At 42.9% G+C, this 138,974-nt stretch overlaps 14 protein-coding genes and 2 long non-coding RNA genes across 29 annotated transcripts; 2 read left to right on the top strand and 14 right to left on the bottom strand.

The window, feature by feature from the left end:
* Nucleotides 1-208: 208 nt before the first annotated feature.
* Nucleotides 209-9,162, bottom strand: LOC306785485 (serine/threonine-protein kinase mTOR-like). Of its 3 annotated transcripts, none has more exons than XR_013772415.1 (7): nucleotides 9,045-9,162; nucleotides 8,440-8,582; nucleotides 8,130-8,238; nucleotides 7,714-7,946; nucleotides 6,111-7,225; nucleotides 5,098-5,237; nucleotides 209-728 (listed from the first exon to the last, which is right to left on the bottom strand). XR_013772415.1 is itself a non-coding variant. In XM_079279890.1 (5 exons), exons 2-5 carry the CDS (start codon nucleotides 8,566-8,568, stop codon nucleotides 7,016-7,018), a joined length of 681 nt encoding a protein of 226 aa, XP_079136016.1. In that variant the 5' UTR covers nucleotides 8,569-8,582; nucleotides 9,045-9,162; the 3' UTR covers nucleotides 5,542-7,015. The 3 variants fall into 3 exon arrangements, 1 of the variants encoding a protein (XP_079136016.1); XR_013772416.1 differs by having other exon boundaries at nucleotides 6,086-7,225; XM_079279890.1 differs by lacking the exons at nucleotides 209-728; nucleotides 5,098-5,237 and having other exon boundaries at nucleotides 5,542-7,225.
* A 5,666-nt stretch (nucleotides 9,163-14,828) lies between these two features.
* Nucleotides 14,829-18,536, bottom strand: LOC306786046 (serine/threonine-protein kinase mTOR-like). 3 transcript variants are annotated; one of them, XR_013772458.1, is made up of 6 exons: nucleotides 18,416-18,536; nucleotides 18,171-18,313; nucleotides 17,861-17,969; nucleotides 17,445-17,677; nucleotides 15,843-16,957; nucleotides 14,829-14,969 (listed from the first exon to the last, which is right to left on the bottom strand). XR_013772458.1 is itself a non-coding variant. In XM_079280673.1 (5 exons), exons 2-5 carry the CDS (start codon nucleotides 18,297-18,299, stop codon nucleotides 16,748-16,750), a joined length of 681 nt encoding a protein of 226 aa, XP_079136799.1. In that variant the 5' UTR covers nucleotides 18,300-18,313; nucleotides 18,416-18,536; the 3' UTR covers nucleotides 15,274-16,747. The 3 variants fall into 3 exon arrangements, 1 of the variants encoding a protein (XP_079136799.1); XR_013772459.1 differs by having other exon boundaries at nucleotides 14,853-14,969; nucleotides 15,818-16,957; XM_079280673.1 differs by lacking the exon at nucleotides 14,829-14,969 and having other exon boundaries at nucleotides 15,274-16,957.
* Nucleotides 18,537-18,793: 257 nt separating this feature from the next.
* On the bottom strand, nucleotides 18,794-19,335 carry LOC306786051. The gene is made up of 3 exons (XR_013772460.1): nucleotides 19,267-19,335; nucleotides 19,094-19,153; nucleotides 18,794-18,911 (listed from the first exon to the last, which is right to left on the bottom strand). It is a non-coding gene; the product is annotated as an uncharacterized lncRNA (long non-coding RNA).
* A 4,369-nt stretch (nucleotides 19,336-23,704) lies between these two features.
* Nucleotides 23,705-34,751, bottom strand: LOC306785757 (cilia- and flagella-associated protein 46-like; the record flags this gene model as incomplete). Its single annotated transcript, XM_079280210.1, has 9 exons — nucleotides 23,705-23,781; nucleotides 24,188-24,327; nucleotides 26,650-26,818; nucleotides 27,260-27,330; nucleotides 27,456-27,562; nucleotides 27,789-27,967; nucleotides 32,932-33,005; nucleotides 33,319-33,416; nucleotides 34,599-34,751. The coding sequence occupies 8 exons, from the start codon at nucleotides 34,749-34,751 to the stop codon at nucleotides 24,264-24,266; spliced, it is 915 nt and encodes a 304-aa protein (XP_079136336.1). The 3' UTR covers nucleotides 23,705-23,781; nucleotides 24,188-24,263.
* Nucleotides 34,752-39,789: 5,038 nt separating this feature from the next.
* Nucleotides 39,790-42,036, top strand: LOC306786175 (cilia- and flagella-associated protein 46-like). Of its 2 annotated transcripts, XM_079280863.1 has the most exons (7): nucleotides 39,790-39,901; nucleotides 40,010-40,123; nucleotides 40,285-40,446; nucleotides 40,821-40,969; nucleotides 41,455-41,525; nucleotides 41,633-41,693; nucleotides 42,014-42,036. In XM_079280863.1, exons 1-6 carry the CDS (start codon nucleotides 39,827-39,829, stop codon nucleotides 41,644-41,646), a joined length of 585 nt encoding a protein of 194 aa, XP_079136989.1. In that variant the 5' UTR covers nucleotides 39,790-39,826; the 3' UTR covers nucleotides 41,647-41,693; nucleotides 42,014-42,036. The 2 variants fall into 2 exon arrangements, with proteins under 2 accessions (XP_079136989.1, XP_079136988.1); XM_079280862.1 differs by lacking the exon at nucleotides 42,014-42,036 and having other exon boundaries at nucleotides 41,455-41,922.
* A 6,532-nt stretch (nucleotides 42,037-48,568) lies between these two features.
* LOC306785527 (serine/threonine-protein kinase mTOR-like) lies at nucleotides 48,569-57,714 on the bottom strand. Of its 3 annotated transcripts, none has more exons than XR_013772420.1 (7): nucleotides 57,597-57,714; nucleotides 56,992-57,134; nucleotides 56,682-56,790; nucleotides 56,266-56,498; nucleotides 54,663-55,777; nucleotides 53,650-53,789; nucleotides 48,569-49,035 (listed from the first exon to the last, which is right to left on the bottom strand). XR_013772420.1 is itself a non-coding variant. In XM_079279945.1 (5 exons), exons 2-5 carry the CDS (start codon nucleotides 57,118-57,120, stop codon nucleotides 55,568-55,570), a joined length of 681 nt encoding a protein of 226 aa, XP_079136071.1. In that variant the 5' UTR covers nucleotides 57,121-57,134; nucleotides 57,597-57,714; the 3' UTR covers nucleotides 54,094-55,567. The 3 variants fall into 3 exon arrangements, 1 of the variants encoding a protein (XP_079136071.1); XR_013772421.1 differs by having other exon boundaries at nucleotides 54,638-55,777; XM_079279945.1 differs by lacking the exons at nucleotides 48,569-49,035; nucleotides 53,650-53,789 and having other exon boundaries at nucleotides 54,094-55,777.
* A 7,114-nt stretch (nucleotides 57,715-64,828) lies between these two features.
* Nucleotides 64,829-68,253, bottom strand: LOC306785312 (serine/threonine-protein kinase mTOR-like). Of its 2 annotated transcripts, XR_013772402.1 has the most exons (5): nucleotides 68,114-68,253; nucleotides 67,804-67,912; nucleotides 67,388-67,620; nucleotides 65,785-66,899; nucleotides 64,829-64,911 (listed from the first exon to the last, which is right to left on the bottom strand). XR_013772402.1 is itself a non-coding variant. In XM_079279647.1 (4 exons), exons 1-4 carry the CDS (start codon nucleotides 68,240-68,242, stop codon nucleotides 66,690-66,692), a joined length of 681 nt encoding a protein of 226 aa, XP_079135773.1. In that variant the 5' UTR covers nucleotides 68,243-68,253; the 3' UTR covers nucleotides 65,216-66,689. The 2 variants fall into 2 exon arrangements, 1 of the variants encoding a protein (XP_079135773.1); XM_079279647.1 differs by lacking the exon at nucleotides 64,829-64,911 and having other exon boundaries at nucleotides 65,216-66,899.
* Nucleotides 68,254-68,746: 493 nt separating this feature from the next.
* On the bottom strand, nucleotides 68,747-70,022 carry LOC306785625 (uncharacterized protein; the record flags this gene model as incomplete). The annotated part of the gene is made up of 4 exons (XM_079280068.1): nucleotides 69,899-70,022; nucleotides 69,215-69,351; nucleotides 69,042-69,101; nucleotides 68,747-68,859 (listed from the first exon to the last, which is right to left on the bottom strand). The coding sequence occupies exons 1-4, from the start codon at nucleotides 69,907-69,909 to the stop codon at nucleotides 68,747-68,749; spliced, it is 321 nt and encodes a 106-aa protein (XP_079136194.1). The 5' UTR covers nucleotides 69,910-70,022.
* A 19,728-nt stretch (nucleotides 70,023-89,750) lies between these two features.
* Nucleotides 89,751-91,976, top strand: LOC306785412 (cilia- and flagella-associated protein 46-like). Of its 2 annotated transcripts, XM_079279779.1 has the most exons (7): nucleotides 89,751-89,841; nucleotides 89,950-90,063; nucleotides 90,225-90,386; nucleotides 90,761-90,909; nucleotides 91,395-91,465; nucleotides 91,573-91,633; nucleotides 91,954-91,976. In XM_079279779.1, exons 1-6 carry the CDS (start codon nucleotides 89,767-89,769, stop codon nucleotides 91,584-91,586), a joined length of 585 nt encoding a protein of 194 aa, XP_079135905.1. In that variant the 5' UTR covers nucleotides 89,751-89,766; the 3' UTR covers nucleotides 91,587-91,633; nucleotides 91,954-91,976. The 2 variants fall into 2 exon arrangements, with proteins under 2 accessions (XP_079135905.1, XP_079135904.1); XM_079279778.1 differs by lacking the exon at nucleotides 91,954-91,976 and having other exon boundaries at nucleotides 91,395-91,862.
* A 6,477-nt stretch (nucleotides 91,977-98,453) lies between these two features.
* Nucleotides 98,454-107,694, bottom strand: LOC306785466 (serine/threonine-protein kinase mTOR-like). 3 transcript variants are annotated; one of them, XR_013772410.1, is made up of 7 exons: nucleotides 107,562-107,694; nucleotides 106,960-107,102; nucleotides 106,650-106,758; nucleotides 106,234-106,466; nucleotides 104,631-105,745; nucleotides 103,618-103,757; nucleotides 98,454-98,973 (listed from the first exon to the last, which is right to left on the bottom strand). XR_013772410.1 is itself a non-coding variant. In XM_079279852.1 (5 exons), the coding sequence occupies exons 2-5, from the start codon at nucleotides 107,086-107,088 to the stop codon at nucleotides 105,536-105,538; spliced, it is 681 nt and encodes a 226-aa protein (XP_079135978.1). In that variant the 5' UTR covers nucleotides 107,089-107,102; nucleotides 107,562-107,694; the 3' UTR covers nucleotides 104,062-105,535. The 3 variants fall into 3 exon arrangements, 1 of the variants encoding a protein (XP_079135978.1); XR_013772411.1 differs by having other exon boundaries at nucleotides 104,606-105,745; XM_079279852.1 differs by lacking the exons at nucleotides 98,454-98,973; nucleotides 103,618-103,757 and having other exon boundaries at nucleotides 104,062-105,745.
* Nucleotides 107,695-110,913: 3,219 nt separating this feature from the next.
* On the bottom strand, nucleotides 110,914-114,590 carry LOC306785311 (serine/threonine-protein kinase mTOR-like). 3 transcript variants are annotated; one of them, XR_013772400.1, is made up of 6 exons: nucleotides 114,470-114,590; nucleotides 114,225-114,367; nucleotides 113,915-114,023; nucleotides 113,499-113,731; nucleotides 111,896-113,010; nucleotides 110,914-111,022 (listed from the first exon to the last, which is right to left on the bottom strand). XR_013772400.1 is itself a non-coding variant. In XM_079279646.1 (5 exons), the coding sequence occupies exons 2-5, from the start codon at nucleotides 114,351-114,353 to the stop codon at nucleotides 112,801-112,803; spliced, it is 681 nt and encodes a 226-aa protein (XP_079135772.1). In that variant the 5' UTR covers nucleotides 114,354-114,367; nucleotides 114,470-114,590; the 3' UTR covers nucleotides 111,327-112,800. The 3 variants fall into 3 exon arrangements, 1 of the variants encoding a protein (XP_079135772.1); XR_013772401.1 differs by having other exon boundaries at nucleotides 110,926-111,022; nucleotides 111,871-113,010; XM_079279646.1 differs by lacking the exon at nucleotides 110,914-111,022 and having other exon boundaries at nucleotides 111,327-113,010.
* Nucleotides 114,591-114,845: 255 nt separating this feature from the next.
* On the bottom strand, nucleotides 114,846-115,375 carry LOC306785973. Its single transcript, XR_013772454.1, has 3 exons — nucleotides 115,307-115,375; nucleotides 115,146-115,205; nucleotides 114,846-114,963 (listed from the first exon to the last, which is right to left on the bottom strand). It is a non-coding gene; the product is annotated as an uncharacterized lncRNA (long non-coding RNA).
* A 334-nt stretch (nucleotides 115,376-115,709) lies between these two features.
* Nucleotides 115,710-119,213, bottom strand: LOC306785759 (cilia- and flagella-associated protein 46-like; the record flags this gene model as incomplete). The annotated part of the gene is made up of 4 exons (XM_079280212.1): nucleotides 119,079-119,213; nucleotides 118,853-118,965; nucleotides 115,991-116,072; nucleotides 115,710-115,806 (listed from the first exon to the last, which is right to left on the bottom strand). Exons 1-4 carry the CDS (start codon nucleotides 119,210-119,212, stop codon nucleotides 115,710-115,712), a joined length of 426 nt encoding a protein of 141 aa, XP_079136338.1. The 5' UTR covers nucleotide 119,213.
* Nucleotides 119,214-120,582: 1,369 nt separating this feature from the next.
* LOC306786016 (uncharacterized protein) lies at nucleotides 120,583-124,141 on the bottom strand (the record flags this gene model as incomplete). Its single annotated transcript, XM_079280642.1, has 6 exons — nucleotides 120,583-120,676; nucleotides 122,660-122,828; nucleotides 123,269-123,339; nucleotides 123,465-123,571; nucleotides 123,795-123,973; nucleotides 124,132-124,141. The coding sequence occupies 6 exons, from the start codon at nucleotides 124,139-124,141 to the stop codon at nucleotides 120,583-120,585; spliced, it is 630 nt and encodes a 209-aa protein (XP_079136768.1).
* An 800-nt stretch (nucleotides 124,142-124,941) lies between these two features.
* LOC306785544 (3-oxo-5-alpha-steroid 4-dehydrogenase 2-like) lies at nucleotides 124,942-126,825 on the bottom strand (the record flags this gene model as incomplete). Its single annotated transcript, XM_079279963.1, is given in 6 exon segments — nucleotides 124,942-125,041; nucleotides 125,120-125,234; nucleotides 125,318-125,419; nucleotides 125,567-125,591; nucleotides 125,595-125,730; nucleotides 126,551-126,825. Coding segments are annotated over 6 exon segments (753 nt in total).
* Nucleotides 126,826-128,211: 1,386 nt separating this feature from the next.
* Nucleotides 128,212-135,741, bottom strand: memo1 (mediator of cell motility 1). The gene is made up of 9 exons (XM_079280961.1): nucleotides 135,310-135,741; nucleotides 133,880-133,961; nucleotides 133,725-133,793; nucleotides 133,434-133,546; nucleotides 132,776-132,887; nucleotides 131,803-131,945; nucleotides 131,635-131,711; nucleotides 131,167-131,271; nucleotides 128,212-130,697 (listed from the first exon to the last, which is right to left on the bottom strand). Exons 1-9 carry the CDS (start codon nucleotides 135,368-135,370, stop codon nucleotides 130,566-130,568), a joined length of 894 nt encoding a protein of 297 aa, XP_079137087.1. The 5' UTR covers nucleotides 135,371-135,741; the 3' UTR covers nucleotides 128,212-130,565.
* Between the last annotated feature and the right edge of the window lie 3,233 nt (nucleotides 135,742-138,974).

Here is a 138,974-nt window from a genome sequence, read left to right on the forward strand (position 1 = left end):
TACAGCTAGTTGTCTCTGCTTATTCTAATACAACAAATCTGTATTGGAAATTGAGAGAGAGAGATTAAGTAAATATATATATACATTTATTTATTTCTCAATGAATCTTTCTAGTAGAGAAAAGAGCCTGGATACTTGCAATCCTAAGGCAGAGGACAGTTAACAAAAACAGCAGCAGCAAAACAAATATCAGCAAACGTGTTTATTAACTTGCAGTAACACATATGCACATACTTTATATTCTTTCTATAAGTTGTCCCTTTTTCTGCTTACAAGGCAGTCACCCTCCCCTGAAGGATTATTTTCTCCAAAATTGTCCAAATCACATTCAGTAAATGATGAAAAGAGAAACATTTATCAATAATATTCACACAAGGATGCAAACTTAGAAGATTGACACATTTTACACAGCAGAATACACACAAATTCATATAGAAATCATTTACATGGATGTCTTATTGTGGGTTTAAATAAATAAAAGAAAAAGGTGACAGTCACAACGGTCATCTGTGTGACAGCAACAATAACACATCAGAAGTGTATTGTCCTCTCTACTGGTTGTCCTATTAGTAAAGGCTTTATATAGTATGAGAGCTAATTTCATTGTAGCTTTAAGTACAAGAATGGAGATATTACAAATGGACTGATGTCTTAATTCCAAGCTACGGTTGCTGAATGTTTGTCTCCGGTGAAGAGGCCGTCGTTCTCCCCCCTCAGCTCCTGGCTCCCTGTAACAAAACAAAATGTAGAGTTAGTTTTATTTCACACCACAAAACAAAAGGAGCAAAATACTCAAATGTAGTTTATCCGTGTAATTAATCTCAACGTTTGTAATGTTACCGGACTTAAAGTGATATTTCAGGTTCACAACCTGTCTACTTGAGCTCCTGTTGGTCCGTTAATGGACATAATCGTCACAATCTCAGTAAGATATTGGTCAACCTCTGAGGTTTGAACGTGAAGGCATTAAAAGTTCCTTTCCAAGCTACCGTCGGATGCAAGCAGACGAGCTCCTGCTAACATTAGCTTGTTAGCTAGCTTGTCAGCTATTGTCACGTAACCATGAAGTAGGTCAAGTGACTCTTCCAGTAAATAATAATATATTATATATTTAAAGCGATTTGTATAGCGTGGACAGTTCTGAGAGTAATGAGTCAATGGCAATTACATCATATGAGGTGCACCAAGCTATCAATAAACTGTCTGAAGGCAAATCAAGTGGTTTAGACCATATTACTGCTGAACACCTTAAATATGCTAGTCCGAGGTTAGCTCCTCTCCTCGCTATTTGTTTTACTGGCTTCATGGTTCACGGCTTGTTACCAGACTCAATGCTGTCTGTTCTCTTAGTGCCAGTCATTAAAAACAAAGCTGGTAAAGTATGTAGCCTAGAGAATTACAGGCCCATTGCTTTGGCCAGCGTCCTGTCAAAAGTCCTAGAAAGAATTCTGCTGGACAGAATACAGGACTTCATCACCTCCACAGATCACCAGTTGGGCTTCAAAGCCAAACATGGCACTGACTTGTGTATATATGCCTTAAAGGAAATTGTAAACAAATACAGAGGTCAAAACTCATCACTTCTTATGTGTTTTATTGATGCCTCCAAAGCTTTTGATCGTGTTAATCATAGTAAATTATTTTTTAAACTGAGCCAAAGAGGTGTCCCCACATACATTGTGAGAATTCTGGCTTACTGGTATGCGCACCAGAGTATGCAAGTAAAATGGGGTAAAAGTGTGTCAGCCCCATTTGGGGTTAGCAATGGTGTCAGACAAGTTCTGTTTAATCTGTATGTTGATGATCTGTCCAAGCAACTGACAGCCTGTAATACTGGTGCATGATTGGAAATACTCTGGTTAATCACATCATGTATGCAGATGATCTGGTGATCTTTAGTCCTGTGTATATTTAGACAGGTTCCACAAAGAATTGCTCAACAACTTTGCTTGAGGGCCACTGAGGAGCCATCTATGCTGCTTTGAAATTCTGGCAGGTAATACATCTTTCTGTCAATTAACCCTCTAACTAGGAACTCCGAGTCCATGGCAGGGAGTGCCACTGTAGTTTGCCTTGCCTCACGATTTTCTCCCATCACATCAGTAACAGTATTTGGTTTGACCAAGTAAATTATTTTTGCACACTGAGTGGCCTGATTTCTAGTGATGCACTTTGAAGTTAAGAAGCGTTGGGACCAGGAGCCTAAAGAGGTGCTTTATGTGAGTCAGAGAGTGGGGGGGAGAGCGAGAGAGTGAGAGAGATGTAAAAATAAGTCTATTTCATTTGAATTTAGAGACTACAGTGAGTTGTTTGAACTCAAGTTAGTAGTCAATCAATACAAACAAGCCTTTTTGGTCCTCTTCGTTTACCGTAGTCTCATCCGTTCTTGGGTTGCTTGGTAACGCTCCCTAACTACAAACACGGATGGTGGCTCTGTTCAGCATTTTACTTTCGACACAGGGTTAGTTGTTCATTAAAGACACTAATATGTGGCATATTTACAGTGACGGTAAAATGAAACGTACGGACGTATTGCTTTTCTAATATTCAAGCAGTTTTGAAATTCTTGTTGACCGACGTAACACCTTTCACACACCTGTAACACTGCAGTTTTAAATGGGGTAATTTAGCGCGAACAATAGCGTAACTGGCCGTCCTAACCTAACCTAACCCTAACCCCACCAAAATAACCAGTGGACTATTTCCATGTACTTGTGTACAATAATTGCGCAAGATGAGCCACAGTGTTCATTTAAAATGTCATCATGTCAAAAGCAACGGAAACATTTTGTCTGATTCTGTGGAGCAAAGAGTCAATTATTTTAAGGTTACCCGTGTCTCAATGTTTATTTGTGTCCACATAAAGGTTGTCTGTTGTTGAACCAACTTTCCCTCAGTTTTCCTTCTTTACTTCTACTTCAGTTGGTGATTTCTTAAACTTCCAAGAATTCTACCATCCATCATGTAGATGATGTCACCGGACCAATTCCAGCTGCTGGAGAAACCCAAGTTTTGTAATGATAATGAAAACATGATGAAATAACCAAATGCTGGATGTACAAATAGCCTAAATGTGTTATATTATTACATATTTATTTCAAATAAGTGTATGCTGTTAATGGTTTGATATTGGACACATGCAAAATAGGTCAACATGTAATACAGTTTCAAAGGAAACAATGTATTATATTAAAATAAATTGGAAGACAAGACCTAAGCTACGAGTGTGAACATGTATAGAATAGACTAAATAGTCTGAAGAATAATATTACATTGAAAATGTATGGCTTGATCAAACACAATACTCTACAGAGCGTTTATGGACATAATATGAAGTATAAATCATCTGTAAAATCGTCACAATCTCAGTAAGATATTAGTCAACCTCTGAGGTTTGAAAGTGAAGGCATTCAAAGTTAGTTTCCAAGGCTAACTACGGTCGGATGCAGGCAGACGAGCTGACAAGCTAGCTAAGCTACCGCTAATGTTAGCTGACAAGCTAGCTAACGTTAGCGGTAGCTCTTAGCTAGCTTGTCAGCTGACGTTAACGGTAGCTCTTAGCTAGCTTGTCAGTTACTACTACTATGAACAAACATGTGATGTTTAAGCTCCCGGTTACGTTAGCTAGCTTGTCAGCTACGAATGTCACGTAACTTAACCGATCATTTTAACAAACGAGTTTACATGTTATAGGTTTGTAATAAAAAGTTATTTTGCAAGATGTTAATGTGTTGATGCAGTTTGGGATATTAGCATGTTTTCAATGCATAGTTTAGAATTATTCTATTTTTTAAAGTTTTTTTTTACAGTTTTCAAACGGTTGCATGGAGTTTTTTGAAAATGCCGACATGATATGAGATTTTAGCACGTTTCAACAACGTTGACAACACAAATATGAACTTCTCTCAAATGAAGAGAGAGAAATAATTGTCCTGCTTGTAAAGGAAAGACAGATAAACTAGCTTTCATATCCGCGTCACTCCCAAATCCTAATTCTTAAAGGGGCCGCACACAATCCAAACTCTGTTAGGAGGCCCTTTTTAATTCCAGGTTACCCATCCCTACCTTCAGCTAACGTTGAAACGTGAAAGGTTCTCGCTAGAGCCCGTGTTTGGTTTGTCCGTTCTGGCCTGCTGTGGAAACATGGCGGTGCATGCATGGCGGACAACGTGGGATGGGTTCGACCGCTTGCCGACTCCTCCTCCCTTTCCCGCTGGCCATCCGCGCTCCCTCCCTTTAGGTGTGGAACGTCCTGAAGAGGCTCCGCCCCTGGTCCCCCAGAGGTCAGCAGAGTCCACCAAGAGGAGCAGGGAAGAGGAGCGCACGGAGCAGGTAAGTGTGAAGAGGCAGAGGACCGGTGACGTTTTGGTCCCAGCTGACCAGGAGGAGGAAGAAGAAGAGGATGAAGATGACCCTCTCACCCAGCGGTTACCACCTAGCAGTTTCTGGGATGGGTTCTACCGCTTGCCGACTCCTCCTCCCTTTCCCACTGGCCATCCGCGCTCCCTCCCTTTTGGTGTGGAACGTCCTGAAGAGGCTCCGCCCCTGGTTCCCCAGAGGTCAGACTCGGACTGATAAAACACCAGACGCCTTCCCTCGCGTCTGGCGGGGTTGACGATAGGTAGCATCGTGCAGCAGAGCTTTTAAGTATCGCTTCTTTATACATCAAGATTGCGCTGCGGACGGCTGCCTCGACGTGTTGGTGCGCATTGTTTTGTTTTTAATTCAGTTTTATGCTGCGATACCCAGAGCTCTTTCACCAGAGAGGAGTTCATAAACATCAGGGGAACAACTCCAGCGGACTTACTTCCAACTTTTCAGTTAACTTCTGTGGAATTACTGGACATTCTCGTCCAAGGTGCTCTCACCTTAACTCATGCAGTCTGCGGTCCATCAGGACCAAGACCTCACGCCACACGAACACTTTCTTCCCATCCGCAGTCCATCAACAACACTTCTACTTCCATCAACAACACTTCCAACACTTCTACTTCCATCAACATCAACACTATTAACAATATTTCAATTGCAGGCAGTGGGTGGAGGAGCGGGTTGGGGGGGGGGGGGGGGGGGGGCGGCAGGAGGACGTCACCGTACCCGCTGGGTCTCTGACTCTCTGGGGTGCTGAGAGTGGTTCAGTGGTCTGTGGTGGGTCTGGGTCTTCCTGGGATGATGGTTGGATGACGTCCACTCTCAGCTGCCCCACGAGTGAGCCAATAGCACAGAGGAGTCCTGCCCTGTGAGACACAAACACAAGAGATGAATACTTTGAACTCAACTATACGACCTTTACATTGTTGTGTTGTATGTATACTGTTTATTTATAGAGCAGCACAATAAAAATCAATGTATGACAAACTTTCTAAATATGTATTTTTATTTGAAACAATGTCAAAATATTTCTGATAATCTGACTATGTATGACAATTAATATACAATAAATATTGTGAAATTATAATTTAATGTCTTTGATTTTCATTTGACTCAAAGGCATTACTGTTAGTACTGTTACGTATTGATAATCATAATATTACATGTTGATATAACTAAAATGGGGAAAGCTTTAGATTATGGCCCCAACGTGCAGCATAATTCTTCCCAATTTAATTCAAACTAAATCATAAATAATTGAAATCTTTACTGATTGTTAACCAGTGCAGAACGTAATGATACATACATGTAGGTCCAAGGGAACAAGATCTGACATTAATGAATAATAAATTAATGAATTATTATAATTTTTTATAACACTGCTGTAGTTTATTTCAAAATGATCATATAGAACTTACCAACACTGGCGAGGCACAGATGATAACAAAATAAGGAACGACATAGAAAATAACTTCAAGGTACATTTGTGTTTTTACTTTGCAACAAACCAAGGTAGAGGAAGAAGAGTACTGTCAGGTACATACTGTTGGCCTAAATAGGTTGTTGTATTGACTGGGAAAGGACTGTATATTTTTACTGTGGTTCATTAAAAGGTGTGGCCACCAGGGGGCATCGATCAGAATGCACTCCAGACAAGATGTTCCTTTTGAGAGGTTTATTGACAATAGTCAAACAAGCAATTGTGTGTGCTCACCATTGCGCAGCAACACCTTACTCACTTTGAGTAGGACTTGGCTGCACCCGGACCGTCTGTCCAAGTACAGTACGTCATTGGTTGTGCTGACAAGGCAGGACGTATTCTCAGCTGCAGGTTTTATATTCACATCGTGCAGAACTTGCAGATGCTTCCCCTTACACTTCTGACATGTAAACTTCAGGCGGCACTGTGCAGCCTGGTGCGAGCGGCCGCATCTCCAGCATCTTTTGTTGATCTTGATCCAGGCTGTTTTTTGTTCCACTGTCAGCTGTGCAAAGCTTACACACTGGTCGAGAATGTGCTGCGTGTTTAAGCAGTAGTGGCAGTATGCTGGTGCTCCTGCCACTCTTGCTCCTGTCGCGGTAATTCTCTGGCCGTGGTCCTGATTTGTTCTTATCCTCTCTGTACAGTGAAACGTACACAGTCTCTTGAATCTTCAGCTCATAGTCGAGCCAGTCTGAAAAGTGGAAGAGGTTGGGGATGGTAACACGCATGGGGTACAGGAACCTCTTGAACTCAGCCCGCATATCCTGAGGCAGCTTGGACAACAGCCGTGTCACATGTGACCCACAGTGAAGCTCAGTATGTCCACTGTCCCCAAGCTGATCTCACATACCAACTAGTGCTCTCAATCGCAGTGCAAACTGCTTGAACCCACAGGTGTCTCCACGTGCGATGTTCGGGGCATCCATCAGGTCAGCGATTTTTCTGAGAGCTAACTGGTGCGGCTGGCCATAGTTTTCAATGAGGCTAGCCATCGTGTCAGTGTAGGGCTGCAACGAGTTGTTGTAGGAGTCCGCTATGAGCAGTGCCTCCTCATACTTCAGGTGGTCCACCAGGATCTGATAATTAAAGCGCTCTGTAGCATCCTCAGGCAGCAGGTTCTCCAGGGCAACCTTAAGCCGAGCAAACTCCCTAGGATCTCCTTCAGTGAATACAGGGATTTTGGGCGTAGGACCACGGTACACAGTCTCCTTGTGGTGGGAGGATGAGAGAGGCTTGCAGTGCAGAGACAGCCCCTTCCCGGATGGCCTGCTTGGGGTCCCACACTGCGTAGAAGATGTTGTCAAAGAAGGGCTGCACTTGCTGAAAGAAGAAGGTGGGCGCGCTCACAGCCAGCTCCCTCAACACCAACACCTGGAGAGGACAGGAAAGCATTTCACAGCTGGGCATTGATTGCCGTTCTTGGGTCTTTCCAGTGTAAAATATGTGTAAATATTGTGCTTTGAGACATCACTCGGCAATTAATATCAACCCTTAGAATTAAAAAAAAAAAAGTGCTACTGGAAATAAATTGTGTGTGTACTGTTCCGTCATCATCTTAAATGTGTTGTCATAACAATGTTATATTTGGTTGCTAAAATGATGTGTCCATTCACCATCAACTCAGGGACGATGTGGTAAAGAGAGCGTGAGAGATGAATGTGTCCGGAGGAAACTGTGCCACTAAAATAAAAGTACTCTAGCTTTGTGCTGCTTTACAAAGTAAAAACGGGTCAATGGGACAATTTTGAGTGAAACTGTCCTCAGCCCTCATCTCCACCACACATACTGTAAACACCACCAAGAAGTGGCTTTATTTCAACAACAAACAACACAGCCCTTGCCGTCTGTGAATCACTTACTGCAGCATGGCGTCGGCCCTCATTTCTGTCTGCTCCCAGCCACTCCAGGGCCCTCTTCACCTCAAACTCCACATACTCTGCAGTGAAGGTGTCCCCTGCCATAGACAGGTGGCCCATGGCTTTAGAGGCCATCTCCATCACCACAGGGTCGCTGGACGGGAGCAGGTTGCGCAGGTAATTGGCAAAGCGGCTGATTCTGGTGGCATTGCCTCCCTCCACTCCAATCAGACTCACTGGAACACAGGATTGAGTCTCAGTAATATGCTGTTTCACACATACTGTGTGCTGTATTGCACATCTTCATGTGACATACATGCAGGACAGTCACTTATCTCTGGACAATTCCACCAGATCGTTGGTAAATCAAAAGTTAAATTGAATGAAGTTAATCTGGCATGTCGAAGTTTACGGCTTACCGATGGCGAGAATCCCTCCTTTCTTTTCATTCACATCAGAGCTGGATACCAGCTCAAATATGTGGTGGTTTAACTCATCGTAGAATGTAGTGGCTTCATCTTGACTTAACTGTGGAAGGCACAAAAAATGTGTGTTGAAAAAGCATAACTGATGACTTGTACAATGAAAGAAAAAAAAAGAAAACTAGGTGTCTAAAAAGTCTTCATATCCACAATGAATCAGTGTAAACAGCTGATCAGTCAGCTGTGGGCAACAACAGTATATTGTAATCCTATCCTAGTGGCAGGTTTCTATTACATCCATGTTTACCTCTCGGAGTTCTGTGGTCACATAGTGCTGCAGCTCTTTGGCAGATTTTGCTCTGGTGTCTTCATTTCGATTCTTCAGCCCACTGATAAACTGCTGCAGCACAGTGGCTGTGCCTGACATGATCACCATTTGGATGGCTTAATCTGCAAGGAGACATATAACGTGGATTTATGCCTTCGCTAACATTTCCTGGGTCGTCAAAGGAAATGCAACAAAGAAAAGAATAACAAGTTCAAATACCATACTTGGAAAGAGACTATATCCGTCCTGAGTTGTTTACACAGGTCAATGTTGTTGTTAGCTGACGTTGCAGCAAGCTAACGCGTCTGGTTAGCTTCAGAAACCTTACTGGTTAACTCAACATACCAAACAGACATTACACGAAACTAGAAAAAGTATACCCTGTACAATAATAAGAGTTAGTACAACACTGACATGTCTAAGTAGTGTGTCGTTGTGTTATGTCACGTAGGTTACAGGCTAACACAGAGCCTCATGAGTGTATCATGCTGCTTTTGTTTAGCTAACGTTAGCCATGGCTACGGTTAAGCTATCTATTGTAGCAAAGTGTTAGCAAGATAGCAACGTCGCTTTGAACCACTTACGTGTTTCTCTTATATGTGTCGGTCAATTTATATTCGGCTCTTGCAGAATATCTCTCATTGTACGACTACCTAGCTAGTGCAGAGAAATGTTAGCTAGGTATCGCATCGCTAAGTTAGGCTGGGCCGTCTGCAGCAGGGTACGTGCGGAAAACTTCACAAGCGCTGTGTTGCGTCGAGTGGCCTGCGCAGAGCTGAACGCATGTAGCGCATATGTCCTTGAGTAAAGTACAGTTTTCAGTAAAAGTTTGCATCCTTGTGTGAATATTATTGATACGTGTTTCTCTTTTCATAATTGACTCAATGTGATTTGGACAATTTTGGAGAAAATAATCCTGCAGGGCAGGGTGACTGCCTTGCAAGCAAAAAAATATAAAGTATGTGCATATGTGTTACTGCAAGTTAATAAACACGTTTTGCTGCTGTTGTTTTTGTTAACTGTCCTCTGCCTTATTGCAATCCAGGCTCTTGTCTCTACTAGAAAGATTAATTTGAGAAATAAATAAATATATGTATATGTATATATATTTACTTAATCTCTCTCTCTCTCTCTCAATTTCGTTTCCAATACAGATTTGTTGTATTAGAATAAGCAGAGACTGGTTGTGTAATGTTTACAACTCATAGCTGTACTGAATGGTAAGTCAAATACAAATAACTAGTATAAATCAAATAAAAAATATATTATATATTAGATAAAATAATTAATATGTCTCTCTTTCTGTCTTGGCTAATCACACGCACGCACTCACTCACGCACGCGTCACTGAATGCCATGGAAACGGACCCACCCGAGGTTACTTGAGGCCTCAGAACGTTCTGATCGCTCACTCTGCACTTGGACCTGAGCGTAAACACCTCTTGGACATACCGTGGAGAGCCGACTCTTTGAGTTTTTAACTTCTTGACTTTTGTTTGAAAAGCTACTTGATACAAAACTTGTTGGAGAAACTACTGGATCGCTATACTCTCGTGGACAACAGAAGCACGAAAGATCTTCGGCTGAAGGAGAAGCACCTGCTGGGAGTGTGCTGTGAGAGATAGCCCATCCCTCTGCGGGTAAGTTACCTTTTACATTTATTTTAGCATTTTTCTTTTGATTCACCCCCTTCAAAGCATTTAAAGCATTCTCCGTTTAGAAATCAGTGAAAGGTGAACAGTTGACACTATATTATCAGGCCTGTCGGAAACAGACGCTCGTGTAAACTGATTATTCGAGTGGCAGAATGTCTTAAATGTTGCGGGACATCTGTGGAAGGTGTTCACAATAATGTAGCTAGATGTTTAATTAAACACAGTTATTTTGGTTTGAAGGCATCAAATCTTCCTATTTTAACATTAAAATGTATATTTCTGAAAATAGAACACTTTCAATAAATGCTGAAGTTGTGCACCATGGTAACCATATGGAACGAGAGGCGAGCGTCTGGCCGTAGCCTACGTCATCAAACCAGGACACGATGCGACCCTGTTATTGAACAAACATCTGATCCTTTGAAACTATTTCTCTAACGGAGTTGTACCCCAAACCGGACAGTTTTTAGCTCATGTTTCAATACAATTCACTTAAAATGTTGATAAAAATGATCGTGTAATGTTTTCAGTTGATTTAATGGTGTTAAACTGAAGTTAAACTTCGTACCTTTCAAACGAAATATTGTTGTAATTATTACAGTTAGCTTTGCCTTTACCAGAGTCGTTAAAACGATGCTAACCGAATTAGCCGTGCACTGCTAATGACCTAATCCGTACGGACTTCTATCCGCTGGTTTTTTGGGGATATTCTCATGTAACAGGGTCGCAAAATACCACCATCAATGCTGTCAACACATCCGGGACCGTAGTTTTGTCCTTCACAATAAGATATCACGCTTCAACAACTCCAAATGATGCAATAAAAGCTCCTTAATTTCCGTTTGACCGTATAGGAGGGATATATTGAAATATAGTATTTACAATCATACAGTTGTAAAATAATGAACTAACTGTGTAAAATGTTGGGATTTCCTCTAACCTCCTACATTAGGACAGAGTCTTTATGCTATCATTCACGCGCAGGTTTGTTTGGATCATATCTATTATCTGGCACCGGATTGCTGGACCTGCCGCTGTTGTGGCACATGTGCTAGTCAGCGTGAGTGTTCTCCCCGTGTCCGATGTAGTGTGATGGGGTAATATACCCTCACCAAACTCCTGTCGTGTGAACCAGTAGCATGTCTGACCTGTCACTTTGGATTCAGAATAGATTTTGTCCGTTTGCACTTTTCGTAATTTAGCTTGGTATGTTTGGTGCCACCATAATAATTTATGGATTACCAAATCCCTCCTTGAATATCAAATTGTTAGCATTGATTCTTCACTGAGAGTTAAGTACAGTACAACGTAGAGAGCTTTGCTTATAGGAGGGATATATTGAAATATAGTATTTACAATCATACAGTTGTAAAATAATGAACTAACTGTGTAAAATGTTGGGATTTCCTCTAACCTCCTACATTAGGACAGAGTCTTTATGCTATCATTCACGCGCAGGTTTGTTTGGATCATATCTATTATCTGGCACCGGATTGCTGGACCTGCCGCTGTTGTGGCACATGTGCTAGTCAGCGTGAGTGTTCTCCCCGTGTCCGATGTAGTGTGATGGGGTAATATACCCTCACCAAACTCCTGTCGTGTGAACCAGTAGCATGTCTGACCTGTCACTTTGGATTCAGAATAGATTTTGTCCGTTTGCACTTTTCGTAATTTAGCTTGGTATGTTTGGTGCCACCATAATAATTTATGGATTACCAAATCCCTCCTTGAATATCAAATTTTTAGCATTGATTCTTCACTGAGAGTTAAGTACAGTACAACGTAGAGAGCTTTGCTTATAGGAGGGATATATTGAAATATAGTATTTACAATCATACAGTTGTAAAATAATGAACTAACTGTGTAAAATGTTGGGATTTCCTCTCACCTCCTACATTAGGACAGAGTCTTTATGCTATCATTCACGCGCAGGTTTGTTTGGATCATATCTATTATCTGGCACCGGATTGCTGGACCTGCCGCTGTTGTGGCACATGTGCTAGTCAGCGTGAGTGTTCTCCCCGTGTCCGATGTAGTGTGATGGGGTAATATACCCTCACCAAACTCCTGTCGTGTGAACCAGTAGCATGTCTGACCTGTCACTTTGGATTCAGAATAGATTTTGTCCGTTTGCACTTTTCGTAATTTAGCTTGGTATGTTTGGTGCCACCATAATAATTTATGGATTACCAAATCCCTCCTTGAATATCAAATTTTTAGCATTGATTCTTCACTGAGAGTTAAGTACAGTACAACGTAGAGAGCTTTGCTTATAGGAGGGATATATTGAAATATAGTATTTACAATCATACAGTTGTAAAATAATGAACTAACTGTGTAAAATGTTGGGATTTCCTCTCACCTCCTACATTAGGACAGAGTCTTTATGCTATCATTCACGCGCAGGTTTGTTTGGATCATATCTATTATCTGGCACCGGATTGCTGGACCTGCCGCTGTTGTGGCACATGTGCTAGTCAGCGTGAGTGTTCTCCCCGTGTCCGATGTAGTGTGATGGGGTAATATACCCTCACCAAACTCCTGTCGTGTGAACCAGTAGCATGTCTGACCTGTCACTTTGGATTCAGAATAGATTTTGTCCGTTTGCACTTTTCGTAATTTAGCTTGGTATGTTTGGTGCCACCATAATAATTTATGGATTACCAAATCCCTCCTTGAATATCAAATTGTTAGCATTGATTCTTCACTGAGAGTTAAGTACAGTACAACGTAGAGAGCTTTGCTTATAGGAGGGATATATTGAAATATAGTATTTACAATCATACAGTTGTAAAATAATGAACTAACTGTGTAAAATGTTGGGATTTCCTCTAACCTCCTACATTAGGACAGAGTCTTTATGCTATCATTCACGCGCAGGTTTGTTTGGATCATATCTATTATCTGGCACCGGATTGCTGGACCTGCCGCTGTTGTGGCACATGTGCTAGTCAGCGTGAGTGTTCTCCCCGTGTCCGATGTAGTGTGATGGGGTAATATACCCTCACCAAACTCCTGTCGTGTGAACCAGTAGCATGTCTGACCTGTCACTTTGGATTCAGAATAGATTTTGTCCGTTTGCACTTTTCGTAATTTAGCTTGGTATGTTTGGTGCCACCATAATAATTTAAGGATTACCAAATCCCTCCTTGAATATCAAATTGTTAGCATTGATTCTTCACTGAGAGTTAAGTACAGTACAACGTAGAGAGCTTTGCTTATACCACCTGCTGGATGTTTTGTTAAACTCTTCTCATGTCAATCCCTGGCAAAACACCAGCTGATGTATGGAGTTTAACAATTATGTACACATATTGTATGTAACAATTATTATCATAACACACAGTGCAGAGTAAGAGTTATATTACAGTTATATTATTTTTATCATTATTAATATAGTTGTGTTATGTGTTCAAACTAACAGAGGCAGAGCTGCACTATGTTTGATATTATTGTTCAAATATTAAAACAGCCTCTTCTGTGTTGGTGACTTGGTGACACGTGTAGTGCGGTCATCATTCTTTTCTAATTAAATCTTTGATTATTCTTCAATGTAATCCAGAAATATTTCATGTTATGAGAAATCCTTACAGTTTGAATTTTTCCCTCTCAGCTTCTGTGAACGACATCATGGCACTTCCTCCACCAGTGGGCTACAGCATCCTCCCCTACTCCTCTGACAACGGAGCAGGTGTAGTATGTGTTGTATTTGTAGTATGTGTAGTATGTATTTATTCTGTGCATTCCCTCCTTTTTGGTGTGGAACGTCCTGAAGAGGCTCCGCCCCTGGTCCCCCAGAGGTCAGAAGAGTCCACCAAGAGGCGCAGGGAAGAGGAGCGCATGGAGCAGGTAAGTGTGAAGAGGCAGAGGACCGGTGACGTTTTGGTCCCAGCTAAGGAGGAGGAAGAGGACATCGAGGTCAACGACATGGAGGACGAGGACATGGAGGTCGACGACATGGAGGACGAGGACATGGAGGTCGACGACATGGAGGACGAGGACATGGAGGTCGACGACATGGAGGACGAGGACATGGAGGTCGACGACATGGAGGACGAGGACATGGAGGTCGACACAACAATGTAAAGGTCGTATAGTTGAGTTCAAAGTATTCATCTCTTGTGTTTGGGTCTCACAGGGCAGGACTCCTCTGTGCTATTGGCTCACTCGTGCTGCTGAGTGGACGTCATCCAACCATCATCCCAGGAAGACCCAGACCCACCACAGACCACTGAACCACTCTCAGCACCCCAGAGAGTCAGAGACCCAGCGGGTACGGTGACGTACCCGCTGGGTCCCCGCTGGGTATTAGAAACAATGTCAAAATATTTCTGATAATGATAATCGTGTTGGTGCGCATTGTTTTGTTTTTAATTCAGTTTTATGCTGCGATACCCAGAGCTCTTTCACCAGAGAGGAGTTCATAAACATCAGGGGAACAACTCCAGCGGACTTACTTCCAACTTTTCAGTTAACTTCTGTGGAATTACTGGACATTCTCGTCCAAGGTGCTCTCACCTTAACTCATGCAGTCTGCGGTCCATCAGGACCAAGACCTCACGCCACACGAACACTTTCTTCCCATCCGCAGTCCATCAACAACACTTCTACTTCCATCAACATCAACACTATTAACAATATTTCAATTGCAGGCAGTGGGTGGAGGAGCGGGTTGGGGGGGGGGGGGGGGGGCGGCAGGATGACGTCACCGTACCCGCTGGGTCTCTGACTCTCTGGGGTGCTGAGAGTGGTTCAGTGGTCTGTGGTGGGTCTGGGTCTTCCTGGGATGATGGTTGGATGACGTCCACTCTCAGCTGCCCCACGAGTGAGCCAATAGCACAGAGGAGTCCTGCCCTGTGAGACACAAACACAAGAGATGAATACTTTGAACTCAACTATACGACCTTTACATTGTTGTGTTGTATGTATACTGTTTATTTATAGAGCAGCACAATAAAAATCAATGTATGACAAACTTTCTAAATATGTATTTTTATTTGAAACAATGTCAAAATATTTCTGATAATCTGACTATGTATGACAATTAATATACAATAAATATTGTGAAATTATAATTTAATGTCTTTGATTTTCATTTGACTCAAAGGCATTACTGTTAGTACTGTTACGTATTGATAATCATAATATTACATGTTGATATAACTAAAATGGGGAAAGCTTTAGATTATGGCCCCAACGTGCAGCATAATTCTTCCCAATTTAATTCAAACTAAATCATAAATAATTGAAATCTTTACTGATTGTTAACCAGTGCAGAACGTAATGATACATACATGTAGGTCCAAGGGAACAAGATCTGACATTAATGAATAATAAATTAATGAATTATTATAATTTTTTATAACACTGCTGTAGTTTATTTCAAAATGATCATATAGAACTTACCAACACTGGCGAGGCACAGATGATAACAAAATAAGGAACGACATAGAAAATAACTTCAAGGTACATTTGTGTTTTTACTTTGCAACAAACCAAGGTAGAGGAAGAAGAGTACTGTCAGGTACATACTGTTGGCCTAAATAGGTTGTTGTATTGACTGGGAAAGGACTGTATATTTTTACTGTGGTTCATTAAAAGGTGTGGCCACCAGGGGGCATCGATCAGAATGCACTCCAGACAAGATGTTCCTTTTGAGAGGTTTATTGACAATAGTCAAACAAGCAATTGTGTGTGCTCACCATTGCGCAGCAACACCTTACTCACTTTGAGTAGGACTTGGCTGCACCCGGACCGTCTGTCCAAGTACAGTACGTCATTGGTTGTGCTGACAAGGCAGGACGTATTCTCAGCTGCAGGTTTTATATTCACATCGTGCAGAACTTGCAGATGCTTCCCCTTACACTTCTGACATGTAAACTTCAGGCGGCACTGTGCAGCCTGGTGCGAGCGGCCGCATCTCCAGCATCTTTTGTTGATCTTGATCCAGGCTGTTTTTTGTTCCACTGTCAGCTGTGCAAAGCTTACACACTGGTCGAGAATGTGCTGCGTGTTTAAGCAGTAGTGGCAGTATGCTGGTGCTCCTGCCACTCTTGCTCCTGTCGCGGTAATTCTCTGGCCGTGGTCCTGATTTGTTCTTATCCTCTCTGTACAGTGAAACGTACACAGTCTCTTGAATCTTCAGCTCATAGTCGAGCCAGTCTGAAAAGTGGAAGAGGTTGGGGATGGTAACACGCATGGGGTACAGGAACCTCTTGAACTCAGCCCGCATATCCTGAGGCAGCTTGGACAACAGCCGTGTCACATGTGACCCACAGTGAAGCTCAGTATGTCCACTGTCCCCAAGCTGATCTCACATACCAACTAGTGCTCTCAATCGCAGTGCAAACTGCTTGAACCCACAGGTGTCTCCACGTGCGATGTTCGGGGCATCCATCAGGTCAGCGATTTTTCTGAGAGCTAACTGGTGCGGCTGGCCATAGTTTTCAATGAGGCTAGCCATCGTGTCAGTGTAGGGCTGCAACGAGTTGTTGTAGGAGTCCGCTATGAGCAGTGCCTCCTCATACTTCAGGTGGTCCACCAGGATCTGATAATTAAAGCGCTCTGTAGCATCCTCAGGCAGCAGGTTCTCCAGGGCAACCTTAAGCCGAGCAAACTCCCTAGGATCTCCTTCAGTGAATACAGGGATTTTGGGCGTAGGACCACGGTACACAGTCTCCTTGTGGTGGGAGGATGAGAGAGGCTTGCAGTGCAGAGACAGCCCCTTCCCGGATGGCCTGCTTGGGGTCCCACACTGCGTAGAAGATGTTGTCAAAGAAGGGCTGCACTTGCTGAAAGAAGAAGGTGGGCGCGCTCACAGCCAGCTCCCTCAACACCAACACCTGGAGAGGACAGGAAAGCATTTCACAGCTGGGCATTGATTGCCGTTCTTGGGTCTTTCCAGTGTAAAATATGTGTAAATATTGTGCTTTGAGACATCACTCGGCAATTAATATCAACCCTTAGAATTAAAAAAAAAAAGTGCTACTGGAAATAAATTGTGTGTGTACTGTTCCGTCATCATCTTAAATGTGTTGTCATAACAATGTTATATTTGGTTGCTAAAATGATGTGTCCATTCACCATCAACTCAGGGACGATGTGGTAAAGAGAGCGTGAGAGATGAATGTGTCCGGAGGAAACTGTGCCACTAAAATAAAAGTACTCTAGCTTTGTGCTGCTTTACAAAGTAAAAACGGGTCAATGGGACAATTTTGAGTGAAACTGTCCTCAGCCCTCATCTCCACCACACATACTGTAAACACCACCAAGAAGTGGCTTTATTTCAACAACAAACAACACAGCCCTTGCCGTCTGTGAATCACTTACTGCAGCATGGCGTCGGCCCTCATTTCTGTCTGCTCCCAGCCACTCCAGGGCCCTCTTCACCTCAAACTCCACATACTCTGCAGTGAAGGTGTCCCCTGCCATAGACAGGTGGCCCATGGCTTTAGAGGCCATCTCCATCACCACAGGGTCGCTGGACGGGAGCAGGTTGCGCAGGTAATTGGCAAAGCGGCTGATTCTGGTGGCATTGCCTCCCTCCACTCCAATCAGACTCACTGGAACACAGGATTGAGTCTCAGTAATATGCTGTTTCACACATACTGTGTGCTGTATTGCACATCTTCATGTGACATACATGCAGGACAGTCACTTATCTCTGGACAATTCCACCAGATCGTTGGTAAATCAAAAGTTAAATTGAATGAAGTTAATCTGGCATGTCGAAGTTTACGGCTTACCGATGGCGAGAATCCCTCCTTTCTTTTCATTCACATCAGAGCTGGATACCAGCTCAAATATGTGGTGGTTTAACTCATCGTAGAATGTAGTGGCTTCATCTTGACTTAACTGTGGAAGGCACAAAAAATGTGTGTTGAAAAAGCATAACTGATGACTTGTACAATGAAAGAAAAAAAAAGAAAACTAGGTGTCTAAAAAGTCTTCATATCCACAATGAATCAGTGTAAACAGCTGATCAGTCAGCTGTGGGCAACAACAGTATATTGTAATCCTATCCTAGTGGCAGGTTTCTATTACATCCATGTTTACCTCTCGGAGTTCTGTGGTCACATAGTGCTGCAGCTCTTTGGCAGATTTTGCTCTGGTGTCTTCATTTCGATTCTTCAGCCCACTGATAAACTGCTGCAGCACAGTGGCTGTGCCTGACATGATCACCATTTGGATGGCTTAATCTGCAAGGAGACATATAACGTGGATTTATGCCTTCGCTAACATTTCCTGGGTCGTCAAAGGAAATGCAACAAAGAAAAGAATAACAAGTTCAAATACCATACTTGGAAAGAGACTATATCCGTCCTGAGTTGTTTACACAGGTCAATGTTGTTGTTATCTGATCCCGAGTGTACAACTTGTCAGAGCGATATGAGCAGTAACGTTGGTCATGTAATGAATAGGATACATACAGGGTGAGGGGAACCTCTGTGAGCTACCCTCTCCCACAGCACAGAGCACGTTGCACCTGACGTCTGCTGTGTACAGTAACAACAATATTAAAAACTTTGACGATGGAAAACGTAGAGGTCATGGATCACCTTCAATGAAATATCTACCCCCCCCCCCCCCTCATGTTACAGTAGCTTTAGTTCATATTTGCAAAGCCGGCTGATATTCAGAAATGATCTTGAACTGTGAAATATCAGTGAGGATATACAGCGTATTAGGCAACAATTAAGTTCGGGAGGCCATAGACGATGCAGTTGAAGGCTGCTGGTGCCAGAGTGGTTTTGTGGCGAGCATCGTCTCCCTCCGAGTCACTGCGGAGCACTTGATCTGCAGAGAACAAGCCAGAGGAAGCCATGACTATATCTGAAGCTTATCTGAATTCACAAAGAGCCCAGAGCCTCACACACAGAGGAACACTTGGACATAGTTACAGGAAACAGAAATGCCAACGTGAGGCTAAATGAGGACGCGAGTGGGATGAACAGTGTCATGTGATCCTGTGACCTCACCGTCCCCTCTCCTCAGGGCGTGGACGGTCTGGCCAGAGGTCTGCCTGACCCTCAGTAAATCTGCATGAACACGTGGACACACACACACACACACACCTGTAAATTACAATGTATGAGGTGGATCGTACGTGGTGGGAAATGTAGAAAAGGCAAACGTATTGTCCAGAACCTACTGTCGAGCACATTGAGCATCGTGCGTGTGTTCTGCTGAAGGCTGCTGTGCCACTGGTGGAGGACAATACAGCCGACACCACACAAACTCAGCAGCAGAGCGGTCTCCAGGGGTTTCTCCAGGTCCAGCTGTGCTGCACTGGACGGAAGAGAAACACAGTGTTAACAGCTTATAGTGATCAACTGCTGTTAAAACAATCCCTTCATAGTAATCAAGTAGCCGCTTGCAGTGTTCATTTGGGATATTTTCATACATCATATGAAAATAATGTCATTAAAACTACTTTAATTCTATTTTTTCCTTCTTTACTGTATTCCCATGATGCTTTGCCTCGTGGTAAACCCTTCTGCTTCTGCCTGGCTAACTGATTCCCGTCACGAAGGGAAAAATAAATACATTTTCTCTCAATGTGCGACGGTCTCCCCGAAGCTTCTGACAAACGAGAGGCAGCAGCAGAACTCCGTGTTCCTCCGGCCGCCTTGTGAGGAACAGTCGCGGCGGCTGGTGATGGAGACAGAGGACAGATGTGCTCGGGGGAGAGCAGCTGTGGTTGAAGCCGCTCTTGAAACAACAGCTGTACTGTGTTCTTGTCAATACAGGAACTCAATGTCATTACTTAATAGAAAGGTTAGTGCAGAGGATTTTTGACAAACTGAGTTTGAGCTTCACTCGATAGAGCGGTTACCTCTTGGACATGTCGAGGTTCGATTGGCGGAGAACACTGGCACTGTTCTGAGTCAGGTCGAAGAGCAGAGCCAGGCGGCACTCTGAGGAGAGAAAACGTCATCCTCATCATTATTATTAGACAACTAACAGAACCCTCTTACGAACAGAAGGAGGAGAATTTCTAAGAATCATAAGAGTTGTATGCTGACACAATGATTATATTCTAAAACAACAAGGGGATCATTCAAGTATTAACAGTTGAGACACACATTGAGCTCAAAATATGGAAACAACCCCCAATGATGTTGTCTACTCGAGGAGACTAATGAAGGATAAGGCCTGTGCTCAGAACGTGGTGAAGCAGAGGCGTGAGACTAACGCTGACACACACCTTTCAGTCTCTTTATACCAACTTGTTTCAGAGGTTTTTAGACAAAGTGTGAGAATTCTAAATTGGAACCGGACAGGTTTAACGATTAGTTGTTAATTAGTAGTTAACACCGTCGGCTGCACACACCAGCCATGTCAGTGCACAGCCAGCGCACACACAGCGTGCTCATGGTTAATGACATCGTTTCAGTGTAAATAGTTAATCACCTCCTGTCTTTTGTTGTCGTTGCTGTCCGTGTTGAAAAATAACTATCGATCCATTGTGTTCAAAATTTGAATTGAATAAGTGTACGATGTAAATAACAGGTTGAACTTATGACACTTTAAAATGCTGTGGCTGTCAGTGACACAGTCCATCTATTAGAACACAAAATAGAGGCTTTCTACTGTACAAGCACTCGGACGAGACTAGAACGCTCGTGTCGGACACCAGGTGTGTGTCAGTGAGGCCTCGCAGCTATTCTGTCTGACCTCCTATATACAATGACGGTCTGTTGCTATTCAGCAGCCTGGGGCCGAAACATCCCCCCCCCCATGTTAAGAAGCATAATATCATTACTTAAACAAGACAAAGTGATTTGTGATACGAGTGCAGGTGGTACGGCATGACACCCAAATCTGCCATCGGCTCTTCTTATCCTGATGGCTAATTAAGAGCGGCCCGGTTTGTTGTGAGGTAACAGCTGGAACGCAGACCATGGTGTCAGTCGCGCTATAGTTAGCAGCACGACAGCGCCGGGCTGGCGGGAGGCCCATATGTCTGGCCTGCGGCCATGTGTAAGGGCCAAGCTGACACTCTGTCGATCACATTGAGTCCACCCAGTCTTTGCATGCCGGCGGAGGGAGCCATTAAGATGAAGGCGTGTTGTTTTTGTGAAGTATATCTTGGAAGGGGTGAGGGACTGGAAGGTGATCCGGGGCAGCTTATTCTTCATCTAACGAGTGCTGGGGGAGGGAAGAGGCCCTCCTCTAGTGCGCGAGGAGAGGGAGACGCATTCCGCTTCCTGTTCCGCCGGCTGTAAATAAATCACCACGGTCAGGGGTTCTTTTGAGACTACTCCGGGGGGAAAGAAAATCATAAAGGTTCCACTTCTATTTTTCTCCAGCCATCATTTGACTGAGGCAACAGTGACTTTCGGCTGAAATGATTCAGCAAATATCCGTGTTAAAATACCACATAAAGAGCAGAGAGCCAATCTTAAGATATTTTGAGACGAGTGAAGCTGTGGGAATGTTAAAGTGTAGCAGGGATCCGTAAGTAAAACCTCATTGATCTCTCGCTGCAGGACAGGGTTACGTCTATAACCACACAGGGAACGAAAAGATTGATGGGTTTGAAGTGACTAAGCCCACTGCTCCATTTACTGCTTACATCATCGACAAACTGCTCCGCTCCGAATGTCAGTCATTCAGCCATTACAGTGTTTTGACGCCTTACTTTTCTTCCTAATACACCTTTTAAAACGGCTTTAGATAACTCAAACAGCAGTGTGGTTACATAGAACTCGGTAAGTGTTTTATACGACACAGTAACCTTCATAGTGATCTTTCATATTAGCTTGAGAGGGTTGTGAGATAGTAACTATCTCAGCAACATCAAGGGAAATCTTTTTTCAATCTTTGTTACTCAAACCATAACAGTTTGCACGTCTATCCCATCAGAGGGCTGCCTTGTACATGTCAGAGTCCTGGATGCGCATACATATGTACACATAGTATCAGGTTCTTTTACCAATGTCCCTGATGTCGTTGTATTTATATATTGTATTTAGCAGTGTGGAGGTTTCTAAGTCAATGTATTTTTAAAAACAGTTTTTTTTTTATAGGCTGTGTTAAGTTTGGTTCATCCAAAAATGGAAAGTGCTAAATATGTGCAATTTTTGAAAGAGCTCTGAATGTCTGAGATTAAAGTAATAATTTACAATTTCTGAATAAGTCCACTTTACTCTCTTCGAAGGCTGGATGCTGCTGGTAATACGGTGGTTCTGGGCAAAAATCACGAGTATTCCTTTATTGCTAAATCCGATTGCAAAGTACAATTTGATGATGTCATCCACTGCAGTTAAAATACATGGCAATCTGTGGTGTGATGAGGTCGAGCCAACCTGAGTGAAGCATTATGGTTCTGTGACCAAAAAAACAGGACTTTTCCGTTTTTCATTTCTCAGAAATTTGAGACTTTAACCTCAGAGAATGTCAGAGTTTTTTCTTTTATTACGTTATGATCTCAGAGAATATTCTAGTTTCCTTCTGGTAAACTCTTTTTTTTTACCACTTAAATCTCAGAGAATATCCAAATGTGTTTTTTATTTGTAATTGTATTACTTCAATCTCAGAAATAGATGTTTTTCTCATAATTTCTTCTTTTTTACACATACAATGGCCCTAATACGCTGTCGTACATTTGGACATGTTCAACATTTTAAAACAACGTACCTACATTCATTTGTACAGAAATGCTGTTTGGGTGTACAGTACCAGACAGATTGAAGGCTGCCAGTTTGGCCGGTGGGATGTTTGCCATGAAGCGCTCCATCCCCAGGTAAATGAAGGCACTGCATCTGCACAGCAGCTGCTCCATCTCGGACACACTTGATACATATTGGGGAAGGGTTAGCGGTGCAGATGAGGTGCATTGTAATGTCACAAACACAGTTGGTTCTGAGCACGCTCAGTGCAAAGACGTGCTGCATTGCATTCTGACCTGGCCGTTTCTCTGCTGCCCATGAAGCCCTCCCACACATGGCTACAATGCTGGCTGTGGGTTTCCAACATCTCCTTCATCCTCATGCTCAGACTGGTCCCTTCTGTGCCAGATGGACAGCAACATACAAACATGACGGATCCTTACACCGCTAAAGGGGCGACACTGAACCGGGAGCTGGAATATGACTCATACGAGGCCACAAAAGTCGAATAAAATGAAGTAAAATACTGTATTGTAAAAGGGAGAAGGATGCTTTGAGAGGCTACGCGCTGACATGCAGAGCGAGCTGGGACAATGCCCGGCTGCAATACAGTATGAAAAGAAGATTAATCACAGTAGAGCATCCCGGCACTCCTGTACTTCAGTCCAGAACACAGCATCCACGAAAGAAAAGCGGCTGGAGCTATACTGTACTGTAATTGATCACCAGCAACACACAATCTTTCTGCCATTTCCACTCTTGGATTTACTAATACACATCAATATTCTGCCTTATTAATCCTTTAAATGTGTAACATCATCTCTCTTACCAAAGTTGCCTTCATTGTGAGGGTCAACAATATCTGTGGGGGTATGTTAACAACAATACTCCAACATTTCTACAAATACGTGTCAAGAACACAAATAAAACAGCCAATTTAAAAACACACAAATAGGTTTGATACTTCACAAAAACATAAATAAAAAGATACATTTCATGTGACGCGCATCCACTGGGAAGGTGTTAGAAGGCAACACACGATTCACAGGTATCTGGGAAAATAAACGAGAGTTACAGCTTGAACCAGAGATGGTGACAAACAAAGTGTACCCAGTATATATATATATATATATATATATATATATATATATATATATATATATATATATATATGCGAGAAACAATGCAAGAGTGTAGTTCAATACAGAGGAGACGGAGCAACAGAAATGTAAGTAGAAAGGAAGGGGTTGGTTGTAAACAAGCAAAGTGGTGCATGAAGGAGGATAAACGCTCAGAAGCCAGAAATAGGATCTTTACGAAAACACATGATGTAATTGATTGAAAAACCACACTTAAAAGGGAGGCGAGAGGAAATAAATAATTGCCGGTGCTGACTGCAGGTTAAAAGTAATGTTGCCGTCCGTATCTGGCAGGCCCAGATTCATTTACTGAACTCACCACTTTGATGGCTTGTCTTTGATCTGCCTTCCCCTTATTTCCCTTGCCACCTTTGGTCTCCTTCTTGTTGTCACTTTCAACTGCCACAGACAGGAAGCAGAATTAATACATCTGCGGGGCAGATTACACAGCGTTTGGGACTGGGGGAAAAAGAAAAGAAAAAAAGTCAGCATCTGCAAAGTCAGTGACATTTATTGGTGAGTGAAGAAGAGTTGTAAAAGTTTCCTCACAGCAGCGATATCCATTACGCTCAGCAAATGAAAACACAGACTATTGATTGTTAATTGATTATTCATTGTTGATTGATCGGTTGCACATATCAGTTCTGTCAGGGTATATCTTGGCTAGTCTTGCGTCGGTAAATCTTGCACTGCAGCAGACTCATAGAGGAGGTGCTGATCTGACGTGGTAATCTTGAGGTCCTGGTCCCGGATGTCCCTTCGGGAGTCCAAACAAGTTGGGTTTAGCTTGAAAATGTGATCATACATGACTGAAGTGAGCCCATTTAGCCTCGTATTAAGTGATAGAAAAGAGTCAATCATAGCACCCGGAGGGCAGTTAGGAAATTGGAGAATTGTTTTTGTGACAAATCTAGAAGAAGCGGAATAAGCGAGTATTTGAAAGGTTACATTTTGCTGATGAATCTGCAAATGAGGGGATATATATATATATATATATATATATATATATATATATATATATATATATATATATATATATATATATATATATATATATATATATATAAATAAAACACCTGGCTCATTCAGCAGCGTATGCCCCGCCCACTACATCCATCATTTTCTGAGAGCAAAGGTTTTTGTTTTGAGAGCAAAGGATTTTGATTTGCAGCCAAAAATCCGTTTCATAAGCAAAACTAACTCAGTTTATATATTTTTACTTACAAACTTGATTTTTGATTGCAGTGCGAGAAATGTGTTCTTAAAACATTTTTTGTTTGCGTAATAAAGACACAAATATACCTTCATACTGGACAGTCATACTGGCTTTACTGGAGAACTCCAGCTTTGAAACGGTTGTGATACGTTTATGAGACCAGAAGCACATTGAACAGTCCTCTCTAACAACACAACTGTACTTGTTGCTCACTTGCCTTATGTTCCGATAGTGAAATATGAAAAGATAGTTTTTGACGTTTTAGTCCATTGCTGCACACTGTACCTTTAACAATACATTGGTGAACAATGTTGCTATTCTTATTAATGAGAGACGACAGTAATTGCAAATCAACCACAGCTAATTGCTTTTTTCCTTTAAGCACGCAGTTTCAATTTTGTTTAATTTAAGGCTCTATATTTATGTTACATGTCAGCTGTGTACTTTTTATGGATAGCTAGCTTTGTTATAGGATAAAGCAGGTAAAACATTAAAAACATTGGCCACCTTGTGCCACAACCTAAAAAAAAGTTGATCTCATGTCCTTGGAGTACAAAAATGTCTGCGTCAGAACTGGGACTACTGGCATAAAATGATATATTGATATTATATTAAAAGTTCAATGTTTTTAACAAGCTTCAGTCCTGATCATCACCACCAAATACTCAATATTCATTTTCAAAATGTTAGCCCTTCGAATGCCAGTTTGTTTACACGATGCCACTGTTTCTTTTATGAAAACAGGAAATGTATTTATTTTCTGTAGACTAACTGCTGGGATATGATAAGAATTAGCAACAACGTTGATTTTGATATATTGCATCAAACACTGCAATGGAATCAAGGACAATTTGCCCCATAGGGCAAATATGAGAAAATCGACTTATTATAGAAGGCTGAACTTCCAAAATGTAACAAAACAATACCTCACACCGTGATGGAAAAATGTAAAAGCATAAGCATTATATGTCCTACATATATTACACCTGGACAATTAAACCCACAGGCCTGACTGTAAATTGCATCACAATGGCCACTTTTAAATGGACAACCACTTCAGCATGCCGGCAGGATGTGAACGGACCTCTCTCCTGAACATGTTCCAATTCTATGGATGGCTGCCTGCAGTCGAAATCCAAGCATCAAGATGCTTTCGCAAATGTAAGCAATTATTTACATAAATATGACGGGGAATGATGTGAGGCAAAATCCACTGATACTGGACAAAAAGCCCACTAATTATGAACAGTTCAACAGATAAGACACCTCAGACTGTATGGTCTTCTTCCTCCCATCAGGAAACCTGTTCTTACAGGATCTTTGCCACATTTTAAACATTCATATGTTTCATAACAAGTCATATCTTTTAGTTTCATTCCTGTTCTTTCGTTGTGGTCCACCAGTTCAACACTATGTTGTTTCTTACTACTTAACTTTACCCGCCACGTCTACGTCACAATATCTGGCCTGCAATATGAAGCAGAAATCTACAGCTGAAGAAAGAATCGTATTTATTGCTACTCTATTACTTCATGATACCAACAACATACAAATGATAAAAGTACCTTTGTCTGGTTCCTCTCTGTTCAGGCGACTGTGGAGGAGCTGGAGGGAGAAGTCTCGAGACACAGACGCCGTGGTCCTGCAGGATGGACAACGCTTCCAGAGGCAACTCCAGCAACTTCCTGTCTGCCAGCAACACCACACACATCCCTGGCTCTGCTGCTAATTTAGCTGCACACACACAAGTACACACATTTTCTCAGAACCCATCATTTATTTTAATCTTTAAGATGTTGCTGCCTTTAACCTTTAACATGTATGGCTGCACATCTGAAATCCATACTTTCTAACTGTTGTGTGACTGTTCCAACAATGTAGAGAGTTCATTCTTTGAAAGAAAAAAAAAAGAGTTCAGCGGCTCTATAATCTCCACGGCACCTGGTAAAAGTACAGAGTTATCAAGTTGTGTGTGTAAATCGACGTTTATCACATTATATCACATGTAAAGCCACAACACTGGCCTGAAGGGGGTGAACAGAAATCTGCTGATGGGGTTGCCATGCCAATAAACAGATAAGAATCACAGCAGATGTTGGATGTTCATATGATACACAAGGCCCTCAGGGTGTCACAGACACAAGAAAGCTCTCAACCAACATGCTCTTCCTTTACCTGAGCTCCCCTTCTCTTCTTTCTCTTTGGTTGTGGTCACTTGAGGGACTGGTGGTGGTGCAGCCTGGGTTCTGAGGGAGGTGAGGACAGGTGAGGATGAGTCGGGCTGAGCTACCTCACATCTGACGACAACATAGGACAGAAATATGTCGAGCCTTTGTAGAGGACAAACCTCCAGACATATACAATACCTCACCTTAAGCATGAGAAGTCAAACTGTGTGAGAAGTGGATTCAAATAGTCTTCCATATCTTGTACAATTTCTCTGAAGTGAGCTCCTAACATTTCTTCTGCAGCAGTTTTCTGTAGAGGAGAAGAAGAGAAGAGGAGCATCAGCAGCTGTAACAAACTATTTGTTTTTTCATGCGGACATCTATAAGCTTGGATGGAAGCAGATACATCTCGCTGTCCAGCAAGCGGGAGGAGACGTGAGGTGATGATGATTGCAGCGGAGTGAGCTTATTCATGAGGCTTGCTGTGGATAATGTTAATGGAGTGAAAGAAGAGCAGAGGTCTCAACAAGACGTACGCGGGGAAAAGCACGGGGCTCTTCGGCGGCCTCCGGACCGCCCTCGGCCCTCTGCCGACAGGCTTGCTTGCTGAGGGCATGTCTCGTCTCCAGGCCAAAGGCCCGAGTCTGGTCCCTCAGTGCCAGCAGAGCCCGTGGGCAGACTGAAACCTTGGCCACCGTAGAGCACGTCAGGGTACCTGCAGCCACAGCGTTGACACACAATCAGACATGTAATAGTCTGGTAATTGGTCCCCACGAGCACCCGCCCCGCCTCCTCCTGGTCTCTTTGTTAGATCCCTCTTTCTTCTTCCGTCTCATCTTATTTTTTTTACCCCCTCACTGTTTATCCTATTACTTGTCCCCATTTAAATGCTGACAACAATGCTACGAATAGAAACGTATGTTTCATGTAGACCATGTTCCCCCGGGGAGAGATGGGCAGTATTTCAATTACTTGTATTTGAAATACGTATTTCAATTACTTTGAGTATTTTGTATTTGATAGGGCCGATGAAAAATCGAATGTAATTTGTAACAAAATACTTTAGAGTGGAGTAATTTTGTATTTAAAATACTCAAAATACTTTCTCCACAAATCAAAAAACAGTTCACGAGTTCAGTCTTCAGATCTTCCAGTTCAATGGATTGTCTGTCAAGGTAAATATTTGATCCGAGTGTGACAGATGTCAACTAGCTTAATGTATAATTTATGTCTGGGTCTGGCTACATAGCCTATTGCACAGGTGTCAAACTCAAGGCCCGCGGGCCAAATCCGGCCCGCCACGTCATTTTATGTGGCCCGCGAATCCGCCAGCAAAAAAAAAAAAATTATACACATATATATATATATATATATATATATACACACTTTTTTTCTTTTTTGGAAAAATAATTAAAAGTTAGACTTGAAAATAAAAGTATCCCCATGGTCGAAATTATGAGATAGAAAGTTGAAATCATGAGATAGCATGTTGTCTGTGTACCGACATTAAAACTATCACAACAGGTGGACAGGAGAGGCAACAGCCCGAAAAGAGGTTTTCCAACAATTGAAAAAGATCGACAAATAATCCCAAAATGACCACGAAGAGAACAATTGATGCAGAGGGAAGAAAATGTAATGAAAGATGGGAAAGAGAATACATGTTTGTGCTGCAAGAAAACGGGTCTGTCTTCTGTGTTATGAGGCGTGTCGGTGATGAAGGAATACAATTCACGTCGGCATTTTGACACCAAACATTTGGCCTCCAAGAAAAACATCAAATTGTCCAAGAACTAAAAGGCAGACTGCAATCACAGCAGAATGTATTGACACAAGCTACAGCCCAGAGCATGCTGAAGGTATGTGAGCAGTGCTCCGACCAGATACAGACTTTTACAAATGTCAGTTTGTGAAGAAACACCATCGCAGACCGAGTTCATGAACTAGCAGCAATCTAACAACACAGCTAGCTAAGAGACGAGCAGGTACTTGTGTTTTTAATGAACTGTTGATTAAAGCACAGACAACACGGATACATCATCTATCCATGTTCATCAGACCTGACTCTCAGTGAGCAGCTCTTGGATGTAGCTGCATGCACAGGACGACGACAGGGAGGAACATTAGTGATGCAGAGAGGTGACACAAACAGCTTTGAACAAAGTTATTGTCATAACTTGTGTTTGATATTTGTCTTTGTTATTTTCTTTAATAGTTTGATCTTTGAAAGAGTAATGTGGGTTTCTTAACCCTCAATTAAAATGATTTATGTTATAATAACAGAAATGTGTTTAAATATCATTTTACATTTATATAACTGCATGTACAATATTTTAACACTTGAATAAACAATAATCAAATGCAGAGAGTTATTTAACAATATGTTAGGGAGACGTTAGTTAACGTTATACAGTCTTACAGTTACAACCGGCCCTTTGAGGGCGACCGTGATGCTGATGTGGCCCAGAGTGAAAATGAGTTTGACACCCCTGGCCTATTGTATATACATGGTGATGATTATAATATCAAGCTAGCGATTTATGCTAACCAGCTAATGACGCTAGCATGCTGTCTACATACATGGTGGTTATAATATCAAGCTAGCGATTTATGCTAACATGCTAATGACGCTAGCATGCTGTCTACATACATGGTGGTTATAATATCAAGCTAGCGATTTATGCTAACATGCTAATGACGCTAGCATGCCGTCTATATACATGGTGATGGTTATAATATCAAGCTAGCGATTTATGCTAACATGCTAATGACGCTAGCATGCTGTCTATATACATGGTGATGGTTATAATATCAAGCTAGCGATTTATGCTAACATGCTAATGACGCTAGCATGCTGTCTATATACATGGTGAAGTGATGTTTATAATATCAAGCTAGCAATCGATGCTAACATGCTAATGACGCTCGAATGCTGTCTAGGCTAGTGCATAGCCAGTGTTGAGCAAGTTATCAGTCGAGTAGCTAGCTATATAGGAAGAGGGAGATTGGGAGCTTGTATGTTCATGATAACCTTATCAAGAGACGTCTGACCATCTAATCTTGCACTGAATTACAAGTTATGCTGTATCTTCTCAATGTGGATGTCATAATGCCATATCAATTACTGGCAGATAATATAGTTCACAGTTGGACATCTACTGTCATAGCCTGGCTATTTGTTAAAAAAACATTAAATATCCAATTTATTTTATTTAAAAGGCATATTATGAAAGTATTCTTAGTTTTATTATTTCATACATTCTACAGTTGGCCAGGTGGACAACATGTCTCAGCAAGATGATGTTCAAGAAGGACCATCAACAAGCACAGATGGAACCAAGCCTGTGTCTGCAATCTTGGATGGGACGTTTTCAGTGTTGTCTCTCAAACACCAGATGGAAAGATCCAGGCGGAGTGGAAACTCTGCACCAAAAAGAAGGCAGTAATATCTGGAACTCTTTTAGCAACATCAAATTTCAAAACTCACCTGAAGAGACTTCACCCTGACAGTCTTGATGATTTTGAAAGGCACAAGAAAGAGTGCAGGCCTAATTATAGTGGCAAAAAGACAAACACCCCCTATAGGCAGACCCGCCTTTTTGAACACACAGTAACACAGGGTAAACTTGATTCTCTCATTACTTCATACATAGTGAAGGGAATGCATCCTTTGTCTACAGTTGAACAAACTGAATTTGTTGAATTGATTCAATTGGATTAAACACCAATCTGACAGTGATTTCCAGACGTACACTGCGAAGGAGAATAGACGCAGATTTCAATGCCAAAAAAAGTAATCTGAAAGAGAAACTGAAGACGGTGCAATATGTTTGCACCACTGCTGACATCTGGTCCACTAGTAAGACTAGCTTCATGGGCGTAACAGTTCACTGGATCAAGCCAGATTCAACTGAACGTGAATCAGTCGTTCTCGCATGCAGACATTTCCCAAGTCCACACAACTACAACCGCATTGCTGAGATATTGGAGGAAATCCACTCAGAATTTGGCCTGTCAAATGAAAACATCATTGCAACAGTGACTGACAATGGGTCAAATTTTGTAAAGGCCTTTAAGGAGTTCAACATATCTGTTGTTGCAGATGAAGACGAGAATGATGACACAGAAGAGAATGGACTATCCTTTGTAACCATCAATGCTTCAGAAGAAGAAGTGTCTGAAGGTGCAATCATCCTACCACCTCATGTGAGATGTGCCACTCATACACTGAGCTTAGTGTGTACCACTGATCCTGAGATCAGTGGTACAAAATCCTGAGACCTAGTGCAGTAGCCATAGATCGGCTACAGGGTCAGATATCCTGCTACTATGGTGAAGTTATCCCTACCCTTTTTGCTGTGCAATCCAAACTCCATGACCTACAAGCCTCCAACCTAAGGCACACTTCTCCCCTTTTACAAGCCATCTTGGTAGGTTTTGAGAAAAGGTTCAGTAGTTATCTGGAGTTGAAGACGGATGTGAACGAAGCCATCTTGGCAACAGTCACTCACCCATTCTTCAAAATGCGCTGGCTACCACCACGATTGTCAGGAGAAAGGAGGCGAATCCACCTGCTTATGCTCCACTCAGCTGAAGATCTTGGCCTGGTGGCAGAGAGTGAAACGGCTTCCTCCAACCTCCAAGATGATGAGGAAGATGACTTCTTTGTTTTCTCAGCTGAAGAAACTCAAGTCCAGGAAAGTCAGGAGATCACAAGCCACAGCAAAGCTGAGTTGGAGACCCTTCGTTTTCTGGAGGACACCAGAAAAGACCTGCTTTCTCTTCAGCAGTACCCACTTGTCAAGCTCCTTTTTGTTCGATTCAACACAACCCTCCCCTCTTCAGCTCCGGTTGAGAGACTGTTCTCATTTGCAGGAATAATATTCCATCCGCACAGGAGGCGGTTAACGCCAGAAATATTTGAAAAGTTGTTCTGAAAGGCAACTAAACTGGCTGTGATGCTATTCATATGTGATGAATATGTTCTTTTTTCACACTTTATTTTTCGGCTTTTCACCACAGACATTCGGACAACCTCCTTGGGTACATGATTTGTAATTGATTTGTAACCGTATCCCTTATCTTATGGATTGTCCTTTCTGCCTGTTGTTTTTGCAGTCTTTTTGCCAGTAGTTTATTTGCTTTGGGTCCCACCTCATAGATGAATGTGTTCTTGTTGATGCAAAGCCAAAGTTTATGGGCTGTTAAGTCCCATTAATAAAAATATATATATACATAATCAATCAAGTTGTTGTCGTTTAATAGCTTTGCTTAGTTACACAGACATTCTGTGACTGTTCTTCCTTTTTCTGGGGTTCACCAGAGCTTTGTGTACGTTATATAGACCAAACCGTGAGAAAACGGAAAATCCAGAAAAAAATATTTTCTGTATTTCAAATACAAAATACATGTATTGTATTTTGTTTCATTTTCTGGCACCAGTATTTTGTATTTTATTTTGATACATTTATTTAAGGGGTATTTTGTATCAAAATACATTTTGATGTATCTCTGCCCATCTCTGCCCCCGGGGCAATGGGACAAACTAGATGCGGCATAAAAATACATGAATGCAGTAGTGCTGTACTGAAGAGCTCGAAGCTTGAATGGACCAGACGGATGGATGGACAACCCAGAAACATAATGCTTAAGAGGCATAAAAAAGCACGAGCCTCTAACCTGGAACTTGCGTCGTCTTTCCCTTTTGATCTGGAGCTTTGATCATCTCATAGAAGGCCCCGTACAGTTCTGACCTAAACACAAAGACAAGCAAACAATGTATACTGTATACACTACTTCACATGCTTACTTTCAATCTCTTACATTTCAATTACCATAGATCCATCTCTTTCCACAAGTACACATACATAGTTTCTACATCAGCCCTCTAGCGGCAGGTGTACCGCACAGCAGGCCCCTTCATGTCTACAGTGTTCCTTCAGCCTAAAACCTATTGTGACTCATATACCATGAAGCAGCCAGAGGCCGACAAGGAGAGAATTCATAGCAGGGCAAAGAAAGGTGAATGTAGCGAGAGACAACAGACGAGGACAAAAGAGGAATTACCCGTCTTCAGAGTGCTGAAGCAGCAGGACGTTCAGGTTGGCCGGAAGCTCTGAGAGGATCTTTAGGTGGCTGGGATGGATGGTCAGTTGGCTGAAGGCCTGCAAACCATAATAAAGGTGTTTCAAGATCATAAATACAACGACATATTATATCAACTTTTGCCCTTGTTTTTTTGTTTTTCATGATCTGAATAAAATCATTTTAGAAGTGATTAAAAGGTAGGATGTTGGGTTTTAAAGGTTTGACTGTTGCCTTTCAATTTAAAAGTATTTTGAAGACATGCATTGATCTGACGTAGACATGTCAGACACACAACCAGATGATGTGGCAACCGCACGTACTACACACTGTTGGCCAGCTGCGCAGTATTAGCATTATACTTTAAACATTTCAAACATGACAGAATTAAAGATTGTATTTGCTGTAGATGAACGAACACTATATTCAAATGTTAAAGCATATGGAGAATCAGGTCCTCGGTTGTTCCTTTGGTTCTGTGATGAAGCACTGTTTTAAAAAGGCAACAACAAACTAAAAAGACAGAGTTGCAGAATCTCAGGTTTGAGTATTTTACAGCAGCTCTCGACAACAATAGTAAATGATTTACTCGTTACTGTAATTATTAGAGCTGATCTGAAAACAACTCATTTTAGATCTACAAAACCAACCATGTCATTTGTCCGAAAAGGTCACAGATGAAATGATGACATTTCAGTCAGTCCGTGTTAAAACAATGATGATAATATCACAATCAGTTTTCACTTTGTCATGTCGATGATGAAGTGCATTTTTCAATTTCTTCTGAAGACATCATTGTTGCTATTAATAACATAATCAAGCACGAGTCACTGAACGTGCTTTGAGGGAAATTGAGGACTATAATCACCATTGCAGACAGTAATATATCACATAACCAGTTGGTTGATTATAAGGCAACTATTCATTTACATTTGTACTTCTAATATTTACACATTAACATGCTTCTGTGTTAACATTCCAAAAGATTCATCTGCATTTTAGGGGGCAGATTCCTGACGTATGATATATATTATATGTATTATACAGGGCTGCAGATGTCCTAGAGTTTTCACACATAGTAGCTACTGTGTATGTTGGTGTAACTTTGAAGTGTTTTTTGTTGAAGCTCGACTTCAGAAGTGCATTCAGAGCAAAGGCCGTAACAGCACCGATAGTGTGTGTCCGCCATCAAGGGAATTTACTGAGCAGAGTATGACAGCATCCATAAATCATGAGTGGTGGGGGTTGGTGACCCCCGCTACCTTGGAGAGGCGATTGAGGGAGTCCTCCGCTCCCTTCAGCATGCCGCTGGGCCTGTCCTCTTGAGAGAGGAGCAGCTTCCTGTGCAGACTGAGCAGAGCCGAGAGCTGGGACGCACTGGTGCCGGCGCAGGCAGAGCTTAGGACCTCGGACATCGCAGCGACAGCGTGGCAGCTCTGGGGGGAAAAAAAACAGAAGATGGAGGAGGGCGCTGTTGGTAATAGCAGGAATTATAGTGGGTGATGATACCGCAAGGAATGCAAGGGACTGTGATGTGCACAGAGACACCTGTAGGTGTCCTACATGCAGCATATGGACAACTGTTTCATACGATGTACTCTATGTGCAACGTCCTACAGAAACGAGACTCGGGCACATATGATCTGATGCACAATACCTGAAACAGGTGGAGAGGTCCCACGAGGGGATCCCCACGCACCCATCGACCGTCCCAATACCCGCCGAGTTGAATCCCCCGCGCAGACTGCGCGGGCCCCACCCGTTTACCTCTCAACGGTTTCACGCCCTCTTGAACTCTCTCTTCAAAGTTCTTTTCAACTTTCCCTTAAGGTACTTGTCGACTATCGGTCTCGTGCCGGTATTTAGCCTTAGATGGAGTTTACCACCCACTTTGGGCTGCATTCCCAAACAACCCGACTCCGAGAAGACCGGACCCCGGCGCGACGGGGGCCGTTACCGGCCTCACACCGTCCATGGGATGAGCCTCGATCAGAAGGACTCAGGCCCCCGAGCGACACCGGGCAAGCGGTCTTCCATACGCCACATGTCCCCAATCCGCCCGTCGGACGGGGATTCGGCGCTGGGCTCTTCCCTCTTCGCTCGCCGCTACTGAGGGAATCCTTGTTAGTTTCTTTTCCTCCGCTTAGTAATATGCTTAAATTCAGCGGGTTGTCTCGTCTGATCTGAGGTCGTAGTCGAATGAGCGCGTCGCCCGGAGGCGACGGCGTGGCTCCCCCTGGCCGGGGGGAGGCTCACGCTCTCCGTGTCGGGTACCCCGCCGCGGCGGAGGAGGGTCCCGGCCGTCGCCCGCCAGACCCCCGAAGGAACCACTCAGTCCACCACTAGAACGCCACGCAAGACGCACGCTAAAAGGAACGCGGGCAGCGCGGAGACACATGTCCACCGGCAGCCGCGCCCACTGATGCGGGCCCGACGGGCGCCCCACCCGGCCCCCGCGAAGGGGCCGGAGAAGGGGGGAAAAAGAGAAGCGCCGACGGAGGGAGAGGCGAGCCCGACAAGGGCCCCCGCACCGCACCGGGCATCCCGAAGTCTGAACTTAGGGGGACGAAGGCAACTGGTGCCTGCGACTGCCCCAACCGCGCCGACGCGAGCGTCTCCGATTGATTGCAAAGCGACCCTCAGACAGGCGTAGCCCCGGGAGGAACCCGGGGCCGCAAGGTGCGTTCGAATGATCGATGATCAATGTGTCCTGCAATTCACATTAGTTCTCGCAGCTAGCTGCGTTCTTCATCGACGCACGAGCCGAGTGATCCACCGCTAAGAGTTGTATTATTTGGTTCTTGTTTAGGCCAGGTTTCGAAGACAGATTGAAAGGGGGATAACAAACCCCCGGGCGCTCCGTCCCACGACAGGAGGAGACATTGAACCCCCCGTGCTCCCTCCGCAGGAGAGAGGAGAGTTGGGTACCCGGAGGCGCGCGACGGACGACCAGGACGAGGCCGCCGCGCCGCACTAGTGTGAGGTTCCGATTTCCACAAGTTCCACAAGGTATTGACCTGACGCTGCAGGGTCAGACTGGCCATGACACTCCAACATGTTGAGAGCGGCATCAGCCAGGATGGAGGAGGGCAGCTTGTGTTGGAGGCACAGGCTGACGGCCTCAGCCAGTGCCTTACTGGCCTGTGCCAACAGCTGCTGGGCTCTACGCCTCCTCCGCTGCGAAGAGGAAATCACACACACACACACACACACACACACACACACACACACACACACACACACACACACACACACACACACACACACACACACACACACACACACACACACACACACACACACACACACACACACACACACACACACACACACACACACACGTAAGTCTGTGTAATCAATCAATCAAACAGGTAAGGGTTATGTCACCCTCACCCTGTAATCATCCCTCCTCATCATACTGGCTGTTGAAGGATTCTTTCATGAATCGTCTCCAATGTGAGTGATTAATATAGTTTGACGGGAGAAAAGAACTCAGACTACTGAAGCCTCATATCAGCTTCTATTATGCTGTAGAGTGCATTTTTTACACAGAGCAAAGACTGGGGGTTTTGTTGCCCATCTCTTGAACTGGATTTACAACAGGAAGTGAGCTCTTCACATCCAGTATGGACAAGAGGAACAATTGCAGCAAAACTTGGAAAAACTTCTCCTTTTGGTCCAACTCCAAAAAACAACTATTTCCTGTAATCTTTCAATTTAGCCATCTACCCACTGCTGGGTTATGTTTTGTTTTTTTTACATCTCATAGACGTCTCATGCGCTCTCAGTGATATATCGACATCAAGACTGAACTTTGCATTTCCAACTTGCAAAATATGAAAGTGGAAGTCATTTTTCTAAACTATCTTAAAAACATTTTCAGCTGGAGCGGAACTGTTTCTGAATTAGGGCCGTTGTAGGGAAGTCAAACATAATAATCCAGAGCCAGGAGGAGGATAATATTCAGAGAAGTCTTCTGGGATTAAAGTCGCAAATTTACAAGAACATTCAAAAGAAAACAACCTATTTATTTGAGGTATTTTCTTGTAAATTTTCCCTTGCTCCGTTTTTTTTTTCTTGAACCCTATAACGGCCATAATATGCCGTATTAGTTATTCATACTTGATCATATTTCAGAATATCTTTGGTTGAAACTGAGAGGACAATTAAATATTGTATTGTATTGTATTGTAAAGACCTCTCTCGCATCATCAGCCGGGTGTTATTAATGCTTTGCGTTCACATTTGTAGGGAAGAGGCACGGACTATTTCGCATGTTTATGTTTCCATAAGGCGAGAAGGTTCTATGCTAGTTAACAGCAGAACAATCACCTGATTAAAGCTGTCTGTGGAGGTATTCATCTCATGTTGATATGATCCAAATGATACATTACATTTTGTTTCATTGATCTCCATCCAGACACCCAAGTCAAGACTCGACCTTTCAACACCACCTCTTGAATCTTACTCAATATTCCAAAATGTTGCCACATCAACAATATATTCGAGGCTTATTTCATGTGGACAGTAGATCTCTCTGCGCAGACTTTCAATAGGAGAGCGCCCAGAGAGTTACCTCCAGGGGATTTGAGATGTGAGGCTCAGTATGAAGACCTTAGATGAGAGATGAGTCAGAAGTGATGGGGTCACTTGTCAGGAGGTATGTACCTGCAGCTCAGCACTTTTGGCAGAGGTCACCCTCGCCTCTCATCTGATTGATTCTCCGTCTTTCTCAGAGTTCTCCTCCTCCGCGGAAACGGCTTTGGGGTCGGACCGGGCCCCCTCCTCCTGCACAAAGTTATTTCAAGATCACAGAACAATGAGCGTGATTAGTGCCAAATCCCCTCATGATCACAAACCATGAAGACCTGAGCTTCTCTGTCCGCAATTATGTAAGCTGACATCAATTCCTCTAATCACTATAAGCTTTTCACCCCGTGTTGCAACTTTTTCGAGGTTATTTCTCAGTTGGTGTGTATGTGGGTGCATCAGGAGTCCCCAAAAAAATGGGAAATAAAACCTGCGAATAAAATCCCCCAGAGATTTATACGACAGCCTGTTGTTTCTTTCTGGTATGTTGTTTTTGTTGTCACAACATTTCTGAAGGCATAAACAGCCTGGAGCAGAGTTACCTAATAAAAGGAGAAAAAAGATTTTGTGTTTTACTCTAAAAGCATCGTCGGGTGCAGGCAGAGATGTCAGGAAATAAACACCAGGTATGGCAGCTGATGAGGTCACATGACTACAGTGCTGCGATACATACTCTGAACAATGTTAGTTCCTTAGAAGCTTTTAGACCGCTGTGCAGGGAAGGTTTGTGATTTAGTATTGTACTTTCATAAAGAAGGGGGACTAAAAAGAAGCAGATATTTAAAAAGAGGTCGAAATCGAAGCAGCACAGGCTGAGACATCCTGGTGTTTAAAACACTGGATCATTTCCAGTGATACAGCTTAATTGCATTTTTCATAAACTCCCATAAAATAGCCTCCAGAGCCACAACGGACATTATATGTCTCTTCCTTACAACTTTTTTTAGGAATCTATTCCGTGCCATAAAGTTCTTAATAAGGCAACTTCTCAAATCAAAAGATTAGGATCATCTTTGGTCCCCAGACATTACATTACATTATATTACAGTCATTTAGCTTTTATCCAAAGCGACTTACAATAAGTGTATTCAACATCTGTATTCAAGAGAACTACTAGTCACCAGAAGTCATAAGTGCATCTCCTTTTTTAAACAAGCATCTAAGAGCATAAACCAGAGCAAAAGCACAGTGCAGAAACAAACTAATACAACAAGTGCAGCAAACTAGTATGAATATAATAAGTGGTGAGTGGAAGGCTCAGGGTAGTACTTCTTGAAGAGGTGAGTTGTCAGCCTGATGAAAGATGGGCAGCGACTCCGCTGTCCTGACGTCAGTGGGGAGTTCATTCCACCACTGAGGGGCCAGGACAGAAAACAGCTGTGACCGGCCGCAGGGACCTCTGAGCGACGGGGCAACCAATCGCCCCGAGGTAGCAGAGCGAAGAGGTCGGGCGGGGGTGTAGGGTTAGGGTAAAGAAGCAGATTTCTCAACCACCCATGTGAGCATAGCGTAGCGCTATTTAAAAGACTGAGGGGTCCTTTGTATTCTCCTGCTATGAGCCCCGTTAACTATTCCCTGAGAGACCAACTGAACACCCAAATAACAGAACAAGTGGGAACTAATTACAGAGATATGTGCCTCTGCATTTGTTATTCTTAGTGTAATGATGCTGTGCAATTCTACTTCCGGATTATTCTACACATCTGTTAAACGCTTCTCACAGTCAATCTTTCATGTTGTTTTTCCTCTAGAGGACGACTCCAAAAAACAGGATCTGAGCTCAGCGGAAGGCGAGTCCCTGGTGGGAGTACGGGGCGTGTTATTGACGGAAGGTTTGTCGGATCTCAAGGAGGTGCGGCGCCTCGACAGCTTGGTACGAGCGCACGCTCTGCTCGCTGTCATGGCGGACAGGACTTCACCCGAGCACCAGCTTCACCTGCTCAGAGCCTGCGTCTTTGTGCTGCGGATATGGCAGGTAGTGCGTCTCTAACTCTGACAATGTGGACGATGAGGCTGTTGTTCAAATGCGTAGTCGAATGTTTAAGTTGAGTGTGGAGCATGTGTGCACCGTCTGTCACTCCAGGTGTCCATGGGGGTAGTTTGGGAGATTTCCAATGAGATGGCAAAGAGCCAGCCTCCGACCTCTGCTGCGTCCAAAAGGGACAAAGCCAAGGACCAAGGCAGAAAAGGGAAAGCTGTAAGTCTTATTGCTCAAACTTCATTTTGAATGGCGTTGATTTACACGGCTTAGTGTAAAGCCCTAGGTATGTACCTTCCAATGATAAAGCGGTTGCTTTGATTGGTTTGTCAATAACAGTCATCTAACTTTAATACATCAAAATAATCTGTTTCGACCAGCCTACCCCTGCAGAAGAGAGACCTGAAGCCGTTGTCTTGGATCAGGAGCTTCCTTCCACGCCACAGGACTGGGCTCGCTACGTCTGTCCTGAACAGGCCCGGCTCATCTTCAGAACCAGCGCTCACCCCCACTGCATCAACGCACATAGCATTACAAAGCAGGCAGGTCTCAGAGTCATCACTATACCGGGTATGGTGTTGTCCCTCATTTCAGTCTGGTTTTCAGCATAGCAGGGATTGTGGCTGCTGGTTGTATAGAACTAGGGGTGACACTTGGTGTCGATGTCGCTCTAAGAAGCTGTCCTTTGTTGGTGAAGAGGAAGTTCATTTATTGATCTCTGTGGGTCACATTCTGATGTTCGAAGAGGTTGAAACTTCAGCATTCTGAAATCAATATGTGTTGAGATTGGGTTTGATGGCACCGTGGGCCACTTCCTGTTCTGATAAAGCACCGGATAGTATTAATATGGAACATTTTTCGGCTATGCACGTAAGAATATGGTTATTTCTGTATTTTTGATTTTGTTTGGCTGCAGACTCGAAGCCTGTTTTATCTCGACCTGCTGGAAAAGGAGCTCCACTCCCTCTCACTCGACCACCTGACGCTGCCCATCATGCATCTTGCTGAGACCATCGCTCAAGACCTGTTGGAGAGGAGGAGCCTCTCAGACCTTTACCGACTGAGGTAAGAACACTGGGGAGTTAAACGGGGAAACTCCACAGCTCTTACACGTTAAAGTCCTTTGGGAGTAGTACTGCATGTGAGAGGAAATACACACCCGATCTCCAACCGAACTGTCCGCAGTCCCGTTGCATTGTGGGTAATCTAGATGCCAGGTTTTGACAGGGAAGAGGAATGCATTGGATTAAAAACCTGGTATCTCTGGTTATGCTGCATCGATTTCGATCCTTTTTCTGAACTGAACATTGCATGTTTGAAAATGTTGTCGAAGTGCAATGCTAAAGTTTTTAAATATATTATATATATTTACTTGAATTGAATTGTGTGCCTCTGCAAGATAATGATTTGACTAAAGTCAAACTTGCTTCATTTACAGTCAACCGTCCAAACACAGAACTGATGAATTAGTTACCGTACTTTTAGTTACTTTCAGAAATAATGAAGTGACTTTGTATGTCTCTTGTGGCTCTTTCTTCTCCCCCAATTAGGATTGTGAGGCGCTGTAGTCAGCTGGGTTTGGAGACGCATTCACCGTATCAGGAGGAGCTCCTGAATCTGAGTAAGATCCAAGAACAAGAACAGATGGGGGAAGACAACACGGCCGTACAGATTTATTGCTTGTACATTTAGCTTAAATGACCTGTGATCTCATGTTCATGGTTCCAGGTGCCACAAAGTGATGGCTTTGTCACAGGAGAGAAGAGGCCTTCACAAAGCTTCCAATCAGGTGCTTCTTACAAAGTAGATAGATGGATGTTTTCAATTCTGCTTCAAATCAACTGAAAGAAATGACAATGAACATGTACAACGTTTGACTTCCTCTAGTTGTATTACTTCTAGGAGGATTGTTAGCAATCGCTCACAGGTGACTTATATTGATGGAGATTGACTGTGGTATCGTTCTTTTATTATGTTTCTTTTCTTTTCTGTTGCTTCCGTTCTTTCCCATGGTGGTGTGGATGTTTGTGTGTTGTTGCACTTGTATACAGGATGTCTTTACCATTTAAATCAATAAAAAGTGAATTGTCTATTGTGGTGATTTTTCAGACGGTGGAGGTGGGTGGAATGGCTGGCTTTGGGCGACCGAGGAGTGATGTGTGTGCTCAGGACATCTCACCCCAATCAAACTGCAATTTTCGCAAATTCTGGAAACGCCGTTTTTCTATGACGTCACACATTCCACACCTATTTCGAAGAAGAAAGTCCAGTCTTAACATATTGTTTTACACCAGAAACTGTGAGTGGCCTAACAATATGAGTTTTTCTAATAGCTAGCTTAAATGCTGAACATTCTTTATCTTAATATTTAGCTTAATATTCTTAATTTAACGTAATTAAACGCACGTTTTGTACTGCAATTGCCTTTTATGGAGTCAAGGAACATTAACAAACACATTTGGCATGAAATTTAAAAAATAAATAAAAATGTTTTACCTGTAGGTCTGAAGATCTGAAGATCTGAAGATCTGGTCTGCCCACCGGGGCCGGGGGTCCACTGGAAGCCATTCTGTCCAACTGGTATTGTTTGCTGTAGGTATTCAACTCAGTTCGCCAACAGTTTGGTTTGGAGGTGATCAGATGTCTGAGAGCTCAATCTTGTAGGTGCAGCAAGTAAACTTCAAGTGCAACTCAGAAACGCCGTTTTTCTATGACGTCACTATTATGCGACCACGCCCCCTCCACTAACGCAGGCATGCGTGTGTGAGAGAGATTTGATTTTATAGTAAATTGTGTAAATGTAAATAGTTTGGACTGTGTGTGTGTTTACAATAGGTGTTTCCATAAATCCGTGATCTGTGATGATAAACTTCACATCATCTTGACCCAGAGCATACATACAAGGTTCAACCAAGAATGAAACATGTCAGCAGTTTCATTTGTGTTGTTGTTGATTTAGATATAACATACTGAATAGAAAGGCAGTAGACATGAACTAAACTAAACTTCAATCACTGCATGCTTCCAACGACATCATGCAAAGATTGCACAATTCATGAAACCCAAATTTATCTCATTTAATTGAGTACCATGTGGGGCTTTTTATTTGTCACTGGATGATACCGAGCAGCCCTCGTCTGTTATTGTATTGCTTTGTGAAGTAATAAAATCTGTTTTATTTTTGAATTGTTATTAATATTCAACTTTATATGCACATAGTGAGAAGATCACTTTGTGGTGCATTTTGCGACACATTTCTAAAAACAAGGGACACTAATGATGCATGTATGTCATCTGGACAACCTCCACATGATGGCAGTATTGTAACTTGATTCACTTTTTATTCACTGATATATTTTTGCCAACAGATGGCACCACAGTCTCACTTGCAGTACTACTAGTAAGAAGGCCTCTTTGCTTCTTCCAAACACAATCATCCCATCTCCCCAATTAAGCAAGACAACACTGTGCGGGGTGAAACTGTAACATTAACTCAGACTGCAGACTGTGTTGAAAGTAAGACAGTATTGTTCTCAGCCGTGACCTCATTTTACACGTTTAATCTGTTGCTCATTATCAGTCGGTGGGATAAGTCTGGGAGCAGGAAGGGTGGGAGAGTCTTCCTCTCGCTTTACTGTCAAACGTCTGTGTGTGATCATAACAATCCAACTGAGAGCTGGACTGAGATTTCTGTCCAGTAGATATCATGCAAATTGAACACTGATTTGAAACGGCGTCTCCCCCCTGAACCAAATATATTTACAAAACTCTCAGTTTAACTGATGTGGTGTTATATTATGAGTTCTGAAAATACGATAAGGTTGTCGTACATTGTCGGATTTTTGAATTATATCAGAAATATGATATTGTTTCCAAGACAAAGACATATTTATAAAGTTTGTCACACATTTATTTGTATTGTGCTCCTCTGTAAACAGTATACATACAGTACATACAGTTTACATGAACATGCTGTGTTCTATGTGACAAATGCATCTGTCTCCTTCTTGACTTGTGAGCAGATGCAAAGAGCTGCTGACGGCTTCCTGTGTGTGTGTGAGGAGCTTCCCAAACCCACCAGCACAGAAGAAGCAGATGGAGACAAACTACGTCCTCTGTGCCGGTGGGGACGGGACGCCCCTCCTCCTCTCGGCTGGTGGGTGGAGCGGGTGGTGTCGGAGGGGGGGAGGGGCGGGGAGGGGCAGGGAGGATGTCATCGTACTCAGGAGTCCTGCCCTGTGAGACACAAACACAAGAGATGAATACTTTTAACTCAACTACACAACCTTTACATTGTTCAATGATGGAATCTTATTCCTGATACTTCTGTCGTCTTAGTGAGGGATTACTTACTCAGCCCACTGAAAGAAAGGCGACCACCGCTCTCCATCTGGTCCTGCAGTCATCCATCCTTCTCATCTGGGCCTGTGGTCTCTGTTGTCTAGGAGATCCAGGATGTTGCTTCCTGTGTTACAGCCATCGATACCTGAGTAAAAGAGACTTGGAAAACTTTTCTTAACGTTAGTAATTTTTACCATACCCATCAGCGCTAAAGTGGGTCAATCCAACGGCCCCAGTGCAAGGCGCTACATGGGGTGTCATCAACCCACCAGCACAGAAGAAGCAGATGGAGACAAACTACGTCCTCTGTGCCGGTGGGGACGGGACGCCCCTCCTCCTCTCGGCTGGTGGGTGGAGCGGGTGGTGTCGGAGGGGGGGAGGGACAGGGAGGACGCCACCGTACTCACTGGGTCTCAGACTCACTGGGGTGCTGAGAGTGGTTCAGTGGTCTGTGGTGGGTCTGGGTCTTCCTGGGATGATGGATTTGGTTGATGTCCACTCTCAGTTGCCCCAGGAGTGAGAAAAAAGCACAGAGGAGTCCTGCGAGACACAAACACAAGAGATGAATACTTTTAACTCAACTGTACAACCTTTACATTGTTCAATGATGGAATCTTATTCCTGATACTTAGTGAGGGATTACTTACTCAGCCCACTGAAAGAAAGGCGACCGCCGCTCTCCATCTGGTCCTGTGGTCCTCCGTCCTTCTCATCTGGTCCTGTGGTCCTGTGGTCCTCCGTCCTTCTCATCTGGTCCTGTGGTCCTCTGTCCTTCTCATCTGGTCCTGTGGTCTCTGTTGTGTAGGAGATCCAGGATGTTGCTTCCTGTGTCACAGCCATCGATACCTGAGTAAAAGAGACTTGGAAAACTTTTCTTAATGTCAGTCATTTTTACCATACCTCTGTCTGATACAAGCCAACATATGGAGGTCACAGCAGTACGCCATCAAGACCAAACTTAAATTGTATCAGAGCAGTGTTTTATCCACCCTATTGTACGGTTCTGAATGCTGGAGAATGACACAAGAAGACCGCAACAGACTATCAACCTTCCACACCAAGAGTTTAAGACGAATACTGCACATTTTCTGGCCAAGCACCATCTCAAATAAAGAACTGTATGACAAATGCCAACACAAAAGCATGGAGACCATCCGAATGAGCAGAAGATGGGGATGGATGGGACATGTGTTGAGAAAAAAATCCTGCTGATATTACAAGAACAGCCTTACATTGGACACCAGAAGGGAAAAGAAAAAGAGGCCGACCAAGCAACACACGGAGAAGAACTGTGGAGAAGGAGATGCAGAGCCTAAACCACTCATGGGGCACCATCCAGCGACTCGCCCAGGACAGACAGGAGTGGAAGACTTTTGTTGGTCAAATAAAATCTGTTTTACCAGATTCTGTGTCCTGTAGTCTTGCTATTGGGTCCTGATCTTGAACTCCCGTGACAGAATCTTCACTGCTAACTTACCTTTGGTTTCTGCGTCGAGCATCAACCATTTTTCAAATGGAAAATCAACAAAGAAGAGATATTTAAAAGCTCTGCTGCAGGCTGCTGCCTATCGCCAACCCCGCCAGACGCAAGGGAAGGCTGTCTGGTGCTTTATCAGTCCTGCCAGACGCAAAGGTTTTACAATTCTGCAGCAAACATGCTGTCTGTCTCAATCCGAGTCGCAGTCTTCAGCCGGCTGCCAGTATCTCCTGTGTGGGGGGAAGCTGAGGCCTGAAGTGGAGGGTGGAAGACATATGTAGTCATCTGCCCGGCTCTTCTTTGTGGAGGGACCGAAGGCTGAAGTGGATGGCGCCGACTCCCTGTCGTCCTCTTCTCTGGTCCTCTTCATGGAGGATCCGAGGCCTGAAGTTGAGGGCGTCGCGTCCTCGTGGTTGTCCTCACCGGTCCTCTGCCTCTTCACACTCGCCTGCTCCGTGTGGTCCTGTTCCCTGCTCCTCTTGGTGGACTCTTCTGACCTCTGGGGGACTGGGGGCGGAGCATCTTGAGGACGTTCCACAACAAAACGTCGAGCGAAACGAACACGGTCCTGTTCATGATCATCTTCCTCCTCATCATCCACTTCCGGAAGGTCATCGCAGAAGTCTTCGTACCTGGAATCCTCGTCGTCCACGTCCTCCTCGTCGTCCGCGAAGAACACCTGAAGCATCTCACGCACATCGCGGAGCACCTGAACTCTACCCACAACGACGAACTCAATCTGACCTGGCTCCCCCTGACCTCCACCCACCACGATGCGCTCCAACTGACCTCCATCCACCACGCCGGGCTCCACCTGACCTCCACCCACCACGCCTGGCTCCACCTGACCTCCACCCACAACACAAGAAATCAGGATCGGGAGACCACTTACTTGGTCATCGTCGTCGAGGATCCTGATGACTTCAGGGAGGCCGTCTTGTGCAGGACGTTCAACGACGTAGTCGACACCAGCTGAGAGGGAAACATTTAAACTGTCAGGATTTCTCATAACATGAAATATTTCTGGATTACATGAAGAAATAATCAAAGTTCAAATCAGAAAAGACGACATAAAGTAACTAGGACAGTACTACACAACTCACAAAGTCCCCAACACACAAGAGGGTTCACCTTTAAACATTTATAGCAAACACAGTGCAGCTCTGCCTCTGTTAGTTTGAACACATAACACAACTATATTAATAATGATAAAAGCAATAAATAGTATTATTGTCGTTATAGATATTATCCTTATTACTGTTATTATTATATGTCCGAAACAACAGAGTAGGGTGAGAGGAGCAGCTGGCCACGCGCTTTTCACACGTTTCTGATCTGGATTCAGATTCCAGCTGCTCACCAGTCAGTCAGCAGGTCAATTAACCGACTGTTGAGTACTCGTGAGCTCTGGACAAAGACGTTTATTTTGCATTTGTGTGGACGAAACGGTCAATGGCTTTCAATACACAGCGTGAACGTATTTGTTGAACTAGCGACGCACAGTGAAACGTGTCTACATTAATCCAACATGACTAACCTCTTTAGTTTACAATTCATTATTCTCCCGGTTTATGAGTTGCATATCACAGAGCGTGGAGGAGATGCAGCCCCGTACAGTTACGGATCGCTCTCTTGTCCCTCGAAAACCAAATACCACAACAACGAGCAAAGCACATCTCAATGCTAAATGTTAGAGAAATAGTTTATGTAATATGATGACGTCAAAGGATCAGATGTTTGTTCAATAACTCAGATTTCAACAGTCAAACCCACTCCGGGTCGCATCGTGTCCTGGTTTGATGACGTAGGCTACGTCCTGACACGCGCCTCTAATTGTTCCATATGGTTACCATGGTGCACAACTTCAGCATTTATTTAGCCTTTTAATGTTAAAATAGGTAGATTTGATGCCTTCAAACCAAAATAACTGTGTTTAATTAAACATCTACACTATTGTGAACACATTCGACAGACGTCCAGCCACATTTAAGACATTCTGTCACTCGAATAATCAACTTACACGAGTGTCGGTTTCCGACAGGCCTGATAATATAGTGTCAACTGTTCACCTTTCACTGATTTCTAAACTGAGAATGCTTTAAATGCTTTTAAGGGGATGAATCAAAAGGAAAATACGAAAATAAATGTAAAAGTTGTCTTACCAGCACAGCTATGGGCCATCTCTCACAGCGCACTCCCCACAGGTGCTCCTCCTCCTTCAGCCGAAGATATTCAGGCGCCTCTGTTGTCCAAGAGTAGTGACAGTAGTTTCTCCAACAAGTTTCGAAAGTAGCTTTTCTCAAGAAGTTAAAAGCTCAAAGAGTCGGCTCTCCACGATATGTCCAAGAGGTGTTTACGCTCAGGTCCAAGTGCAGAGTGAGCGATCAGAACGTTCTGAGGCCTCAAGTAACCTCGGGTGGGTCCGTTTCCATGGCATTCAGTGACGCGTGCGTGTGTGAGTGCGTGCGTGCGATTAGCCAAGACAGAGAGAAATATGAATTATTTTATCTTATATATAATATATTTTGTATTTGATTTATACTCGTTATTTTTATTTTATCTTCCAGTGCTCTATTGCCATTCAGTACAGCTAGTTGTCTCTGCTTATTCTAATACAACAAATCTGTATTGGAAATTGAGAGAGAGAGATTAAGTAAATATATATATACATTTATTTATTTCTCAATGAATCTTTCTAGTAGAGAAAAGAGCCTGGATACTTGCAATCCTAAGGCAGAGGACAGTTAACAAAAACAGCAGCAGCAAAACAAATATCAGCAAACGTGTTTATTAACTTGCAGTAACACATATGCACATACTTTATATTCTTTCTATAAATTGTCCCTTTTTCTGCTTACAAGGCAGTCACCCTCCCCTGAAGGATTATTTTCTCCAAAATTGTCCAAATCACATTCAGTAAATGATGAAAAGAGAAACATTTATCAATAATATTCACACAAGGATGCAAACTTAGAAGATTGACACATTTTACACAGCAGAATACACACAAATTCATATAGAAATCATTTACATGGATGTCTTATTGTGGGTTTAAATAAATAAAAGAAAAAGGTGACAGTCACAACGGTCATCTGTGTGACAGCAACAATAACACATCAGAAGTGTATTGTCCTCTCTACTGGTTGTCCTATTAGTAAAGGCTTTATATAGTATGAGAGCTAATTTCATTGTAGCTTTAAGTACAAGAATGGAGATATTACAAATGGACTGATGTCTTAATTCCAAGCTACGGTTGCTGAATGTTTGTCTCCGGTGAAGAGGCCGTCGTTCTCCCCCCTCAGCTCCTGGCTCCCTGTAACAAAACAAAATGTAGAGTTAGTTTTATTTCACACCACAAAACAAAAGGAGCAAAATACTCAAATGTAGTTTATCCGTGTAATTAATCTCAACGTTTGTAATGTTACCGGACTTAAAGTGATATTTCAGGTTCACAACCTGTCTACTTGAGCTCCTGTTGGTCCGTTAATGGACATAATCGTCACAATCTCAGTAAGATATTGGTCAACCTCTGAGGTTTGAACGTGAAGGCATTAAAAGTTCCTTTCCAAGCTACCGTCGGATGCAAGCAGACGAGCTCCTGCTAACATTAGCTTGTTAGCTAGCTTGTCAGCTATTGTCACGTAACCATGAAGTAGGTCAAGTGACTCTTCCAGTAAATAATAATATATTATATATTTAAAGCGATTTGTATAGCGTGGACAGTTCTGAGAGTAATGAGTCAATGGCAATTACATCATATGAGGTGCACCAAGCTATCAATAAACTGTCTGAAGGCAAATCAAGTGGTTTAGACCATATTACTGCTGAACACCTTAAATATGCTAGTCCGAGGTTAGCTCCTCTCCTCGCTATTTGTTTTACTGGCTTCATGGTTCACGGCTTGTTACCAGACTCAATGCTGTCTGTTCTCTTAGTGCCAGTCATTAAAAACAAAGCTGGTAAAGTATGTAGCCTAGAGAATTACAGGCCCATTGCTTTGGCCAGCGTCCTGTCAAAAGTCCTAGAAAGAATTCTGCTGGACAGAATACAGGACTTCATCACCTCCACAGATCACCAGTTGGGCTTCAAAGCCAAACATGGCACTGACTTGTGTATATATGCCTTAAAGGAAATTGTAAACAAATACAGAGGTCAAAACTCATCACTTCTTATGTGTTTTATTGATGCCTCCAAAGCTTTTGATCGTGTTAATCATAGTAAATTATTTTTTAAACTGAGCCAAAGAGGTGTCCCCACATACATTGTGAGAATTCTGGCTTACTGGTATGCGCACCAGAGTATGCAAGTAAAATGGGGTAAAAGTGTGTCAGCCCCATTTGGGGTTAGCAATGGTGTCAGACAAGTTCTGTTTAATCTGTATGTTGATGATCTGTCCAAGCAACTGACAGCCTGTAATACTGGGTGCATGATTGGAAATACTCTGGTTAATCACATCATGTATGCAGATGATCTGGTGATCTTTAGTCCTGTGTATATTTAGACAGGTTCCACAAAGAATTGCTCAACAACTTTGCTTGAGGGCCACTGAGGAGCCATCTATGCTGCTTTGAAATTCTGGCAGGTAATACATCTTTCTGTCAATTAACCCTCTAACTAGGAACTCCGAGTCCATGGCAGGGAGTGCCACTGTAGTTTGCCTTGCCTCACGATTTTCTCCCATCACATCAGTAACAGTATTTGGTTTGACCAAGTAAATTATTTTTGCACACTGAGTGGCCTGATTTCTAGTGATGCACTTTGAAGTTAAGAAGCGTTGGGACCAGGAGCCTAAAGAGGTGCTTTATGTGAGTCAGAGAGTGGGGGGGAGAGCGAGAGAGTGAGAGAGATGTAAAAATAAGTCTATTTCATTTGAATTTAGAGACTACAGTGAGTTGTTTGAACTCAAGTTAGTAGTCAATCAATACAAACAAGCCTTTTTGGTCCTCTTCGTTTACCGTAGTCTCATCCGTTCTTGGGTTGCTTGGTAACGCTCCCTAACTACAAACACGGATGGTGGCTCTGTTCAGCATTTTACTTTCGACACAGGGTTAGTTGTTCATTAAAGACACTAATATGTGGCATATTTACAGTGACGGTAAAATGAAACGTACGGACGTATTGCTTTTCTAATATTCAAGCAGTTTTGAAATTCTTGTTGACCGACGTAACACCTTTCACACACCTGTAACACTGCAGTTTTAAATGGGGTAATTTAGCGCGAACAATAGCGTAACTGGCCGTCCTAACCTAACCTAACCCTAACCCCACCAAAATAACCAGTGGACTATTTCCATGTACTTGTGTACAATAATTGCGCAAGATGAGCCACAGTGTTCATTTAAAATGTCATCATGTCAAAAGCAACGGAAACATTTTGTCTGATTCTGTGGAGCAAAGAGTCAATTATTTTAAGGTTACCCGTGTCTCAATGTTTATTTGTGTCCACATAAAGGTTGTCTGTTGTTGAACCAACTTTCCCTCAGTTTTCCTTCTTTACTTCTACTTCAGTTGGTGATTTCTTAAACTTCCAAGAATTCTACCATCCATCATGTAGATGATGTCACCGGACCAATTCCAGCTGCTGGAGAAACCCAAGTTTTGTAATGATAATGAAAACATGATGAAATAACCAAATGCTGGATGTACAAATAGCCTAAATGTGTTATATTATTACATATTTATTTCAAATAAGTGTATGCTGTTAATGGTTTGATATTGGACACATGCAAAATAGGTCAACATGTAATACAGTTTCAAAGGAAACAATGTATTATATTAAAATAAATTGGAAGACAAGACCTAAGCTACGAGTGTGAACATGTATAGAATAGACTAAATAGTCTGAAGAATAATATTACATTGAAAATGTATGGCTTGATCAAACACAATACTCTACAGAGCGTTTATGGACATAATATGAAGTATAAATCATCTGTAAAATCGTCACAATCTCAGTAAGATATTAGTCAACCTCTGAGGTTTGAAAGTGAAGGCATTCAAAGTTAGTTTCCAAGGCTAACTACGGTCGGATGCAGGCAGACGAGCTGACAAGCTAGCTAAGCTACCGCTAATGTTAGCTGACAAGCTAGCTAACGTTAGCGGTAGCTCTTAGCTAGCTTGTCAGCTGACGTTAACGGTAGCTCTTAGCTAGCTTGTCAGTTACTACTACTATGAACAAACATGTGATGTTTAAGCTCCCGGTTACGTTAGCTAGCTTGTCAGCTACGAATGTCACGTAACTTAACCGATCATTTTAACAAACGAGTTTACATGTTATAGGTTTGTAATAAAAAGTTATTTTGCAAGATGTTAATGTGTTGATGCAGTTTGGGATATTAGCATGTTTTCAATGCATAGTTTAGAATTATTCTATTTTTTAAAGTTTTTTTTTTACAGTTTTCAAACGGTTGCATGGAGTTTTTTGAAAATGCCGACATGATATGAGATTTTAGCACGTTTCAACAACGTTGACAACACAAATATGAACTTCTCTCAAATGAAGAGAGAGAAATAATTGTCCTGCTTGTAAAGGAAAGACAGATAAACTAGCTTTCATATCCGCGTCACTCCCAAATCCTAATTCTTAAAAGGGCCGCACACAATCCAAACTCTGTTAGGAGGCCCTTTTTAATTCCAGGTTACCCATCCCTACCTTCAGCTAACGTTGAAACGTGAAAGGTTCTCGCTAGAGCCCGTGTTTGGTTTGTCCGTTCTGGCCTGCTGTGGAAACATGGCGGTGCATGCATGGCGGACAACGTGGGATGGGTTCGACCGCTTGCCGACTCCTCCTCCCTTTCCCGCTGGCCATCCGCGCTCCCTCCCTTTAGGTGTGGAACGTCCTGAAGAGGCTCCGCCCCTGGTCCCCCAGAGGTCAGCAGAGTCCACCAAGAGGAGCAGGGAAGAGGAGCGCACGGAGCAGGTAAGTGTGAAGAGGCAGAGGACCGGTGACGTTTTGGTCCCAGCTGACCAGGAGGAGGAAGAAGAAGAGGATGAAGATGACCCTCTCACCCAGCGGTTACCACCTAGCAGTTTCTGGGATGGGTTCTACCGCTTGCCGACTCCTCCTCCCTTTCCCACTGGCCATCCGCGCTCCCTCCCTTTTGGTGTGGAACGTCCTGAAGAGGCTCCGCCCCTGGTCCCCCAGAGGTCAGCAGAGTCCACCAAGAGGAGCAGGGAAGAGGAGCGCACGGAGCAGGTAAGTGTGAAGAGGCAGAGGACCGGTGACGTTTTGGTCCCAGCTGACCAGGAGGAGGAAGAAGAAGAGGATGAAGATGACCCTCTCACCCAGCGGTTACCACCTAGCAGTTTCTGGGATGGGTTCTACCGCTTGCCGACTCCTCCTCCCTTTCCCACTGGCCATCCGCGCTCCCTCCCTTTTGGTGTGGAACGTCCTGAAGAGGCTCCGCCCCTGGTTCCCCAGAGGTCAGACTCGGACTGATAAAACACCAGACGCCTTCCCTCGCGTCTGGCGGGGTTGACGATAGGTAGCATCGTGCAGCAGAGCTTTTAAGTATCGCTTCTTTATACATCAAGATTGCGCTGCGGACGGCTGCCTCGACGTGTTGGTGCGCATTGTTTTGTTTTTAATTCAGTTTTATGCTGCGATACCCAGAGCTCTTTCACCAGAGAGGAGTTCATAAACATCAGGGGAACAACTCCAGCGGACTTACTTCCAACTTTTCAGTTAACTTCTGTGGAATTACTGGACATTCTCGTCCAAGGTGCTCTCACCTTAACTCATGCAGTCTGCGGTCCATCAGGACCAAGACCTCACGCCACACGAACACTTTCTTCCCATCCGCAGTCCATCAACAACACTTCTACTTCCATCAACATCAACACTATTAACAATATTTCAATTGCAGGCAGTGGGTGGAGGAGCGGGTTGGGGGGGGGGGGGGGGGGCGGCAGGAGGACGTCACCGTACCCGCTGGGTCTCTGACTCTCTGGGGTGCTGAGAGTGGTTCAGTGGTCTGTGGTGGGTCTGGGTCTTCCTGGGATGATGGTTGGATGACGTCCACTCTCAGCTGCCCCACGAGTGAGCCAATAGCACAGAGGAGTCCTGCCCTGTGAGACACAAACACAAGAGATGAATACTTTGAACTCAACTATACGACCTTTACATTGTTGTGTTGTATGTATACTGTTTATTTATAGAGCAGCACAATAAAAATCAATGTATGACAAACTTTCTAAATATGTATTTTTATTTGAAACAATGTCAAAATATTTCTGATAATCTGACTATGTATGACAATTAATATACAATAAATATTGTGAAATTATAATTTAATGTCTTTGATTTTCATTTGACTCAAAGGCATTACTGTTAGTACTGTTACGTATTGATAATCATAATATTACATGTTGATATAACTAAAATGGGGAAAGCTTTAGATTATGGCCCCAACGTGCAGCATAATTCTTCCCAATTTAATTCAAACTAAATCATAAATAATTGAAATCTTTACTGATTGTTAACCAGTGCAGAACGTAATGATACATACATGTAGGTCCAAGGGAACAAGATCTGACATTAATGAATAATAAATTAATGAATTATTATAATTTTTTATAACACTGCTGTAGTTTATTTCAAAATGATCATATAGAACTTACCAACACTGGCGAGGCACAGATGATAACAAAATAAGGAACGACATAGAAAATAACTTCAAGGTACATTTGTGTTTTTACTTTGCAACAAACCAAGGTAGAGGAAGAAGAGTACTGTCAGGTACATACTGTTGGCCTAAATAGGTTGTTGTATTGACTGGGAAAGGACTGTATATTTTTACTGTGGTTCATTAAAAGGTGTGGCCACCAGGGGGCATCGATCAGAATGCACTCCAGACAAGATGTTCCTTTTGAGAGGTTTATTGACAATAGTCAAACAAGCAATTGTGTGTGCTCACCATTGCGCAGCAACACCTTACTCACTTTGAGTAGGACTTGGCTGCACCCGGACCGTCTGTCCAAGTACAGTACGTCATTGGTTGTGCTGACAAGGCAGGACGTATTCTCAGCTGCAGGTTTTATATTCACATCGTGCAGAACTTGCAGATGCTTCCCCTTACACTTCTGACATGTAAACTTCAGGCGGCACTGTGCAGCCTGGTGCGAGCGGCCGCATCTCCAGCATCTTTTGTTGATCTTGATCCAGGCTGTTTTTTGTTCCACTGTCAGCTGTGCAAAGCTTACACACTGGTCGAGAATGTGCTGCGTGTTTAAGCAGTAGTGGCAGTATGCTGGTGCTCCTGCCACTCTTGCTCCTGTCGCGGTAATTCTCTGGCCGTGGTCCTGATTTGTTCTTATCCTCTCTGTACAGTGAAACGTACACAGTCTCTTGAATCTTCAGCTCATAGTCGAGCCAGTCTGAAAAGTGGAAGAGGTTGGGGATGGTAACACGCATGGGGTACAGGAACCTCTTGAACTCAGCCCGCATATCCTGAGGCAGCTTGGACAACAGCCGTGTCACATGTGACCCACAGTGAAGCTCAGTATGTCCACTGTCCCCAAGCTGATCTCACATACCAACTAGTGCTCTCAATCGCAGTGCAAACTGCTTGAACCCACAGGTGTCTCCACGTGCGATGTTCGGGGCATCCATCAGGTCAGCGATTTTTCTGAGAGCTAACTGGTGCGGCTGGCCATAGTTTTCAATGAGGCTAGCCATCGTGTCAGTGTAGGGCTGCAACGAGTTGTTGTAGGAGTCCGCTATGAGCAGTGCCTCCTCATACTTCAGGTGGTCCACCAGGATCTGATAATTAAAGCGCTCTGTAGCATCCTCAGGCAGCAGGTTCTCCAGGGCAACCTTAAGCCGAGCAAACTCCCTAGGATCTCCTTCAGTGAATACAGGGATTTTGGGCGTAGGACCACGGTACACAGTCTCCTTGTGGTGGGAGGATGAGAGAGGCTTGCAGTGCAGAGACAGCCCCTTCCCGGATGGCCTGCTTGGGGTCCCACACTGCGTAGAAGATGTTGTCAAAGAAGGGCTGCACTTGCTGAAAGAAGAAGGTGGGCGCGCTCACAGCCAGCTCCCTCAACACCAACACCTGGAGAGGACAGGAAAGCATTTCACAGCTGGGCATTGATTGCCGTTCTTGGGTCTTTCCAGTGTAAAATATGTGTAAATATTGTGCTTTGAGACATCACTCGGCAATTAATATCAACCCTTAGAATTAAAAAAAAAAAAGTGCTACTGGAAATAAATTGTGTGTGTACTGTTCCGTCATCATCTTAAATGTGTTGTCATAACAATGTTATATTTGGTTGCTAAAATGATGTGTCCATTCACCATCAACTCGGGGACGATGTGGTAAAGAGAGCGTGAGAGATGAATGTGTCCGGAGGAAACTGTGCCACTAAAATAAAAGTACTCTAGCTTTGTGCTGCTTTACAAAGTAAAAACGGGTCAATGGGACAATTTTGAGTGAAACTGTCCTCAGCCCTCATCTCCACCACACATACTGTAAACACCACCAAGAAGTGGCTTTATTTCAACAACAAACAACACAGCCCTTGCCGTCTGTGAATCACTTACTGCAGCATGGCGTCGGCCCTCATTTCTGTCTGCTCCCAGCCACTCCAGGGCCCTCTTCACCTCAAACTCCACATACTCTGCAGTGAAGGTGTCCCCTGCCATAGACAGGTGGCCCATGGCTTTAGAGGCCATCTCCATCACCACAGGGTCGCTGGACGGGAGCAGGTTGCGCAGGTAATTGGCAAAGCGGCTGATTCTGGTGGCATTGCCTCCCTCCACTCCAATCAGACTCACTGGAACACAGGATTGAGTCTCAGTAATATGCTGTTTCACACATACTGTGTGCTGTATTGCACATCTTCATGTGACATACATGCAGGACAGTCACTTATCTCTGGACAATTCCACCAGATCGTTGGTAAATCAAAAGTTAAATTGAATGAAGTTAATCTGGCATGTCGAAGTTTACGGCTTACCGATGGCGAGAATCCCTCCTTTCTTTTCATTCACATCAGAGCTGGATACCAGCTCAAATATGTGGTGGTTTAACTCATCGTAGAATGTAGTGGCTTCATCTTGACTTAACTGTGGAAGGCACAAAAAATGTGTGTTGAAAAAGCATAACTGATGACTTGTACAATGAAAGAAAAAAAAAGAAAACTAGGTGTCTAAAAAGTCTTCATATCCACAATGAATCAGTGTAAACAGCTGATCAGTCAGCTGTGGGCAACAACAGTATATTGTAATCCTATCCTAGTGGCAGGTTTCTATTACATCCATGTTTACCTCTCGGAGTTCTGTGGTCACATAGTGCTGCAGCTCTTTGGCAGATTTTGCTCTGGTGTCTTCATTTCGATTCTTCAGCCCACTGATAAACTGCTGCAGCACAGTGGCTGTGCCTGACATGATCACCATTTGGATGGCTTAATCTGCAAGGAGACATATAACGTGGATTTATGCCTTCGCTAACATTTCCTGGGTCGTCAAAGGAAATGCAACAAAGAAAAGAATAACAAGTTCAAATACCATACTTGGAAAGAGACTATATCCGTCCTGAGTTGTTTACACAGGTCAATGTTGTTGTTAGCTGACGTTGCAGCAAGCTAACGCGTCTGGTTAGCTTCAGAAACCTTACTGGTTAACTCAACATACCAAACAGACATTACACGAAACTAGAAAAAGTATACCCTGTACAATAATAAGAGTTAGTACAACACTGACATGTCTAAGTAGTGTGTCGTTGTGTTATGTCACGTAGGTTACAGGCTAACACAGAGCCTCATGAGTGTATCATGCTGCTTTTGTTTAGCTAACGTTAGCCATGGCTACGGTTAAGCTATCTATTGTAGCAAAGTGTTAGCAAGATAGCAACGTCGCTTTGAACCACTTACGTGTTTCTCTTATATGTGTCGGTCAATTTATATTCGGCTCTTGCAGAATATCTCTCATTGTACGACTACCTAGCTAGTGCAGAGAAATGTTAGCTAGGTATCGCATCGCTAAGTTAGGCTGGGCCGTCTGCAGCAGGGTACGTGCGGAAAACTTCACAAGCGCTGTGTTGCGTCGAGTGGCCTGCGCAGAGCTGAACGCATGTAGCGCATATGTCCTTGAGTAAAGTACAGTTTTCAGTAAAAGTTTGCATCCTTGTGTGAATATTATTGATACGTGTTTCTCTTTTCATAATTGACTCAATGTGATTTGGACAATTTTGGAGAAAATAATCCTGCAGGGCAGGGTGACTGCCTTGCAAGCAAAAAAATATAAAGTATGTGCATATGTGTTACTGCAAGTTAATAAACACGTTTTGCTGCTGTTGTTTTTGTTAACTGTCCTCTGCCTTATTGCAATCCAGGCTCTTGTCTCTACTAGAAAGATTAATTTGAGAAATAAATAAATATATGTATATGTATATATATTTACTTAATCTCTCTCTCTCTCTCTCAATTTCGTTTCCAATACAGATTTGTTGTATTAGAATAAGCAGAGACTGGTTGTGTAATGTTTACAACTCATAGCTGTACTGAATGGTAAGTCAAATACAAATAACTAGTATAAATCAAATAAAAAATATATTATATATTAGATAAAATAATTAATATGTCTCTCTTTCTGTCTTGGCTAATCACACGCACGCACTCACTCACGCACGCGTCACTGAATGCCATGGAAACGGACCCACCCGAGGTTACTTGAGGCCTCAGAACGTTCTGATCGCTCACTCTGCACTTGGACCTGAGCGTAAACACCTCTTGGACATACCGTGGAGAGCCGACTCTTTGAGTTTTTAACTTCTTGACTTTTGTTTGAAAAGCTACTTGATACAAAACTTGTTGGAGAAACTACTGGATCGCTATACTCTCGTGGACAACAGAAGCACGAAAGATCTTCGGCTGAAGGAGAAGCACCTGCTGGGAGTGTGCTGTGAGAGATAGCCCATCCCTCTGCGGGTAAGTTACCTTTTACATTTATTTTAGCATTTTTCTTTTGATTCACCCCCTTCAAAGCATTTAAAGCATTCTCCGTTTAGAAATCAGTGAAAGGTGAACAGTTGACACTATATTATCAGGCCTGTCGGAAACAGACGCTCGTGTAAACTGATTATTCGAGTGGCAGAATGTCTTAAATGTTGCGGGACATCTGTGGAAGGTGTTCACAATAATGTAGCTAGATGTTTAATTAAACACAGTTATTTTGGTTTGAAGGCATCAAATCTTCCTATTTTAACATTAAAATGTATATTTCTGAAAATAGAACACTTTCAATAAATGCTGAAGTTGTGCACCATGGTAACCATATGGAACGAGAGGCGAGCGTCTGGCCGTAGCCTACGTCATCAAACCAGGACACGATGCGACCCTGTTATTGAACAAACATCTGATCCTTTGAAACTATTTCTCTAACGGAGTTGTACCCCAAACCGGACAGTTTTTAGCTCATGTTTCAATACAATTCACTTAAAATGTTGATAAAAATGATCGTGTAATGTTTTCAGTTGATTTAATGGTGTTAAACTGAAGTTAAACTTCGTACCTTTCAAACGAAATATTGTTGTAATTATTACAGTTAGCTTTGCCTTTACCAGAGTCGTTAAAACGATGCTAACCGAATTAGCCGTGCACTGCTAATGACCTAATCCGTACGGACTTCTATCCGCTGGTTTTTTGGGGATATTCTCATGTAACAGGGTCGCAAAATACCACCATCAATGCTGTCAACACATCCGGGACCGTAGTTTTGTCCTTCACAATAAGATATCACGCTTCAACAACTCCAAATGATGCAATAAAAGCTCCTTAATTTCCGTTTGACCGTATAGGAGGGATATATTGAAATATAGTATTTACAATCATACAGTTGTAAAATAATGAACTAACTGTGTAAAATGTTGGGATTTCCTCTAACCTCCTACATTAGGACAGAGTCTTTATGCTATCATTCACGCGCAGGTTTGTTTGGATCATATCTATTATCTGGCACCGGATTGCTGGACCTGCCGCTGTTGTGGCACATGTGCTAGTCAGCGTGAGTGTTCTCCCCGTGTCCGATGTAGTGTGATGGGGTAATATACCCTCACCAAACTCCTGTCGTGTGAACCAGTAGCATGTCTGACCTGTCACTTTGGATTCAGAATAGATTTTGTCCGTTTGCACTTTTCGTAATTTAGCTTGGTATGTTTGGTGCCACCATAATAATTTATGGATTACCAAATCCCTCCTTGAATATCAAATTGTTAGCATTGATTCTTCACTGAGAGTTAAGTACAGTACAACGTAGAGAGCTTTGCTTATAGGAGGGATATATTGAAATATAGTATTTACAATCATACAGTTGTAAAATAATGAACTAACTGTGTAAAATGTTGGGATTTCCTCTAACCTCCTACATTAGGACAGAGTCTTTATGCTATCATTCACGCGCAGGTTTGTTTGGATCATATCTATTATCTGGCACCGGATTGCTGGACCTGCCGCTGTTGTGGCACATGTGCTAGTCAGCGTGAGTGTTCTCCCCGTGTCCGATGTAGTGTGATGGGGTAATATACCCTCACCAAACTCCTGTCGTGTGAACCAGTAGCATGTCTGACCTGTCACTTTGGATTCAGAATAGATTTTGTCCGTTTGCACTTTTCGTAATTTAGCTTGGTATGTTTGGTGCCACCATAATAATTTATGGATTACCAAATCCCTCCTTGAATATCAAATTTTTAGCATTGATTCTTCACTGAGAGTTAAGTACAGTACAACGTAGAGAGCTTTGCTTATAGGAGGGATATATTGAAATATAGTATTTACAATCATACAGTTGTAAAATAATGAACTAACTGTGTAAAATGTTGGGATTTCCTCTCACCTCCTACATTAGGACAGAGTCTTTATGCTATCATTCACGCGCAGGTTTGTTTGGATCATATCTATTATCTGGCACCGGATTGCTGGACCTGCCGCTGTTGTGGCACATGTGCTAGTCAGCGTGAGTGTTCTCCCCGTGTCCGATGTAGTGTGATGGGGTAATATACCCTCACCAAACTCCTGTCGTGTGAACCAGTAGCATGTCTGACCTGTCACTTTGGATTCAGAATAGATTTTGTCCGTTTGCACTTTTCGTAATTTAGCTTGGTATGTTTGGTGCCACCATAATAATTTATGGATTACCAAATCCCTCCTTGAATATCAAATTTTTAGCATTGATTCTTCACTGAGAGTTAAGTACAGTACAACGTAGAGAGCTTTGCTTATAGGAGGGATATATTGAAATATAGTATTTACAATCATACAGTTGTAAAATAATGAACTAACTGTGTAAAATGTTGGGATTTCCTCTCACCTCCTACATTAGGACAGAGTCTTTATGCTATCATTCACGCGCAGGTTTGTTTGGATCATATCTATTATCTGGCACCGGATTGCTGGACCTGCCGCTGTTGTGGCACATGTGCTAGTCAGCGTGAGTGTTCTCCCCGTGTCCGATGTAGTGTGATGGGGTAATATACCCTCACCAAACTCCTGTCGTGTGAACCAGTAGCATGTCTGACCTGTCACTTTGGATTCAGAATAGATTTTGTCCGTTTGCACTTTTCGTAATTTAGCTTGGTATGTTTGGTGCCACCATAATAATTTATGGATTACCAAATCCCTCCTTGAATATCAAATTGTTAGCATTGATTCTTCACTGAGAGTTAAGTACAGTACAACGTAGAGAGCTTTGCTTATAGGAGGGATATATTGAAATATAGTATTTACAATCATACAGTTGTAAAATAATGAACTAACTGTGTAAAATGTTGGGATTTCCTCTAACCTCCTACATTAGGACAGAGTCTTTATGCTATCATTCACGCGCAGGTTTGTTTGGATCATATCTATTATCTGGCACCGGATTGCTGGACCTGCCGCTGTTGTGGCACATGTGCTAGTCAGCGTGAGTGTTCTCCCCGTGTCCGATGTAGTGTGATGGGGTAATATACCCTCACCAAACTCCTGTCGTGTGAACCAGTAGCATGTCTGACCTGTCACTTTGGATTCAGAATAGATTTTGTCCGTTTGCACTTTTCGTAATTTAGCTTGGTATGTTTGGTGCCACCATAATAATTTATGGATTACCAAATCCCTCCTTGAATATCAAATTTTTAGCATTGATTCTTCACTGAGAGTTAAGTACAGTACAACGTAGAGAGCTTTGCTTATAGGAGGGATATATTGAAATATAGTATTTACAATCATACAGTTGTAAAATAATGAACTAACTGTGTAAAATGTTGGGATTTCCTCTCACCTCCTACATTAGGACAGAGTCTTTATGCTATCATTCACGCGCAGGTTTGTTTGGATCATATCTATTATCTGGCACCGGATTGCTGGACCTGCCGCTGTTGTGGCACATGTGCTAGTCAGCGTGAGTGTTCTCCCCGTGTCCGATGTAGTGTGATGGGGTAATATACCCTCACCAAACTCCTGTCGTGTGAACCAGTAGCATGTCTGACCTGTCACTTTGGATTCAGAATAGATTTTGTCCGTTTGCACTTTTCGTAATTTAGCTTGGTATGTTTGGTGCCACCATAATAATTTATGGATTACCAAATCCCTCCTTGAATATCAAATTTTTAGCATTGATTCTTCACTGAGAGTTAAGTACAGTACAACGTAGAGAGCTTTGCTTATAGGAGGGATATATTGAAATATAGTATTTACAATCATACAGTTGTAAAATAATGAACTAACTGTGTAAAATGTTGGGATTTCCTCTCACCTCCTACATTAGGACAGAGTCTTTATGCTATCATTCACGCGCAGGTTTGTTTGGATCATATCTATTATCTGGCACCGGATTGCTGGACCTGCCGCTGTTGTGGCACATGTGCTAGTCAGCGTGAGTGTTCTCCCCGTGTCCGATGTAGTGTGATGGGGTAATATACCCTCACCAAACTCCTGTCGTGTGAACCAGTAGCATGTCTGACCTGTCACTTTGGATTCAGAATAGATTTTGTCCGTTTGCACTTTTCGTAATTTAGCTTGGTATGTTTGGTGCCACCATAATAATTTATGGATTACCAAATCCCTCCTTGAATATCAAATTGTTAGCATTGATTCTTCACTGAGAGTTAAGTACAGTACAACGTAGAGAGCTTTGCTTATAGGAGGGATATATTGAAATATAGTATTTACAATCATACAGTTGTAAAATAATGAACTAACTGTGTAAAATGTTGGGATTTCCTCTAACCTCCTACATTAGGACAGAGTCTTTATGCTATCATTCACGCGCAGGTTTGTTTGGATCATATCTATTATCTGGCACCGGATTGCTGGACCTGCCGCTGTTGTGGCACATGTGCTAGTCAGCGTGAGTGTTCTCCCCGTGTCCGATGTAGTGTGATGGGGTAATATACCCTCACCAAACTCCTGTCGTGTGAACCAGTAGCATGTCTGACCTGTCACTTTGGATTCAGAATAGATTTTGTCCGTTTGCACTTTTCGTAATTTAGCTTGGTATGTTTGGTGCCACCATAATAATTTAAGGATTACCAAATCCCTCCTTGAATATCAAATTGTTAGCATTGATTCTTCACTGAGAGTTAAGTACAGTACAACGTAGAGAGCTTTGCTTATACCACCTGCTGGATGTTTTGTTAAACTCTTCTCATGTCAATCCCTGGCAAAACACCAGCTGATGTATGGAGTTTAACAATTATGTACACATATTGTATGTAACAATTATTATCATAACACACAGTGCAGAGTAAGAGTTATATTACAGTTATATTCTTTTTATCATTATTAATATAGTTGTGTTATGTGTTCAAACTAACAGAGGCAGAGCTGCACTATGTTTGATATTATTGTTAAAATATTAAAACAGCCTCTTCTGTGTTGGTGACTTGGTGACACGTGTAGTGCGGTCATCATTCTTTTCTAATTAAATCTTTGATTATTCTTCAATGTAATCCAGAAATATTTCATGTTATGAGAAATCCTTACAGTTTGAATTTTTCCCTCTCAGCTTCTGTGAACGACATCATGGCACTTCCTCCACCAGTGGGCTACAGCATCCTCCCCTACTCCTCTGACAACGGAGCAGGTGTAGTATGTGTTGTATTTGTAGTATGTGTAGTATGTATTTATTATGTGCATTCCCTCCTTTTTGGTGTGGAACGTCCTGAAGAGGCTCCGCCCCTGGTCCCCCAGAGGTCAGAAGAGTCCACCAAGAGGCGCAGGGAAGAGGAGCGCATGGAGCAGGTAAGTGTGAAGAGGCAGAGGACCGGTGACGTTTTGGTCCCAGCTAAGGAGGAGGAAGAGGACATCGAGGTCAACGACATGGAGGACGAGGACATGGAGGTCGACGACATGGAGGACGAGGACATGGAGGTCGACGACATGGAGGACGAGGACATGGAGGTCGACGACATGGAGGACGAGGACATGGAGGTCGACGACATGGAGGACGAGGACATGGAGGTCGACACAACAATGTAAAGGTCGTATAGTTGAGTTCAAAGTATTCATCTCTTGTGTTTGGGTCTCACAGGGCAGGACTCCTCTGTGCTATTGGCTCACTCGTGCTGCTGAGTGGACGTCATCCAACCATCATCCCAGGAAGACCCAGACCCACCACAGACCACTGAACCACTCTCAGCACCCCAGAGAGTCAGAGACCCAGCGGGTACGGTGACGTACCCGCTGGGTCCCCGCTGGGTATTAGAAACAATGTCAAAATATTTCTGATAATGATAATCGTGTTGGTGCGCATTGTTTTGTTTTTAATTCAGTTTTATGCTGCGATACCCAGAGCTCTTTCACCAGAGAGGAGTTCATAAACATCAGGGGAACAACTCCAGCGGACTTACTTCCAACTTTTCAGTTAACTTCTGTGGAATTACTGGACATTCTCGTCCAAGGTGCTCTCACCTTAACTCATGCAGTCTGCGGTCCATCAGGACCAAGACCTCACGCCACACGAACACTTTCTTCCCATCCGCAGTCCATCAACAACACTTCTACTTCCATCAACAACACTTCCAACACTTCTACTTCCATCAACATCAACACTATTAACAATATTTCAATTGCAGGCAGTGGGTGGAGGAGCGGGTTGGGGGGGGGGGGGGGGGGGGGCGGCAGGAGGACGTCTGGGTCTTCCTGGGATGATGGTTGGATGACGTCCACTCTCAGCTGCCCCACGAGTGAGCCAATAGCACAGAGGAGTCCTGCCCTGTGAGACACAAACACAAGAGATGAATACTTTGAACTCAACTATACGACCTTTACATTGTTGTGTTGTATGTATACTGTTTATTTATAGAGCAGCACAATAAAAATCAATGTATGACAAACTTTCTAAATATGTATTTTTATTTGAAACAATGTCAAAATATTTCTGATAATCTGACTATGTATGACAATTAATATACAATAAATATTGTGAAATTATAATTTAATGTCTTTGATTTTCATTTGACTCAAAGGCATTACTGTTAGTACTGTTACGTATTGATAATCATAATATTACATGTTGATATAACTAAAATGGGGAAAGCTTTAGATTATGGCCCCAACGTGCAGCATAATTCTTCCCAATTTAATTCAAACTAAATCATAAATAATTGAAATCTTTACTGATTGTTAACCAGTGCAGAACGTAATGATACATACATGTAGGTCCAAGGGAACAAGATCTGACATTAATGAATAATAAATTAATGAATTATTATAATTTTTTATAACACTGCTGTAGTTTATTTCAAAATGATCATATAGAACTTACCAACACTGGCGAGGCACAGATGATAACAAAATAAGGAACGACATAGAAAATAACTTCAAGGTACATTTGTGTTTTTACTTTGCAACAAACCAAGGTAGAGGAAGAAGAGTACTGTCAGGTACATACTGTTGGCCTAAATAGGTTGTTGTATTGACTGGGAAAGGACTGTATATTTTTACTGTGGTTCATTAAAAGGTGTGGCCACCAGGGGGCATCGATCAGAATGCACTCCAGACAAGATGTTCCTTTTGAGAGGTTTATTGACAATAGTCAAACAAGCAATTGTGTGTGCTCACCATTGCGCAGCAACACCTTACTCACTTTGAGTAGGACTTGGCTGCACCCGGACCGTCTGTCCAAGTACAGTACGTCATTGGTTGTGCTGACAAGGCAGGACGTATTCTCAGCTGCAGGTTTTATATTCACATCGTGCAGAACTTGCAGATGCTTCCCCTTACACTTCTGACATGTAAACTTCAGGCGGCACTGTGCAGCCTGGTGCGAGCGGCCGCATCTCCAGCATCTTTTGTTGATCTTGATCCAGGCTGTTTTTTGTTCCACTGTCAGCTGTGCAAAGCTTACACACTGGTCGAGAATGTGCTGCGTGTTTAAGCAGTAGTGGCAGTATGCTGGTGCTCCTGCCACTCTTGCTCCTGTCGCGGTAATTCTCTGGCCGTGGTCCTGATTTGTTCTTATCCTCTCTGTACAGTGAAACGTACACAGTCTCTTGAATCTTCAGCTCATAGTCGAGCCAGTCTGAAAAGTGGAAGAGGTTGGGGATGGTAACACGCATGGGGTACAGGAACCTCTTGAACTCAGCCCGCATATCCTGAGGCAGCTTGGACAACAGCCGTGTCACATGTGACCCACAGTGAAGCTCAGTATGTCCACTGTCCCCAAGCTGATCTCACATACCAACTAGTGCTCTCAATCGCAGTGCAAACTGCTTGAACCCACAGGTGTCTCCACGTGCGATGTTCGGGGCATCCATCAGGTCAGCGATTTTTCTGAGAGCTAACTGGTGCGGCTGGCCATAGTTTTCAATGAGGCTAGCCATCGTGTCAGTGTAGGGCTGCAACGAGTTGTTGTAGGAGTCCGCTATGAGCAGTGCCTCCTCATACTTCAGGTGGTCCACCAGGATCTGATAATTAAAGCGCTCTGTAGCATCCTCAGGCAGCAGGTTCTCCAGGGCAACCTTAAGCCGAGCAAACTCCCTAGGATCTCCTTCAGTGAATACAGGGATTTTGGGCGTAGGACCACGGTACACAGTCTCCTTGTGGTGGGAGGATGAGAGAGGCTTGCAGTGCAGAGACAGCCCCTTCCCGGATGGCCTGCTTGGGGTCCCACACTGCGTAGAAGATGTTGTCAAAGAAGGGCTGCACTTGCTGAAAGAAGAAGGTGGGCGCGCTCACAGCCAGCTCCCTCAACACCAACACCTGGAGAGGACAGGAAAGCATTTCACAGCTGGGCATTGATTGCCGTTCTTGGGTCTTTCCAGTGTAAAATATGTGTAAATATTGTGCTTTGAGACATCACTCGGCAATTAATATCAACCCTTAGAATTAAAAAAAAAAAAGTGCTACTGGAAATAAATTGTGTGTGTACTGTTCCGTCATCATCTTAAATGTGTTGTCATAACAATGTTATATTTGGTTGCTAAAATGATGTGTCCATTCACCATCAACTCGGGGACGATGTGGTAAAGAGAGCGTGAGAGATGAATGTGTCCGGAGGAAACTGTGCCACTAAAATAAAAGTACTCTAGCTTTGTGCTGCTTTACAAAGTAAAAACGGGTCAATGGGACAATTTTGAGTGAAACTGTCCTCAGCCCTCATCTCCACCACACATACTGTAAACACCACCAAGAAGTGGCTTTATTTCAACAACAAACAACACAGCCCTTGCCGTCTGTGAATCACTTACTGCAGCATGGCGTCGGCCCTCATTTCTGTCTGCTCCCAGCCACTCCAGGGCCCTCTTCACCTCAAACTCCACATACTCTGCAGTGAAGGTGTCCCCTGCCATAGACAGGTGGCCCATGGCTTTAGAGGCCATCTCCATCACCACAGGGTCGCTGGACGGGAGCAGGTTGCGCAGGTAATTGGCAAAGCGGCTGATTCTGGTGGCATTGCCTCCCTCCACTCCAATCAGACTCACTGGAACACAGGATTGAGTCTCAGTAATATGCTGTTTCACACATACTGTGTGCTGTATTGCACATCTTCATGTGACATACATGCAGGACAGTCACTTATCTCTGGACAATTCCACCAGATCGTTGGTAAATCAAAAGTTAAATTGAATGAAGTTAATCTGGCATGTCGAAGTTTACGGCTTACCGATGGCGAGAATCCCTCCTTTCTTTTCATTCACATCAGAGCTGGATACCAGCTCAAATATGTGGTGGTTTAACTCATCGTAGAATGTAGTGGCTTCATCTTGACTTAACTGTGGAAGGCACAAAAAATGTGTGTTGAAAAAGCATAACTGATGACTTGTACAATGAAAGAAAAAAAAAGAAAACTAGGTGTCTAAAAAGTCTTCATATCCACAATGAATCAGTGTAAACAGCTGATCAGTCAGCTGTGGGCAACAACAGTATATTGTAATCCTATCCTAGTGGCAGGTTTCTATTACATCCATGTTTACCTCTCGGAGTTCTGTGGTCACATAGTGCTGCAGCTCTTTGGCAGATTTTGCTCTGGTGTCTTCATTTCGATTCTTCAGCCCACTGATAAACTGCTGCAGCACAGTGGCTGTGCCTGACATGATCACCATTTGGATGGCTTAATCTGCAAGGAGACATATAACGTGGATTTATGCCTTCGCTAACATTTCCTGGGTCGTCAAAGGAAATGCAACAAAGAAAAGAATAACAAGTTCAAATACCATACTTGGAAAGAGACTATATCCGTCCTGAGTTGTTTACACAGGTCAATGTTGTTGTTATCTGATCCCGAGTGTACAACTTGTCGGAGCGATATGAGCAGTAACGTTGGTCATGTAATGAATAGGATACATACAGGGTGAGGGGAACCTCTGTGAGCTACCCTCTCCCACAGCACAGAGCACGTTGCACCTGACGTCTGCTGTGTACAGTAACAACAATATTAAAAACTTTGACGATGGAAAACGTAGAGGTCATGGATCACCTTCAATGAAATATCTACCCCCCCCCCCCCCCCCCCTCATGTTACAGTAGCTTTAGTTCATATTTGCAAAGCCGGCTGATATTCAGAAATGATCTTGAACTGTGAAATATCAGTGAGGATATACAGCGTATTAGGCAACAATTAAGTTCGGGAGGCCATAGACGATGCAGTTGAAGGCTGCTGGTGCCAGAGTGGTTTTGTGGCGAGCATCGTCTCCCTCCGAGTCACTGCGGAGCACTTGATCTGCAGAGAACAAGCCAGAGGAAGCCATGACTATATCTGAAGCTTATCTGAATTCACAAAGAGCCCAGAGCCTCACACACAGAGGAACACTTGGACATAGTTACAGGAAACAGAAATGCCAACGTGAGGCTAAATGAGGACGCGAGTGGGATGAACAGTGTCATGTGATCCTGTGACCTCACCGTCCCCTCTCCTCAGGGCGTGGACGGTCTGGCCAGAGGTCTGCCTGACCCTCAGTAAATCTGCATGAACACGTGGACACACACACACACACACACCTGTAAATTACAATGTATGAGGTGGATCGTACGTGGTGGGAAATGTAGAAAAGGCAAACGTATTGTCCAGAACCTACTGTCGAGCACATTGAGCATCGTGCGTGTGTTCTGCTGAAGGCTGCTGTGCCACTGGTGGAGGACAATACAGCCGACACCACACAAACTCAGCAGCAGAGCGCTCTCCAGGGGTTTCTCCAGGTCCAGCTGTGCTGCACTGGACGGAAGAGAAACACAGTGTTAACAGCTTATAGTGATCAACTGCTGTTAAAACAATCCCTTCATAGTAATCAAGTAGCCGCTTGCAGTGTTCATTTGGGATATTTTCATACATCATATGAAAATAATGTCATTAAAACTACTTTAATTCTATTTTTTCCTTCTTTACTGTATTCCCATGATGCTTTGCCTCGTGGTAAACCCTTCTGCTTCTGCCTGGCTAACTGATTCCCGTCACGAAGGGAAAAATAAATACATTTTCTCTCAATGTGCGACGGTCTCCCCGAAGCTTCTGACAAACGAGAGGCAGCAGCAGAACTCCGTGTTCCTCCGGCCGCCTTGTGAGGAACAGTCGCGGCGGCTGGTGATGGAGACAGAGGACAGATGTGCTCGGGGGAGAGCAGCTGTGGTTGAAGCCGCTCTTGAAACAACAGCTGTACTGTGTTCTTGTCAATACAGGAACTCAATGTCATTACTTAATAGAAAGGTTAGTGCAGAGGATTTTTGACAAACTGAGTTTGAGCTTCACTCGATAGAGCGGTTACCTCTTGGACATGTCGAGGTTCGATTGGCGGAGAACACTGGCACTGTTCTGAGTCAGGTCGAAGAGCAGAGCCAGGCGGCACTCTGAGGAGAGAAAACGTCATCCTCATCATTATTATTAGACAACTAACAGAACCCTCTTACGAACAGAAGGAGGAGAATTTCTAAGAATCATAAGAGTTGTATGCTGACACAATGATTATATTCTAAAACAACAAGGGGATCATTCAAGTATTAACAGTTGAGACACACATTGAGCTCAAAATATGGAAACAACCCCCAATGATGTTGTCTACTCGAGGAGACTAATGAAGGATAAGGCCTGTGCTCAGAACGTGGTGAAGCAGAGGCGTGAGACTAACGCTGACACACACCTTTCAGTCTCTTTATACCAACTTGTTTCAGAGGTTTTTAGACAAAGTGTGAGAATTCTAAATTGGAACCGGACAGGTTTAACGATTAGTTGTTAATTAGTAGTTAACACCGTCGGCTGCACACACCAGCCATGTCAGTGCACAGCCAGCGCACACACAGCGTGCTCATGGTTAATGACATCGTTTCAGTGTAAATAGTTAATCACCTCCTGTCTTTTGTTGTCGTTGCTGTCCGTGTTGAAAAATAACTATCGATCCATTGTGTTCAAAATTTGAATTGAATAAGTGTACGATGTAAATAACAGGTTGAACTTATGACACTTTAAAATGCTGTGGCTGTCAGTGACACAGTCCATCTATTAGAACACAAAATAGAGGCTTTCTACTGTACAAGCACTCGGACGAGACTAGAACGCTCGTGTCGGACACCAGGTGTGTGTCAGTGAGGCCTCGCAGCTATTCTGTCTGACCTCCTATATACAATGACGGTCTGTTGCTATTCAGCAGCCTGGGGCCGAAACATCCCCCCCCCCCATGTTAAGAAGCATAATATCATTACTTAAACAAGACAAAGTGATTTGTGATACGAGTGCAGGTGGTACGGCATGACACCCAAATCTGCCATCGGCTCTTCTTATCCTGATGGCTAATTAAGAGCGGCCCGGTTTGTTGTGAGGTAACAGCTGGAACGCAGACCATGGTGTCAGTCGTGCTATAGTTAGCAGCACGACAGCGCCGGGCTGGCGGGAGGCCCATATGTCTGGCCTGCGGCCATGTGTAAGGGCCAAGCTGACACTCTGTCGATCACATTGAGTCCACCCAGTCTTTGCATGCCGGCGGAGGGAGCCATTAAGATGAAGGCGTGTTGTTTTTGTGAAGTATATCTTGGAAGGGGTGAGGGACTGGAAGGTGATCCGGGGCAGCTTATTCTTCATCTAACGAGTGCTGGGGGAGGGAAGAGGCCCTCCTCTAGTGCGCGAGGAGAGGGAGACGCATTCCGCTTCCTGTTCCGCCGGCTGTAAATAAATCACCACGGTCAGGGGTTCTTTTGAGACTACTCCGGGGGGAAAGAAAATCATAAAGGTTCCACTTCTATTTTTCTCCAGCCATCATTTGACTGAGGCAACAGTGACTTTCGGCTGAAATGATTCAGCAAATATCCGTGTTAAAATACCACATAAAGAGCAGAGAGCCAATCTTAAGATATTTTGAGACGAGTGAAGCTGTGGGAATGTTAAAGTGTAGCAGGGATCCGTAAGTAAAACCTCATTGATCTCTCGCTGCAGGACAGGGTTACGTCTATAACCACACAGGGAACGAAAAGATTGATGGGTTTGAAGTGACTAAGCCCACTGCTCCATTTACTGCTTACATCATCGACAAACTGCTCCGCTCCGAATGTCAGTCATTCAGCCATTACAGTGTTTTGACGCCTTACTTTTCTTCCTAATACACCTTTTAAAACGGCTTTAGATAACTCAAACAGCAGTGTGGTTACATAGAACTCGGTAAGTGTTTTATACGACACAGTAACCTTCATAGTGATCTTTCATATTAGCTTGAGAGGGTTGTGAGATAGTAACTATCTCAGCAACATCAAGGGAAATCTTTTTTCAATCTTTGTTACTCAAACCATAACAGTTTGCACGTCTATCCCATCAGAGGGCTGCCTTGTACATGTCAGAGTCCTGGATGCGCATACATATGTACACATAGTATCAGGTTCTTTTACCAATGTCCCTGATGTCGTTGTATTTATATATTGTATTTAGCAGTGTGGAGGTTTCTAAGTCAATGTATTTTTAAAAACAGTTTTTTTTTTATAGGCTGTGTTAAGTTTGGTTCATCCAAAAATGGAAAGTGCTAAATATGTGCAATTTTTGAAAGAGCTCTGAATGTCTGAGATTAAAGTAATAATTTACAATTTCTGAATAAGTCCACTTTACTCTCTTCGAAGGCTGGATGCTGCTGGTAATACGGTGGTTCTGGGCAAAAATCACGAGTATTCCTTTATTGCTAAATCCGATTGCAAAGTACAATTTGATGATGTCATCCACTGCAGTTAAAATACATGGCAATCTGTGGTGTGATGAGGTCGAGCCAACCTGAGTGAAGCATTATGGTTCTGTGACCAAAAAAACAGGACTTTTCCGTTTTTCATTTCTCAGAAATTTGAGACTTTAACCTCAGAGAATGTCAGAGTTTTTTCTTTTATTACGTTATGATCTCAGAGAATATTCTAGTTTCCTTCTGGTAAACTCTTTTTTTTTACCACTTAAATCTCAGAGAATATCCAAATGTGTTTTTTATTTGTAATTGTATTACTTCAATCTCAGAAATAGATGTTTTTCTCATAATTTCTTCTTTTTTACACATACAATGGCCCTAATACGCTGTCGTACATTTGGACATGTTCAACATTTTAAAACAACGTACCTACATTCATTTGTACAGAAATGCTGTTTGGGTGTACAGTACCAGACAGATTGAAGGCTGCCAGTTTGGCCGGTGGGATGTTTGCCATGAAGCGCTCCATCCCCAGGTAAATGAAGGCACTGCATCTGCACAGCAGCTGCTCCATCTCGGACACACTTGATACATATTGGGGAAGGGTTAGCGGTGCAGATGAGGTGCATTGTAATGTCACAAACACAGTTGGTTCTGAGCACGCTCAGTGCAAAGACGTGCTGCATTGCATTCTGACCTGGCCGTTTCTCTGCTGCCCATGAAGCCCTCCCACACATGGCTACAATGCTGGCTGTGGGTTTCCAACATCTCCTTCATCCTCATGCTCAGACTGGTCCCTTCTGTGCCAGATGGACAGCAACATACAAACATGACGGATCCTTACACCGCTAAAGGGGCGACACTGAACCGGGAGCTGGAATATGACTCATACGAGGCCACAAAAGTCGAATAAAATGAAGTAAAATACTGTATTGTAAAAGGGAGAAGGATGCTTTGAGAGGCTACGCGCTGACATGCAGAGCGAGCTGGGACAATGCCCGGCTGCAATACAGTATGAAAAGAAGATTAATCACAGTAGAGCATCCCGGCACTCCTGTACTTCAGTCCAGAACACAGCATCCACGAAAGAAAAGCGGCTGGAGCTATACTGTACTGTAATTGATCACCAGCAACACACAATCTTTCTGCCATTTCCACTCTTGGATTTACTAATACACATCAATATTCTGCCTTATTAATCCTTTAAATGTGTAACATCATCTCTCTTACCAAAGTTGCCTTCATTGTGAGGGTCAACAATATCTGTGGGGGTATGTTAACAACAATACTCCAACATTTCTACAAATACGTGTCAAGAACACAAATAAAACAGCCAATTTAAAAACACACAAATAGGTTTGATACTTCACAAAAACATAAATAAAAAGATACATTTCATGTGACGCGCATCCACTGGGAAGGTGTTAGAAGGCAACACACGATTCACAGGTATCTGGGAAAATAAACGAGAGTTACAGCTTGAACCAGAGATGGTGACAAACAAAGTGTACCCAGTATATATATATATATATATATATATATATATATATATATATATATATATATATATATATATATATATATATATATATATATATATATATGCGAGAAACAATGCAAGAGTGTAGTTCAATACAGAGGAGACGGAGCAACAGAAATGTAAGTAGAAAGGAAGGGGTTGGTTGTAAACAAGCAAAGTGGTGCATGAAGGAGGATAAACGCTCAGAAGCCAGAAATAGGATCTTTACGAAAACACATGATGTAATTGATTGAAAAACCACACTTAAAAGGGAGGCGAGAGGAAATAAATAATTGCCGGTGCTGACTGCAGGTTAAAAGTAATGTTGCCGTCCGTATCTGGCAGGCCCAGATTCATTTACTGAACTCACCACTTTGATGGCTTGTCTTTGATCTGCCTTCCCCTTATTTCCCTTGCCACCTTTGGTCTCCTTCTTGTTGTCACTTTCAACTGCCACAGACAGGAAGCAGAATTAATACATCTGCGGGGCAGATTACACAGCGTTTGGGACTGGGGGAAAAAGAAAAGAAAAAAAGTCAGCATCTGCAAAGTCAGTGACATTTATTGGTGAGTGAAGAAGAGTTGTAAAAGTTTCCTCACAGCAGCGATATCCATTACGCTCAGCAAATGAAAACACAGACTATTGATTGTTAATTGATTATTCATTGTTGATTGATCGGTTGCACATATCAGTTCTGTCAGGGTATATCTTGGCTAGTCTTGCGTCGGTAAATCTTGCACTGCAGCAGACTCATAGAGGAGGTGCTGATCTGACGTGGTAATCTTGAGGTCCTGGTCCCGGATGTCCCTTCGGGAGTCCAAACAAGTTGGGTTTAGCTTGAAAATGTGATCATACATGACTGAAGTGAGCCCATTTAGCCTCGTATTAAGTGATAGAAAAGAGTCAATCATAGCACCCGGAGGGCAGTTAGGAAATTGGAGAATTGTTTTTGTGACAAATCTAGAAGAAGCGGAATAAGCGAGTATTTGAAAGGTTACATTTTGCTGATGAATCTGCAAATGAGGGGATATATATATATATATATATATATATATATATATATATATATATATATATATATATATATATATATATATATATATATAAATAAAACACCTGGCTCATTCAGCAGCGTATGCCCCGCCCACTACATCCATCATTTTCTGAGAGCAAAGGTTTTTGTTTTGAGAGCAAAGGATTTTGATTTGCAGCCAAAAATCCGTTTCATAAGCAAAACTAACTCAGTTTATATATTTTTACTTACAAACTTGATTTTTGATTGCAGTGCGAGAAATGTGTTCTTAAAACATTTTTTGTTTGCGTAATAAAGACACAAATATACCTTCATACTGGACAGTCATACTGGCTTTACTGGAGAACTCCAGCTTTGAAACGGTTGTGACACATTTATGAGACCAGAAGCACATTGAACAGTCCTCTCTAACAACACAACTGTACTTGTTGCTCACTTGCCTTATGTTCCGATAGTGAAATATGAAAAGATAGTTTTTGACATTTTAGTCCATTGCTGCACACTGTACCTTTAACAATACATTGGTGAACAATGTTGCTATTCTTATTAATGAGAGACGACAGTAATTGCAAATCAACCACAGCTAATTGCTTTTTTCCTTTAAGCACGCAGTTTCAATTTTGTTTAATTTAAGGCTCTATATTTATGTTACATGTCAGCTGTGTACTTTTTATGGATAGCTAGCTTTGTTATAGGATAAAGCAGGTAAAACATTAAAAACATTGGCCACCTTGTGCCACAACCTAAAAAAAAGTTGATCTCATGTCCTTGGAGTACAAAAATGTCTGCGTCAGAACTGGGACTACTGGCATAAAATGATATATTGATATTATATTAAAAGTTAAATGTTTTTAACAAGCTTCAGTCCTGATCATCACCACCAAATACTCAATATTCATTTTCAAAATGTTAGCCCTTCGAATGCCAGTTTGTTTACACGATGCCACTGTTTCTTTTATGAAAACAGGAAATGTATTTATTTTCTGTAGACTAACTGCTGGGATATGATAAGAATTAGCAACAACGTTGATTTTGATATATTGCATCAAACACTGCAATGGAATCAAGGACAATTTGCCCCATAGGGCAAATATGAGAAAATCGACTTATTATAGGAGGCTGAACTTCCAAAATGTAACAAAACAATACCTCACACCGTGATGGAAAAATGTAAAAGCATAAGCATTATATGTCCTACATATATTACACCTGGGCAATTAAACCCACAGTCCTGACTGTAAATTGCATCACAATGGCCACTTTTAAATGGACAACCACTTCAGCATGCCGGCAGGATGTGAACGGACCTCTCTCCTGAACATGTTCCAATTCTATGGATGGCTGCCTGCAGTCGAAATCCAAGCATCAAGATGCTTTCGCAAATGTAAGCAATTATTTACATAAATATGACGGGGAATGATGTGAGGCAAAATCCACTGATACTGGACAAAAAGCCCACTAATTATGAACAGTTCAATAGATAAGACACCTCAGACTGTATGGTCTTCTTCCTCCCATCAGGAAACCTGTTCTTACAGGATCTTTGCCACATTTTAAACATTCATATGTTTCATAACAAGTCATATCTTTTAGTTTCATTCCTCTTTCGTTGTGGTCCACCAGTTCAACACTTTGTTGTTTCTTACTACTTAACTTTACCCGCCACGTCTACGTCACAATATCTGGCCTGCAATATGAAGCAGAAATCTACAGCTGAAGAAAGAATCGTATTCATTGCTACTCTATTACTTCATGATACCAACAACATACAAATGATAAAAGTACCTTTGTCTGGTTCCTCTCTGTTCAGGCGACTGTGGAGGAGCTGGAGGGAGAAGTCTCGAGACACAGACGTCGTGGTCCTGCAGGATGGACAACGCTTCCAGAGGCAACTCCAGCAACTTCCTGTCTGCCAGCAACACCACACACATCCCTGGCTCTGCTGCTAATTTAGCTGCACACACACAAGTACACACATTTTCTCAGAACCCATCATTTATTTTAATCTTTAAGATGTTGCTGCCTTTAACCTTTAACATGTATGGCTGCACATCTGAAATCCATACTTTCTAACTGTTGTGTGACTGTTCCAACAATGTAGAGAGTTCATTCTTTGAAAAAAAAAAAAAGAGTTCAGCGGCTCTATAATCTCCACGGCACCTGGTAAAAGTACAGAGTTATCAAGTTGTGTGTGTAAATCGACGTTTATCACATTATATCACATGTAAAGCCACAACACTGGCCTGAAGGGGGTGAACAGAAATCTGCTGATGGGGTTGCCATGCCAATAAACAGATAAGAATCACAGCAGATGTTGGATGTTCATATGATACACAAGACCCTCAGGGTGTCACAGACACAAGAAAGCTCTCAACCAACATGCTCTTCCTTTACCTGAGCTCCCCTTCTCTTCTTTCTCTTTGGTTGTGGTCACTTGAGGGACTGGTGGTGGTGCAGCCTGGGTTCTGAGGGAGGTGAGGACAGGTGAGGATGAGTCGGGCTGAGCTACCTCACATCTGACGACAACATAGGACAGAAATATGTCGAGCCTTTGTAGAGGACAAACCTCCAGACATATACAATACCTCACCTTAAGCATGAGAAGTCAAACTGTGTGAGAAGTGGATTCAAATAGTCTTCCATATCTTGTACAATTTCTCTGAAGTGAGCTCCTAACATTTCTTCTGCAGCAGTTTTCTGTAGAGGAGAAGTAGAGAAGAGGAGCATCAGCAGCTGTAACAAACTATTTGTTTTTTCATGCGGACATCTATAAGCTTGGATGGAAGCAGATACATCTCGCTGTCCAGCAAGCGGGAGGAGACGTGAGGTGATGATTGCAGCGGAGTGAGCTTATTCATCAGGCTTGCTGTGGATAATGTTAATGGAGTGAAAGAAGAGCAGAGGTCTCAACAAGACGTACGCGGGGAAAAGCACGGGGCTCTTCGGCGGCCTCCGGACCGCCCTCGGCCCTCTGCCGACAGGCTTGCTTGCTGAGGGCATGTCTCGTCTCCAGGCCAAAGGCCCGAGTCTGGTCCCTCAGTGCCAGCAGAGCCCGTGGGCAGACTGAAACCTTGGCCACCGTAGAGCACGTCAGGGTACCTGCAGCCACAGCGTTGACACACAATCAGACATGTAATAGTCTGGTAATTGGTCCCCACGAGCACCCGCCCCGCCTCCTCCTGGTCTCTTTGTTAGATCCCTCTTTCTTCTTCCGTCTCATCTTATTTTTTTTACCCCCTCACTGTTTATCCTGTTACTTGTCCCCATTTAAATGCTGACAACAATGCTACGAATAGAAACGTATGTTTCATGTAGACCATGTTCCCCCGGGGAGAGATGGGCAGTATTTCAATTACTTGTATTTGAAATACGTATTTCAATTACTTTGAGTATTTTGTATTTGATAGGGCCGATGAAAAATCGAATGTAATTTGTAACAAAATACTTTAGAGTGGAGTAATTTTGTATTTAAAATACTCAAAATACTTTCTCCACAAATCAAAAAACAGTTCACGAGTTCAGTCTTCAGATCTTCCAGTTCAATGGATTGTCTGTCAAGGTAAATATTTGATCCGAGTGTGACAGATGTCAACTAGCTTAATGTATAATTTATGTCTGGGTCTGGCTACATAGCCTATTGCACAGGTGTCAAACTCAAGGCCCGCGGGCCAAATCCGGCCCGCCACGTCATTTTATGTGGCCCGCGAATCCGCCAGCAAAAAAAAAAAAATTATACATATATATATATATATATATATATATATACACACTTTTTTTCTTTTTTGGAAAAATAATTAAAAGTTAGACTTGAAAATAAAAGTATCCCCATGGTCGAAATTATGAGATAGAAAGTTGAAATCATGAGATAGCATGTTGTCTGTGTACCGACATTAAAACTATCACAACAGGTGGACAGGAGAGGCAACAGCCCGAAAAGAGGTTTTCCAACAATTGAAAAAGATCGACAAATAATCCCAAAATGACCACGAAGAGAACAATTGATGCAGAGGGAAGAAAATGTAATGAAAGATGGGAAAGAGAATACATGTTTGTGCTGCAAGAAAACGGGTCTGTCTTCTGTGTTATGAGGCGTGTCGGTGATGAAGGAATACAATTCACGTCGGCATTTTGACACCAAACATTTGGCCTCCAAGAAAAACATCAAATTGTCCAAGAACTAAAAGGCAGACTGCAATCACAGCAGAATGTATTGACACAAGCTACAGCCCAGAGCATGCTGAAGGTATGTGAGCAGTGCTCCGACCAGATACAGACTTTTACAAATGTCAGTTTGTGAAGAAACACCATCGCAGACCGAGTTCATGAACTAGCAGCAATCTAACAACACAGCTAGCTAAGAGACGAGCAGGTACTTGTGTTTTTAATGAACTGTTGATTAAAGCACAGACAACACGGATACATCATCTATCCATGTTCATCAGACCTGACTCTCAGTGAGCAGCTCTTGGATGTAGCTGCATGCACAGGACGACGACAGGGAGGAACATTAGTGATGCAGAGAGGTGACACAAACAGCTTTGAACAAAGTTATTGTCATAACTTGTGTTTGATATTTGTCTTTGTTATTTTCTTTAATAGTTTGATCTTTGAAAGAGTAATGTGGGTTTCTTAACCCTCAATTAAAATGATTTATGTTATAATAACAGAAATGTGTTTAAATATCATTTTACATTTATATAACTGCATGTACAATATTTTAACACTTGAATAAACAATAATCAAATGCAGAGAGTTATTTAACAATATGTTAGGGAGACGTTAGTTAACGTTATACAGTCTTACAGTTACAACCGGCCCTTTGAGGGCGACCGTGATGCTGATGTGGCCCAGAGTGAAAATGAGTTTGACACCCCTGGCCTATTGTATATACATGGTGATGATTATAATATCAAGCTAGCGATTTATGCTAACCAGCTAATGACGCTAGCATGCTGTCTACATACATGGTGGTTATAATATCAAGCTAGCGATTTATGCTAACATGCTAATGACGCTAGCATGCTGTCTACATACATGGTGGTTATAATATCAAGCTAGCGATTTATGCTAACATGCTAATGACGCTAGCATGCCGTCTATATACATGGTGATGGTTATAATATCAAGCTAGCGATTTATGCTAACATGCTAATGACGCTAGCATGCTGTCTATATACATGGTGATGGTTATAATATCAAGCTAGCGATTTATGCTAACATGCTAATGACGCTAGCATGCTGTCTATATACATGGTGAAGTGATGTTTATAATATCAAGCTAGCAATCGATGCTAACATGCTAATGACGCTCGAATGCTGTCTAGGCTAGTGCATAGCCAGTGTTGAGCAAGTTATCAGTCGAGTAGCTAGCTATATAGGAAGAGGGAGATTGGGAGCTTGTATGTTCATGATAACCTTATCAAGAGACGTCTGACCATCTAATCTTGCACTGAATTACAAGTTATGCTGTATCTTCTCAATGTGGATGTCATAATGCCATATCAATTACTGGCAGATAATATAGTTCACAGTTGGACATCTACTGTCATAGCCTGGCTATTTGTTAAAAAAACATTAAATATCCAATTTATTTTATTTAAAAGGCATATTATGAAAGTATTCTTAGTTTTATTATTTCATACATTCTACAGTTCGCCAGGTGGACAACATGTCTCAGCAAGATGATGTTCAAGAAGGACCATCAACAAGCACAGATGGAACCAAGCCTGTGTCTGCAATCTTGGATGGGACGTTTTCAGTGTTGTCTCTCAAACACCAGATGGAAAGATCCAGGCGGAGTGGAAACTCTGCACCAAAAAGAAGGCAGTAATATCTGGAACTCTTTTAGCAACATCAAATTTCAAAACTCACCTGAAGAGACTTCACCCTGACAGTCTTGATGATTTTGAAAGGCACAAGAAAGAGTGCAGGCCTAATTATAGTGGCAAAAAGACAAACACCCCCTATAGGCAGACCCGCCTTTTTGAACACACAGTAACACAGGGTAAACTTGATTCTCTCATTACTTCATACATAGTGAAGGGAATGCATCCTTTGTCTACAGTTGAACAAACTGAATTTGTTGAATTGATTCAATTGGATTAAACACCAATCTGACAGTGATTTCCAGACGTACACTGCGAAGGAGAATAGACGCAGATTTCAATGCCAAAAAAAGTAATCTGAAAGAGAAACTGAAGACGGTGCAATATGTTTGCACCACTGCTGACATCTGGTCCACTAGTAAGACTAGCTTCATGGGCGTAACAGTTCACTGGATCAAGCCAGATTCAACTGAACGTGAATCAGTCGTTCTCGCATGCAGACATTTCCCAAGTCCACACAACTACAACCGCATTGCTGAGATATTGGAGGAAATCCACTCAGAATTTGGCCTGTCAAATGAAAACATCATTGCAACAGTGACTGACAATGGGTCAAATTTTGTAAAGGCCTTTAAGGAGTTCAACATATCTGTTGTTGCAGATGAAGACGAGAATGATGACACAGAAGAGAATGGACTATCCTTTGTAACCATCAATGCTTCAGAAGAAGAAGTGTCTGAAGGTGCAATCATCCTACCACCTCATGTGAGATGTGCCACTCATACACTGAGCTTAGTGTGTACCACTGATCCTGAGATCAGTGGTACAAAATCCTGAGACCTATTGCAGTAGCCATAGATCGGCTACAGGGTCAGATATCCTGCTACTATGGTGAAGTTATCCCTACCCTTTTTGCTGTGCAATCCAAACTCCATGACCTACAAGCCTCCAACCTAAGGCACACTTCTCCCCTTTTACAAGCCATCTTGGTAGGTTTTGAGAAAAGGTTCAGTAGTTATCTGGAGTTGAAGACGGATGTGAACGAAGCCATCTTGGCAACAGTCACTCACCCATTCTTCAAAATGCGCTGGCTACCACCACGATTGTCAGGAGAAAGGAGGCGAATCCACCTGCTTATGCTCCACTCAGCTGAAGATCTTGGCCTGGTGGCAGAGAGTGAAACGGCTTCCTCCAACCTCCAAGATGATGAGGAAGATGACTTCTTTGTTTTCTCAGCTGAAGAAACTCAAGTCCAGGAAAGTCAGGAGATCACAAGCCACAGCAAAGCTGAGTTGGAGACCCTTCGTTTTCTGGAGGACACCAGAAAAGACCTGCTTTCTCTTCAGCAGTACCCACTTGTCAAGCTCCTTTTTGTTCGATTCAACACAACCCTCCCCTCTTCAGCTCCGGTTGAGAGACTGTTCTCATTTGCAGGAATAATATTCCATCCGCACAGGAGGCGGTTAACGCCAGAAATATTTGAAAAGTTGTTCTGAAAGGCAACTAAACTGGCTGTGATGCTATTCATATGTGATGAATATGTTCTTTTTTCACACTTTATTTTTCGGCTTTTCACCACAGACATTCGGACAACCTCCTTGGGTACATGATTTGTAATTGATTTGTAACCGTATCCCTTATCTTATGGATTGTCCTTTCTGCCTGTTGTTTTTGCAGTCTTTTTGCCAGTAGTTTATTTGCTTTGGGTCCCACCTCATAGATGAATGTGTTCTTGTTGATGCAAAGCCAAAGTTTATGGGCTGTTAAGTCCCATTAATAAAAATATATATATACATAATCAATCAAGTTGTTGTCGTTTAATAGCTTTGCTTAGTTACACAGACATTCTGTGACTGTTCTTCCTTTTTCTGGGGTTCACCAGAGCTTTGTGTACGTTATATAGACCAAACCGTGAGAAAACGGAAAATCCAGAAAAAAATATTTTCTGTATTTCAAATACAAAATACATGTATTGTATTTTGTTTCATTTTCTGGCACCAGTATTTTGTATTTTATTTTGATACATTTATTTAAGGGGTATTTTGTATCAAAATACATTTTGATGTATCTCTGCCCATCTCTGCCCCCGGGGCAATGGGACAAACTAGATGCGGCATAAAAATACATGAATGCAGTAGTGCTGTACTGAAGAGCTCGAAGCTTGAATGGACCAGACGGATGGATGGACAACCCAGAAACATAATGCTTAAGAGGCATAAAAAAGCACGAGCCTCTAACCTGGAACTTGCGTCGTCTTTCCCTTTTGATCTGGAGCTTTGATCATCTCATAGAAGGCCCCGTACAGTTCTGACCTAAACACAAAGACAAGCAAACAATGTATACTGTATACACTACTTCACATGCTTACTTTCAATCTCTTACATTTCAATTACCATAGATCCATCTCTTTCCACAAGTACACATACATAGTTTCTACATCAGCCCTCTAGCGGCAGGTGTACCGCACAGCAGGCCCCTTCATGTCTACAGTGTTCCTTCAGCCTAAAACCTATTGTGACTCATATACCATGAAGCAGCCAGAGGCCGACAAGGAGAGAATTCATAGCAGGGCAAAGAAAGGTGAATGTAGCGAGAGACAACAGACGAGGACAAAAGAGGAATTACCCGTCTTCAGAGTGCTGAAGCAGCAGGACGTTCAGGTTGGCCGGAAGCTCTGAGAGGATCTTTAGGTGGCTGGGATGGATGGTCAGTTGGCTGAAGGCCTGCAAACCATAATAAAGGTGTTTCAAGATCATAAATACAACGACATATTATATCAACTTTTGCCCTTGTTTTTTTGTTTTTCATGATCTGAATAAAATCATTTTAGAAGTGATTAAAAGGTAGGATGTTGGGTTTTAAAGGTTTGACTGTTGCCTTTCAATTTAAAAGTATTTTGAAGACATGCATTGATCTGACGTAGACATGTCAGACACACAACCAGATGATGTGGCAACCGCACGTACTACACACTGTTGGCCAGCTGCGCAGTATTAGCATTATACTTTAAACATTTCAAACATGACAGAATTAAAGATTGTATTTGCTGTAGATGAACGAACACTATATTCAAATGTTAAAGCATATGGAGAATCAGGTCCTCGGTTGTTCCTTTGGTTCTGTGATGAAGCACTGTTTTAAAAAGGCAACAACAAACTAAAAAGACAGAGTTGCAGAATCTCAGGTTTGAGTATTTTACAGCAGCTCTCGACAACAATAGTAAATGATTTACTCGTTACTGTAATTATTAGAGCTGATCTGAAAACAACTCATTTTAGATCTACAAAACCAACCATGTCATTTGTCCGAAAAGGTCACAGATGAAATGATGACATTTCAGTCAGTCCGTGTTAAAACAATGATGATAATATCACAATCAGTTTTCACTTTGTCATGTCGATGATGAAGTGCATTTTTCAATTTCTTCTGAAGACATCATTGTTGCTATTAATAACATAATCAAGCACGAGTCACTGAACGTGCTTTGAGGGAAATTGAGGACTATAATCACCATTGCAGACAGTAATATATCACATAACCAGTTGGTTGATTATAAGGCAACTATTCATTTACATTTGTACTTCTAATATTTACACATTAACATGCTTCTGTGTTAACATTCCAAAAGATTCATCTGCATTTTAGGGGGCAGATTCCTGACGTATGATATATATTATATGTATTATACAGGGCTGCAGATGTCCTAGAGTTTTCACACATAGTAGCTACTGTGTATGTTGGTGTAACTTTGAAGTGTTTTTTGTTGAAGCTCGACTTCAGAAGTGCATTCAGAGCAAAGGCCGTAACAGCACCGATAGTGTGTGTCCGCCATCAAGGGAATTTACTGAGCAGAGTATGACAGCATCCATAAATCATGAGTGGTGGGGGTTGGTGACCCCCGCTACCTTGGAGAGGCGATTGAGGGAGTCCTCCGCTCCCTTCAGCATGCCGCTGGGCCTGTCCTCTTGAGAGAGGAGCAGCTTCCTGTGCAGACTGAGCAGAGCCGAGAGCTGGGACGCACTGGTGCCGGCGCAGGCAGAGCTTAGGACCTCGGACATCGCAGCGACAGCGTGGCAGCTCTGGGGGGAAAAAAAACAGAAGATGGAAGAGGGCGCTGTTGGTAATAGCAGGAATTATAGTGGGTGATGATACCGCAAGGAATGCAAGGGACTGTGATGTGCACAGAGACACCTGTAGGTGTCCTACATGCAGCATATGGACAACTGTTTCATACGATGTACTCTATGTGCAACGTCCTACAGAAACGAGACTCGGGCACATATGATCTGATGCACAATACCTGAAACAGGTGGAGAGGTCCCACGAGGGGATCCCCACGCACCCATCGACCGTCCCAATACCCGCCGAGTTGAATCCCCCGCGCAGACTGCGCGGGCCCCACCCGTTTACCTCTCAACGGTTTCACGCCCTCTTGAACTCTCTCTTCAAAGTTCTTTTCAACTTTCCCTTAAGGTACTTGTCGACTATCGGTCTCGTGCCGGTATTTAGCCTTAGATGGAGTTTACCACCCACTTTGGGCTGCATTCCCAAACAACCCGACTCCGAGAAGACCGGACCCCGGCGCGACGGGGGCCGTTACCGGCCTCACACCGTCCATGGGATGAGCCTCGATCAGAAGGACTCAGGCCCCCGAGCGACACCGGGCAAGCGGTCTTCCATACGCCACATGTCCCCAATCCGCCCGTCGGACGGGGATTCGGCGCTGGGCTCTTCCCTCTTCGCTCGCCGCTACTGAGGGAATCCTTGTTAGTTTCTTTTCCTCCGCTTAGTAATATGCTTAAATTCAGCGGGTTGTCTCGTCTGATCTGAGGTCGTAGTCGAATGAGCGCGTCGCCCGGAGGCGACGGCGTGGCTCCCCCTGGCCGGGGGGAGGCTCACGCTCTCCGTGTCGGGTACCCCGCCGCGGCGGAGGAGGGTCCCGGCCGTCGCCCGCCAGACCCCCGAAGGAACCACTCAGTCCACCACTAGAACGCCACGCAAGACGCACGCTAAAAGGAACGCGGGCAGCGCGGAGACACATGTCCACCGGCAGCCGCGCCCACTGATGCGGGCCCGACGGGCGCCCCACCCGGCCCCCGCGAAGGGGCCGGAGAAGGGGGGAAAAAGAGAAGCGCCGACGGAGGGAGAGGCGAGCCCGACAAGGGCCCCCGCACCGCACCGGGCATCCCGAAGTCTGAACTTAGGGGGACGAAGGCAACTGGTGCCTGCGACTGCCCCAACCGCGCCGACGCGAGCGTCTCCGATTGATTGCAAAGCGACCCTCAGACAGGCGTAGCCCCGGGAGGAACCCGGGGCCGCAAGGTGCGTTCGAATGATCGATGATCAATGTGTCCTGCAATTCACATTAGTTCTCGCAGCTAGCTGCGTTCTTCATCGACGCACGAGCCGAGTGATCCACCGCTAAGAGTTGTATTATTTGGTTCTTGTTTAGGCCAGGTTTCGAAGACAGATTGAAAGGGGGATAACAAACCCCCGGGCGCTCCGTCCCACGACAGGAGGAGACATTGAACCCCCCGTGCTCCCTCCGCAGGAGAGAGGAGAGTTGGGTACCCGGAGGCGCGCGACGGACGACCAGGACGAGGCCGCCGCGCCGCACTAGTGTGAGGTTCCGATTTCCACAAGTTCCACAAGGTATTGACCTGACGCTGCAGGGTCAGACTGGCCATGACACTCCAACATGTTGAGAGCGGCATCAGCCAGGATGGAGGAGGGCAGCTTGTGTTGGAGGCACAGGCTGACGGCCTCAGCCAGTGCCTTACTGGCCTGTGCCAACAGCTGCTGGGCTCTACGCCTCCTCCGCTGCGAAGAGGAAATCACACACACACACACACACACACACACACACACACACACACACACACACACACACACACACACACACACACACACACACACACACACACACACACACACACACACACACACACACACACACACACACACAAGTCTGTGTAATCAATCAATCAAACAGGTAAGGGTTATGTCACCCTCACCCTGTAATCATCCCTCCTCATCATACTGGCTGTTGAAGGATTCTTTCATGAATCGTCTCCAATGTGAGTGATTAATATAGTTTGACGGGAGAAAAGAACTCAGACTACTGAAGCCTCATATCAGCTTCTATTATGCTGTAGAGTGCATTTTTTACACAGAGCAAAGACTGGGGGTTTTGTTGCCCATCTCTTGAACTGGATTTACAACAGGAAGTGAGCTCTTCACATCCAGTATGGACAAGAGGAACAATTGCAGCAAAACTTGGAAAAACTTCTCCTTTTGGTCCAACTCCAAAAAACAACTATTTCCTGTAATCTTTCAATTTAGCCATCTACCCACTGCTGGGTTATGTTTTGGTTTTTTTACATCTCATAGACGTCTCATGCGCTCTCAGTGATATATCGACATCAAGACTGAACTTTGCATTTCCAACTTGCAAAATATGAAAGTGGAAGTCATTTTTCTAAACTATCTTAAAAACATTTTCAGCTGGAGCGGAACTGTTTCTGAATTAGGGCCGTTGTAGGGAAGTCAAACATAATAATCCAGAGCCAGGAGGAGGATAATATTCAGAGAAGTCTTCTGGGATTAAAGTCGCAAATTTACAAGAACATTCAAAAGAAAACAACCTATTTATTTGAGGTATTTTCTTGTAAATTTTCCCTTGCTCCGTTTTTTTTTTCTTGAACCCTATAACGGCCATAATATGCCGTATTAGTTATTCATACTTGATCATATTTCAGAATATCTTTGGTTGAAACTGAGAGGACAATTAAATATTGTATTGTATTGTATTGTAAAGACCTCTCTCGCATCATCAGCCGGGTGTTATTAATGCTTTGCGTTCACATTTGTAGGGAAGAGGCACGGACTATTTCGCATGTTTATGTTTCCATAAGGCGAGAAGGTTCTATGCTAGTTAACAGCAGAACAATCACCTGATTAAAGCTGTCTGTGGAGGTATTCATCTCATGTTGATATGATCCAAATGATACATTACATTTTGTTTCATTGATCTCCATCCAGACACCCAAGTCAAGACTCGACCTTTCAACACCACCTCTTGAATCTTACTCAATATTCCAAAATGTTGCCACATCAACAATATATTCGAGGCTTATTTCATGTGGACAGTAGATCTCTCTGCGCAGACTTTCAATAGGAGAGCGCCCAGAGAGTTACCTCCAGGGGATTTGAGATGTGAGGCTCAGTATGAAGACCTTAGATGAGAGATGAGTCAGAAGTGATGGGGTCACTTGTCAGGAGGTATGTACCTGCAGCTCAGCACTTTTGGCAGAGGTCACCCTCGCCTCTCATCTGATTGATTCTCCGTCTTTCTCAGAGTTCTCCTCCTCCGCGGAAACGGCTTTGGGGTCGGACCGGGCCCCCTCCTCCTGCACAAAGTTATTTCAAGATCACAGAACAATGAGCGTGATTAGTGCCAAATCCCCTCATGATCACAAACCATGAAGACCTGAGCTTCTCTGTCCGCAATTATGTAAGCTGACATCAATTCCTCTAATCACTATAAGCTTTTCACCCCGTGTTGCAACTTTTTCGAGGTTATTTCTCAGTTGGTGTGTATGTGGGTGCATCAGGAGTCCCCAAAAAAATGGGAAATAAAACCTGCGAATAAAATCCCCCAGAGATTTATACGACAGCCTGTTGTTTCTTTCTGGTATGTTGTTTTTGTTGTCACAACATTTCTGAAGGCATAAACAGCCTGGAGCAGAGTTACCTAATAAAAGGAGAAAAAAGATTTTGTGTTTTACTCTAAAAGCATCGTCGGGTGCAGGCAGAGATGTCAGGAAATAAACACCAGGTATGGCAGCTGATGAGGTCACATGACTACAGTGCTGCGATACATACTCTGAACAATGTTAGTTCCTTAGAAGCTTTTAGACCGCTGTGCAGGGAAGGTTTGTGATTTAGTATTGTACTTTCATAAAGAAGGGGGACTAAAAAGAAGCAGATATTTAAAAAGAGGTCGAAATCGAAGCAGCACAGGCTGAGACATCCTGGTGTTTAAAACACTGGATCATTTCCAGTGATACAGCTTAATTGCATTTTTCATAAACTCCCATAAAATAGCCTCCAGAGCCACAACGGACATTATATGTCTCTTCCTTACAACTTTTTTTAGGAATCTATTCCGTGCCATAAAGTTCTTAATAAGGCAACTTCTCAAATCAAAAGATTAGGATCATCTTTGGTCCCCAGACATTACATTACATTATATTACAGTCATTTAGCTTTTATCCAAAGCGACTTACAATAAGTGTATTCAACATCTGTATTCAAGAGAACTACTAGTCACCAGAAGTCATAAGTGCATCTCCTTTTTTAAACAAGCATCTAAGAGCATAAACCAGAGCAAAAGCACAGTGCAGAAACAAACTAATACAACAAGTGCAGCAAACTAGTATGAATATAATAAGTGGTGAGTGGAAGGCTCAGGGTAGTACTTCTTGAAGAGGTGAGTTGTCAGCCTGATGAAAGATGGGCAGCGACTCCGCTGTCCTGACGTCAGTGGGGAGTTCATTCCACCACTGAGGGGCCAGGACAGAAAACAGCTGTGACCGGCCGCAGGGACCTCTGAGCGACGGGGCAACCAATCGCCCCGAGGTAGCAGAGCGAAGAGGTCGGGCGGGGGTGTAGGGTTAGGGTAAAGAAGCAGATTTCTCAACCACCCATGTGAGCATAGCGTAGCGCTATTTAAAAGACTGAGGGGTCCTTTGTATTCTCCTGCTATGAGCCCCGTTAACTATTCCCTGAGAGACCAACTGAACACCCAAATAACAGAACAAGTGGGAACTAATTACAGAGATATGTGCCTCTGCATTTGTTATTCTTAGTGTAATGATGCTGTGCAATTCTACTTCCGGATTATTCTACACATCTGTTAAACGCTTCTCACAGTCAATCTTTCATGTTGTTTTTCCTCTAGAGGACGACTCCAAAAAACAGGATCTGAGCTCAGCGGAAGGCGAGTCCCTGGTGGGAGTACGGGGCGTGTTATTGACGGAAGGTTTGTCGAATCTCAAGGAGGTGCGGCGCCTCGACAGCTTGGTACGAGCGCACGCTCTGCTCGCTGTCATGGCGGACAGGACTTCACCCGAGCACCAGCTTCACCTGCTCAGAGCCTGCGTCTTTGTGCTGCGGATATGGCAGGTAGTGCGTCTCTAACTCTGACAATGTGGACGATGAGGCTGTTGTTCAAATGCGTAGTCGAATGTTTAAGTTGAGTGTGGAGCATGTGTGCACCGTCTGTCACTCCAGGTGTCCATGGGGATAGTTTGGGAGATTTCCAATGAGATGGCAAAGAGCCAGCCTCCGACCTCTGCTGCGTCCAAAAGGGACAAAGCCAAGGACCAAGGCAGAAAAGGGAAAGCTGTAAGTCTTATTGCTCAAACTTCATTTTGAATGGCGTTGATTTACACGGATTAGTGTAAAGCCCTAGGTATGTACCTTCCAATGATAAAGCGGTTGCTTTGATTGGTTTGTCAATAACAGTCATCTAACTTTAATACATCAAAATAATCTGTTTCGACCAGCCTACCCCTGCAGAAGAGAGACCTGAAGCCGTTGTCTTGGATCAGGAGCTTCCTTCCACGCCACAGGACTGGGCTCGCTACGTCTGTCCTGAACAGGCCCGGCTCATCTTCAGAACCAGCGCTCACCCCCACTGCATCAACGCACATAGCATTACAAAGCAGGCAGGTCTCAGAGTCATCACTATACCGGGTATGGTGTTGTCCCTCATTTCAGTCTGGTTTTCAGCATAGCAGGGATTGTGGCTGCTGGTTGTATAGAACTAGGGGTGACACTTGGTGTCGATGTCGCTCTAAGAAGCTGTCCTTTGTTGGTGAAGAGGAAGTTCATTTATTGATCTCTGTGGGTCACATTCTGATGTTCGAAGAGGTTGAAACTTCAGCATTCTGAAATCAATATGTGTTGAGATTGGGTTTGATGGCACCGTGGGCCACTTCCTGTTCTGATAAAGCACCGGATAGTATTAATATGGAACATTTTTCGGCTATGCACGTAAGAATATGGTTATTTCTGTATTTTTGATTTTGTTTGGCTGCAGACTCGAAGCCTGTTTTATCTCGACCTGCTGGAAAAGGAGCTCCACTCCCTCTCACTCGACCACCTGACGCTGCCCATCATGCATCTTGCTGAGACCATCGCTCAAGACCTGTTGGAGAGGAGGAGCCTCTCAGACCTTTACCGACTGAGGTAAGAACACTGGGGAGTTAAACGGGGAAACTCCACAGCTCTTACACGTTAAAGTCCTTTGGGAGTAGTACTGCATGTGAGAGGAAATACACACCCGATCTCCAACCGAACTGTCCGCAGTCCCGTTGCATTGTGGGTAATCTAGATGCCAGGTTTTGACAGGGAAGAGGAATGCATTGGATTAAAAACCTGGTATCTCTGGTTATGCTGCATCGATTTCGATCCTTTTTCTGAACTGAACATTGCATGTTTGAAAATGTTGTCGAAGTGCAATGCTAAAGTTTTTAAATATATTATATATATTTACTTGAATTGAATTGTGTGCCTCTGCAAGATAATGATTTGACTAAAGTCAAACTTGCTTCATTTACAGTCAACCGTCCAAACACAGAACTGATGAATTAGTTACCGTACTTTTAGTTACTTTCAGAAATAATGAAGTGACTTTGTATGTCTCTTGTGGCTCTTTCTTCTCCCCCAATTAGGATTGTGAGGCGCTGTAGTCAGCTGGGTTTGGAGACGCATTCACCGTATCAGGAGGAGCTCCTGAATCTGAGTAAGATCCAAGAACAAGAACAGATGGGGGAAGACAACACGGCCGTACAGATTTATTGCTTGTACATTTAGCTTAAATGACCTGTGATCTCATGTTCATGGTTCCAGGTGCCACAAAGTGATGGCTTTGTCACAGGAGAGAAGAGGCCTTCACAAAGCTTCCAATCAGGTGCTTCTTACAAAGTAGATAGATGGATGTTTTCAATTCTGCTTCAAATCAACTGAAAGAAATGACAATGAACATGTACAACGTTTGACTTCCTCTAGTTGTATTACTTCTAGGAGGATTGTTAGCAATCGCTCACAGGTGACTTATATTGATGGAGATTGACTGTGGTATCGTTCTTTTATTATGTTTCTTTTCTTTTCTGTTGCTTCCGTTCTTTCCCATGGTGGTGTGGATGTTTGTGTGTTGTTGCACTTGTATACAGGATGTCTTTACCATTTAAATCAATAAAAAGTGAATTGTCTATTGTGGTGATTTTTCAGACGGTGGAGGTGGGTGGAATGGCTGGCTTTGGGCGACCGAGGAGTGATGTGTGTGCTCAGGACATCTCACCCCAATCAAACTGCAATTTTCGCAAATTCTGGAAACGCCGTTTTTCTATGACGTCACACATTCCACACCTATTTCGAAGAAGAAAGTCCAGTCTTAACATATTGTTTTACACCAGAAACTGTGAGTGGCCTCACAATATGAGTTTTTCTAATAGCTAGCTTAAATGCTGAACATTCTTTAGCTTAATATTTAGCTTAATATTCTTAATTTAACGTAATTAAACGCACGTTTTGTACTGCAATTGCCTTTTATGGAGTCAAGGAACATTAACAAACACATTTGGCATGAAATTTAAAAAATAAATAAAAATGTTTTACCTGTAGGTCTGAAGATCTGAAGATCTGAAGATCTGGTCTGCCCACCGGGGCCGGGGGTCCACTGGAAGCCATTCTGTCCAACTGGTATTGTTTGCTGTAGGTATTCAACTCAGTTCGCCAACAGTTTGGTTTGGAGGTGATCAGATGTCTGAGAGCTCAATCTTGTAGGTGCAGCAAGTAAACTTCAAGTGCAACTCAGAAACGCCGTTTTTCTATGACGTCACTATTATGCGACCACGCCCCCTCCACTAACGCAGGCATGCGTGTGTGAGAGAGATTTGATTTTATAGTAAATTGTGTAAATGTAAATAGTTTGGACTGTGTGTGTGTTTACAATAGGTGTTTCCATAAATCCGTGATCTGTGATGATAAACTTCACATCATCTTGACCCAGAGCATACATACAAGGTTCAACCAAGAATGAAACATGTCAGCAGTTTCATTTGTGTTGTTGTTGATTTAGATATAACATACTGAATAGAAAGGCAGTAGACATGAACTAAACTAAACTTCAATCACTGCATGCTTCCAACGACATCATGCAAAGATTGCACAATTCATGAAACCCAAATTTATCTCATTTAATTGAGTACCATGTGGGGCTTTTTATTTGTCACTGGATGATACCGAGCAGCCCTCGTCTGTTATTGTATTGCTTTGTGAAGTAATAAAATCTGTTTTATTTTTGAATTGTTATTAATATTCAACTTTATATGCACATAGTGAGAAGATCACTTTGTGGTGCATTTTGCGACACATTTCTAAAAACAAGGGACACTAATGATGCATGTATGTCATCTGGACAACCTCCACATGATGGCAGTATTGTAACTTGATTCACTTTTTATTCACTGATATATTTTTGCCAACAGATGGCACCACAGTCTCACTTGCAGTACTACTAGTAAGAAGCCCTCTTTGCTTCTTCCAAACACAATCATCCCATCTCCCCAATTAAGCAAGACAACACTGTGCGGGGTGAAACTGTAACATTAACTCAGACTGCAGACTGTGTTGAAAGTAAGACAGTATTGTTCTCAGCCGTGACCTCATTTTACACGTTTAATCTGTTGCTCATTATCAGTCGGTGGGATAAGTCTGGGAGCAGGAAGGGTGGGAGAGTCTTCCTCTCGCTTTACTGTCAAACGTCTGTGTGTGATCATAACAATCCAACTGAGAGCTGGACTGAGATTTCTGTCCAGTAGATATCATGCAAATTGAACACTGATTTGAAACGGCGTCTCCCCCCTGAACCAAATATATTTACAAAACTCTCAGTTTAACTGATGTGGTGTTATATTATGAGTTCTGAAAATACGATAAGGTTGTCGTACATTGTCGGATTTTTGAATTATATCAGAAATATGATATTGTTTCCAAGACAAAGACATATTTATAAAGTTTGTCACACATTTATTTGTATTGTGCTCCTCTGTAAACAGTATACATACAGTACATACAGTTTACATGAACATGCTGTGTTCTATGTGACAAATGCATCTGTCTCCTTCTTGACTTGTGAGCAGATGCAAAGAGCTGCTGACGGCTTCCTGTGTGTGTGTGAGGAGCTTCCCAAACCCACCAGCACAGAAGAAGCAGATGGAGACAAACTACGTCCTCTGTGCCGGTGGGGACGGGATGCCCCTCCTCCTCTCGGCTGGTGGGTGGAGCGGGTGGTGTCGGAGGGGGGGAGGGGCGGGGAGGGGCAGGGAGGATGTCATCGTACTCACTGGGTCTCAGGAGTCCTGCCCTGTGAGACACAAACACAAGAGATGAATACTTTTAACTCAACTACACAACCTTTACATTGTTCAATGATGGAATCTTATTCCTGATACTTCTGTCGTCTTAGTGAGGGATTACTTACTCAGCCCACTGAAAGAAAGGTGACCACCGCTCTCCATCTGGTCCTGCAGTCATCCATCCTTCTCATCTGGGCCTGTGGTCTCTGTTGTCTAGGAGATCCAGGATGTTGCTTCCTGTGTTACAGCCATCGATACCTGAGTAAAAGAGACTTGGAAAACTTTTCTTAACGTTAGTAATTTTTACCATACCCATCAGCGCTAAAGTGGGTCAATCCAACGGCCCCAGTGCAAGGCGCTACATGGGGTGTCATCAACCCACCAGCACAGAAGAAGCAGATGGAGACAAACTACGTCCTCTGTGCCGGTGGGGACGGGACGCCCCTCCTCCTCTCGGCTGGTGGGTGGAGCGGGTGGTGTCGGAGGGGGGGAGGGACAGGGAGGACGCCACCGTACTCACTGGGTCTCAGACTCACTGGGGTGCTGAGAGTGGTTCAGTGGTCTGTGGTGGGTCTGGGTCTTCCTGGGATGATGGATTTGGTTGATGTCCACTCTCAGTTGCCCCAGGAGTGAGAAAAAAGCACAGAGGAGTCCTGCGAGACACAAACACAAGAGATGAATACTTTTAACTCAACTGTACAACCTTTACATTGTTCAATGATGGAATCTTATTCCTGATACTTAGTGAGGGATTACTTACTCAGCCCACTGAAAGAAAGGCGACCGCCGCTCTCCATCTGGTCCTGTGGTCCTCCGTCCTTCTCATCTGGTCCTGTGGTCCTGTGGTCCTCCGTCCTTCTCATCTGGTCCTGTGGTCCTCTGTCCTTCTCATCTGGTCCTGTGGTCTCTGTTGTGTAGGAGATCCAGGATGTTGCTTCCTGTGTCACAGCCATCGATACCTGAGTAAAAGAGACTTGGAAAACTTTTCTTAATGTCAGTCATTTTTACCATACCTCTGTCTGATACAAGCCAACATATGGAGGTCACAGCAGTACGCCATCAAGACCAAACTTAAATTGTATCAGAGCAGTGTTTTATCCACCCTATTGTACGGTTCTGAATGCTGGAGAATGACACAAGAAGACCGCAACAGACTATCAACCTTCCACACCAAGAGTTTAAGACGAATACTGCACATTTTCTGGCCAAGCACCATCTCAAATAAAGAACTGTATGACAAATGCCAACACAAAAGCATGGAGACCATCCGAATGAGCAGAAGATGGGGATGGATGGGACATGTGTTGAGAAAAAAATCCTGCTGATATTACAAGAACAGCCTTACATTGGACACCAGAAGGGAAAAGAAAAAGAGGCCGACCAAGCAACACACGGAGAAGAACTGTGGAGAAGGAGATGCAGAGCCTAAACCACTCATGGGGCACCATCCAGCGACTCGCCCAGGACAGACAGGAGTGGAAGACTTTTGTTGGTAAAATAAAATCTGTTTTACCAGATTCTGTGTCCTGTAGTCTTGCTATTGGGTCCTGATCTTGAACTCCCGTGACAGAATCTTCACTGCTAACTTACCTTTGGTTTCTGCGTCGAGCATCAACCATTTTTCAAATGGAAAATCAACAAAGAAGAGATATTTAAAAGCTCTGCTGCAGGCTGCTGCCTATCGCCAACCCCGCCAGACGCAAGGGAAGGCTGTCTGGTGCTTTATCAGTCCTGCCAGACGCAAAGGTTTTACAATTCTGCAGCAAACATGCTGTCTGTCTCAATCAGAGTCGCAGTCTTCAGCCGGCTGCCAGTATCTCCTGTGTGGGGGGAAGCTGAGGCCTGAAGTGGAGGGTGGAAGACATATGTAGTCATCTGCCCGGCTCTTCTTTGTGGAGGGACCGAAGGCTGAAGTGGATGGCGCCGACTCCCTGTCGTCCTCTTCTCTGGTCCTCTTCATGGAGGATCCGAGGCCTGAAGTTGAGGGCGTCGCGTCCTCGTGGTTGTCCTCACCGGTCCTCTGCCTCTTCACACTCGCCTGCTCCGTGTGGTCCTGTTCCCTGCTCCTCTTGGTGGACTCTTCTGACCTCTGGGGGACTGGGGGCGGAGCATCTTGAGGACGTTCCACAACAAAACGTCGAGCGAAACGAACACGGTCCTGTTCATGATCATCTTCCTCCTCATCATCCACTTCCGGAAGGTCATCGCAGAAGTCTTCGTACCTGGAATCCTCGTCGTCCACGTCCTCCTCGTCGTCCGCGAAGAACACCTGAAGCATCTCACGCACATCGCGGAGCACCTGAACTCTACCCACAACGACGAACTCAATCTGACCTGGCTCCCCCTGACCTCCACCCACCACGATGCGCTCCAACTGACCTCCATCCACCACGCCGGGCTCCACCTGACCTCCACCCACCACGCCTGGCTCCACCTGACCTCCACCCACAACACAAGAAATCAGGATCGGGAGACCACTTACTTGGTCATCGTCGTCGAGGATCCTGATGACTTCAGGGAGGCCGTCTTGTGCAGGACGTTCAACGACGTAGTCGACACCAGCTGAGAGGGAAACATTTAAACTGTCAGGATTTCTCATAACATGAAATATTTCTGGATTACATGAAGAAATAATCAAAGTTCAAATCAGAAAAGACGACATAAAGTAACTAGGACAGTACTACACAACTCACAAAGTCCCCAACACACAAGAGGGTTCACCTTTAAACATTTATAGCAAACACAGTGCAGCTCTGCCTCTGTTAGTTTGAACACATAACACAACTATATTAATAATGATAAAAGCAATAAATAGTATTATTGTCGTTATAGATATTATCCTTATTACTGTTATTATTATATGTCCGAAACAACAGAGTAGGGTGAGAGGAGCAGCTGGCCACGCGCTTTTCACACGTTTCTGATCTGGATTCAGATTCCAGCTGCTCACCAGTCAGTCAGCAGGTCAATTAACCGACTGTTGAGTACTCGTGAGCTCTGGACAAAGACGTTTATTTTGCATTTGTGTGGACGAAACGGTCAATGGCTTTCAATACACAGCGTGAACGTATTTGTTGAACTAGCGACGCACAGTGAAACGTGTCTACATTAATCCAACATGACTAACCTCTTTAGTTTACAATTCATTATTCTCCCGGTTTATGAGTTGCATATCACAGAGCGTGGAGGAGATGCAGCCCCGTACAGTTACGGATCGCTCTCTTGTCCCTCGAAAACCAAATACCACAACAACGAGCAAAGCGCATCTCAATGCTAAATGTTAGAGAAATAGTTTATGTAATATGATGACGTCAAAGGATCAGATGTTTGTTCAATAACTCAGATTTCAACAGTCAAACCCACTCCGGGTCGCATCGTGTCCTGGTTTGATGACGTAGGCTACGTCCTGACACGCGCCTCTAATTGTTCCATATGGTTACCATGGTGCACAACTTCAGCATTTATTTAGCCTTTTAATGTTAAAATAGGTAGATTTGATGCCTTCAAACCAAAATAACTGTGTTTAATTAAACATCTACACTATTGTGAACACATTCGACAGACGTCCAGCCACATTTAAGACATTCTGTCACTCGAATAATCAACTTACACGAGTGTCGGTTTCCGACAGGCCTGATAATATAGTGTCAACTGTTCACCTTTCACTGATTTCTAAACTGAGAATGCTTTAAATGCTTTTAAGGGGATGAATCAAAAGGAAAATACGAAAATAAATGTAAAAGTTGTCTTACCAGCACAGCTATGGGCCATCTCTCACAGCGCACTCCCCACAGGTGCTCCTCCTCCTTCAGCCGAAGATATTCAGGCGCCTCTGTTGTCCAAGAGTAGTGACAGTAGTTTCTCCAACAAGTTTCGAAAGTAGCTTTTCTCAAGAAGTTAAAAACTCAAAGAGTCGGCTCTCCACGATATGTCCAAGAGGTGTTTACGCTCAGGTCCAAGTGCAGAGTGAGCGATCAGAACGTTCTGAGGCCTCAAGTAACCTCGGGTGGGTCCGTTTCCATGGCATTCAGTGATGCGTGCGTGTGTGAGATTAGCCAAGACAGAGAGAAATATGAATTATTTTATCTTATATATAATATATTTTGTATTTGATTTATACTCGTTATTTTTATTTTATCTTCCAGTGCTCTATTGCCATTCAGTACAGCTAGTTGTCTCTGCTTATTCTAATACAACAAATCTGTATTGGAAATTGAGAGAGAGAGATTAAGTAAATATATATATACATTTATTTATTTCTCAATGAATCTTTCTAGTAGAGAAAAGAGCCTGGATACTTGCAATCCTAAGGCAGAGGACAGTTAACAAAAACAGCAGCAGCAAAACAAATATCAGCAAACGTGTTTATTAACTTGCAGTAACACATATGCACATACTTTATATTCTTTCTATAAGTTGTCCCTTTTTCTGCTTACAAGGCAGTCACCCTCCCCTGAAGGATTATTTTCTCCAAAATTGTCCAAATCACATTCAGTAAATGATGAAAAGAGAAACATTTATCAATAATATTCACACAAGGATGCAAACTTAGAAGATTGACACATTTTACACAGCAGAATACACACAAATTCATATAGAAATCATTTACATGGATGTCTTATTGTGGGTTTAAATAAATAAAAGAAAAAGGTGACAGTCACAACGGTCATCTGTGTGACAGCAACAATAACACATCAGAAGTGTATTGTCCTCTCTACTGGTTGTCCTATTAGTAAAGGCTTTATATAGTTTGAGAGCTAATTTCATTGTAGCTTTAAGTACAAGAATGGAGATATTACAAATGGACTGATGTCTTAATTCCAAGCTACGGTTGCTGAATGTTTGTCTCCGGTGAAGAGGCCGTCGTTCTCCCCCCTCAGCTCCTGGCTCCCTGTAACAAAACAAAATGTAGAGTTAGTTTTATTTCACACCACAAAACAAAAGGAGCAAAATACTCAAATGTAGTTTATCCGTGTAATTAATCTCAACGTTTGTAATGTTACCGGACTTAAAGTGATATTTCAGGTTCACAACCTGTCTACTTGAGCTCCTGTTGGTCCGTTAATGGACATAATCGTCACAATCTCAGTAAGATATTGGTCAACCTCTGAGGTTTGAACGTGAAGGCATTAAAAGTTCCTTTCCAAGCTACCGTCGGATGCAAGCAGACGAGCTCCTGCTAACATTAGCTTGTTAGCTAGCTTGTCAGCTATTGTCACGTAACCATGAAGTAGGTCAAGTGACTCTTCCAGTAAATAATAATATATTATATATTTAAAGCGATTTGTATAGCGTGGACAGTTCTGAGAGTAATGAGTCAATGGCAATTACATCATATGAGGTGCACCAAGCTATCAATAAACTGTCTGAAGGCAAATCAAGTGGTTTAGACCATATTACTGCTGAACACCTTAAATATGCTAGTCCGAGGTTAGCTCCTCTCCTCGCTATTTGTTTTACTGGCTTCATGGTTCACGGCTTGTTACCAGACTCAATGCTGTCTGTTCTCTTAGTGCCAGTCATTAAAAACAAAGCTGGTAAAGTATGTAGCCTAGAGAATTACAGGCCCATTGCTTTGGCCAGCGTCCTGTCAAAAGTCCTAGAAAGAATTCTGCTGGACAGAATACAGGACTTCATCACCTCCACAGATCACCAGTTGGGCTTCAAAGCCAAACATGGCACTGACTTGTGTATATATGCCTTAAAGGAAATTGTAAACAAATACAGAGGTCAAAACTCATCACTTCTTATGTGTTTTATTGATGCCTCCAAAGCTTTTGATCGTGTTAATCATAGTAAATTATTTTTTAAACTGAGCCAAAGAGGTGTCCCCACATACATTGTGAGAATTCTGGCTTACTGGTATGCGCACCAGAGTATGCAAGTAAAATGGGGTAAAAGTGTGTCAGCCCCATTTGGGGTTAGCAATGGTGTCAGACAAGTTCTGTTTAATCTGTATGTTGATGATCTGTCCAAGCAACTGACAGCCTGTAATACTGGGTGCATGATTGGAAATACTCTGGTTAATCACATCATGTATGCAGATGATCTGGTGATCTTTAGTCCTGTGTATATTTAGACAGGTTCCACAAAGAATTGCTCAACAACTTTGCTTGAGGGCCACTGAGGAGCCATCTATGCTGCTTTGAAATTCTGGCAGGTAATACATCTTTCTGTCAATTAACCCTCTAACTAGGAACTCCGAGTCCATGGCAGGGAGTGCCACTGTAGTTTGCCTTGCCTCACGATTTTCTCCCATCACATCAGTAACAGTATTTGGTTTGACCAAGTAAATTATTTTTGCACACTGAGTGGCCTGATTTCTAGTGATGCACTTTGAAGTTAAGAAGCGTTGGGACCAGGAGCCTAAAGAGGTGCTTTATGTGAGTCAGAGAGTGGGGGGGAGAGCGAGAGAGTGAGAGAGATGTAAAAATAAGTCTATTTCATTTGAATTTAGAGACTACAGTGAGTTGTTTGAACTCAAGTTAGTAGTCAATCAATACAAACAAGCCTTTTTGGTCCTCTTCGTTTACCGTAGTCTCATCCGTTCTTGGGTTGCTTGGTAACGCTCCCTAACTACAAACACGGATGGTGGCTCTGTTCAGCATTTTACTTTCGACACAGGGTTAGTTGTTCATTAAAGACACTAATATGTGGCATATTTACAGTGACGGTAAAATGAAACGTACGGACGTATTGCTTTTCTAATATTCAAGCAGTTTTGAAATTCTTGTTGACCGACGTAACACCTTTCACACACCTGTAACACTGCAGTTTTAAATGGGGTAATTTAGCGCGAACAATAGCGTAACTGGCCGTCCTAACCTAACCTAACCCTAACCCCACCAAAATAACCAGTGGACTATTTCCATGTACTTGTGTACAATAATTGCGCAAGATGAGCCACAGTGTTCATTTAAAATGTCATCATGTCAAAAGCAACGGAAACATTTTGTCTGATTCTGTGGAGCAAAGAGTCAATTATTTTAAGGTTACCCGTGTCTCAATGTTTATTTGTGTCCACATAAAGGTTGTCTGTTGTTGAACCAACTTTCCCTCAGTTTTCCTTCTTTACTTCTACTTCAGTTGGTGATTTCTTAAACTTCCAAGAATTCTACCATCCATCATGTAGATGATGTCACCGGACCAATTCCAGCTGCTGGAGAAACCCAAGTTTTGTAATGATAATGAAAACATGATGAAATAACCAAATGCTGGATGTACAAATAGCCTAAATGTGTTATATTATTACATATTTATTTCAAATAAGTGTATGCTGTTAATGGTTTGATATTGGACACATGCAAAATAGGTCAACATGTAATACAGTTTCAAAGGAAACAATGTATTATATTAAAATAAATTGGAAGACAAGACCTAAGCTACGAGTGTGAACATGTATAGAATAGACTAAATAGTCTGAAGAATAATATTACATTGAAAATGTATGGCTTGATCAAACACAATACTCTACAGAGCGTTTATGGACATAATATGAAGTATAAATCATCTGTAAAATCGTCACAATCTCAGTAAGATATTAGTCAACCTCTGAGGTTTGAAAGTGAAGGCATTCAAAGTTAGTTTCCAAGGCTAACTACGGTCGGATGCAGGCAGACGAGCTGACAAGCTAGCTAAGCTACCGCTAATGTTAGCTGACAAGCTAGCTAACGTTAGCGGTAGCTCTTAGCTAGCTTGTCAGCTGACGTTAACGGTAGCTCTTAGCTAGCTTGTCAGTTACTACTACTATGAACAAACATGTGATGTTTAAGCTCCCGGTTACGTTAGCTAGCTTGTCAGCTACGAATGTCACGTAACTTAACCGATCATTTTAACAAACGAGTTTACATGTTATAGGTTTGTAATAAAAAGTTATTTTGCAAGATGTTAATGTGTTGATGCAGTTTGGGATATTAGCATGTTTTCAATGCATAGTTTAGAATTATTCTATTTTTTAAAGTTTTTTTTTTACAGTTTTCAAACGGTTGCATGGAGTTTTTTGAAAATGCCGACATGATATGAGATTTTAGCACGTTTCAACAACGTTGACAACACAAATATGAACTTCTCTCAAATGAAGAGAGAGAAATAATTGTCCTGCTTGTAAAGGAAAGACAGATAAACTAGCTTTCATATCCGCGTCACTCCCAAATCCTAATTCTTAAAAGGGCCGCACACAATCCAAACTCTGTTAGGAGGCCCTTTTTAATTCCAGGTTACCCATCCCTACCTTCAGCTAACGTTGAAACGTGAAAGGTTCTCGCTAGAGCCCGTGTTTGGTTTGTCCGTTCTGGCCTGCTGTGGAAACATGGCGGTGCATGCATGGCGGACAACGTGGGATGGGTTCGACCGCTTGCCGACTCCTCCTCCCTTTCCCGCTGGCCATCCGCGCTCCCTCCCTTTAGGTGTGGAACGTCCTGAAGAGGCTCCGCCCCTGGTCCCCCAGAGGTCAGCAGAGTCCACCAAGAGGAGCAGGGAAGAGGAGCGCACGGAGCAGGTAAGTGTGAAGAGGCAGAGGACCGGTGACGTTTTGGTCCCAGCTGACCAGGAGGAGGAAGAAGAAGAGGATGAAGATGACCCTCTCACCCAGCGGTTACCACCTAGCAGTTTCTGGGATGGGTTCTACCGCTTGCCGACTCCTCCTCCCTTTCCCACTGGCCATCCGCGCTCCCTCCCTTTTGGTGTGGAACGTCCTGAAGAGGCTCCGCCCCTGGTCCCCCAGAGGTCAGCAGAGTCCACCAAGAGGAGCAGGGAAGAGGAGCGCACGGAGCAGGTAAGTGTGAAGAGGCAGAGGACCGGTGACGTTTTGGTCCCAGCTGACCAGGAGGAGGAAGAAGAAGAGGATGAAGATGACCCTCTCACCCAGCGGTTACCACCTAGCAGTTTCTGGGATGGGTTCTACCGCTTGCCGACTCCTCCTCCCTTTCCCACTGGCCATCCGCGCTCCCTCCCTTTTGGTGTGGAACGTCCTGAAGAGGCTCCGCCCCTGGTTCCCCAGAGGTCAGACTCGGACTGATAAAACACCAGACGCCTTCCCTCGCGTCTGGCGGGGTTGACGATAGGTAGCATCGTGCAGCAGAGCTTTTAAGTATCGCTTCTTTATACATCAAGATTGCGCTGCGGACGGCTGCCTCGACGTGTTGGTGCGCATTGTTTTGTTTTTAATTCAGTTTTATGCTGCGATACCCAGAGCTCTTTCACCAGAGAGGAGTTCATAAACATCAGGGGAACAACTCCAGCGGACTTACTTCCAACTTTTCAGTTAACTTCTGTGGAATTACTGGACATTCTCGTCCAAGGTGCTCTCACCTTAACTCATGCAGTCTGCGGTCCATCAGGACCAAGACCTCACGCCACACGAACACTTTCTTCCCATCCGCAGTCCATCAACAACACTTCTACTTCCATCAACAACACTTCCAACACTTCTACTTCCATCAACATCAACACTATTAACAATATTTCAATTGCAGGCAGTGGGTGGAGGAGCGGGTTGGGGGGGGGGGGGGGGGGCGGCAGGAGGACGTCACCGTACCCGCTGGGTCTCTGACTCTCTGGGGTGCTGAGAGTGGTTCAGTGGTCTGTGGTGGGTCTGGGTCTTCCTGGGATGATGGTTGGATGACGTCCACTCTCAGCTGCCCCACGAGTGAGCCAATAGCACAGAGGAGTCCTGCCCTGTGAGACACAAACACAAGAGATGAATACTTTGAACTCAACTATACGACCTTTACATTGTTGTGTTGTATGTATACTGTTTATTTATAGAGCAGCACAATAAAAATCAATGTATGACAAACTTTCTAAATATGTATTTTTATTTGAAACAATGTCAAAATATTTCTGATAATCTGACTATGTATGACAATTAATATACAATAAATATTGTGAAATTATAATTTAATGTCTTTGATTTTCATTTGACTCAAAGGCATTACTGTTAGTACTGTTACGTATTGATAATCATAATATTACATGTTGATATAACTAAAATGGGGAAAGCTTTAGATTATGGCCCCAACGTGCAGCATAATTCTTCCCAATTTAATTCAAACTAAATCATAAATAATTGAAATCTTTACTGATTGTTAACCAGTGCAGAACGTAATGATACATACATGTAGGTCCAAGGGAACAAGATCTGACATTAATGAATAATAAATTAATGAATTATTATAATTTTTTATAACACTGCTGTAGTTTATTTCAAAATGATCATATAGAACTTACCAACACTGGCGAGGCACAGATGATAACAAAATAAGGAACGACATAGAAAATAACTTCAAGGTACATTTGTGTTTTTACTTTGCAACAAACCAAGGTAGAGGAAGAAGAGTACTGTCAGGTACATACTGTTGGCCTAAATAGGTTGTTGTATTGACTGGGAAAGGACTGTATATTTTTACTGTGGTTCATTAAAAGGTGTGGCCACCAGGGGGCATCGATCAGAATGCACTCCAGACAAGATGTTCCTTTTGAGAGGTTTATTGACAATAGTCAAACAAGCAATTGTGTGTGCTCACCATTGCGCAGCAACACCTTACTCACTTTGAGTAGGACTTGGCTGCACCCGGACCGTCTGTCCAAGTACAGTACGTCATTGGTTGTGCTGACAAGGCAGGACGTATTCTCAGCTGCAGGTTTTATATTCACATCGTGCAGAACTTGCAGATGCTTCCCCTTACACTTCTGACATGTAAACTTCAGGCGGCACTGTGCAGCCTGGTGCGAGCGGCCGCATCTCCAGCATATTTTGTTGATCTTGATCCAGGCTGTTTTTTGTTCCACTGTCAGCTGTGCAAAGCTTACACACTGGTCGAGAATGTGCTGCGTGTTTAAGCAGTAGTGGCAGTATGCTGGTGCTCCTGCCACTCTTGCTCCTGTCGCGGTAATTCTCTGGCCGTGGTCCTGATTTGTTCTTATCCTCTCTGTACAGTGAAACGTACACAGTCTCTTGAATCTTCAGCTCATAGTCGAGCCAGTCTGAAAAGTGGAAGAGGTTGGGGATGGTAACACGCATGGGGTACAGGAACCTCTTGAACTCAGCCCGCATATCCTGAGGCAGCTTGGACAACAGCCGTGTCACATGTGACCCACAGTGAAGCTCAGTATGTCCACTGTCCCCAAGCTGATCTCACATACCAACTAGTGCTCTCAATCGCAGTGCAAACTGCTTGAACCCACAGGTGTCTCCACGTGCGATGTTCGGGGCATCCATCAGGTCAGCGATTTTTCTGAGAGCTAACTGGTGCGGCTGGCCATAGTTTTCAATGAGGCTAGCCATCGTGTCAGTGTAGGGCTGCAACGAGTTGTTGTAGGAGTCCGCTATGAGCAGTGCCTCCTCATACTTCAGGTGGTCCACCAGGATCTGATAATTAAAGCGCTCTGTAGCATCCTCAGGCAGCAGGTTCTCCAGGGCAACCTTAAGCCGAGCAAACTCCCTAGGATCTCCTTCAGTGAATACAGGGATTTTGGGCGTAGGACCACGGTACACAGTCTCCTTGTGGTGGGAGGATGAGAGAGGCTTGCAGTGCAGAGACAGCCCCTTCCCGGATGGCCTGCTTGGGGTCCCACACTGCGTAGAAGATGTTGTCAAAGAAGGGCTGCACTTGCTGAAAGAAGAAGGTGGGCGCGCTCACAGCCAGCTCCCTCAACACCAACACCTGGAGAGGACAGGAAAGCATTTCACAGCTGGGCATTGATTGCCGTTCTTGGGTCTTTCCAGTGTAAAATATGTGTAAATATTGTGCTTTGAGACATCACTCTGCAATTAATATCAACCCTTAGAATTAAAAAAAAAAAAGTGCTACTGGAAATAAATTGTGTGTGTACTGTTCCGTCATCATCTTAAATGTGTTGTCATAACAATGTTATATTTGGTTGCTAAAATGATGTGTCCATTCACCATCAACTCGGGGACGATGTGGTAAAGAGAGCGTGAGAGATGAATGTGTCCGGAGGAAACTGTGCCACTAAAATAAAAGTACTCTAGCTTTGTGCTGCTTTACAAAGTAAAAACGGGTCAATGGGACAATTTTGAGTGAAACTGTCCTCAGCCCTCATCTCCACCACACATACTGTAAACACCACCAAGAAGTGGCTTTATTTCAACAACAAACAACACAGCCCTTGCCGTCTGTGAATCACTTACTGCAGCATGGCGTCGGCCCTCATTTCTGTCTGCTCCCAGCCACTCCAGGGCCCTCTTCACCTCAAACTCCACATACTCTGCAGTGAAGGTGTCCCCTGCCATAGACAGGTGGCCCATGGCTTTAGAGGCCATCTCCATCACCACAGGGTCGCTGGACGGGAGCAGGTTGCGCAGGTAATTGGCAAAGCGGCTGATTCTGGTGGCATTGCCTCCCTCCACTCCAATCAGACTCACTGGAACACAGGATTGAGTCTCAGTAATATGCTGTTTCACACATACTGTGTGCTGTATTGCACATCTTCATGTGACATACATGCAGGACAGTCACTTATCTCTGGACAATTCCACCAGATCGTTGGTAAATCAAAAGTTAAATTGAATGAAGTTAATCTGGCATGTCGAAGTTTACGGCTTACCGATGGCGAGAATCCCTCCTTTCTTTTCATTCACATCAGAGCTGGATACCAGCTCAAATATGTGGTGGTTTAACTCATCGTAGAATGTAGTGGCTTCATCTTGACTTAACTGTGGAAGGCACAAAAAATGTGTGTTGAAAAAGCATAACTGATGACTTGTACAATGAAAGAAAAAAAAAGAAAACTAGGTGTCTAAAAAGTCTTCATATCCACAATGAATCAGTGTAAACAGCTGATCAGTCAGCTGTGGGCAACAACAGTATATTGTAATCCTATCCTAGTGGCAGGTTTCTATTACATCCATGTTTACCTCTCGGAGTTCTGTGGTCACATAGTGCTGCAGCTCTTTGGCAGATTTTGCTCTGGTGTCTTCATTTCGATTCTTCAGCCCACTGATAAACTGCTGCAGCACAGTGGCTGTGCCTGACATGATCACCATTTGGATGGCTTAATCTGCAAGGAGACATATAACGTGGATTTATGCCTTCGCTAACATTTCCTGGGTCGTCAAAGGAAATGCAACAAAGAAAAGAATAAGTTCAAATACCATACTTGGAAAGAGACTATATCCGTCCTGAGTTGTTTACACAGGTCAATGTTGTTGTTAGCTGACGTTGCAGCAAGCTAACGCGTCTGGTTAGCTTCAGAAACCTTACTGGTTAACTCAACATACCAAACAGACATTACACGAAACTAGAAAAAGTATACCCTGTACAATAATAAGAGTTAGTACAACACTGACATGTCTAAGTAGTGTGTCGTTGTGTTATGTCACGTAGGTTACAGGCTAACACAGAGCCTCATGAGTGTATCATGCTGCTTTTGTTTAGCTAACGTTAGCCATGGCTACGGTTAAGCTATCTATTGTAGCAAAGTGTTAGCAAGATAGCAACGTCGCTTTGAACCACTTACGTGTTTCTCTTATATGTGTCGGTCAATTTATATTCGGCTCTTGCAGAATATCTCTCATTGTACGACTACCTAGCTAGTGCAGAGAAATGTTAGCTAGGGATCGCATCGCTAAGTTAGGCTGGGCCGTCTGCAGCAGGGTACGTGCGGAAAACTTCACAAGCGCTGTGTTGCGTCGAGTGGCCTGCGCAGAGCTGAACGCATGTAGCGCATATGTCCTTGAGTAAAGTACAGTTTTCAGTAAAAGTTTGCATCCTTGTGTGAATATTATTGATACGTGTTTCTCTTTTCATAATTGACTCAATGTGATTTGGACAATTTTGGAGAAAATAATCCTGCAGGGCAGGGTGACTGCCTTGCAAGCAAAAAAATATAAAGTATGTGCATATGTGTTACTGCAAGTTAATAAACACGTTTTGCTGCTGTTGTTTTTGTTAACTGTCCTCTGCCTTATTGCAATCCAGGCTCTTGTCTCTACTAGAAAGATTAATTTGAGAAATAAATAAATATATGTATATGTATATATATTTACTTAATCTCTCTCTCTCTCTCTCAATTTCGTTTCCAATACAGATTTGTTGTATTAGAATAAGCAGAGACTGGTTGTGTAATGTTTACAACTCATAGCTGTACTGAATGGTAAGTCAAATACAAATAACTAGTATAAATCAAATAAAAAATATATTATATATTAGATAAAATAATTAATATGTCTCTCTTTCTGTCTTGGCTAATCACACGCACGCACTCACTCACGCACGCGTCACTGAATGCCATGGAAACGGACCCACCCGAGGTTACTTGAGGCCTCAGAACGTTCTGATCGCTCACTCTGCACTTGGACCTGAGCGTAAACACCTCTTGGACATACCGTGGAGAGCCGACTCTTTGAGTTTTTAACTTCTTGACTTTTGTTTGAAAAGCTACTTGATACAAAACTTGTTGGAGAAACTACTGGATCGCTATACTCTCGTGGACAACAGAAGCACGCAAGATCTTCGGCTGTGAGAGATAGCCCATCCCTCTGCGGGTAAGTTACCTTTTACATTTATTTTAGCATTTTTCTTTTGATTCACCCCCTTCAAAGCATTTAAAGCATTCTCCGTTTAGAAATCAGTGAAAGGTGAACAGTTGACACTATATTATCAGGCCTGTCGGAAACAGACGCTCGTGTAAACTGATTATTCGAGTGGCAGAATGTCTTAAATGTTGCGGGACATCTGTGGAAGGTGTTCACAATAATGTAGCTAGATGTTTAATTAAACACAGTTATTTTGGTTTGAAGGCATCAAATCTTCCTATTTTAACATTAAAATGTATATTTCTGAAAATAGAACACTTTCAATAAATGCTGAAGTTGTGCACCATGGTAACCATATGGAACGAGAGGCGAGCGTCTGGCCGTAGCCTACGTCATCAAACCAGGACACGATGCGACCCTGTTATTGAACAAACATCTGATCCCTTGAAACTATTTCTCTAACGGAGTTGTACCCCAAACCGGACAGTTTTTAGCTCATGTTTCAATACAATTCACTTAAAATGTTGATAAAAATGATCGTGTAATGTTTTCAGTTGATTTAATGGTGTTAAACTGAAGTTAAACTTCGTACCTTTCAAACGAAATATTGTTGTAATTATTACAGTTAGCTTTGCCTTTACCAGAGTCGTTAAAACGATGCTAACCGAATTAGCCGTGCACTGCTAATGACCTAATCCGTACGGACTTCTATCCGCTGGTTTTTCGGGGATATTCTCATGTAACAGGGTCGCAAAATACCACCATCAATGCTGTCAACACATCCGGGACCGTAGTTTTGTCCTTCACAATAAGATATCACGCTTCAACAACTCCAAATGATGCAATAAAAGCTCCTTAATTTCCGTTTGACCGTATACCACCACCTGCTGGATGTTTTGTTAAACTCTTCTCATGTCAATCCCTGGCAAAACACCAGCTGATGTATGGAGTTTAACAATTATGTACACATATTGTATGTAACAATTAGTATCATAACACACAGTGCAGAGTAAGAGTTATATTACAGTTATATTCTTTTTATCATTATTAATATAGTTGTATTATGTGTTCAAACTAACAGAGGCAGAGCTGCACTATGTTTGATATTATTGTTAAAATATTAAAACAGCCTCTTCTGTGTTGGTGACTTGGTGACACGTGTAGTGCGGTCATCATTCTTTTCTAATTAAATCTTTGATTATTCTTCAATGTAATCCAGAAATATTTCATGTTATGAGAAATCCTTACAGTTTGAATTTTTCCCTCTCAGCTTCTGTGAACGACATCATGGCACTTCCTCCACCAGTGGGCTACAGCATCCTCCCCTACTCCTCTGACAACGGAGCAGGTGTAGTATGTGTTGTATTTGTAGTATGTGTAGTATGTATTTATTATGTGCATTCCCTCCTTTTTGGTGTGGAACGTCCTGAAGAGGCTCCGCCCCTGGTCCCCCAGAGGTCAGAAGAGTCCACCAAGAGGCGCAGGGAAGAGGAGCGCATGGAGCAGGTAAGTGTGAAGAGGCAGAGGACCGGTGACGTTTTGGTCCCAGCTAAGGAGGAGGAAGAGGACATCGAGGTCAACGACATGGAGGACGAGGACATGGAGGTCGACGACATGGAGGACGAGGACATGGAGGTCGACGACATGGAGGACGAGGACATGGAGGTCGACGACATGGAGGACGAGGACATGGAGGTCGACGACATGGAGGACGAGGACATGGAGGTCGACGACATGGAGGACGAGGACATGGAGGTCGACACAACAATGTAAAGGTCGTATAGTTGAGTTCAAAGTATTCATCTCTTGTGTTTGGGTCTCACAGGGCAGGACTCCTCTGTGCTATTGGCTCACTCGTGCTGCTGAGTGGACGTCATCCAACCATCATCCCAGGAAGACCCAGACCCACCAGACCACTGAACCACTCTCAGCACCCCAGAGAGTCAGAGACCCAGCGGGTACGGTGACGTACCCGCTGGGTCCCCGCTGGGTATTAGAAACAATGTCAAAATATTTCTGATAATGATAATCGTGTTGGTGCGCATTGTTTTGTTTTTAATTCAGTTTTATGCTGCGATACCCAGAGCTCTTTCACCAGAGAGGAGTTCATAAACATCAGGGGAACAACTCCAGCGGACTTACTTCCAACTTTTCAGTTAACTTCTGTGGAATTACTGGACATTCTCGTCCAAGGTGCTCTCACCTTAACTCATGCAGTCTGCGGTCCATCAGGACCAAGACCTCACGCCACACGAACACTTTCTTCCCATCCGCAGTCCATCAACAACACTTCTACTTCCATCAACAACACTTCCAACACTTCTACTTCCATCTGAGTGGTTCAGTGGTCTGTGGTGGGTCTGGGTCTTCCTGGGATGATGGTTGGATGACGTCCACTCTCAGCTGCCCCACGAGTGAGCCAATAGCACAGAGGAGTCCTGCCCTGTGAGACACAAACACAAGAGATGAATACTTTGAACTCAACTATACGACCTTTACATTGTTGTGTTGTATGTATACTGTTTATTTATAGAGCAGCACAATAAAAATCAATGTATGACAAACTTTCTAAATATGTATTTTTATTTGAAACAATGTCAAAATATTTCTGATAATCTGACTATGTATGACAATTAATATACAATAAATATTGTGAAATTATAATTTAATGTCTTTGATTTTCATTTGACTCAAAGGCATTACTGTTAGTACTGTTACGTATTGATAATCATAATATTACATGTTGATATAACTAAAATGGGGAAAGCTTTAGATTATGGCCCCAACGTGCAGCATAATTCTTCCCAATTTAATTCAAACTAAATCATAAATAATTGAAATCTTTACTGATTGTTAACCAGTGCAGAACGTAATGATACATACATGTAGGTCCAAGGGAACAAGATCTGACATTAATGAATAATAAATTAATGAATTATTATAATTTTTTATAACACTGCTGTAGTTTATTTCAAAATGATCATATAGAACTTACCAACACTGGCGAGGCACAGATGATAACAAAATAAGGAACGACATAGAAAATAACTTCAAGGTACATTTGTGTTTTTACTTTGCAACAAACCAAGGTAGAGGAAGAAGAGTACTGTCAGGTACATACTGTTGGCCTAAATAGGTTGTTGTATTGACTGGGAAAGGACTGTATATTTTTACTGTGGTTCATTAAAAGGTGTGGCCACCAGGGGGCATCGATCAGAATGCACTCCAGACAAGATGTTCCTTTTGAGAGGTTTATTGACAATAGTCAAACAAGCAATTGTGTGTGCTCACCATTGCGCAGCAACACCTTACTCACTTTGAGTAGGACTTGGCTGCACCCGGACCGTCTGTCCAAGTACAGTACGTCATTGGTTGTGCTGACAAGGCAGGACGTATTCTCAGCTGCAGGTTTTATATTCACATCGTGCAGAACTTGCAGATGCTTCCCCTTACACTTCTGACATGTAAACTTCAGGCGGCACTGTGCAGCCTGGTGCGAGCGGCCGCATCTCCAGCATCTTTTGTTGATCTTGATCCAGGCTGTTTTTTGTTCCACTGTCAGCTGTGCAAAGCTTACACACTGGTCGAGAATGTGCTGCGTGTTTAAGCAGTAGTGGCAGTATGCTGGTGCTCCTGCCACTCTTGCTCCTGTCGCGGTAATTCTCTGGCCGTGGTCCTGATTTGTTCTTATCCTCTCTGTACAGTGAAACGTACACAGTCTCTTGAATCTTCAGCTCATAGTCGAGCCAGTCTGAAAAGTGGAAGAGGTTGGGGATGGTAACACGCATGGGGTACAGGAACCTCTTGAACTCAGCCCGCATATCCTGAGGCAGCTTGGACAACAGCCGTGTCACATGTGACCCACAGTGAAGCTCAGTATGTCCACTGTCCCCAAGCTGATCTCACATACCAACTAGTGCTCTCAATCGCAGTGCAAACTGCTTGAACCCACAGGTGTCTCCACGTGCGATGTTCGGGGCATCCATCAGGTCAGCGATTTTTCTGAGAGCTAACTGGTGCGGCTGGCCATAGTTTTCAATGAGGCTAGCCATCGTGTCAGTGTAGGGCTGCAACGAGTTGTTGTAGGAGTCCGCTATGAGCAGTGCCTCCTCATACTTCAGGTGGTCCACCAGGATCTGATAATTAAAGCGCTCTGTAGCATCCTCAGGCAGCAGGTTCTCCAGGGCAACCTTAAGCCGAGCAAACTCCCTAGGATCTCCTTCAGTGAATACAGGGATTTTGGGCGTAGGACCACGGTACACAGTCTCCTTGTGGTGGGAGGATGAGAGAGGCTTGCAGTGCAGAGACAGCCCCTTCCCGGATGGCCTGCTTGGGGTCCCACACTGCGTAGAAGATGTTGTCAAAGAAGGGCTGCACTTGCTGAAAGAAGAAGGTGGGCGCGCTCACAGCCAGCTCCCTCAACACCAACACCTGGAGAGGACAGGAAAGCATTTCACAGCTGGGCATTGATTGCCGTTCTTGGGTCTTTCCAGTGTAAAATATGTGTAAATATTGTGCTTTGAGACATCACTCGGCAATTAATATCAACCCTTAGAATTAAAAAAAAAAAAGTGCTACTGGAAATAAATTGTGTGTGTACTGTTCCGTCATCATCTTAAATGTGTTGTCATAACAATGTTATATTTGGTTGCTAAAATGATGTGTCCATTCACCATCAACTCGGGGACGATGTGGTAAAGAGAGCGTGAGAGATGAATGTGTCCGGAGGAAACTGTGCCACTAAAATAAAAGTACTCTAGCTTTGTGCTGCTTTACAAAGTAAAAACGGGTCAATGGGACAATTTTGAGTGAAACTGTCCTCAGCCCTCATCTCCACCACACATACTGTAAACACCACCAAGAAGTGGCTTTATTTCAACAACAAACAACACAGCCCTTGCCGTCTGTGAATCACTTACTGCAGCATGGCGTCGGCCCTCATTTCTGTCTGCTCCCAGCCACTCCAGGGCCCTCTTCACCTCAAACTCCACATACTCTGCAGTGAAGGTGTCCCCTGCCATAGACAGGTGGCCCATGGCTTTAGAGGCCATCTCCATCACCACAGGGTCGCTGGACGGGAGCAGGTTGCGCAGGTAATTGGCAAAGCGGCTGATTCTGGTGGCATTGCCTCCCTCCACTCCAATCAGACTCACTGGAACACAGGATTGAGTCTCAGTAATATGCTGTTTCACACATACTGTGTGCTGTATTGCACATCTTCATGTGACATACATGCAGGACAGTCACTTATCTCTGGACAATTCCACCAGATCGTTGGTAAATCAAAAGTTAAATTGAATGAAGTTAATCTGGCATGTCGAAGTTTACGGCTTACCGATGGCGAGAATCCCTCCTTTCTTTTCATTCACATCAGAGCTGGATACCAGCTCAAATATGTGGTGGTTTAACTCATCGTAGAATGTAGTGGCTTCATCTTGACTTAACTGTGGAAGGCACAAAAAATGTGTGTTGAAAAAGCATAACTGATGACTTGTACAATGAAAGAAAAAAAAAGAAAACTAGGTGTCTAAAAAGTCTTCATATCCACAATGAATCAGTGTAAACAGCTGATCAGTCAGCTGTGGGCAACAACAGTATATTGTAATCCTATCCTAGTGGCAGGTTTCTATTACATCCATGTTTACCTCTCGGAGTTCTGTGGTCACATAGTGCTGCAGCTCTTTGGCAGATTTTGCTCTGGTGTCTTCATTTCGATTCTTCAGCCCACTGATAAACTGCTGCAGCACAGTGGCTGTGCCTGACATGATCACCATTTGGATGGCTTAATCTGCAAGGAGACATATAACGTGGATTTATGCCTTCGCTAACATTTCCTGGGTCGTCAAAGGAAATGCAACAAAGAAAAGAATAACAAGTTCAAATACCATACTTGGAAAGAGACTATATCCGTCCTGAGTTGTTTACACAGGTCAATGTTGTTGTTATCTGATCCCGAGTGTACAACTTGTCAGAGCGATATGAGCAGTAACGTTGGTCATGTAATGAATAGGATACATACAGGGTGAGGGGAACCTCTGTGAGCTACCCTCTCCCACAGCACAGAGCACGTTGCACCTGACGTCTGCTGTGTACAGTAACAACAATATTAAAAACTTTGACGATGGAAAACGTAGAGGTCATGGATCACCTTCAATGAAATATCGACCCCCCCCCCCCTCATGTTACAGTAGCTTTAGTTCATATTTGCAAAGCCGGCTGATATTCAGAAATGATCTTGAACTGTGAAATATCAGTGAGGATATACAGCGTATTAGGCAACAATTAAGTTCGGGAGGCCATAGACGATGCAGTTGAAGGCTGCTGGTGCCAGAGTGGTTTTGTGGCGAGCATCGTCTCCCTCCGAGTCACTGCGGAGCACTTGATCTGCAGAGAACAAGCCAGAGGAAGCCATGACTATATCTGAAGCTTATCTGAATTCACAAAGAGCCCAGAGCCTCACACACAGAGGAACACTTGGACATAGTTACAGGAAACAGAAATGCCAACGTGAGGCTAAATGAGGACGCGAGTGGGATGAACAGTGTCATGTGATCCTGTGACCTCACCGTCCCCTCTCCTCAGGGCGTGGACGGTCTGGCCAGAGGTCTGCCTGACCCTCAGTAAATCTGCATGAACACGTGGACACACACACACACACACACCTGTAAATTACAATGTATGAGGTGGATCGTACGTGGTGGGAAATGTAGAAAAGGCCAGAACCTACTGTCGAGCACATTGAGCATCGTGCGTGTGTTCTGCTGAAGGCTGCTGTGCCACTGGTGGAGGACAATACAGCCGACACCACACAAACTCAGCAGCAGAGCGGTCTCCAGGGGTTTCTCCAGGTCCAGCTGTGCTGCACTGGACGGAAGAGAAACACAGTGTTAACAGCTTATAGTGATCAACTGCTGTTAAAACAATCCCTTCATAGTAATCAAGTAGCCGCTTGCAGTGTTCATTTGGGATATTTTCATACATCATATGAAAATAATGTCATTAAAACTACTTTAATTCTATTTTTTCCTTCTTTACTGTATTCCCATGATGCTTTGCCTCGTGGTAAACCCTTCTGCTTCTGCCTGGCTAACTGATTCCCGTCACGAAGGGAAAAATAAATACATTTTCTCTCAATGTGCGACGGTCTCCCCGAAGCTTCTGACAAACGAGAGGCAGCAGCAGAACTCCGTGTTCCTCCGGCCGCCTTGTGAGGAACAGTCGCGGCGGCTGGTGATGGAGACAGAGGACAGATGTGCTCGGGGGAGAGCAGCTGTGGTTGAAGCCGCTCTTGAAACAACAGCTGTACTGTGTTCTTGTCAATACAGGAACTCAATGTCATTACTTAATAGAAAGGTTAGTGCAGAGGATTTTTGACAAACTGAGTTTGAGCTTCACTCGATAGAGCGGTTACCTCTTGGACATGTCGAGGTTCGATTGGCGGAGAACACTGGCACTGTTCTGAGTCAGGTCGAAGAGCAGAGCCAGGCGGCACTCTGAGGAGAGAAAACGTCATCCTCATCATTATTATTAGACAACTAACAGAACCCTCTTACGAACAGAAGGAGGAGAATTTCTAAGAATCATAAGAGTTGTATGCTGACACAATGATTATATTCTAAAACGATTGTTAAAACAACAAGGGGATCATTCAAGTATTAACAGTTGAGACACACATTGAGCTCAAAATATGGAAACAACCCCCAATGATGTTGTCTACTCGAGGAGACTAATGAAGGATAAGGCCTGTGCTCAGAACGTGGTGAAGCAGAGGCGTGAGACTAACGCTGACACACACCTTTCAGTCTCTTTATACCAACTTGTTTCAGAGGTTTTTAGACAAAGTGTGAGAATTCTAAATTGGAACCGGACAGGTTTAACGATTAGTTGTTAATTAGTAGTTAACACCGTCGGCTGCACACACCAGCCATGTCAGTGCACAGCCAGCGCACACACAGCGTGCTCATGGTTAATGACATCGTTTCAGTGTAAATAGTTAATCACCTCCTGTCTTTTGTTGTCGTTGCTGTCCGTGTTGAAAAATAACTATCGATCCATTGTGTTCAAAATTTGAATTGAATAAGTGTACGATGTAAATAACAGGTTGAACTTATGACACTTTAAAATGCTGTGGCTGTCAGTGACACAGTCCATCTATTAGAACACAAAATAGAGGCTTTCTACTGTACAAGCACTCGGACGAGACTAGAACGCTCGTGTCGGACACCAGGTGTGTGTCAGTGAGGCCTCGCAGCTATTCTGTCTGACCTCCTATATACAATGACGGTCTGTTGCTATTCAGCAGCCTGGGGCCGAAACATCCCCCCCCCCCATGTTAAGAAGCATAATATCATTACTTAAACAAGACAAAGTGATTTGTGATACGAGTGCAGGTGGTACGGCATGACACCCAAATCTGCCATCGGCTCTTCTTATCCTGATGGCTAATTAAGAGCGGCCCGGTTTGTTGTGAGGTAACAGCTGGAACTCAGACCATGGTGTCAGTCGCGCTATAGTTAGCAGCACGACAGCGCCGGGCTGGCGGGAGGCCCATATGTCTGGCCTGCGGCCATGTGTAAGGGCCAAGCTGACACTCTGTCGATCACATTGAGTCCACCCAGTCTTTGCATGCCGGCGGAGGGAGCCATTAAGATGAAGGCGTGTTGTTTTTGTGAAGTATATCTTGGAAGGGGTGAGGGACTGGAAGGTGATCCGGGGCAGCTTATTCTTCATCTAACGAGTGCTGGGGGAGGGAAGAGGCCCTCCTCTAGTGCGCGAGGAGAGGGAGACGCATTCCGCTTCCTGTTCCGCCGGCTGTAAATAAATCACCACGGTCAGGGGTTCTTTTGAGACTACTCCGGGGGGAAAGAAAATCATAAAGGTTCCACTTCTATTTTTCTCCAGCCATCATTTGACTGAGGCAACAGTGACTTTCGGCTGAAATGATTCAGCAAATATCCGTGTTAAAATACCACATAAAGAGCAGAGAGCCAATCTTAAGATATTTTGAGACGAGTGAAGCTGTGGGAATGTTAAAGTGTAGCAGGGATCCGTAAGTAAAACCTCATTGATCTCTCGCTGCAGGACAGGGTTACGTCTATAACCACACAGGGAACGAAAAGATTGATGGGTTTGAAGTGACTAAGCCCACTGCTCCATTTACTGCTTACATCATCGACAAACTGCTCCGCTCCGAATGTCAGTCATTCAGCCATTACAGTGTTTTGACGCCTTACTTTTCTTCCTAATACACCTTTTAAAACGGCTTTAGATAACTCAAACAGCAGTGTGGTTACATAGAACTCGGTAAGTGTTTTATACGACACAGTAACCTTCATAGTGATCTTTCATATTAGCTTGAGAGGGTTGTGAGATAGTAACTATCTCAGCAACATCAAGGGAAATCTTTTTTCAATCTTTGTTACTCAAACCATAACAGTTTGCACGTCTATCCCATCAGAGGGCTGCCTTGTACATGTCAGAGTCCTGGATGCGCATACATATGTACACATAGTATCAGGTTCTTTTACCAATGTCCCTGATGTCGTTGTATTTATATATTGTATTTAGCAGTGTGGAGGTTTCTAAGTCAATGTATTTTTAAAAACAGTTTTTTTTTTATAGGCTGTGTTAAGTTTGGTTCATCCAAAAATGGAAAGTGCTAAATATGTGCAATTTTTGAAAGAGCTCTGAATTTCTGAGATTAAAGTAATAATTTACAATTTCTGAATAAGTCCACTTTACTCTCTTCGAAGGCTGGATGCTGCTGGTAATACGGTGGTTCTGGGCAAAAATCACGAGTATTCCTTTATTGCTAAATCCGATTGCAAAGTACAATTTGATGATGTCATCCACTGCAGTTAAAATACATGGCAATCTGTGGTGTGATGAGGTCGAGCCAACCTGAGTGAAGCATTATGGTTCTGTGACCAAAAAAACAGGACTTTTCCGTTTTTCATTTCTCAGAAATTTGAGACTTTAACCTCAGAGAATGTCAGAGTTTTTTCTTTTATTACGTTATGATCTCAGAGAATATTCTAGTTTCCTTCTGGTAAACTCTTTTTTTTTACCACTTAAATCTCAGAGAATATCCAAATGTGTTTTTTATTTGTAATTGTATTACTTCAATCTCAGAAATAGATGTTTTTCTCATAATTTCTTCTTTTTTACACATACAATGGCCCTAATACGCTGTCGTACATTTGGACATGTTCAACATTTTAAAACAACGTACCTACATTCATTTGTACAGAAATGCTGTTTGGGTGTACAGTACCAGACAGATTGAAGGCTGCCAGTTTGGCCGGTGGGATGTTTGCCATGAAGCGCTCCATCCCCAGGTAAATGAAGGCACTGCATCTGCACAGCAGCTGCTCCATCTCGGACACACTTGATACATATTGGGGAAGGGTTAGCGGTGCAGATGAGGTGCATTGTAATGTCACAAACACAGTTGGTTCTGAGCACGCTCAGTGCAAAGACGTGCTGCATTGCATTCTGACCTGGGCGTTTCTCTGCTGCCCATGAAGCCCTCCCACACATGGCTACAATGCTGGCTGTGGGTTTCCAACATCTCCTTCATCCTCACGCTCAGACTGGTCCCTTCTGTGCCAGATGGAGAACAACATACAAACATGACGGATCCTTACACCGCTAAAGGGGCGACACTGAACCGGGAGCTGGAATATGACTCATACGAGGCCACAAAAGTCGAATAAAATGAAGTAAAATACTGTATTGTAAAAGGGAGAAGGATGCTTTGAGAGGCTACGCGCTGACATGCAGAGCGAGCTGGGCCAATGCCCGGCTGCAATACAGTATGAAAAGAACATTAATCACAGTAGAGCATCCCGGCACTCCTGTACTTCAGTCCAGAACACAGCATCCACGAAAGAAAAGCGGCTGGAGCTATACTGTACTGTAATTGATCACCAGCAACACACAATCTTTCTGCCATTTCCACTCTTGGATTTACTAATACACATCAATATTCTGCCTTATTAATCCTTTAAATGTGTAACATCATCTCTCTTACCAAAGTTGCCTTCATTGTGAGGGTCAACAATATCTGTGGGGGTATGTTAACAACAATACTCCAACATTTCTACAAATACGTGTCAAGAACACAAATAAAACAGCCAATTTAAAAACACACAAATAGGTTTGATACTTCACAAAAACATAAATAAAAAGATACATTTCATGTGACGCGCATCCACTGGGAAGGTGTTAGAAGGCAACACACGATTCACAGGTATCTGGGAAAATAAACGAGAGTTACAGCTTGAACCAGAGATGGTGACAAACAAAGTGTACCCAGTATATATATATATATATATATATATATATATATATATATATATATATATATATATATGCGAGAAACAATGCAAGAGTGTAGTTCAATACAGAGGAGACGGAGCAACAGAAATGTAAGTAGAAAGGAAGGGGTTGGTTGTAAACAAGCAAAGTGGTGCATGAAGGAGGATAAACGCTCAGAAGCCAGAAATAGGATCTTTACGAAAACACATGATGTAATTGATTGAAAAACCACACTTAAAAGGGAGGCGAGAGGAAATAAATAATTGCCGGTGCTGACTGCAGGTTAAAAGTAATGTTGCCGTCCGTATCTGGCAGGCCCAGATTCATTTACTGAACTCACCACTTTGATGGCTTGTCTTTGATCTGCCTTCCCCTTATTTCCCTTGCCACCTTTGGTCTCCTTCTTGTTGTCACTTTCAACTGCCACAGACAGGAAGCAGAATTAATACATCTGCGGGGCAGATTACACAGCGTTTGGGACTGGGGGAAAAAGAAAAGAAAAAAAGTCAGCATCTGCAAAGTCAGTGACATTTATTGGTGAGTGAAGGAGAGTTGTAAAAGTTTCCTCACAGCAGCGATATCCATTACGCTCAGCAAATGAAAACACAGACTATTGATTGTTAATTGATTATTCATTGTTGATTGATCGGTTGCACATATCAGTTCTGTCAGGGTATATCTTGGCTAGTCTTGCGTCGGTAAATCTTGCACTGCAGCAGACTCATAGAGGAGGTGCTGATCTGACGTGGTAATCTTGAGGTCCTGGTCCCGGATGTCCCTTCGGGAGTCCAAACAAGTTGGGTTTAGCTTGAAAATGTGATCATACATGACTGAAGTGAGCCCATTTAGCCTCGTATTAAGTGATAGAAAAGAGTCAATCATAGCACCCGGAGGGCAGTTAGGAAATTGGAGAATTGTTTTTGTGACAAATCTAGAAGAAGCGGAATAAGCGAGTATTTGAAAGGTTACATTTTGCTGATGAATCTGCAAATGAGGGGATATATATATATATATATATATATATATATATATATATATATATATATATAAATAAAACACCTGGCTCATTCAGCAGCGTATGCCCCGCCCACTACATCCATCATTTTCTGAGAGCAAAGGTTTTTGTTTTGAGAGCAAAGGATTTTGATTTGCAGCCAAAAATCCGTTTCATAAGCAAAACTAACTCAGTTTATATATTTTTACTTACAAACTTGATTTTTGATTGCAGTGCGAGAAATGTGTTCTTAAAACATTTTTTGTTTGCGTAATAAAGACACAAATATACCTTCATACTGGACAGTCATACTGGCTTTACTGGAGAACTCCAGCTTTGAAACGGTTGTGATACGTTTATGAGACCAGAAGCACATTGAACAGTCCTCTCTAACAACACAACTGTACTTGTTGCTCACTTGCCTTATGTTCCGATAGTGAAATATGAAAAGATAGTTTTTGACATTTTAGTCCATTGCTGCACACTGTACCTTTAACAATACATTGGTGAACAATGTTGCTATTCTTATTAATGAGAGACGACAGTAATTGCAAATCAACCACAGCTAATTGCTTTTTTCCTTTAAGCACGCAGTTTCAATGTTGTTTAATTTAAGGCTCTATATTTATGTTACATGTCAGCTGTGTACTTTTTATGGATAGCTAGCTTTGTTATAGGATAAAGCAGGTAAAACATTAAAAACATTGGCCACCTTGTGCCACAACCTAAAAAAAAGTTGATCTCATGTCCTTGGAGTACAAAAATGTCTGCGTCAGAACTGGGACTACTGGCATAAAATGATATATTGATATTATATTAAAAGTTCAATGTTTTTAACAAGCTTCAGTCCTGATCATCACCACCAAATACTCAATATTCATTTTCAAAATGTTAGCCCTTCGAATGCCAGTTTGTTTACACGATGCCACTGTTTCTTTTATGAAAACAGGAAATGTATTTATTTTCTGTAGACTAACTGCTGGGATATGATAAGAATTAGCAACAACGTTGATTTTGATATATTGCATCAAACACTGCAATGGAATCAAGGACAATTTGCCCCATAGGGCAAATATGAGAAAATCTACTTATTATAGAAGGCTGAACTTCCAAAATGTAACAAAACAATACCTCACACCGTGATGGAAAAATGTAAAAGCATAAGCATTATATGTCCTACATATATTACACCTGGACAATTAAACCCACAGTCCTGACTGTAAATTGCATCACAATGGCCACTTTTAAATGGACAACCACTTCAGCATGCCGGCAGGATGTGAACGGACCTCTCTCCTGAACATGTTCCAATTCTATGGATGGCTGCCTGCAGTCGAAATCCAAGCATCAAGATGCTTTCGCAAATGTAAGCAATTATTTACATAAATATGACGGGGAATGATGTGAGGCAAAATCCACTGATACTGGACAAAAAGCCCACTAATTATGAACAGTTCAATAGATAAGACACCTCAGACTGTATGGTCTTCTTCCTCCCATCAGGAAACCTGTTCTTACAGGATCTTTGCCACATTTTAAACATTCATATGTTTCATAACAAGTCATATCTTTTAGTTTCATTCCTCTTTCGTTGTGGTCCACCAGTTCAACACTTTGTTGTTTCTTACTACTTAACTTTACCCGCCACGTCTACGTCACAATATCTGGCCTGCAATATGAAGCAGAAATCTACAGCTGAAGAAAGAATCGTATTCATTGCTACTCTATTACTTCATGATACCAACAACATACAAATGATAAAAGTACCTTTGTCTGGTTCCTCTCTGTTCAGGCGACTGTGGAGGAGCTGGAGGGAGAAGTCTCGAGACACAGACGTCGTGGTCCTGCAGGATGGACAACGCTTCCAGAGGCAACTCCAGCAACTTCCTGTCTGCCAGCAACACCACACACATCCCTGGCTCTGCTGCTAATTTAGCTGCACACACACAAGTACACACATTTTCTCAGAACCCATCATTTATTTTAATCTTGAAGATGTTGCTGCCTTTAACCTTTAACATGTATGGCTGCACATCTGAAATCCATACTTTCTAACTGTTGTGTGACTGTTCCAACAATGTAGAGAGTTCATTCTTTGAAAGAAAAAAAAAAAGTTCAGCGGCTCTATAATCTCCACGGCACCTGGTAAAAGTACAGAGTTATCAAGTTGTGTGTGTAAATCGACGTTTATCACATTATATCACATGTAAAGCCACAACACTGGCCTGAAGGGGGTGAACAGAAATCTGCTGATGGGGTTGCCATGCCAATAAACAGATAAGAATCACAGCAGATGTTGGATGTTCATATGATACACAAGGCCCTCAGGGTGTCACAGACACAAGAAAGCTCTCAACCAACATGCTCTTCCTTTACCTGAGCTCCCCTTCTCTTCTTTCTCTTTGGTTGTGGTCACTTGAGGGACTGGTGGTGGTGCAGCCTGGGTTCTGAGGGAGGTGAGGACAGGTGAGGATGAGTCGGGCTGAGCTACCTCACATCTGACGACAACATAGGACAGAAATATGTCGAGCCTTTGTAGAGGACAAACCTCCAGACATATACAATACCTCACCTTAAGCATGAGAAGTCAAACTGTGTGAGAAGTGGATTCAAATAGTCTTCCATATCTTGTACAATTTCTCTGAAGTGAGCTCCTAACATTTCTTCTGCAGCAGTTTTCTGTAGAGGAGAAGAAGAGAAGAGGAGCATCAGCAGCTGTAACAAACTATTTGTTTTTTCATGCGGACATCTATAAGCTTGGATGGAAGCAGATACATCTCGCTGTCCAGCAAGCGGGAGGAGACGTGAGGTGATGATTGCAGCGGAGTGAGCTTATTCATCAGGCTTGCTGTGGATAATGTTAATGGAGTGAAAGAAGAGCAGAGGTCTCAACAAGACGTACGCGGGGAAAAGCACGGGGCTCTTCGGCGGCCTCCGGACCGCCCTCGGCCCTCTGCCGACAGGCTTGCTTGCTGAGGGCATGTCTCGTCTCCAGGCCAAAGGCCCGAGTCTGGTCCCTCAGTGCCAGCAGAGCCCGTGGGCAGACTGAAACCTTGGCCACCGTAGAGCACGTCAGGGTACCTGCAGCCACAGCGTTGACACACAATCAGACATGTAATAGTCTGGTAATTGGTCCCCACGAGCACCCGCCCCGCCTCCTCCTGGTCTCTTTGTTAGATCCCTCTTTCTTCTTCCGTCTCATCTTATTTTTTTTACCCCCTCACTGTTTATCCTGTTACTTGTCCCCATTTAAATGCTGACAACAATGCTACGAATAGCAACGTATGTTTCATGTAGACCATGTTCCCCCGGGGAGAGATGGGCAGTATTTCAATTACTTGTATTTGAAATACGTATTTCAATTACTTTGAGTATTTTGTATTTGATAGGGCCGATGAAAAATCGAATGTAATTTGTAACAAAATACTTTAGAGTGGAGTAATTTTGTATTTAAAATACTCAAAATACTTTCTCCACAAATCAAAAAACAGTTCACGAGTTCAGTCTTCAGATCTTCCAGTTCAATGGATTGTCTGTCAAGGTAAATATTTGATCCGAGTGTGACAGATGTCAACTAGCTTAATGTATAATTTATGTCTGGGTCTGGCTACATAGCCTATTGCACAGGTGTCAAACTCAAGGCCCGCGGGCCAAATCCGGCCCGCCACGTCATTTTATGTGGCCCGCGAATCCGCCAGCAAAAAAAAAAAAATTATACATATATATATATATATATATATATATACACACTTTTTTTCTTTTTTGGAAAAATAATTAAAAGTTAGACTTGAAAATAAAAGTATCCCCATGGTCGAAATTATGAGATAGAAAGTTGAAATCATGAGATAGCATGTTGTCTGTGTATTTACATTATGGTTTTTTTGAATAATGACTGGAAGCGAAACCAAAACAGATTTTTGTTGCAGTAAAATGGGCATCATTTCTGTTTACAAATACAATAGGAACAGGAAACCGACTCTCACACTGTGCTTGATGCTGGTTCGATGTATTGTTTGCACTTACAAGATGACAGGCAGGTTCTTTGTCTCTCAGCAGACGAATGGGATCAAAGCCCTTCGTAACTTGGGATAGTCTTTGAATTTCTCTTGGTAAAACCTGTAACAGAGGAGCAGAAGATAACAACCGTCACTAAGATATAGCACGGTAATAGTTTGGCAGGCGGGTATTCATGTTCTGTCAGTTTAGGCTCTGGGTTCAATAAAACACAGGCTAAACACAGCGAATGAGAGTGCTGGAAGGGACCAGGTGGCTACAGCACAGCCAAACCACTCCACTATCTCTCCTAAGTAGTTTGCACCAGACACATATTCAAACAGACCACCTGTAGGAGAGCGAGAAGAGCAGGTCACTATCCCGGCACAGAGTGGATCAGAGGTCATTCAGGCGTGATCTCTTGTTTCTTACCGGTAGGTATCTTGTAAAGTACGTCCCCTGGTTTCCTCAGGTTGCGTAGAATATAGTCACTGTGTACGTTGATGGCCATTCCAATGTAAAACAGCAGTAAACCTAGAAAAAAAATCATATTTGTATCTTGTTCTTTTTTAAAAATCTAAATCATTTTAAATGTTAATGTTTGAGGCACATAAAATGGAAGTTATTTCATGTTTTAAAAATTAAATATTTTCGAAAGCAAAGAATAAATATTGCTCCTACCAGATTTATAGCGATAGTCGGATGACTATTCATTATCAAGCTGGGCACAGTGCAGCAGATAGTGTCCCTGCAGTAAACCGTTCAGAGAGCAGAAGAAGCCTGCTGGCAGCATCACACCCAGTGGGAAAGGTTTTCCTCTGGTCAGTAGTGAATAGACAAATGTCCTACGATTGGTGAAGAAATAGTAGATACAGCAGATGGAAAGAGGAGGGAGATTATAGTGCATTTTATCCATGCTGGTACATGCAAAGAACAGACAGGATGAGATACTTTGTGTGAATGATTTATCATGTAAATACAGGCAAAAAATGCACCATTAAGCCTCCTTCATGTTTGCCAATACATTTATCACCATGTTTTAGCCTTCAGATTATAGCAGCTTTTTAAAGCTCCTTTTTCCGTGTCTCCATTTTAAGTTGTTTTTTTTTCTTGGTTCTGGCTCTCACTTACAAACTGGCTGTATACATACTGCACATCTACTAGCTATACTATGGCAACATGATTAGAGATGATCCCACATTTTTGTTTTCTGTCAACAAGTACAAATATATAAGTTGCAAGCATTATTACTGTACATTGAGGTGAGGTTTTAGTTATTAAAAGGTTAAAGTTATTCAGTTTGAATCCTGTTTCACTGGTGAATCAGTGCTATAATAAACCAATATGGAGAGTAAATCATCTTGTGTAAGAATACCTTTGATGCTCGTACTGTACACAAACAGGCTAAGTATGTATGAGACAAATATAAGAAAATAAGTCAATATAAGAAATGTACGATGGGATAATATACTACAGGCATGAGACAATATAGAACTAAATATATTATTAAATGAGAAAAACGAAACATCTTGATAGTTAAAATCTTGTATAGTTGCTTGTATTTTGAATATTAATCACTGCTATATATCTCAAAGTACATTTTCACTCTTCCCTTCACACACACACATGAAATGGTTAAAACTAGGCTCCCGCCTTTGCTTTTACCTTTGAAAGTAGTGCAGGCAAAGGGTCCCCAGCAGCAGGTACTTCCCCGTACTGGAGGGTTTGTGCCTGGTGAGTGTTAAAAGCAGGGGGATCAGGAGAGCTGGCATCTCCTGGAGGAACCAAGCCAGTCTGGCTGGGACCGTCCTAGCCGGAGGAGGGAGTCCCATGTGGCGCCCGTAGGAGGTCTGCGTCTTCTTGTGATGGACCAATTGTCCGAGTCCAATCAGGATCATCCCACAGCTGAGATAGCTGACCAAGTCCCCACAGCAGTGCATCTCGCAGCGTTGCAGTTATCTTTTCCTCTTATTGCTATTCTTAAGAGTCCATATTAAGTTCAATGGATTTAAACAGCCTCTTTTACTCCTCCCAAAGCAAAAAGACAGGTGTGTCACAATCTGAAAAGCAAGCGCTGCCTTTTTTTGCACCTTGGAACGAATGCTGTGATTTAAAAGGGCTAGCTTTCTCAAAGCGTTACTCTGTTTTGAAGTCAACCAAAAGCCTCTTGCAGAAAACCTCCTCCGTCCGTCCTTCCTGTTTACAGACAGGAAAAAACATCTGCCCCAATGATGTAGCTCTGATTGTATTTGCAAGTTGTTGTTTTTTTATGTCTGTGAGGAAATCTGGGGTGAGCTGACTTTAAATGATCAATTACCAATGAGTGAGATGGAATAAGGGAGACGTAAACTGAACAGGATAACCGACTAAACTTACCATAACTTCACAATAAAGTCATTAGTCTGTAAATACTGACTACAAATTCATATGTCGTTACATGTTTTTTAAATGATCTTGTTGGTGGTTTGTACTACCCAGTGTTCAAGTACAACAGTACAATTAAAATGATCCGAAACATTCAGCCTAACAATCAGTCTAAATAGGACAATAATAATACAAGTTAGATCATCAGACCAGGACACTGTTTCTGATCTGAGCACTGATATGCTGGCACTTCTGTAATATCTAGTGCAGTGCGAGCCGTGATTGTGCACATCGTGACAACTGAACTACTGTTGTCCTGCGTTTGACATAGGATGTGTCTCGTTAACGTCAGCTCGTATTATAAAGCCCCGTGCCTTCAACTGATGCTGCTGGTCTGGAAACAGAGAGCAGATGAGAACATTTGTAAGGCAGCAGCATTTGGTTAGCTGTATTGTAGAGCCTCGAACGCGTGTTCACTGCATCCCAATTCATTATGTCAGTTGCAGTACATTTTCTTAAAGTAAATTATGAGGTTTGTACTGTTATTTGACATCAGTGGTCGGAACAAAACATGTGAATTAGTGGAAACGCTGGAAATAAAGTAGGTGAGATTTACAGCCTAACATTGTGGTTTTGTGGAAGTTTACTCTCATACACTTTAGCAGTTTATGGTACTGATTTTTTCATGAAACTGTTTTAGAGAAGCTTCAATTTGAAGAGCAACACAAACTGCATAACGTTGAATCAACACCTATCTAAAGCAAACATGTTTTACAATCATACAAAGTTGAAAATTGCACATTTTACAACCAAACTAACATGTGCTAATAATTAAGAGGCTACTAACCCCATTCAACTTTGGAGGAAGAAACAAGTTAACGATTAAACAATGAAATGCATATACCAAGTCAGCAGTTTTCTATGGTTGTAAATACTTGAAGAACAAGACACCAGAGCAGACACGCTTTTCAGTACATTTTACTTGTTTTGTAACATGAATCCACGGCCTTATCTGAAGAGCCTTTTGGGATGCTTTGTCAGTGGAACCTGAGATAAAAAAAACTCCATTGAGGGAGTAGTTAAGTAGTATATTTTAGGTTTGTGACATGTAACTTCCCATTCTCTAAGCAAAAACAAAAACCATTTCTAAAAGACAAAGAAAGATCCATAAACGGACCGTGAACAGTGTTGAGGTTCAGCCTTTTTCTCTCTACAGGAATGAGGCGAGGTGGAGAACACCACTCCCTGCTGGAGAAAGGAGATAACGGTTGGTGCTATTTTCGACCAACAGATGAGGGGGACAGGTCACACACTCCTGGAGTGCTGGGTGAGCTGGACACATTGTTGGACTCTAGCAAAGCAGGAGGCTACATGTGGGAAAACAAAAACTGAAAAATACACAAACTAAAATAAGACTAAAAGTGAGAATACACTTAATATGTATATTTGCAACAGTGATAAAAAGGCACAATAGCACAGTGTGTCATGCTTTACTAGTTTCCCTTGGATTAGCGTCAGAGGTCAAGTGAGTCTGAGGATTCATCTTTCAGTCGGACGTCGTAGCGTAACGCTGAGTGCCTCTTATGGTGCCGAGAGGCACGAACCAATGTCAAGAGGACTGCATCAGTAAAAGTCAGTCAGTGATATTCAAATATCAAAAGACAGGACAGCAGTTATTGTGTGCTGCCTATGTCATATTGCCATTGACGGCCCATACTGGCGCTATGGATCATCAGGTTTTTGCATTCAGCTTTTGTATGCAGTTTGTTAATCTTTGAAAATATTATAATTTCAGGCAGCAGGACCCCATAGCATATTACTTTGCAAAAAAAAAAAAAAAAGAACCTATTTTCTTCTGTTCTTAAAAGTGATCCTCGTGCTTTACGTAAATATCTGTTTTTTTTTAATAGATTCCAAAATACAACATGGAGCAACTGTCTCTTTTCTGGATATATTCCTGAAGCTTATAGAAAAGCATGATGACTTTGTGCTGATCTTCAAACGTGGCCGTCTACTACTTGTTTTTAGCTGACCGTGTCTAAATGATACTCCTGCTGCCTCGAGAGTAACTGAAGTGAAATCTCGTACACTCAGAGGCGACTAAACTGGAACGCAAACCTTTAAATAAGGATGACTTATATTTTCCCAATAACTTTTGGCATTCTTAAATCAAAACGTATCGACACAAAAAGATGTAGATTACGAGCTGGTGAACAGATCTAACAACGTAAGCCGATCAGGTCGGCCTTTAACACTTTGGTCAAAACGAAACAAAAGCTTTTGCTGCTCTTACAGAACTGAACGTGTAACAAAAGACATTTCAAGTCCAGCAAAAAAAAAAATGTTCACTCGAATCTCCCGACGATTCATGAACTACAGAGATTGACGGTGACGGTGTAAACGAGGACTAGAGGCATCAACGTTGGAGTTATTTACACAATATCCGGCTTTGATCACATTTCTGAATCACCCACAAGTGGATTTCTGGCCCCCTGCAGAACATATCTCTCATGCTACAGGCATGTCATTGGAATCTGGAAGAAATTGATTGGGCAGATGATGTTGATGGCTTTAGCGCTTAACCGACCACACTGCTTTTGTTCAAATCTACACACTACTTGAGTAAATACTATCACGTCTAATAAAACTACTGAGAAAGGGAGAAATAAAAAGGAATAAAATATGAATTAAAGATAATATTTGATAATCTAAGAGTGATAACGTTTTTGGTTTTGTACAGTCGGGGAGTGGGTGAAAGTTTTTGGGTGCAGCCCTTTGTTAGCAACTACAACATGTTGGTTAACTACACCTATGACACTGTCTTCAGAGTTTAAGTCGCATGAAGCAGTCAGTCAAAGTACTCTTTCCATTTTCATCTGGCAAAATTTCAAAAATGCTCCTTAAGATTGCGTTGTCAGGAAAACAAAATGGGACGAGACCCAAGGAGGATCTCCCCCTCCCAACGCTTACTCCGAGACATAATGATACCCACTCTTCTTATCTTCTCTAACCATTTGCACCTCCATAGTCTCAAAACTGCACTTCAAGCTAAATATTTCAACTATAAGCTCTGTGACACACTTCAAACTGAGAGGAGGGTGGCGAAAGGAGGAGGAGAGCTGAGGGAGAGACAGAGAAAGGCGACTATATTGGCTTTGAGTGTCTAGGTCCTTCCTGCAAATAGTGGGCGTAACTGGGGGGGGGGGGGGGGGGGGGGGGGCGAGAGGGAGGGTGTCTGGGTCAGGTTATGGCGATAGATAGTAAGGGCAGGACGACGACGGCGGCGGCGCTGCAGTGGCCCCTGCGGAAGTCGACCTCAATGAGCGATGAGAGCCCCAGCAGCGTAACTCACGGAGCTGTCCTGCCAGTTCCTGCACTCACTTGATTGGGCGTAGTTCAGGAAAGAAAAGTTCATTTCTAAACCAGACTTCCTCAGCTCAGCCACAGCCTGCAAAACAGTAACAGCCGCACTTAGTCAGGCAATAAGGATAGAACGTCTCGTTCTCACAACAGGAAGGGTTTTTTTTTACAGTTCTTCAATGCAAATTGATTTTTCACTAAACCTCTCCCCCCAATTAAAGTCAACTGTAACTATACATGGCAGGCCGGTCAAGCTTTAGATGTCCTCAGGTGTTGAAGCACTGTGCATTAAAGCTGCAGTAAGGGCCATACTCTATCTATAAAGAGTTTGGACGGTGGTGCCTTAATTTATCCTTTACAAAACCACAAGCACAGGCGCATAAGGCATGTATAAAACCGTTAGTTATTATAAATGTGCGAGAAGCTTGACGTAGAGGCGTAGCATCAGTGACTAAAGAAGGCAGAGCATGCAAACAGTCAATTGAACTTTCATCAACATGTCTACATGACGTTAAATAGGGAAACACCTGGTGAGGCTCTTCTTCTGTGGTACTTACATTTAGAAGCACTCCAATCGGGTGACGCCCACAGATGGTGTTGCGGTACTTCTTCAAGTAGTTGGTGAAAGACATGGGATCCAGCTGCTCTATAATGCCCATCCCCTTCACACGCCGAGAAAGGGACAGGTTTCGATTTTGTTATGTCATGTTTCTCAATAGAATAGTTTCATTATTTCATCTCTCGAAAGCAGTAATTTAAAAAGAAAACACTACCCACGTCCTCTCTGCCCTTCTGTATTCCAATTTCCTTGAACATTGTGTATTTTTTAGCAGATAAATGAAAGTGAATAGTCGCATTAGGAGCACACGAGGTATAAGAATTATCACTCATAAGAATTTTGGATGTGGCTCATTTTGGTTTATCTATTTAATGTGTACTTTATTCCCATAACAGCTGTGCATGTGGCTGACGATAATCTTCACATAATGATCTCACATTTCAATCAAATATATCTCAGTGGTTACCATTTTATCCAGATGCTCGATAGACCTGCAGATCTCTCCTTGAGACTCGTCATAGTACGTGTAGCGGAACCGCTGACCTTCAAAAGACAAACACAAGAGATCAGATCACAAACTGCTTTCAACGGCGGAATACTCTCATTTTCAGTGCTTTTCTTTGTCGATACCAACCCCAGTGGCAGAAGTCGGATGAGATAATGAAAAGGTTGGAAGGGTCTGCCAGGTACTTGCTGAGCAGCTTCCCATATTCCTGCTCCTTGGACTCACTCAGGGCACCCACAAGCACAGGGACGATGCTAAACTCGTCTTTGTGGCTGCAACATCAGATTATTGAACGAACAACATGAGTACAATAACTGCGCCTCCTTGTCAGAGTGATGTTCAATGGGCATGGGTGGAAATAAAATCTGCATTAATACAGTTTTATTTTCCATAGAGCATCTATCATTGAAAACGAATGGCAAACTGCATGATAAGCTATTACTCGGGAGCTGCTCCTCTGTACCCTATATGCAACACCTACATCACTAATGTGTCTTGTCAGTCAACACCACAGGTTTTTGTTCGGTTTGATTGTGTCATGCGTTTGGGCTAATGTGCTCAGTTCACTTCATACTACCTGATCCCTGCTTTTCTGAACCAAGAATATACCTTTGACTCCTTCCAACCTAACAGAGGGCCGTTATGCATGTGTCACATGTGTCCTTCTGGTTAACAATGTGTATCGAAGGTTAATGAAAAGAATGAACAGAACACATGATACACATTTCGGCCAATGATGTCACACTATTCTACCGATCTACAAGTGACTTAACATGCCAAATAATGCTGGGATTTGATAGCAAAGACAGTAAACATGAACGTAAACAATGCAGGATTTAAAATCCTTCTATAACAAAACAAAAAGAATCGGCTTTGCAAATGTTTTGAGGAAGGCAATGCATTCACCACATTTGTCGGAGCTCAAGGATTCACACAATGTGTTTTGTGGAGAAACACTGAATGTAAACATAACTTGTGTTTGTTTAGAAGAAAACGTCACAGGGCACCTTTAAGAAAAAGCTTCCTCCCGTGAGGCCGTTCCCTCTGTAAGTGTATGGGGTTGATTCTTTAGTTCAATGAATGCCACTTCTATATGCATTACCTCTCCATGGCTTTAGCAGTGTAAGGCAAGTGCATTTCAATACTGTGCTCATCTTCATCTGTTTGCAGACTCATCCGCTCAAACAACCCAGTTTTCCAGAGGTCAGCATAAACTGTAAAACAGAGGTGAGTTTCACTTTAATTTGTGCATGTTATGATGACAGTGTCTACTGATGAAGTCGTTTTTGGAGCTGCACACTCCTTTAATTTGGGGACCCTGATAAGTGTCTAGCTAAGAAAAACCTCATCATTGACAAAGCCAATATATTAATAGTGAGGGAACTGTCTGGCCCCTGGTGGATGGCTAACAGTGTATCACCTCCCAAGACGGCTTGAGGCCTGTATGTTGGAGCTCTGGTCAGGCTAGACGATATCAATCACAACAAAGGAAGGGTAATTCTGGGTTGTTTTAGTTTTTTAGTGTTACTGGAAAAAAGGTGTTTGTCTCATTCGGTTTTGGCAGCATTTGGAAACACGCACTACATTCTACACTAAACAAACCTGAACAGCAATCCAAAGTGGTTATCTTACTACCTCACATGACCCTTAAAAGGCTGTCCTAAATACTTAACTCATTAGCATGCGATAACATCTGAGATTGAGCGACAAACACGCACACACAAAAAAATCACAATGTCATGAGTGAAAACAGTGAATACCCTTGTGGTCGATTCTCAGGTCATAGAGAGGTGTTCTATAGATCTCTGCAGGTGACAGGGCACAGCGGGAGAGGGGCACATGGTGTGAAGGTCCCAGGATGAACACCCTACGACTGAAGGGCAACAGGATTTTATCTCACTGACTCTATTCACAAAAGGCACACCACCAGCACTATATTCTACTATCTAAAGTAACATCTGTTCACTCTGTGGGGGGAAATGTAAGATCAGAAAAAGTAACACAAAGCATTTTCTTATGTAAGGAATAGAGAAGAAAACTGAATGACTTACGTAACAGAAGGATCAACCTGCTTGTAGGCATGTGCTGCACAAGCGCCACAGTAGGTATACCCAGCATGCCTGCCAATATAAACATGTCAAATTGGAATGAGTCAGCATCACAGATACATTTTGACATGTTCAGATTGTATTAAACGTGATCTTACGGCGCTATGATGGCTCTTGCGGGTCTGATTGAGGACTCTGCTTTGGACAGCCAGCCTTCTAGTTGTGCGTTCAGCTGGGACCCTGAAAAGGTAGAATTTAAAAACAAAAATAACTTTATTTCAGATTACTGGGTTAAAAGGAGCAACTGTGCTTCCTTTCAAGACTAAGAATGACATAGCTGACCAGCACTAAAAACATAATTATCTGATAAATACAAAAAGGATTTGATAAGACACAGCAACGCTACTGGTATGGATCACTAAAATCAAGGTAATACGTCACTGTAATGATCCCAGAGGGGGGGGGGGGGGAATTCAAATGTGGCAATAGTGGTTGATTTAATCTAGTCATTAAAAATATTGTTATTTTGGGTAGAAAATGGAGATAAACTAGAATGATAAAGTGGACATTTTAGGTAAAACACAATTTCACTGTCAATCCAGAGCCAAATGTTTTCTGGTCCAGGTCAAACAGGTTAATTCATTTAAAATCCCACTCAGTTTAACCTGGTTTCCTGCCTATTGTACCACCAGTGTTCGTCTTTACTGGTGGCCAGAGCTGTTGACGTCATGTCAACACCAATCAAACACAGCTGACTAACGTATACAATTAAATCTGCAGGAAAAACAAACAACCGACATAATTAGTGTTGTAAAAACTAACAAGGACATCGTGATCAAGGTAGATTAACGTAACATCTGCCTTCAGTTTATGAACATATTTTTGTTTACGATTATCATTAAAGTAACTTTTGTTTAGTCGACATCGGTTATTACAAACAAGGCAATAAGAAATAAACAGGCAGGGTTTCGGTGTTTACTAACAAGAAATGGGGGAAGGGAAGCAACATGAACTTTTTCTGCCCTGCCCAGTCCTTTGTTTCATGGCAGCAAGTATTCCTGCACCTAACGCTAACTTCATCGGGTCAGAGATCAGCCAAACCACAGAAATATGAGCGGCTTCACATTTTTGCTGACAAACTGTTTTGGGGAATGTCTTATTGTATGTATATATATATATATATATTATATGTCTTATTCTAGCCTGATAGCAGGTAACGTAGGCCAGGAAGTTATGCAATATTAGCAAAGTTCGCTATTGTCATTTGAAAGCTTTGATTTCTAGTCAAACATGGTTTTAGAAGATTTACATCGACCAGCCGGGGAGGAGAAGTGGTGATAAGCTCAACCCATAACAGAGATGAAGCTGTCAATAACAGCTAGTGTCAGCTAGTCGACTTCTCACCAGATGGATTAACCACCGTAACGTTAGCCATCAACTGTGGCAATCCACCAATTCGATAGTTTTTTTTATCCCCAAGATAATGACGGTTATACAAACTAAAAAGCCAACAAAGGCAATAAAACAGACTACCGTGACACAAACAGCTAGCACACCGCTTGCTAACGCGGACGGTGTTGTCAGTTACCCGAAGCAGAGTACCAGCTCCCGGCGTGACTTGCTTCTCTGCACACCACTCGGTTCGACATCTTGGTTCCCAAGCTGCCTATCTTGGTTTGCTTAACTCTTGTCAGGCTAAAAAAAGTAAAATTGCAAGAGCCAGTGTCGGCTAACCAAGAGGAGAAACGATCCCAGCGAGCTGACTGGCTCGTAAAGACAAAGGGCAGTTCAGAGAGACAGCTGAGCTAACGTTAGCTCAGTGTTAGCTCAGCGTTGGCTAACGTTAGCTGGCTAACAAGCTCAGTGGTCCGTCAGCTGGTTGTGTAGATGCCGGTTAACGAGTCAGCTGGAGAGAGAAGCTAACGTCAGTTAGTCAGACAGTCTGGCGCTATTATCAGGCAAATTTGGAAAGGCATAAAATCTAAAATATTTTTAATGTGCCGATATCGTATCGCCAGAAGAGAAATTACAGAACAACAGCTGTCACATTCGGTATCAGAGGATTATTGGTTTGTGTTATTTTTCTTCTTCTTCGTCTTCTGGTTGACATCCATCTTATTAGTGCATTACCGCCACCTCCTGGTCCGGAGTGTGGAGCAGAAACAAGACTAGGCAATGTATCCCTCTAAAAAATGAAAACAAATGAAATAAAAAAATATACCTTCTATAAAATGCTAGCCCCTGACAACCACTGGTGCACCCTATCCGTGCGTATCCTTCCTGTCCTTTAAAAACTCTAAATGCTTGGGCCTGAATCACATCCAATTTCCCTATGGGAGATTTGACTGCTGATCTATCCGCTATACTGCCGTACTCCAACACAGATTTTATCAAGGCCACCTACATTGTTTTCAACAATGAACAACTTGCACCCATGAAAACTTGCACATGTCACACATTTACTACATTTTTAGTCTATTTTGCTGATATGGCCATATTATGTTTTCCACAAGGCCTCAGGCGAACAGGGACCTACCTATGTCTGAAAATATCGTCAGTCATGATTATAAAAAGTAGCAGACTAATCACACTACCTTGAAGAGTACCATTTCCAACCACGTCCTGATTTAACACAACATATTGTCTGTCCATATTGTCTGTCCCAATCCATACTTTTCTTCCAAACAGAAAATCCTTAATCCAGTTACCAATACCCAATTTGTGCAGTTCATTTATTCATTTCATGAATTTCATTCTCTCACCTCATCACCTCCCACCCTCCATATGCCACATTATGCTCTTCTGTAGTTACCCCTGTTCTACACTTTCCATACTCATGGTTCCCACCACATCTAGCACATCTCGTTTCTCTTTACAGTTTTCGGCTCTGTGCCCAAACCTCTGGCAATTCAAGCACCTCAATGATTTTAGCACATAAGCTCTCACTGGGTAACTCAAATAACCCAAGAATATCTTCTTTGGCAGCACACACTCCACTTCAAATTCAATCAATACTGTTTCAATGTCTTTAGTGTTTTTAGTGTTTGAACATTCACTAATTTTCACACTTTGAAATTCCTCTTTAGTTCCTGCATACTCACTGGCACCCCCGCGATAACTCTTTTTCATCCACCACCATTTTGTGCTACCACCCTCCCTGTGTTTGACACCTTAAAAAAAAAAAAAAGAATTGCTTAAAAACTAAACTCAGCTCACACTATGCACTGTTGATATTTAGAGCTATACCTTTACAAAATACAGGATCATCTAGAGGAGGTGAAATGTGTCAAAATAACATGGTTTGTGAAAAAAGTTTAGAACCCAGAAAAGGTTAAAGGGCTTTTTTAAACCTCATCACATCTAAATTTAAGTGTCATGTTGCACATTTGTCATAGCAATCTCGGAGACAAAAATAATCAAAGTTTTATTGTTTGAATAAAGAAAATGTGTTCACATTCTGATCCACTTTTAATATTTCATGTTATGAGAAATCCTGACAGTTTAAATGTTTCCCTCTCAGCTGGTGGCGACTACGTCATCGAACGTCCTGCACAAGACGGCCTCCCTGAAGTCTTCAGGATCCTCGACGACGATGACCAAGTAAGTGATCTCCCGATCCTGATTTCTTGCGTTGTGGGTGGAGTTCAGGTGGAGCCCGGCGTGGTGGGTGGAGGTCAGGTGGAGCCCGGCGTGGTGGGTGGAGTTCAGGTGGAGCCCGGCGTGGTGGGTGGAGTTCAGGTGGAGCCCGCCGTGGTGGGTGGAGGTCAGGTGGAGCCCGGCGTGGTGGGTGGAGGTCAGGTGGAGCCCGGCGTGGTGGGTGGAGGTCAGGTGGAGCCCGGCGTGGTGGGTGGAGGTCAGGTGGAGCCAGGCGTGGTGGGTGGAGGTCAGGTGGAGCCCGGCGTGGTGGGTGGAGGTCAGGTGGAGCCAGGCGTGGTGGGTGGAGGTCAGGTGGAGCCAGGCGTGGTGGGTGGAGGTCACATTTGTTTTGCTGCTGTTGTGTTTGTTAACTGTCCTCTGCCTTATTGCAATAGGCTCTTGTCTCTCAATGGAAAGATCCATTGAGAAATAAATGAATATAAATAAATGTATATGTATATATATTTACTTAATCTCTCTCTCTCAATTTCGTTTCCAATACTTGTTGTATTAGAATAAGCAGAGACGGGTTGTGTAATGTTTACAATTCTTCAAGGTATACAAATCTGGATCACAAACATTTAAAAAATGTGTTTTTCTATCTTGTTGTAAGTTTGTTGTTTTCATTGAGTGATTATTATATCAGCCTTAAAGATGAACAGTAGTTGTGAAACAATACAGACAACTCATGGTTCAGTAGCACAAGACGTGGTTTACAGTTCGAAGTGACTGAAGGTCAGAGGGATGGAGTACAGAGCAGGTAACACTGTCAAGAGAAGTGGATATTATGGGATCAATCCCAGTGAGTAATCACATATGATGAATTGCTGTGATGTATTGCAGAGCCCTGATGTTGCTGAAATGATGAAGGAAAGTTTGGAAAAATATCAACGTTAGCAGATAATTGGTATTAATGTGATGATTGTGTTGACAAATGGGTCACAGTCGTTTGCTGAGCAAAGTGTCTGTATTTGTTTTAAATAAGATTTTAAGGGAAATGTCTTTCCATCAACATTGTGTGGAATTGCATATTGATATAAAGAAGCAATGCACTTGAAATATTCAGCCTCAATCATCTAATTTACATTTCAATCTTCTAATTTCCTCAGTTCATCATGTTGTCCTTATCTTTACCAGAGACAAGATTCCTGTTGTATTTTCAGTGTAAGACTATGTTTTGCAGTCGCTGTAATCTGGAGGTTATCACATCAACTGGCCAACAGGATCCTAAATCAAGGATCATATTCAGAGGGATGTGAGGAAGGAACAGGAGCGATGAAACAGTGATACCAAGTGTTAGATTCGGACACACTGTATGCTTCTAAAAATAGGAAAACATGAAACAGGCAAATGCGACTATTGTGGGCAAGAGGAAACAATAGAACACGTTAGTGTTCAATGTCAGAAATATGAGCAAGAAAGAAGACAGCTGATTGGAAACCTCGGCAAGATGGAGGTACATTTTGATGCAGTGGATATTCTGCAAAATAACTCAAAAAGTGAATGTTATCGAGTACTATTTCAGTATCATAGACTAACTAATATTATTAAGAAAATATGAGCCTGTTGGGTTTTTTTTGTTCCTTTTTCTTTATTTTTATTTTTTTGCAATTGTTT

This window comes from Melanostigma gelatinosum, assembly GCF_949748355.1.
Source record: "Melanostigma gelatinosum genome assembly, chromosome: 12".
NCBI classification, from domain to species: Eukaryota; Metazoa; Chordata; class Actinopteri; order Perciformes; family Zoarcidae; genus Melanostigma; species Melanostigma gelatinosum.

What these genes read in the sequence shown, in the direction of transcription:
- LOC306785485 (XM_079279890.1), bottom strand. Translation starts at nt 8,568, where the DNA reads ATGGTGATCATGTCAGGCACAGCCACTGTGCTGCAGCAGTTTATCAGT. An exon ending in TGACCACAGAACTCCGAGAG is followed by an intron (nt 8,239 to 8,439) that starts GTAAACATGGAT and finishes TGCCTTCCACAG; the next exon opens with TTAAGTCAAGATGAAGCCAC. An exon ending in AGGAGGGATTCTCGCCATCG is followed by an intron (nt 7,947 to 8,129) that starts GTAAGCCGTAAA and finishes CCTGTGTTCCAG; the next exon opens with TGAGTCTGATTGGAGTGGAG.
- LOC306786046 (XM_079280673.1), bottom strand. Translation starts at nt 18,299, where the DNA reads ATGGTGATCATGTCAGGCACAGCCACTGTGCTGCAGCAGTTTATCAGT. An exon ending in AGGAGGGATTCTCGCCATCG is followed by an intron (nt 17,678 to 17,860) that starts GTAAGCCGTAAA and finishes CCTGTGTTCCAG; the next exon opens with TGAGTCTGATTGGAGTGGAG. An exon ending in AGGGCCGACGCCATGCTGCA is followed by an intron (nt 16,958 to 17,444) that starts GTAAGTGATTCA and finishes TGTCCTCTCCAG; the next exon opens with GTGTTGGTGTTGAGGGAGCT.
- LOC306786175 (XM_079280862.1), top strand. Translation starts at nt 39,827, where the DNA reads ATGGCGGACAGGACTTCACCCGAGCACCAGCTTCACCTGCTCAGAGCC. An exon ending in TTGTGCTGCGGATATGGCAG is followed by an intron (nt 39,902 to 40,009) that starts GTAGTGCGTCTC and finishes CTGTCACTCCAG; the next exon opens with GTGTCCATGGGGGTAGTTTG. An exon ending in TCAGACCTTTACCGACTGAG is followed by an intron (nt 40,970 to 41,454) that starts GTAAGAACACTG and finishes TCCCCCAATTAG; the next exon opens with GATTGTGAGGCGCTGTAGTC.
- LOC306785527 (XM_079279945.1), bottom strand. Translation starts at nt 57,120, where the DNA reads ATGGTGATCATGTCAGGCACAGCCACTGTGCTGCAGCAGTTTATCAGT. An exon ending in TGACCACAGAACTCCGAGAG is followed by an intron (nt 56,791 to 56,991) that starts GTAAACATGGAT and finishes TGCCTTCCACAG; the next exon opens with TTAAGTCAAGATGAAGCCAC. An exon ending in AGGGCCGACGCCATGCTGCA is followed by an intron (nt 55,778 to 56,265) that starts GTAAGTGATTCA and finishes TGTCCTCTCCAG; the next exon opens with GTGTTGGTGTTGAGGGAGCT.
- LOC306785312 (XM_079279647.1), bottom strand. Translation starts at nt 68,242, where the DNA reads ATGGTGATCATGTCAGGCACAGCCACTGTGCTGCAGCAGTTTATCAGT. An exon ending in TGACCACAGAACTCCGAGAG is followed by an intron (nt 67,913 to 68,113) that starts GTAAACATGGAT and finishes TGCCTTCCACAG; the next exon opens with TTAAGTCAAGATGAAGCCAC. An exon ending in AGGGCCGACGCCATGCTGCA is followed by an intron (nt 66,900 to 67,387) that starts GTAAGTGATTCA and finishes TGTCCTCTCCAG; the next exon opens with GTGTTGGTGTTGAGGGAGCT.
- LOC306785412 (XM_079279778.1), top strand. Translation starts at nt 89,767, where the DNA reads ATGGCGGACAGGACTTCACCCGAGCACCAGCTTCACCTGCTCAGAGCC. An exon ending in TTGTGCTGCGGATATGGCAG is followed by an intron (nt 89,842 to 89,949) that starts GTAGTGCGTCTC and finishes CTGTCACTCCAG; the next exon opens with GTGTCCATGGGGATAGTTTG. An exon ending in CACATAGCATTACAAAGCAG is followed by an intron (nt 90,387 to 90,760) that starts GCAGGTCTCAGA and finishes GTTTGGCTGCAG; the next exon opens with ACTCGAAGCCTGTTTTATCT.
- LOC306785466 (XM_079279852.1), bottom strand. Translation starts at nt 107,088, where the DNA reads ATGGTGATCATGTCAGGCACAGCCACTGTGCTGCAGCAGTTTATCAGT. An exon ending in TGACCACAGAACTCCGAGAG is followed by an intron (nt 106,759 to 106,959) that starts GTAAACATGGAT and finishes TGCCTTCCACAG; the next exon opens with TTAAGTCAAGATGAAGCCAC. An exon ending in AGGAGGGATTCTCGCCATCG is followed by an intron (nt 106,467 to 106,649) that starts GTAAGCCGTAAA and finishes CCTGTGTTCCAG; the next exon opens with TGAGTCTGATTGGAGTGGAG.
- LOC306785311 (XM_079279646.1), bottom strand. Translation starts at nt 114,353, where the DNA reads ATGGTGATCATGTCAGGCACAGCCACTGTGCTGCAGCAGTTTATCAGT. An exon ending in TGACCACAGAACTCCGAGAG is followed by an intron (nt 114,024 to 114,224) that starts GTAAACATGGAT and finishes TGCCTTCCACAG; the next exon opens with TTAAGTCAAGATGAAGCCAC. An exon ending in AGGGCCGACGCCATGCTGCA is followed by an intron (nt 113,011 to 113,498) that starts GTAAGTGATTCA and finishes TGTCCTCTCCAG; the next exon opens with GTGTTGGTGTTGAGGGAGCT.
- memo1 (XM_079280961.1), bottom strand. Translation starts at nt 135,370, where the DNA reads ATGTCGAACCGAGTGGTGTGCAGAGAAGCAAGTCACGCCGGGAGCTGG. An exon ending in ACTGCTAAAGCCATGGAGAG is followed by an intron (nt 131,946 to 132,775) that starts GTAATGCATATA and finishes CTGATGTTGCAG; the next exon opens with CCACAAAGACGAGTTTAGCA. An exon ending in TCGAGCATCTGGATAAAATG is followed by an intron (nt 131,272 to 131,634) that starts GTAACCACTGAG and finishes CGGCGTGTGAAG; the next exon opens with GGGATGGGCATTATAGAGCA.